Source organism: Hordeum vulgare, chromosome 6H (genome assembly GCF_904849725.1).
Source record: "Hordeum vulgare subsp. vulgare chromosome 6H, MorexV3_pseudomolecules_assembly, whole genome shotgun sequence".
In the NCBI taxonomy this organism is placed as follows: Eukaryota; Viridiplantae; Streptophyta; class Magnoliopsida; order Poales; family Poaceae; genus Hordeum; species Hordeum vulgare.
In genome coordinates this window covers 384,718,347-384,862,525 of record NC_058523.1, presented here as the reverse complement: position 1 = coordinate 384,862,525, position 144,179 = coordinate 384,718,347, and positions in this window count along the sequence as shown.

The following is a 144,179-nucleotide window of genomic DNA, read 5'->3' as shown; positions in this document are numbered from 1 at the left end:
ACAAACTGAGAGAGAAAGAAAAACTTTGACAAACTCTGTTTGATCTTGTTGTTGCAACTATGTCTAACTCATAACCAGAATTTCAGCAAGATCACAAGTTAACCACATAAGCAAGTGACACAAAGGTCTCACGGTAAACTAATATCAATGGCATAATCAGCTTGGGAGCAAACAATAATGAGTTTCAGATACCAACAATTCAATCAAAACAAGCATGAAGCAATATGAATAGGTGGTATCTCGCTAGCTCTTTCTCAGACCGCAAAACATAAATGCGGAGCACTTTCAAAGATCAAGGGCTGACTAAACATTGTAATTCATAGCAACAGAGATCTAGTTATAGTCATACTCAATATCAATCAAAAGCAAAGCATTCAAATGGCAGAGGTGCTCTCTAATTGGTGCTTATAAAATAAGAGGATGACTCAACAGGAAAATAAATAGACAGGCCCTTCGCAGAGGGAAGCATTGATTTGCAGAGGTGCCAGAGCTCAAGCTTTGAAAACAGAGATAATAATTTTGGGTGGCACGCTTTCATTGTCAACGCAGTGACCAAGAGTTCTCAATATCTTCCACACTACTCATGCTATAGGCGGTTCCCAAACAGAAAAGTAAAGTTTTAACTCCCCTACCATCAATCAATCACACTCCACAGCTAGCCAAATCCTCGGGTATCGTCCATACTAACATCAATCTAGGGGGAGCCTTGTTTTATAGTTATGTTTTCAATTTAAGCATGGAACTGGGCACTCCAATTACCGGCCCCTTTCTCGTGAATGACAGTGAATAAACACATGTCGAGGATAACATGCCTAACATGGAAGATACTAATAGCCCCCTGTCACCACATGAGCGGTTCGGGCATGCAAAATAGATTATTTCTTGAAGGTTTAGAGAATGGCTCATGCAAATTTACTTGGAACGACCGGTAAATACCGAAAATAGGTAGGTATGGTGGACTCTCATGGAGAAACTTTTGGGTTTATGGAAGTGGATGCACAAGCAGTATTCCGCTTAATACAAATGAAGGCTAGCAAAAGACTAGGAAGCGACCAACTAGAGAGTGACAACAGTCATCAGAATGCAATGAGTTTGACTAGCATGGAGTGCAAGCATGGACAGGATATAAATCACCATGAACACGAAACATCATAGAGGCTATGTTGATTTTGTTTCAACTACATGCATGAACATGCGCCAAGTCAAGCCACTTGAATCATTCAAAGGAGAGTACCATCCTATCATACTACATCATAGTCATCTCAAAATCTATGTTGGCATCCAAGACAAACCATTATAAGCTCCTAGCAAAATAAGCATGGCATCAGAAACTATGATCTCTAAGTTGTCATTGCAAACATGGTTCTCTCACAACAAAGCTGAATCTGGGATGACAAGCTAGTCATATTTACAAAAACAAAATAGATAGAGTTCATACCAGCTTTTCCAATCTCGGTCACTTCATCATATGTCATCATTATTGCCTTTCACTTGCACGATCGAATGATGTGAACAATAATAAGAGTGCTCGTGCATTGGACTGAGCTGAATCTGCAGGCAAACACAAAGGAGAAGTCAAAGTAATATGGCTCTTTGAAAGCTAAACAGGTATTCATGCAAGAGCCACTAAACATTGTAACCAATATCTAATACCTTGACCCAAAGAAAAATAAAACTATTTACACGGGAAAGCTCCCAACAAGAAAAAGAAAAAAAGGAAAATCTTTTTGGGTTTTCTCAAAAGGACACAAAACAAGAAAACAAGAAAACGAAAATAAACTAGCATGGATAATACAGTGGCAAAGTGTGAACACCGACGAACAAAGTGAAAGCATAAGCATGAATGTAAACTCACTGAGAACACGTACTCCCCCAAGCTTAGGATTTTGGCCTAGCTTGGTCTACTCCCAAGGACGGTCCTGGCGAAACCTAAAATCATAAAAAGGGATATACGGGAGCGCTGCAGCCACTGCCTGAATAGCTGCCTCACGAAGACGAGCAGCCGTTGCCTCCCTCTCATACTCCTCTACCTCTCCTATGGTTATGTAGTATCTCCGTTTTACCTCAAAGTCAAAGAAAGCAGGAGCAGGAAGGGTAATATGGAAGACACGCTGCCGGTTAAATATCAATCGGTATAGGAGGGATTCATCATCCCTCTCAAGGAACTGGTAGCGTGCCAAAGCGACGCGGTCAAGGAAAGCTGTATGGAGCGGGGGATCTCCGGCGCGGATGGGTACTCCAAGCAAATGTTCTATGCGAGTGGCATAGATGCCGCCAAAAAAATCTCCCTCAATAGCATTCTTATTCAGCATCCTTGCTATAATAGCTCCCATGTTGAAGCTTTTGTTACCCGTAACTGCGCTCTTAAGGATACTAAGATCGGATGCGCATAGGTGAAAATGCTCAACCTTACCGTTAATGCATCTACCTATGAAGAGGGCAAAGTAGTGCAAGGCAGGGAAATGAATGTTTCCTATGGTAGCTTGCGTGATGTCTCTAGTTTCTCCAACAGATATACTAGAGAAAAAAATCTCTAACCGAAGATTTAGCAGGATCTTTAAGATTACCCCCATCGGGTATTTTGCAAATCCTATTAAAATCCTCCAAATCCATGGCATAGGATTTATCATACATATCAAACAGTATGGATGAGTCACGACCAGCTGAAAATATAAATCTACACACGAAAGAGGCAGTGAGCATAGCATACTATTCACATTTATCTGAGATGAATTCTTCTAACCCGGCATTGCGGACAAGTGTATCAAACTCATCCTTGAAGCCTGCTTCGACCATGAACTCATCGGAAGGCCGTTCACATGGTTGTACCGGTGCGTCCCTTTGTTGATAAGGATCAGGCACCCGAAAAGAAAGACGGGGACCCTTCTTACTTGAGGAACCACCATGAAACTACCTCCTGACCATAATTCCTTTTGCTAAAAATTTTGAAGTTCAAGAGAAAAGTGAATAAAGACCAACCACACCTTGTAGCAACTACTCCTTCAAGTGCCTAGAGACCGTATCACGCGCTAAAACTACTTGGGACCAGCTAAAATCAACATTTAAAGCTCAAGAACAGGGTCACCAAGGTAGCAAGAATACGCGAAGGATAAAGCACTAGAGCAAAAACTAATTGAACCAATGGAGGAGTCACTTACCAAGGAGCAATTTCCCCAAAACGGTTCGGAGAATGGTGCTTTGAGCAAGGAGATCGAAAATCACAGCCAAATGAGCAAGAACACGGGTTTGAGCTCCGAAACAATTTTTTCTAGAGGAAGAAGAAGAGGATGGGAGCTGGAATGAGTGGAGGGGGCCCTGTGGGCCCCACAAGCTTTCTTGTCGCAGCGAGGGGGGTGGTCGCGGTGACAGGGCTTGTGGCCCACTGGGGTGGCCCCCAGGCCAGCTCTCTGTCCCAGTATTTTTCAAATATTCCAGAAAAAATCATACTAGATTTTCAGGACCATTGGAGAACTTTTATTTTCGAGGTATTTTTCTCCGGGACGCTAATACATAAAACAGGAAAAACTAAGCTAAACCTATCATTTTTCTTCTAAGAAAAAGAAAGTGAAAGCTTAAAACAAAGGTAAGTGACTCTTTGATTCATCCATTTCATGGTCATCGAAAGAAATCCGTCAATGGGGTTGATGAAATCCTTATGACAAAACATTCTCGAATCCCAAAAGAGAACGGAGAATTTTCGAATAGCCACCAAATTACCTCAATGGGGATGTGAATCTCCCCAACAAGCCAATCATACTTCATCTTGAGACGAGGAATAGGGCATTCAAAGCTCCCAATAAGAATCGATGAAGTTTTTTCAATAGCATTGATGCAATGTACTTGATATTGTATCTTCAGAAAGTGCACAGTATGCTCATTACCGTTGACATGGAAAGTGACATTGCCTTTGTTGCAATCTATAACAGCCCTTGCAGTGTTTAAAAAGGGTCTTCCGAGGATGACAGCCATGGCATCGTCCTCGGGAATATCCAAGATAACAAAGTCTGTTAAGATGGTGGTGTTAGCATCCACAACAGGCACATCCTCGCAAATGCCGACAAGGAAAGCAGTTGATTTGTCGGCCATTTGCAGAGAAATTTCAGTTGGTGTCAACATATCCAGTTCAAGTCTACGATAAAGAGAGAGAGGCATAACACTAACTCCGGCTCCAAGGTCACATAAGGCAGTTCTTACGTAGTTTCCTTTAATGGAGCAAGGTATAGTGGGCACTCCGGGATCACCGAATTTCTTAGGAGTTCCACCTTTGAAAGTGTAATTGGCAAGCATGGTGGAGATCTCAAGATCTGGTATCTTCCGTTTATTGGTCACGATATCTTTCATGTACTTGGCATACAGAGACATTTTGAGCATATCAACTAACCGCATGTGCAGAAAGATGGGTCTTATCATTTCAATAAAGCGCTCAAACTCCTCATCATCCTTCTTCTTGGATGTCGACATAGGTCTCTAAACCCATGGCTCCCTTTCTTTACCATGCTCCCTAGCAGTGAAGCCATTCTTATCGTATCACTTCGGTTGTGGGTTATTAGGATTAACCGTAGGTTCAATCTCCACATCCTTATCATTGCTAGGCTGAGCATCATTATGAACATCGTTGTACATATTATCACGAGGTTCATGTTCATCACCAGATTGTGTTTCTACATCAGACGCAGAAATATCATTTGGTTCTTCAGGTGTGACAGTATTTGGTGAACTAACATGCAGGTTTTCATCCTTCTTCTTTTCCTTAGGATGACTGGGTGTATCTGCATTAATTCCTTGAGAATCTTGATGCATTCTCTTAGGATGACCTTCAGGATACAAAGGTTCCTGAGTCATTTTGCTTTCTCTAGTAACGTCTCTGGCAGAGTTGTCATTTAATTCATTGAGCAGTTCATTCTGAGCTTTAAGTACTTGTTCTACCTGAGTAGTAATCATAGAGGCATGTTTACTCAGAATCTTCAAATCATTGACATTTCTGTCTACACAAGCACTTAAATGACTAAGCATACGAGTACTTTGTTCCAAATGTCTACTGATATAATCATTGAAACTCTGTTGTTTGGCAACAAAGTTGTCAAATTCATCAAAGCATAGGCTAGCAGGTTTATCAAAAGGAATATCACTCTCATCAAACCTACAGAGAGAATTTACTTCTACTACCTGTATTGGATTATCGAGACCATGGATCTCTTCGATAGGTGGTAGATTTTTGACATATTTAGATCTAATCCCTTTCTCTTGCATATATTTCTTGGCTTCTATCATATCTTCGGGACTGAGGAATATAATACCTCTTTTCTTAGGAGTTGGCTTAGGAGGTGGTTTGGGAATAGTCCAAGCATTATCGTTGATCAAGTAGTTATTCAGTAGAGTCTCAGCTTGTTCTACAGTTCGTTCCCTAAAAACACAACCGGCACAACTATCTAGGTGGTCTTTAGAAGCATCGGTAAGTATGTTATAGAAGATATCAAGTATCTCGTTCTTCTTAAGAGGATGATCAGGCAAAGCATTCTGTAGCTGGACGAGCCTCCCCCAAGATTGTGGGAGACTCTCTTCTTTGAGTTGAGAAAAGTTGTATATTTCCTGCAAGGCAGCTTGCTTCTTATGGACAGGGAAATATTTCTCATAGAAGTAAAAGAGCATATCCTGGGGACTACTCACACATCCAGGAGCAAGAGAAGTGAACCAGGCTTTAGCGTCATTCTTTAGAGAGAAAGGAAACAACTTAAGAATATAGTAGTGGAGGATCTTCTCCTCACTAGTGAAAAGGGTGGCTATATCGTGTAGTTTGGTAAGATGGGCTATGACCGTCTCAGACTCATAACCGTGGAAAGGATCAGATTTGACTAGAGAGATTATCTCAGGATCGACAGAGAATTCATAATCCTTATCGGTGATAAAGATAGGTGAAGTGGCAAACTTCGGGTCGTATTTCATCCTAGCTTTCAGAGATTTTTCCTTCCACTTGAGAAGTAATTTCTCGACGTCATAGGCATCCTTACACGCAAGAAAATCCTCAACTATCTCTCCCTCCATAACGCAATCCTCAGGTATATCAGGCAATTCATATCTAGGAGAGCTAGATCTAGAGGGAGCAAAAGCAGGTTCTATCTCAATAGTATCGGCAGTTTTAGAAGCATCACGAGCATTGGCAGTAACTCTAGCAATATGAGCATCAAGGAATACCCCTAGTGGCACATCAGGCAAAGTAGTATCTCTAGCAGTATCAAGCATAGCATCATCAGGCAAAATAGCATCTCTAGCATCATCAGGCAAAGCAGTATCAGGCATAGCATCTCTAGCAGTATCAAGCATAGCATCATCAGGCATAGTATCAAGCATAGCATCTCTAGCAGTATCAAGCATAGCATCATAAGCATCATCAGGCACAGGCGACATATCAAGATTTCTAGCAGGAGGTGATGTCGCAAACTTACTCATAACCGAAGGTGAATCACGTGCAGAGCTAGATGGCAGTTCCTTACCTCCCCTCGTAGTTGAGGGCAAGACTTTGGTTTTTGGATCTTTCAGATTCTTCATAGTGATCAGCAGATATAAATCCCAAGTGACTCAGAGAATATAGAAATACCTCCCCAGCAACGGCACCAGAAAAATGCTACTAGCTGTCCCCGGCAACGGCGCGAGAAAAATGCTGCTAGCAGTCGCCGGCAACAACACTAGAAGAATGTTGTTGACGAGTCCCTGACATGATGCCTTCGCGACAACAGAGCCAGAACTACTCCGAGTTGCTCAACAATTAGCAATTGTCTTGCAATGGCCCACCAACGCGTCGGTTCGCGGTAGTTTTCAAGGGTAGAGTATTCGACCCAAATTTGTTGGTACGCCAGTCAGAAGGTGAGAGAATAATCTCGAGTATTAGCAGCTGAATGTGTCAGATTCAACCATACCTAAAAGATTAGTATCTGCAAGCAAAGTATCAACAACAAAGTAGTATGATAACAACGGTGTCAGAAACGATCTGTTGACAGTAGACTATTCCTAACTGTCGTATCAATGGCGCCAGAAGTTGCCCGTGGACGGAAATTATCTTTTCCCATCAACACCGAGCGAACCAGAATTGTAGCAGGTAGCAGCAGTGTAACGAGTAACAGCAGTAGCAAGGAACAACAGTAGTGATAGCAGTAGCAAGTAGCAACAGTAGCAAGTAGCAGCAGTAGCAAGCGACAGTAGTAACATCAGTAGCAAGTAGCAACAGTAGTAGCAGCAGAGCAAGACAAGTAACAACAGCAGTGGGACAAACTCATAGGCAATGGGTCGGTGATTCGTTTAGATGATATTCATCATGCAACAGTTATAACACTGACAGATATGTGGCTAGCTCCCGTTCTTCAATGTGATGTAGGCATGCATTCCGTGTGTAGTCATACGTGCTTAGGGAAAAGAACTTGCATGACATCTATTGTCCATCCCTCCCGTGGCAGCGGGGTCCAAAAGGATACTATAGGATATTAAGGTTCTCCTTTTAGTAAAGAACCGGAACAACGCATTAGCACTTGGTGAACACATGAACTCCTCAAACTATGATCATCACCGGGAGTAGTTTCGGTTATTGTCACTCCGGGGTTGTCGGGTCATAACACATAGTAGGTAACTACAACTTGCAAGATCGGATCTAAAAAACACATATTGGTGACAACATAATAATTTCAGATCTGAAATCATGGCACTCAGGCCCTAATGACAAGCATTAAGCATGGCAAAGTAGTAGCTACATCAATCTCAGAACATAGTGGGTACTAGGGATCAATCCCCGTCAAAACTAACTCGGTTACATGATAGATCTCATCCTACTCATCACAGCCCAGCGAGCCTACGAATAGATTACTCACGAACGATGAAGAGCTTCATGGAATTCGAGAGGGAAGAAGGTTGATGATGACGATGGTGACGATTTCCCCTCTCCGGAGCCCAAAACGGACTCCGGATCTGTCTTGCAGATGAAGAACAGGATGTGGCAGCGCCTCCGTATCGCAAACACGGCGAAATCTTCTCTACTTTTTTTTTCTGGGGGCGGCAGAGCCACGTGGGCCCCACAAGCTTGGTTGCCGCGGCCAGGGGGTGGCCGCGGCAACAGGGCTTGTGGCTCACTGGCCCATCCCCTCCGTTGGATCTTTGCGCAGGTATTTTTCATATTTTCCAGAAAAATTCTCCGTAAATTTTCAGGACGTTCCGAGAACTTCCATTTCTGCAAAAAAACAACACCATGGTAATTCTGCTGAAAACAACGTCAGTCTGGGTTAGTTCCATTCAAATCATGCAAATTAGAGTCCAAAACAAGGGCAAAAGAGTTTGGAAAAGTAGATACGATGGAGACGTACCATGAGCTCACCCAGTGACAGAAGGAGTAGCGAGGCACACATCGTGTTGTTGCCATCAAAGGTAAAAAGATGGGGTTTTCATCATTGGTTTGAGTTTATCCCTCTACATCATGTCATCTTGCTTATGGCGTTACTCTGTTCGTCATGAAGTAAATATATAAGATGCATGCTGGATAGAGGTCGATGTTTGGAATAATGGTAGTAGATGCAAAAAGTATCGGTCTAGTTGTCTCGGACGTGATACCTATATGTATGATCATTGCCTTAGATATCGTCATGACTTTGCGCGGTTCTATCAGTTGCCCGACAACAATTTGTTCACCCACTGTGATATTTGCTATTTTGAGAGAAGCCTCTAGTGAACACTATGGCCCCCGGATCTACTCCACACCATATTTTCAGCCTTACACTTTTTCTTCGTTGCACTTTCCGCCTTCAGATCTCACTTTGCAATCAATCTTGAAGGGATTGACAACCCCTTTATAGCATTGGGTGCAAGCTCTTTGTGTTTGTGCAGGTACTCTGGACTTGACGAGATTCTCCTACTGGATTGATACCTTGGTTCTCAAACTAAGGGAAATACTTACTGCTCCTGTGTTGCATCACCCTTTCCTCTTCAAGGGAAAACCGATGCAAGCTCAAGAGACGACAGAAGGTTTCTGTCAACGTAGCAGAAGGATTTCTGGCGCCGTTGCCGGGGACGATCAAGTCAAGAACTCATCCAAGTAAGTGTCGCAAACTCATCTCTTGCATTTACTTTGTTTGCTAGTTGCCTCTTGTTTTTCTCTCCCACACTTCAGCAATTTGCCTTTTTCCTTCGCCCTTTTTCTCGCTTGCTCTTTGTTTGCTTGTGCGCTTTCTTGCTTGCCGAAGTCACCATGACTAAAAACACCAAACTTTGTGACTTCTCGAATACTAATAATAATGATTTTATTAGTACTCCGATTTCTCCCGCCACTAGTGCGGAGTCATTCGAAATCAATGCCGCTTTGCTGAATCTTGTTTTGAAAGAACAATTTTCCAGCCTTCCTAGTGAAGATGCCGAATCCCATCTTAACACCTTCATAGAGCTTTGCGATTTGCAAAAGAAGAAAGATGTGGATAATGATGTGATTAAATTGAAGCTTTTTTCGCTTTCTCGTTGCGAGATCGTGCAAAAACTTGGTTTTCATCTTCGCCCAAAAATAGTATCGATTCTTGGGATAAGTGCAAAGGTGCTTATATATCCAAGTATTTTCCGCCGGCTAAGATTATCTCTCTCCGTAATGATATCATGAATTTTAAGCAACTTGATCATGAACACGTTGCACAATCTTGGGAGAGAATCAAATTGATGATTAGAAATTGTCCCGCTCATGGCTTGAGTCTTTGGACGATTATACAAATCTTCTACGCTGGCTTGAATTTCGCTTCTAGAAATATCTTGGACTCCGGCTCCGGTGGAACGTTCATGGAAATCACGTTAGGAGAAGCCACGAAACACCTAGACAATATCATGACGAACTACTCTCAGTGGCACACTGAAAGGTCACCTACTAGCAAGAAAGTACACGCTATAGAAGAAATTAACTCGTTGAGTGCTAAGATGGACGAGTTACTGAATTTGGTTGCTAGTAGAAGTGCTCCTTTAGATCCTAATGACATGCCCTTGTCTTCCTTGATTGAGAGTAGCAACGCTAGCTTGGACGTTAATTTTGTTGGTAGGAATAATTTTGGCAAAACAATGCTTTTAGAGGAAACTATGTTCCTAGGCCTTTTCCTAGTAACTCCTCTAATAACTTCGGCAACTCCTACAACAATACTCATGGAAATTACAATAGATTACCGTCTGATCTAGAGAGTAACATCAAAGAGTTTATCAACTCTCAAAAAATCTTCAATGCGTCCATAGAGGAAAAACTACTCAAAATTGACGATTTGGCTAAGAGCGTTGATAGAATGTCTAGTGATATTGATGCTTTGAAAGTTAGATGTGCTCCTCCCAAGATCAATATGGATGAAACTTTGAAAGCTATGCGTGTTCCCACGATTGAGAGCAAAGAAAGAACCGCCCAAATTCGTGCTAGACATGAATGGCTTAAAAAGGCATGTTCTCGTGATAAGGAACACGAAGATCTTAAAGTGCTTGGTGTGAGTCCCATTGAATCTTTGTTTTCTTGTGTCAAACCCAATGATGATGGGGCTGGATATGAATCCACTTTGGTTGAAAAATTCCCCAATGATTCAGAGTCCATCTATCTTGATGCTAAAAGCACTGAAAGTGGAGTAGAAGATATTAAAACTTTGAGTAGTAATGAAATTACTACTTTGGATTTCAAGGAATTCAATTATGATAGTTTCTCCTTGATTGAATGCATTTCCTTGATGCAATCCATGCTAAACTCTCCACACGCTTATAGCCAAAACAAGGCCTTTACCGATCATATCGTCGAAGCTACGATAAAATCTCTTGAAGAGAAACTTGAATTGGAAGTGTATATCCCTAGAAAGCTTCATGATGAGTGGGAACCTACTATCAAAATCATAATCAAAAAGTATGAATGCAATGCTTTGTGTGATTTGGGTGCTAGTGTTTCCGCGATTCCAAAGTCTTTATGTGATGTTGTGGGTTTTAATGAGATTGAAGAGTGTTCTCTGAATTTGCATCTTGAGGATTCTACTATCAAGAAACCCATGGGAAGGATCAATGAAGTTCTTATTATTGCAAATAGGAACTATGTACCCGTGGATTTCATTGTGCTTGACATTGATTGCAATCCTACATGCCCTATTATTCTTGGTAGTTCTTTCCTAAGGACTATCGGTGCCATCATCGATATGAAGGAAGGGAATATTAGATTTCAATTTTCTTTAAAGAAGGGCATGGAGCACTTTACTAGAAAGAAAATAAGATTGCCTTATGAATCCATGATGAGGGCCACTTATGGTTTGAGCACCAAACACGACGATACGTGATTCTATCGCCTTATGACTAGCTAAGGGCGTTAAACAATAGCGCTTGTTGGGAGGCAACCCAATGAATTTATTTCTTTTAATTTCTGTTTTGTTGTGTCCACACCATCATAATTCTGTTATGATTGTGTCTTTTGTGTTTATTTTTGTGTTTGAGCCAAGTAAAACCTTTATGACTAGTCTTGGTGATGGTTGTTTGATCCTGCTGGAAAAAGACAGAAAATTTTCGCCCACGAGATGATTTTTCATTTTTATTCAGAAAGATATTTTGAGTTGATTCTTTTTGCTGCTGGTTGATATGCCTTTTTCCCAGGCATTCGTAATTTTTCAGAATTTTTGAGACACCAGAAGTATACGAAGTGTACAGATTGCTACAGACTGGTCTGTTTTTGACAGCTTCTGGTTTTGTTGAGTTGGTTGCTTGTTTTGATGAAACTATGGTTAGTATCGGGGGGGTACTAGCCATGGAAAAGTGACAATACAGTAGGCCAACATCAATATAAATAGAAATCAAGATTGCTACAGTACCTCAAGAGGTGGTATTTTGTTTTCTTGTGCTAATTTTATCACGAGTTTCTGTTTAAGTTTTGTGTTGTGAAGTTTTGATGTTTTGGGTGATGTTCTCATAGAGAAAGAGATAAGGAGTGGAAAGAGCTCAAGCTTGGGGATGCCCAAGGCATCACAAGCCAAATTCAAGGACACCAAAAAGCCTAACCTTGGGGATGCCCAAGGCATCACAAGCCAAATTCAAGGACACCAAAAAGCCTAAGCTTGGGGATGCCCCGGGAAGGCATCCCCTCTTTCGTCTTCAATCCATCAGTAACGTTACTTGGAGCTATATTTTGATTCACCACATGATATGTGTTTTGCATGGAGCGTCTTGTATCGCAGGAGTCTTTTCTTTTTGTTGTGTGACAATCATCCTTGCTGCACACCTTTAGAGAGAGACATGCACTCATAGTGATTTTGTTAATTTTGCTCTATCTGCTTCACTTAGATCTTTTAGAGCACGACGGTGCATGACTTGGTAGTTGACTTATGCTATGAAAGTAGTCCCAAAGGTGATATGTACCCAAAGAGGATACAAAAACCTCCATCTTCATGTGCATTGAGTAGAAAGAGAAGTTTTGATTCCTCTGAGCTAGTTTTGAGACGTGGATTTGGTAATACTAAGAGTTATGTTAGTAGGGTGTTGTGAATCTAGAAATACTTGTGTTGAAGTTAGTGATTCCCGTAGCATGCACGTATGGTGAACCGGTATGTTAGGAAGTCGGAGCATAATTGATTTATTGATTGTCATCCTTTGTGTTGAGGTCAGGATCGCGCGATGGTTTACACCTACCAACCCTTCCCCTCGGAGTATGCGTTTAGCACTTTGTTTCGATTACTAATAAAAACTTTCGCAACAAGTATGTGAGTTCTTCATGACTAATGTGAGTCCATGGTATAGATGCACTTTCACCTTCCACCATAGATATCCTCTCTAGCGTCTCGCAATTCTCGCCGGTGCACAAACCCACCATATGCCTTCCTCAAAACAGCCACCATACCTACCTACTATGGCATTTTCATAGCCATTCCGAGATATATTGCCATGCAACTCCCACCGTTCCGCCTCATGACTTGTGCCGTCAATCTCATATTGCCATTGCATGATCATAAGATAGCTAGCGAGATGTATCAACGTCATAAGCCAAGCTAGATCGTTGCACATCCCGGTACACTGCCGGAGGCATTTCCTATAGAGTCATTTCTAAGCTTTGAGCTATGAGTAAATAAAAGTGTGATGATCATCATTACTAGAGCACTGTCCCATGTGAGGAAATAAAAAAAGAGGCCAAAGAGATCTAATAAAAAAAAGAGAAAAAAAGAGGCCCAAGAGCCCATAAAAAAATAAAAAATAAAAAGAGAGAAAAAGAGAGAAGGGACAATGCTACTATCTTTTTTCCAGACTTGGGCTTCATATTAGCACCATGTTCTTCATGATTGAGAGCCTCTCGTTTCGTCATCACCATATGCTAGTGGGAATCTTCATTATATAACTTGGCTTGTATATTCCAATGATGGGCTTCCTCAAAATTGCCCTAGGTCTTCGTGAGCAAGTAAGTTGGATGCACACCCACTAGTTATCCTTTTGAGCTTTCACATACTTATAGCTCTAGTGCATCCTTTGTATGGCAATCCCTACTCATTCACATTGATATCTATCAATGGGCATCTCCATAGCCCTTTGATACGCTGAGTCAATGTGACCATCTCCTCCTTTTTGTCTCACAACCACCACCACACTCTATTCCACCTATAGTGCTATATCGATGGCTCACGCTCATGTATTACGTGATAGTTATAAAAAGTTTTGAGAAAGTAAGAGTGCGATAATAATTACTTGGCCAATACCGGGTTTTTGCATGATTTACATTAGTTGTGTGAGGATGATGGAGCATAGCCAGACTATATGATGTTGTAGGGATAACTTTCTTTGGCCTTGTTATTTTGAAAGTTCATGATTACCTTGCTAGTTTGCTTGAAGTATTATTGTTTTCATGTCAATAGCAAACTATTGTTTTCAATCTTACGGATCTGAACATTCATGTCACATGAAATAAGTTGCAAAGGACAGCTATGCTAGGTAGCATTCCACATCAAAAATTCATTCTTTATCACTTCCCTACTCGAGGACGAGAAGGAGTTAAGCTTGGGGATGCTTTATACGTCTCCAACGTATCTATAATTTTTTATGGTTTCATGCTATTATCTTGTCAAACTGTGAATGTTGTGTATGCCTTTTATATCTTTTTTTGGGACTAACTTATTAACTCAGTGCCAAGTGCCAGTTCCTGTTTTTTCCATGTTTTTGACCCCTTTGAGAGGAGGATTTTGAATGGAGTCCAAACGGAATGAAACTGCCAAAAAGATTTTTTCCGAAACAGAAAAAGATCGGGAAGCCTGAGAATCAGGGCAGGGGGCCAGCAGGGACCCCACAAGCCCCCTAGCCACGGCCAGGGGGGCCCGCGCCTCCCAGGGTTGTGGGCTCCCTAGGCCTCCTCTGTCCTAGGTCTTTTGCCTATAAATTCCCTAAAATCACAGAAAAAATCAGGAGATCATCGAAAGTACTTTTCCATCGCCGCAAGCTTCTGTCGCCGCAAGATCCCATCTGGATCACGTTCTGCTACCCTGTCGGAGGGGGGATTCGGATACGGAGGACTTCTTCATCAACACCGTGACCTCTCCAATGATGCGTGAGTAGTTCACCATAGACCTATGGGTCCATAGCTAGTAGCTAGATGGCTTCTTCTCTCTCTTGGATCTTCAATACAAAGTTCTCCATGAGCTTCATGGAGATCTAGCCGATGTAATCTTCTTTTGCGGTGTGTTTGTCGAGATCCGATGAATTGTGGATTTATGATCAGATTATCTATGAATCTTATTTGAGTTTCTTCTGATCTCTCTTATGCATGATTTCATATCCTTGTAATTCTCTTCGAGTTGTGGGTTTCGTTTGGCAAACTAGATCTATGAGTCTTGCAATGGGAGAAGTGCTTGGTTTTGGGTTCATACCGTGCGGTGACCTCACCCAGTGACAGAAGTGGTAGCGAGGCACGCATCGTGTTGTTGCCATCAAGGGTAAAAAGATGCGGTTTTCATCATTGATTTGACTTTATCCCTCTACATCATGTCATCTTGCTTAAGGCATTACTCTGTTCGTCATGAACTCAACACACTAGATGCATGCTGGATAGCATTCGATGTGTGGAGTAATAGTAGTAGATGCAGAAAGTATCGGTCTACTTGTCTCAGATGTGATGCCTATATGTATGATCATTGCCTTAGATATCGTCATGACTTTGCGTGGTTCTATCAATTGCTCGACAGTAATTTGTTCACCTACCGTGATATTTGCTATTTTGAGAGAAGCCTCTAGTGAACATTATGGCCCCCGGGTCTACTCCACACCATATTTTCGGCCTTACACTTTTTCTTCATTGTACTTTCCGCCTTCAAATCTCACTTTGCAATCAATCTTGAAGGGATTGACAACCCCTTTATAGCGTTGGGTGCAAGCTCTTTGTGTTTGTGCAGGTACTCTGGACTTGACGAGATTCTCCTACTGGATTGATACCTTGGTTCTCAAACTGAGGGAAATACTTACTGCTCCTGTGCTTCATCATCCTTTCCTCTTCAAGGGACAACCAACGCAAGCTCAAGAGACGATAGAAGGTTTCTGTCGACGTAGCAGTACCGCATCCAATCAGGGAGAAGAGGTCCAAGTGCAGAGGTACTACCTCCAACATCAGTCCACTCAAGACATGGTGGTAGCTCTTTCCTGCTCGGCTAGTGGATGTGCGTGGGGGGGGGGACCCTCGGGTGGTATGTTGGCTCTAGCTCTGCCAACGCGTCGTAAAGATGGGCACGTGTAGCGTACAGCTCCACAGTCAGAGCTCGAAAATCACGATCCAATGCCTCAGTGTACCGCACCAGAACCCGTGTGTCGTGGCGACGCGTCACGTAGGGGCCGCAGACAGTGACGTAGGACCGGTCGTTGCGCTCCCAAACACGAGCAGTGTAGGCAGTGAGACCAGACCCAGTCTCATCCCCAGCACGACCATACGGGATGTATCTGAAAGCAGACCCCTCTAGGTGAGGTACGCTCCACGGAGACGGGTGATAGAAATATAGGCCGCATCATAGACGGCCATCTCGATCGACAATCCAATAACGCAGAAGGCGTGGCGCTCGCGGGTGGAGTTGCCCATCTAATCGAAGATGTGAACCTCAGCCTGGTACTGGTACTGGTTCAACTCGCGGAAGTCCTCGTACACAGTGTACTCGGCGTACGAGCGATATCCTAGCCTGGTCAAGAGGTCGACCAAAATGGCCGGGAACCCATTCGTCTAAGTGGCCGGTGTCAGGCGCACGTGTTGTCTTGCGGGGCGCATCTGAAAAGGAAGATTCAAGGATGTCAAATGACAGTGTGTGTAATATATTACTTGAAGAACAAGAATAGATAGTCCAGCCCTCCGGGTCGACGTGATTACGACAACCTAATGTTAGAGTTAGTAAATTCTTTAACCCGAAAAAGAAGAGATAGTAGAACCCAGAGTATAGAAAAGGAGTAAAAGATACTAATACCACCCAATTGAGATGTGGGCCCGTAAGCCACATCATCAACGTTAGTAAGTTTTTCAAACACTAGACTCAACTTCGGCCAAGGAGTTGGAAATGGGGCTACCTACAGGAAGTCGGCTCTGATACCAACTTGTGATGCCCTCGATTTTATTGTATGTAATCATACACGCAAATGCATACGACCAAGCTCAAGGACTCACGGGAAGATATCACAACACAACTCTAGACACAAATAAAACATACAGGCTTCATATTACAAGCCAGTGCCTCGAGGGCTAGAATACATAAGCTTGATAAAGACACGAGTCAGCGGCAGCAACAATATCTGAGTACAGACATTAAACATGAGGTACCTTAGAGAAGGCTAGCACAAAAGATTCAACGATCGTACGAGGCGAGGCCTCCTGCCTGGGAACCTCCTAACTACTTCTGGTCTTCAGCAGCCTCCACATAGTAGTAGGCACCGTCGGGGTAGCACTCGTCGTCGGCGGGATACTCCATCTCCTGGGCTCCATCATCTAGTCACAGCAACGGATCGAGGGGACAAAGGGGGAGCAAAGCAATGGTGAGTACTCATCCAAAGTACTCGCAATACTGACATCGGAACTATGCTAACTATGCATCAGTATCAAAGGTAGGTGGTTTATATGTGGACAGACTACAGCAATGCGGGAAGGAGAGGGAAGGCCTAGTCCTATCGGAGACTAGCATCTTCAGTGGTCTTCAGCAAGAGACGAGAGTAGAACAGGTAACACAATTAATAGTCATATTGTTGCAGCAATATTAATATGAGCTCAGGCCCAGAGATTCTTCATCGACTCCATGCGAGGACACAATCCCGGAGCAACTATTCCAGTTAAGTAACAGTTGTAGTTGTACAAGATGAGGGCACAACTCTAAGTCGTCCTGTAACCATGGACACGGCTATCCGAATAGTTAATTTGCATCTCTGTAGGGGTGCACAAAGTTTCCCGTCAAGCTCGATAACACTCTGGCTGGACACACTTTTCTGGGTCATGCCCGTCCTCGGAATATCGACCCGTCGCAGCCCCACCTAGACTCAACAGAGAGGCTAGCCCATCACTCTTTACTATAAGCACAAAAGATTCAAGGGCCCACTTGCCCTCTGCGCTCCTGCATGATGCGTGGGCGGCCGATGTCTGTCCTAGCACCCCTTAAAACAAGTGCGATGCAACTCGGGACCACTCGGCGCGTGCTTCGCTCCATTGGTGACGTTTGAAGAGCTTTGGCTGATACCACGACGACGAGTACCCATAACTTCTCCCGCGTAGCCTGTTAGTGTGAAAAGGTCTCCGACCAACCCAGATCAAATACACAAACCCATTAACATTTTAATTAAATCATCGACATAACCACGCGGGAATCCACCCGCCTAACATTATCCATTAATATTCCCAATAACATTATCCATTAATGTTCCCTGTAACAAGGTCAAGTAACTGTGTGGTTGTAACATCAGGGGGATCCGAGGTATCACCCTTGTTGGATCCCAAACGAAGTAACCATCAAGGTGGACTTAGAGGAATCACCCTCGAGGGTCCCGCACTTGAGGGGTTGAACGACAGAGACATCGTCGGGAGTGGTGAAGGAGGAATCACCGTCGATAACCACGACTGACTAGCTGTACTACAGAGATATCATCTTGAGTACTTCGCGAGGTGTCACCCTCGATACCCGATAGTAGCTCTGCAACGCCGTACAACTAAGGGGGGAGTAAGTGTTGTGCCGGGTAATGGCTCGTCGATCTGGGATCGAGACTCGACAATAAAGCGGGGCAACTGGACTAAGGGGTCAGAGGGGATGACTGCTCCACCTATACTAAACAGTTTAAAGGTGCAGTACTAAAAGTAGCAGTTCATCAAAAGTAGGCGGTACAAGAGTAGAAAAATTCTAATGCAAGCATGAGGGAGAAACAAATGGCGATATACGAATGATCAAGGGGGGTTTGCTTGCCTTGTTGCTCTGCGGCAAATGTCTGGTCGTCAGGGGCGTAGTCATACTGGGCAGCAGCGGCAGTCTCGGGGTCTATCGGTAAGAAGAGGGGGAAGAAAGAATAAATACAAATCACATATGCAACACTAAGCATGACATGACGAAATGTAGGCTATGCATGAGGTAACGCAGTAACATCCATCATAGATGGATCGGGAAAATATGAGATGATATTTCCCAGGTCTGTGGCTACTACCGACCAGATGGAAAATGATGGAAAAGTTCCACGTTTGCTATGCCAGGGATGTGTGGGAGACGAACGGATAGCATATCCGGGTTCGTCTCGTTCTGTTGATCAACTTTCATGCTGAAAATATTTTCATCTAAGCTACAGTTTACTTTATATTAATTTTCAAAGTTTTATTAATATTATGGAATTGAAATAGACTAAATTAAATCAATTAAATGTAATTATGACATCAGCATGATGTCATGCTGACATCAGCAGTCAACAGAGTTTGACTCGTCAAACTAACCAGTGGCTCCCATTCCTCATTGACAGAGGATTTTAATTAAATTAATTAGCATTAATAAGGATTAATTATGGGGAGGACCCACCTATCATTCGCTGGACAAATTACTTAATTAATCAGAATTAAGCTAACACGTTTATTAGTTATTAATGGGGCTGGCCCCACGTGTCATCGACACGTTAAAATTAACAAACGTTGATTAGATTTAACTGAAATAATAAATCTAATTAACCAGCTTAGAATTAATTAATTCATTCATTCGTTTAACTAATATATTTTTTACATTATTTATTTATTTATTTATTTATATATTAGTGGGCGTGGGCCCCCATCGTCATTCTCACAACGGGCAAATTGCCCGAAACTCCAAACACACAGGGGGGTTAATCCCCCTCGTTATAGGATAGTCCCAAAAGAGGGGGGGGGGTTCGTCGAGGGTAGGCCATGGCCAGGGAGTGGGAAGACGGCCCGTGGCCGCCGGCGGCCTGCCGGAACAGAGCCGGGCGCGGCAGCGCGTTTGGGTGGGGCGCGGGAGTGGGTAGGGCTACGGTGCCGTGAGCGCGCGCACAGTTGCGGGGCGCGAAAGGGGCTGAGGCATGCGCCCGGGACCAGTGGGGAAGGGGGCCTATGCGGAGGGGGAAAGAGAGGAGGCCGGAGCCTCAGGGGCTGATCGCGAGCCTGTAAAGGAGGGCAGTGAGCATGGGGAGGTGCGGCGGCCCGCGACGGTGGGGAGGGTGACGGGGTGGATCGACGAGGAGGAGGCCGAGGTGGTGGTGGCCGACGGGGTTGGTGCAGGGGTATCGGGGTTGGAGTGGATGAGGGCCAGGGGCTGGCAATCAAGGGAATCGGCCTCCTTGCTCGATCCCTCCTGGATCGAGCAGGAGGGAGGGAGAGCGAGGGGATACGGGGCGATGTGGGAGAGCGAGGGGAGCGCTGACAAGGGGAACCAGGGGCTGGCGGTAGGGGTTCGGTGGAGATTATGCATGAGGGAGAGGGATATGGTGAGCGAGGGGGAGGCAGGGAACAACGAGAACCAGCCCCCTCGTGGCTGGTGGGTGGGTGTGGCGGCGTGGGTGTTGGGGAACGTCGCATGGGAAACAAAAAAAATTCCCACGCGCACGAAGACCTATCATGGTGATGTCCATCTACGAGGGGGATTTCAGATCTACGTACCCTTGTAGATCACACAGCAGGAAGTGTTAATAAACGCGGTTGATGTAGTGGAACGTCCTCACGTCCCTCGATCCGCCCCGCGAACCGTCCCGCGATCCGTCCCACGATCCGCTCCGATCTAGTGCCGAACGGACGGCACCTCCGCGTTCAGCACACGTACAGCTCAACGATAATCTCGACCTTCTTGATCCAGCAAGAGAGACGGAGAGGTAGATGAGTTCTCCGGCAATGTGACGGCGCTCCGGAGGTTGGTGGTGATCTTATCTCAGCAGGGCTCCGCCCGAGCTCCGCAGAAACGCGATCTAGAGGAAAAACCGTGGAGGTATGTGGTCGGGCTGTCGTGGCAAAGTTGTCTCAAATCAGCCCTAATACCTCAGTATATATAGGAGGAAGGGGAGGGACCTTGCCGTGAGGCTCAAGGAGCCCCAAGGGGTCAGCCGAAGTGGGGGAAGGAGGATTCCTCCTCCAATCCTAGTCCAACTAGGATTGGAAGATGGAGTCCTTCTCTATTTTCCCACTTCCCCTTTTTTCTATTCTCTTTCATTTTCTTTCTCTCCTGCGCAGGGGCCTTCTTGGGCTTGCCCACCAGCCCACTAAGGGCTGGTGCGGCACCCCTAAGGCCTATGGGCTTCCCCGGGGTGGGCTGCCCCCCCGGTGAACATCCGAAACCCATTCGTCACTCCCGGTACATTCCCGGTAATGCCGAAAACTTTCTGGTAATCAAATGAGGTCATCCTATATGTCAATCTTCGTATCTGGACCATTCCGGAAACCCTCGTGACGTCCGTGGTATCATCCGGGACTCCGAACAACATTCGGTAACCAACCATATAACTCAAATACGCATAAAACAACGCCGAACCTTAACTGTGCAGACCCTACGGGTTCAAGAACTATGTAGACATGACCCGAGGGACTCCTCGGTCAATATCCAATAGTGGGACCTGGATGCCCATATTGGATCCTACATATTCTACGAAGATCTTATCGTTTGAACATCAGTGCCAAGGATTCATATAATCCCATATGCCATTCCCTTTGTCCTTTGGTATGTTACTTGCCCGAGATTCGAACGGCAGTATGCGCATTTCTATTTCAATCTCGTTTACCAGCAAATCTCTTTACTTGTTACGTAATACAAGATCCCGTGACTTACACTAAGTCACATTTCTTGCAAGGCTTGTGTGTGATGTTGTATTACCGAGTGGGCCCCGAGATACCTCTCCGTCACACAGAATGCCAAATCCCAGTCATGATCCATACTAACTCAACGGACACCTTCGGAGATACCTGTAGAACATATTTATAGTCACCCAGTTACGTTGTGACGGTTGATACACACAAAGCATTCCTCCGGTGTCAGTGAGTTATTTGATCTCATGGTCATAGGAATAAATACTTGACACGCAGAAAACAGTAGCAACAAAATGACACGATCAACATGCTACGTCTATTATTTTGCGTCTAGTCCATCACATGATTCACCCAATGATGTGGTCCAGTTATCAAGCAACAACACCTTGTACATAGTCAGAAGACCCTGACTATCCTTGATCAACTGGCTAGCCAACTAGAGGCTTGCTAGGGACAGTGTTTTGTCTATGGATGCACACATGTATCTAAGTCTTCATTCAATACAATTATAGCATGGATAATAAACGATTATCTTGATACAGGAATTATAATAATAACTTATTTATCATTGCCTCTAGGGCATAATTCCAACAGTCTCCCACTTGCACTAGAGTCAATAATCTAGTCCTGACATCGCGATGCGAATTACATTGTAATAAATCTAACACCCATACAGCTCTGGTGTTGATAATGCTTCGCCCGTGGAAGAGGTTTAGTCAGCAGGTGTGCCACATTCAGATCCGTGTGCACTTTGCATATATTCACGTCCTCCTCCTCGACGTAGCCGCAGATGAGGTTGAAGCATCATTTGATGTGTCTGGTCTTCTTGTGAAACCGTGGTTCCTGTGCTAAGGCAATGGCACTCGTGTTGTCACAAAACAGGGTTATTGGATTCGGTGCGCTCGGCACCACTCCAAGATCCATCATGAACTGCTTCATCCAGACACCCTCCTTAGCTACCTCCGAGGTAGCCATGTACTCTGCTTCACATGTAGAATCAGCTACGACGCTTTCCTTGGAACTGCACCAGCTTACCGCACCCCCATTAAGAATAAATATGTATCCGGTCTACGACTTAGAGTCGTCCGGATCTGTGTCAAAGCTTGAATCGACGTAACCTTTTACGGCGAGCTCTTTGTCACCTCCATATACGAGAAACATCTACTTAGTCCTTTCCAGGTAACTCAGGATATTCTTGAACTCCGTCCAGTGATCCACTCCTGGATTACTCTGGAACCTGCCTGCCATACTTATGGCCAGGCTAACGTCCTGTCTAGTGCACAACATTGCATACATGATAGAACCTATGGTTGAAGCATAGGGGACGGTGATCATATGCTCTCTATCTTTATCAGTTGCTGGGCACTGAGTCTTACTCAATCTCGTACCTTGTAAAACTGGCAAGAACCCCTTCTTGGACTGTTCCATTTTGAACCTCTTCAAAACTTTATCAAGGTATGTGCTTTGTGAAAGTCCTATCAGGCGTTTTGATCTATCCCTATAGATCTTTATGCCTAGAATGTAAGCAACTTCTCCTAGGTCCTTCATAGAGAAACTTTTATTCAAGTAATCCTTTATGCTCTCCAAAAACTCCACGCCGTTTCCAATCAGTAATATGTCATCCACATATAGTATTAGGAACGCCATAGAGCTCCCACTCACTTTCTTGTAAATACAAGATTCTCCAACCACTTGTATAAACCCAAATGCTTTGATCACCTCATCAAAGGGTTTATTCCAACTCCGAGATGCTTGCACCAGTCCATAAATGGATCGCTGGAGCTTGCACACTTTCTTAGTATTTTTAGGATCGACAAAACCTTCGGGTTGCATCATATACAACTCTTCCTTAAGGAAACTGTTAAGGAACGCCGTTTCGACATCCATCTGCCAGATTTCATAATCGAAAAATGCAGCTATTGCTAACATGATTCTGACGGACTTAAGCATCGCTACATGTGAGAATGTCTCATCGTAGTCAACTCCTTGAACTTGTGAAAAACCCTTTGCCACAAGTCGAGCTTTATAAACGGTCACATTACCGTCAGCATCCGTCTTCTTCTTAAAGATCCATTTGTTCTGAATAGCCTTGCGGCCCTCACGTAGTACTTCCAAAGTCCACACTTTGTTTTCATACATAGATCCTATCTCAGACTTCATGGCCTCCAGCCCTTTGTTGGAATCCGGGCCCACCATTGCTTCTTCATAATTCGCAGGCTCATTGTTGTTTAACAACATAATTGATAAGACGGGATTACTGTACCACTCTGGAGCAGTACGCGATCTCGTCGACCTGCGAGGTCCGATAGGAACTTGATCCGGAGTTTCATGATCATCATCATTAACTTCCTCCTCAACCGGCATCACAATGATAGGGGTTTCCCCTTGCCCTGCGCCACCGTCCAGAGGGATGAGAGGTTTGACAACCTCATCAAGTTCTATCTTCCTCGCACTCAATTCTCTCGAGAGAAACTCCTTCTCGAGAAAAGCTCCATTCTTAGAAACAAACACTTTGCCCTCGGATTTGAGATAGAAGGTATACCCAACTATCTCTTTTGGGTAACCTATCAAGACACACTTTTCCGCTTTGGGTTCCAGCTTTTCAGGCTGAAGCTTTTTGACATAAGCATCACATCCCCAAACTTTAAGAAACGACAACTTTGGTCTTTTGCCATACCACAGTTCGTATGGTGTCGTCTCAACGGATTTTGATGGTGCCCTATTTAAAGTGAATGCAGCTATTTCTAATGCATAACCCCAAAACAACAACGGCAAATCGGTAAGAGACATCATAGATCGCACCATCTCTAATAAAGAACGATTACAACGTTTGGACTCACCATTACGCTGTGGTGTTCTTGGCGGTGTCAACTGTGAAACAATTCCACATTGTCTTAAGTGAGCACCAAACTCGAAACTCAGATATTCACCCCCACGACCAGACAATAGGAACTTGATCTTCTTGTTACGATGATTTTCAACTTCACTCTGAAATTGCTTGAACTTTTCAAATGTTTCAGACTTCTACTTCATCAAGTAGACATAACCATATCTACTCAAATCGTCAGTGAAGGTGAAAAAATAATGATATCCGCCGCGTGCCTCCACACTCATCGGACCACACACATTGGTATATATAATTTCCAACAAGTCAGTTGCACGCTCCATCGTTCCGGAGAACGGAGTCTTAGTCATCTTGCCCATGAGGCATGGTTCGCACGTGTCAAGTGAATCAAAGTCAAGTGACTCCAAAAGTCCATTGGTATGGAGTTTCTTCATGCGCTTTACACCAATATGACCTAAGAGGCAGTGCCATAAAAACATGGCGCTATCATTGTTATCTCTAACTCTTTTGGTCTCAATGTTATGTATATGTGTATTATCACTATCAAGATTCAATATGAACAATCCTCTCACATGTATCTAAGTCTTCATTCAATACAATTATAGCATGGATAATAAACGATTATCTTGATACAGGAATTGTAATAATAACTTATTTATCATTGCATCTAGGTCATAATTCCAACAGTGGGGTGGAGTGGGGGTTCGGTCGCTAGGGTTCCGAGGGGGGTCTTATACCCATTGGTGGGGTTGGATTGTGGGGTTATGGGTTGGCTGGGGCTGGCCCACCAAGGATTGAGTTTTTTTCTTTATTTACTTTCTTTTATTATTAATAGTTTCAGTTTGAATTCATTTTCTTGCAATAATTACTTCTAAAATGTATTAATCCTAAATGACAATTCTTCTAGGTAATATTTGATGCACCCGGACATTTTTAATTTTGCATTTGAAAACTTTCATCCTTTGACTTTATTTTTAATTTGAATCGGTTTCGAACTAACACGAGATTAACGATAGTAATCACGGTGACGTGGCATCAATAGCATGGGATCACTATAGGTTAATTACATACAACACTGTAGCAAAAGCTGAGGATGTCACATGCTTCAACTTCCGACTCGCCATAAAAATCCCAAAGACCATCTTCTGCCAATAGGTCCTCACGTGATCTTATGGCAGGTCTGCCTGAAAAAACATCCGACCTCAAACGCCGCACTGAGGTGCCTTCTCTTTCCTTATCAAATATATTGTCAACTTTCTCAAACTCACCAAATTTTTCTACTGTAATAGGTGCCTCCTCCTTCATCTGGCGACTCAGAATCATCACAATTGCCACCCCTTGTTCATCTCGTAGGGTATGTTACTATTTGCTTTACAAATACTTGTTTCAATACTTCATATGTCATTATATATGCCTTAACCTTTCATTTTGTAGAGCTCAAGCAAATAAGCAGAAGACCGGCAGGTCAGCTCCAAATATTGAAAAGCCTGAAGTGGAAGAAACAGATGCCTCTGTCCATGATATTCCAGATAAACCAACTGGAACTTAAAACGATCCTCCATAAATCTTTGCCATGGATAATATCCCTGATGTTCGAGCCAATCCACCAAAAACTGATGATATGACCATGGATCCGAGTCAGAAAGATAATCTCAACCCGCCAAGCCCCCTGAAGTCATCCAAAGACACCATGCCCGAAGAAGATGATGTTGTCATTATTGGGACAGGTCATATGATGCTTGTCCGTAATGTGTTGGATAATCATACTGTTGGGGACGTCTCAACCAAGATAATCAAAGGAAAATCTGCACTTGAACTCCCCAATATCGAGAAGCTGAATTTTGAAGAGCTGCATGCAGGATATCTAACCCACCTTTCCATGAGCCGAGACTTTGAAGCTGCTTGGTAAACATGATGAAGAGAAGATACGAGGTATGGTGTTATGGGATAAATTATCCCATATATCCCTTTGTAGCCCTAAGGGCCGGGTCATCTTCTTGAATATGAGCTGGGTCTTTTTTAATAATCTTGAAAACTTCAACCTGTAGCCCCCAAGGGCCGGGTCATCTTCTTGAAGATGAGCTGGGTCTTGTTTAATAATCTTGAAAAATGTCAACCTGTAGCCCCCAAGGGCTGGGTCATCTTCTTGAAGATGAGCCGGGTCTTGTTTAATAATCTTGAAAACTTCAAATTGTAGCCCCCAAGGGGCGGGTCATCTTCTTGAAGATGAGCCGGGTCTTGTTTAATAATCTTGAAAAACATCAACATCTAGCCCCCAAGGGCCGGGTCATCTTCTTGAAGATGAGTCGGGTCTTGTTTAATAATCTTGAAAAACTTCAACCTGTAGCCCCCAAGGGTCAGGTCATCTTCTTGAAGATGAGTCGGATCTTGTTTATTAATCCGCCCCCTTTGTTTTAGAGAAGAAAATACATTAGCCCCCAAGTGTCAAGTGTATTGCTTGCAATGTGCTTGAGACTTGATGTTAACCGATCAATTCGACCAAGTAGCAATAAGGTAACTAATCCTTCCTCCTTGATTTTGTAGGAGACTATAAGTCAAACTGACGCATCCTTGAGTGGGATGAGAAAAGTTTGGGACGTCAGCAAGCCACCTGGGCTATGGCGGAGGAAAAACTTCGAGCCACGTTGACAGAACTTGAAAAAGTCAAGGCTGAACATCTTCGTTACAAAGAGTCAACTGAAGATGAGAAAGCCGCCTTGGTAAAACGTGCTAAAAACATCGAGGGCCAATTGAAACGAGTCACAGAAGAATTGACTGGTCTTCATCGACACATCTCCAATATGACTAATGCTATCTTTGGTAAGTCCTTGAGATAGTGTCTGTTATAATCTTTGTAAAGGACACAAGGTGCCAGGCGACTTATGTTTCATTTGCTCCTTGCTGGCACTCGATCCGCCAATCTTCAGGATGATTCAGTTCTGAAGCTAAAGGCGGTATATACCCTGATAGAAAAACTCTATTCCTGCGGCTTACTGATCGTCAAGGCTGTATTGGGGGACAAAGACCTAGTGAAATATACTAGGGATATGCTAAGGCATCTCTCAACCATTCCCCAACATATAGAAGAAGTAAGGAAATAATCCACACGGAAAGGCCTGATTGCAGCTGGGAGCCGATCAATAGCCTATGCTCCAGAGCTCAAGCCGGATTCCGGGATATAAGGATGACGACTCAGAGTTTACGCAAGAACACTACGTCCAGTGCGTAAAGGATGTCCGCCCTGCGGCAAGCCTGCTTGCTGAGAGCCTAGATCTGTCAAAGTATCACACGGCTTATGATGATGACTGTAAGCGTGTGGCGCCTCCCAGTTTTACACCAATGGACTTGACTCCTCAGCGCCATAAGCATATTTTTGCCTCCGATGCTGACCCGTCAACCATCTTCATAGAAGAAGCTGAATTTCATGTGTCGGTGCACTAGAGACTAGGGTCCCTTGTGCCCCAGACTTGTGCACGGGCATCACGACGCCCCCGGCAACAGTGTACCGGGAAGACAACGGAGAGGCAATCCAACGCCATGCCCTTCCCCTCTCCAAGAGGGGCGTGGGGTGCAAGAGCTCCAGACGCAAGGCCCGGCAGGCCCTCCTTGCTGGGATGACTCGCGAGACCCCCGGCAGGCACGCTCCGTTGGGAAGAATACCCGAAGCTCAGCAAGACCCCGACAAACTTCCCTTGCCGAGAAGACTCTAGGTCCCTGGCAAGCCCTCCTTGCCGAGAAAGTATCCAATCCTCCGGCAAGCCTTCCTTGCCGGGAAGGTGACCAAGTAACTCGAAGGAGGCTCCAGGCCAGCAAGCCCCAGTCGCTCGCCAGGTGTCCCCGCAAGTTTCTACCGTAATCCGAGTGCTCCAGCACACCCCTCGTGTGCGAGCGCGAGGCCCACGTGTCGATTCACCTGGGTACGTGTCGCTCCCCCCTTCCGGCAGGTCAGGAGCCAGATAAGGCATTTACTGCCCCTGACACCACCGAAGAAGTAAAGCGGTGAATATTGTTCACTGTACACCCCTTTGAGCGCAGTATTGCTGACCCCTTTGCCTATAAAAGGAGGACCAAAGCTCATTCGCAGGAGGGTTGGACCTTTTGGGGATCAGAGACTCCCTAATCACCATATAAGTTACTGTAGCAAAATCAACCTATAGTAAACCAACAATACAAACTAAGCAGGAGTAGGGTTTTACGCGCCAAGCGTCCCGAACCTGGGTAAAAAGAGGCTTGCTGGTGTTGATTGTTAGTTCTGCTCTCGATGCCATACCTCCCTCTCCCCGCCAAACGATCAAGGGACTCCTCGAACTTCCCAAAGGTGTTGGTTTTCCCCAAAATCTTTGGCACGCCAGGTAGGGGGAGTAGGTGATGGTTGAGAGTTTCTTCGTGGATCTAAGCAAGTTCCGCATCAGAGCTTGGGAAGTGGAACACACCACTGCAGACCCTCGAAGCAGGGCGTAATGATGGTTGCTCTACTTCGCCACAGCCTCCTAACGCCTCCGCGAGTGCCCCGTTGCGCGAACGTTGGCTAGGGAGGGCGGAGACCTCGAGCCCACAAGCACTTATGACCCACAAGTATAGGGGATCTATCTAGTCCTTTCGATAAGTAAGAGTGTCGAACCCAACAAGGAGTAGAAGGATCTGACAAGTGGTTTTCTACAAGGTAATATCTGCAAGCACTGAAATTATCGGTAACAAGTAGTTGTGTGGTGAGATGATTCGTAGCAAGTAGCAAGTAACAAAAGTAATAATGGTGCAGCAAAGTGGCCCAATCCCTTTTGTAGCAAGGGACAAGCCTGGACAATATGTTATAGGAGGTAAAACGCTCCCGAGGACACATGGGAAATTCTGTCAAGCTAGTTTTCGTCATGTTCATATGATTCGCGGTCGTTACTTTGATAGTTTGATATGTGGGTGGACCGGTTATGTCAACTGTTCTTCCCCTTTGCAACGCCACCAGAAGAATGTTGTTAGCACTCTCCGGCAATCGAAACTAGAAGAATGTTGTTGACGGCCCACAGGCGCATGGGATCGTAGCAGTTTTCGAGGATAGAGTATTCAACCCAAATTTGTTGATTCACACGATGGTAGGTGAGAGAGTACTCTCAAGTATTAGCAGCTGAATATGTCACATTCAACCACACCTGAATGATTAGTATCTGCAAGCAAAGTAGTAACAGCAAAGTAGCGAGTAACGACAGTGTAACGAGCAATAGCAGCGGCAAGGGACAGTAATAGTGACAGCAGTAGCAAGTAACAACAGTAGCAAGCAACAGTAGTAGCACCAGTAGCAGCAGAGCAAGACAAGTAACAGCAGTAGCAACAGTAGTAACAGTAGTAACAACAGTGGTAGGACAAACTCGTAGGCAATGGGTCGGTGATTTTTTTGGATGATATTCATCATGCAACAGCTATAACACGGAGAGATATGTGGCTAGCTCCCGTTCTTCAATGTGATGTAGGCATGCATTCCATGTGTCGTCATACGTGCTTAGGGAAAAGAACTTGCATGACATCTTGTCACGCCCAAGATGCGACCCTATCCTCAATTTGGCACGAAGTCCTCGTCAGGGATAGAAGCGCATCTCGTCGTGTCGCAAGAATGGATATCGTTACAAGTACATGTACTGAAAAGAAGAGATATATATAGAACTGGCTTACACTCGCCACAAGCTACATCAGAGTCACATCAGTACAATACATAATCATCAAGAGTAAGAGCAGGGTCCCACTACGGACGAAAACAAACGAGAAAAGAAGAATGACGTCTATCCTTGCTATCCCAGGCTGCCGGCCTGGAACCCATCCTAGATCGATGAAGAAGAATAAGAAGAAGAAGAAGCAACTCCAAATGTGCAATCAACGCGCTCGCGTCAAGTAACCTTTACCTGTACCTGCAACTGGTGTTGTAGTAATCTATGAGCCACAGGGGACTCAACAATCTCATTTCCAAAGGTATCAAGACTAGCAAAGCTTAATGGGTGAGGCATGGTTAAGTGGTGAGATTGCAGCAGCGACTAAGCATATATTTGGTGGCTAAACTTACGAGTACGAGAAATAAGAGGGGGAAGATCTACGCATAACGGACGTGAACTACTGTTGATCAAATGAATGATCCTGAACACCTACATGCGTCAGACATAACCCCACGGCGTCCTCGATCGGAGAAAGAACTCACGAAAGAGACAATCACGGTTACGCACACAGTTGGCAAGTTTTAATTAAGTTAACTTCAAGTTATCTAGAACCAGTGTTAAAAAAAGTTTCCACGTCGCCACATAACCACGGGCACGGCTTTCTGAAAAGATTTAACCCTACAGGGGTGCTCCAACTAGTCCATCACAAATTACCACAAGCCGCATAGAAATCCTCAATCACGAAGCTCGCGACCTTGTCGGATTCCCTAGTGGAAAACCTCAACTCTGAGATTACCCAAAGCATCACCGGAATCCCGATGCACAAGATATCTCGTCAAAGGTAAAACTAATCCAGCAAGGCCGCCCGGCTTGTCGACGATCCCGATAGGAGCCGCGTATCTCGTTCTCGGGACATGACGGATGAGCGATGGTTACCACGCCAAACGCCGAGTTGCCCCGGGTAGCATTAGTAAGCTGCTCTGTTTTGGACCAGGACCATCAGCACTGGCCCTCCCTGTATTATGTGAAATTACTCCTCGGGTTCATGACGCCCTATGCTTTCAGTATTAACAATACTATTATGTTGGGCAAATGTAGTTCCAATGTTGGGCCTTGCCAGATCAGCTTTAATCTAAAACGAATTATCAAGGGGGTCCCCATAACAACCCCGATCGTGTTAGGAGCGCTCATTTATGGAACATAACACCGGTAGCCGAAACTAAGGGGGCAAAGGTGGAACAAAACACCAAGCTAGAAAGGCCAAACCTTCCACCTTTTACCAAGTATATAGGTGCATTAAATTAAATAGCATTTAATATGGTGATATACCAAGGAACCCATGTTATCACATGGAAGCAACTACACCTGCAACTAGCAACGCTAACACATGCTTAAGCAAGCGGTAACATAGCCAATCAGTGGTTTGCTAGGTCGAACAGGTTGAAGGTAATCATGGCATTGTTGAGAGGCTGATATCTAAACATGTGGTAGGCAACGAGACATAATCGATAGCATCGAAATAACTAGAATGGCAATGATAGTAATGGTATTTGGGGAAATGGTCACCTTGCCCGAGATCCCGCTTGGAAGAAGAACGACTCCGTGAAGTCGGCGAACCAACGTAGTTGAACGGGTCCTCACATTCCGACACGCTTGCGGAAGTCTAGCGAGACGGAGCAAACCGGAAACAAACATCAACACAGATATTCACCACACGATGCACAACATGATGCATACCCTAATATGATGCATGATCAGTTCATCGATGCAAGGGATGGCATGGCAATTCACCTCACGCAAACACTACACATTAAGTGAAGCTCGATATGCAACGGGTTGCATATCGACAAAACTCCACGATTAATTATTTAATTCACTCCCGATTATTTACACGGCAACATTAAATTGTTGTCAATATGGCAAGGGTGAAGCGATGATCCTACGTGTCATCCTAGTCGGTTTAACTCGCGGAACATAGAACGGAGCTACGGCACAAGAGGCATGCAACACAATATGTTATGCCATGAATGTGTCATGCATGCGAGTTCAAACATCACGGGCAAGAAGAGAAAGACACATATGTCGCCACGGCGAGTGAAAGGGAAACTATGGCTGCACGACGGAAACGATGCCACGGCAACGTTCCTATCCCGATAACTCATCAAGATAACGTGTCAACGAATAGGAAGCCTGCGGGAATGGTAAATAAAGATGGGGTGATCCCGGTTACCGGGTTCCCATGTGTCGGGGCACAACATAAGAGGAACACAACGTGCCACGGGCAACATACGGTGCATACATATATTCAACTCATACAACACATACATTCGTTACACGACACATCTCATCGATATACCTTCGACGCGTGCGAATCGGAGGGGATTGGGTCGGTGAAGGAGATCAACGATCGTCGTGGAAGTCGTGGTCGTCGTGGAAGTATTCGTACACGGTCTCGTCGACGGTAGTCGTTCGCTCGGCGTCGGCAGACGGTCTTCGGCGTTGGTAGTCGTTCACGAATCCGTAGATGTTCGGGGGTCACCGGATACGTCGCGGTACTCGTGAACTTGTCGACGACCCACGGCGGCGGGGAGGGTGCTTGCGAACTTCGGCGACGGAAACCAGCGACACCACAGCAACACCGGCGACAGGAACTATCATCGGCACACTAGGCAAGCAGGAAAGCTCGCAGCAACAGCTCGGCAAGCCACGGCAGCAACATATCGGCAGTGGCAGCAGCTACTAGCCTAGCAGCAAACGGCAAGAGCAGCAAAGCAATACGGCGGCTAAGCAACTACATACAGCAGCACAGCTAGCTAGCAGGAGCAAAAACTACCTAGCAGCAACTAGCAAGCAAGCAACCTACAAATACTAGTTTCAGCAACCAGCAAACTAGCAAGGCCAGCAGCAAGCACCTAGAAGGAAGTAGCAACTACCACTAGCAATTAACAACCTAGCCTATCAACTACAGCTAGTAGCAACCAAGCAGCAAGCAAGCAGCAAAGCAAGCTAGCAGCGGGCTACAGCAAGAGCAACGGCAATACGCAGCACAAGCTACATCTAGCCTCGGCTAGCAGCAAGCAAGGCATGTAGTGATCAAGCAACAACTAGCTCGGCCAGCATCTACAGCCAGCAACAACAATAGGGCAGCAGCAAGAGCGACAACTAATTAGCAGCAGGCCAAGCAACCTCAGCAACAGCAGAACGGCACGCAGCAGCTGCGGCAGCCTAGCAGCTATCGTGACAGCAACAGCAGCAAAACTCTCGCAGCAGGAGCAGCAAAACTCTGCCAGCAGCAGCAGCTATAGCAAAACGGCGGCAGGCGAGCTCGACGCAGCGCGGCACCGGCGAGCGGACAACGCCAGCGAGGCTGAGGGCGGCCGCGGCACGATACGACCATGGCGGGGCGGCACCGGCGGAGGCGAGCAGCCCGGCAACAGGCAACACAAGCACGGGGCACGCGGGGAGGCCCTACTGCAGGGCAAGCCGGCGGGGGCAGGAGGAGCCATGGCGGCTCGAGGCGAGCACCGGTGGGGCGCGGGGGCGCGCACGGCCTGGAGGACGGGACGGCGGGGCACGCGGGAATGGGACCGGCACGGGGGGATGCGGGAGGCCAGGGGCACGGTGACGCGGGGCTGCTGGCGCGGGCAGGGGGCTCGGGGGAAGAGGGATCGGGGATGCCAAGGGCGAGGTCGGGGCGAGCCATGGCGGGGCGAGGGAGGCAGGGAGGAGGCGACCAGGGCACGCGCAGGAGACGGGGAGAGGCCATGGTGGCGGATCGGCCAAGGAAACGGGAGATCGAGGGGGTTGGGAGGAACGGGGAGAGGATAGGCTGCGCGAGGGGGAGGAGAGAGGGGATCGGGCGCTAGGGTTGGGCCTGGGGTGATTGGGCTTGGCCTGGCCGGCTGGCCCCCTCCTCTATTTGGGTTTTTTTCCTTTTTTAAAAAACAGAAAACAGGAAGCTTAAACAAAAGAAAAATGTTTATAAATAAATAAAAATAAAGGCCTTTGACTTCTTAAAACAAAAATTATGCCCCAACTATATAATAGATTGGGCATTTTTTTTAAACGAATAAAAATAACCTTTTGAAAAATGAAAATAAACCCTTTTACAAAAGGATAAAATAAACCCCTTTTTATTTAAAGAATAAAATAAAGGATCTTTAAAGGAGAAAAGAAATGAGGCTGTTTTAGAAAATAAACAAAAGGAAGAAATAAAGAAAACCCAAGGGGTTGTCCCCACATTTAATAAAAGGACTTTTATTGAAAAGAAGAAGACGAATCCTTTTAAATAGGGGTTTAAAGCGGGAAACTTTAGGAAACCACAAAAACGAAATAAGAGGGGAGAGGGGGAGCTACTATCACACTACGACTCGGTGATCACTCGAAGCACAACACTCAAAACACCACACGGGACAGACGATGCAAGATGCCATGCATGATGCGACGATGCAAACTAAATGACGATGCAACAAATAAAACTAATCACACGACGGAAACGGAAATAAGGGGGAATCTTCTGGGGCGTCGGTCTCCGGCTGTCACAACTCTCCTACACTACAAGAGGATCTCGCCCCGAGATCCAAGAATGAAAGGGGGAGAGGATGAGAAAGAACAAGAGGTAAAACTTAGTCGCTTCTTGACAAACGAGTGAAACCAACGATCCTTGAAGGTTGCAAAGAGATGAGGAATGATATGAGAAACAAGCAAGGATTCACGGAAAATTTCGGCAGCACTTCGGTAGGAAAATGGGACAAAAAATTCGAAAAGATAGGAGAATTAGATAATATTCATAACAAACAAGTAAATAGAGCAAGGGAACACCATGATCATAGAACAACATAATAGACCCAAAAGAGCAACAACACAATGCCTCCGGAACAATAGAATAGGAACTAGCTCAAGCGGAAGAAGAGAATGAAGAAAGAATGACAACTATCATCACAATAGAATTGAAGAGCCTCCGGACAGAGAATTGACTTAGTAGTTGGAAAACCAACAATGAAGAACAAGACAGAAGGGGGCTTATGAAGATCATCTCAACCAATATGAGGTGACAACCAACCACTAAAAGAAACAAGGATAGATTGGGAGAAACAAGATATGAATAATTTCTTACACCAAGAGGATACATTGAGAACTTGGAATAATGACAAGCACCATAATAGCAACAATCCATAGGAAAAGCTTTAGGTGAAATCCAAACCAAGATAGCTCAATGGATAAATCATGGGTTGCAAATATCTCATGATCATAGAATTGGTGGGTTTAATTATCTCATTCTTGAAAGGAAAACTCTTCGAGGCTCCTACACTAACAAGAATGCTATAATACCACCTCAAATGATAAAGAAAGAACAAGTGCACATATGAATGCAAGAGAAAGGATAATTGAGGTACTCCAACAGGAATCTTGAAGAACACTTCAGAATGAATGAAATCTTGACGAACCACGAAGAAGGACCTCCGTATACGAATGAACGATGCAAAGATATGAAGGTAGAAAAGAATAAGATTATGACCTTGCCAGGGTTTAGATGAAGCTTCACAAAGAGATAGTTGATAAAACTTGGAACTCCGGAAAAAAAAGATTAGAACACTTGAGCAAAGGAATTGATATCATGAGCCCTCCGAAAGAAGAATTCAGATTACTCTGAAAAAGAATAAGATTTATGTTATGCTTATCCTTCATCAAGTTTAATTGATGACAAGCAACGGATTTAACATACCACTTATTCCTCTTGAAAGAATCTTGAAGAGTCAGAGAGATAAGCACCACTTGAGGCATAATTGACAGACGCACCAGTAAGAATTCGCAAAAAAAATGGGAACACCACGAATCAATGGAGATACAAGAGAATGAAGAGATCATAAGCCACCTGAGAAAAGAATTTCGAACAAGGCACCGGATAAACGAGATCGAACGAAGAGACAAAAATGGAGAAGAATTGAGGATGAAAGCTGAAAGCTGAGAACGAAGAATCTTCTAAAATGATGGCCTTCGGAGGATCGAGAAATGAACACAACACAGAAATGCACCGGATAGCAAGAAAGGGATACTCATTATTGGAACAAATAAGATGAAGACACCAAGCTGAAATGACGAATCCACAATAGAATGGAATAAGATTTGAGAAAAACACTCCTTCGGTCTTCAAAGCTGAAAATGACGAGAAGAACACCACCAAGAATAACTGAGACACTCCGGAATAATGAGGAATGAAAGGTTGAACCAATATGAGAATTAATTCAAATAGATCTTGACGAAGGGATATGACTGATGGAAACCATACTTACGTCATAGTTGAAAAGAATTAATGATCTCCGGGCAAGGATTAAAAGAGCCAGGTAAGATCCTGGGAAAGAACCTGTGGGTTATGGGCCCACTCAAAGAAATCACCGTTGACAAGATTGCTTAGAATAGAGATATTGCACGGGTATGAAGAGAACTAGATGAGGTTAGCACATCGAAATAATTTAAAGAATTGAAAACGAGAAACCACTGAAATATCTTTAACACTCCGGATAGAAAGAGAGAGGAATTAATAAACAAGATAGGCTGAAAGAATTTCCAACGTCGGAAAGAATTTAATGGTTCAAAAGGATATGATGACCATGGATAACTGAAATGAATTCACCGGTAAGGATGACAAGAATGAATAAAGATGAACATGAAGCTCCTAAGAATCTTCACAACGAATCACCGAGTAAGAGAGAAAAGCACAGACAGCGGAAGCACAATGAAAAGAAAACTCCTGGATGAAAATTGAATCACTGAGAAAAAGGGTGGGAGGGCGGGAAAAAACAAAGACAACTTGGGACAGATGAGATGAACTCCGGATGGAATAAGAGAATGCTCTTGACAAATTGGAGAGGATTGAATCCACATGGAGAGAAACACACCGGTTGAATGGAATTGATACGATGACTCCGGTAGACAAGAATTGATATGACAAATGATTTGAGCAAAAGAATTTGCATTCTCACATGAAAATATGAGAACACCTCTTAGGAAAGTTCTGAAATCACCACTTGACATAGAAGCAACTTGAATTACCATAGTTCAACAAAACAAAGGGTGAGGATTTGTTGGAAGGTTGTCCTATAAGAAACTACTTGAATTCCCACCTATGAATTCCTGAAATATCTGGTCATGCAATCTGGTACACGGATACAAGGAGTAATATCACACAACTCCTATACTAACCTGTCACCTGTGTCACATCCGTCAACACACGACCAGAATCTCGGACCTTCATCTACAACAAACCCTCGTGATCACAACGATACAAAGTATGGCAGTACTCTCGAACAATCTGCACCAGTACTGGGGACATCGGGGTTATCTCACCACTACTAGTATTGAAGCAATTACGAACATCCTTCGTCCTGAGATACTAAGAAATCTGAATGATAACGAGTGAGAAGAGCAGTGGAATAAATTATTACGTCAAGATTCCTCACCAGAGCATAGAAGAGGAGAAAAAAGAATCCTACTCTTCGCTATATAACTAGACTGAAAGCAGTTTTTCACTAGACTCGACTCGGCCAAGTTCGATCAATCAAGGGGGATCCTAGGTCGGTCCTTGCTCTGATACCAACTTGTCACGCCCAAGATGCGACCCTATCCTCAATTTGGCACGAAGGCCTCGTCAGGGATAGAAGCGCATATCGTCGTGTCGCAAGAATGGATATCGTTACAAGTACATGTACTGAAAAGAAGAGATATATATAGAATTGGCTTACACTCGCCACAAGCTACATCAGAGTCACATCAGTACAATACATAATAATCAAGAGTAAGAGCAGGGTCCGACTACGGACGAAAACAAACAAGAAAAGAAGAACGACGTCCATCCTTGCTATCCCAGGCTGCCGGCCTGGAACCCATCCTAGATCGATGAAGAAGAAGAAGAAGAAGAAGAAGAAGAAGAAGAAGCAACTCGAAATGTGCAATCAACGCGCTCGCGTCAAGTAACCTTTACCTGTACCTGCAACTGGTGTTGTAGTAATCTGTGAGCCACAGGGGACTCAGCAATCTCAATGACAAAGGTATCAAGACTTGCAAAGCTTAATGGGTGAGGCATGGTTAAGTGGTGAGGTTGCAGCAGCGAGTAAGCATATATTTGGTGGCTAAACTTACGAGTACGAGAAATAAGAGGGGGAAGATCTACGCGTAACGGACGTGAACTACTGTTGATCAAATGAATGATCCTGAACACCTACCTGCGTCAGACATAACCCCACCATGTCCTCGATCGGAGAAAGAACTCACGAAAGAGATAGTCACGGTTATGCACACAGTTGCCAAGTTTTAATTAAGTTAACTTCAAGTTATCTAGAACGAGTGTTAAACAAAGTTTCCACATTGCCACATAACCGCGGGCACGGCTTTCTGAAAAGATTTAACCCTGCAGGGGTGCTCCAACTAGTCCATCACAAATTACCACAAGCCGCATAGAAATCCTCAATCATGAAGCTCGTGACCTCGTCGGATTCCCTAGTGGAAAACCTCAACTCTGAGATTACCCAAAGCATCACCGGAATCCCGATGCACAAGATATCTCGTCAAAGGTAAAACTAATCCAGCAAGGCCGCCCGGCGTGTCGACGATCCCGATAGGAGCCGCGTATCTCGTTCTCAGGACACGACGGATGAGCGATGGTTACCACGCCAAACGCCTAGTTTCCCCGGGTAGCGTTACTAAGCTGCTCTGTTTTGGACCAGCACCATCAGCACTGGCCCTCCCTGTATTATGTGAAATTACTCCTCGGGTTCATGACGCCCTTTGCTTTCAGTATTAACAATATTATTATGTTGGGCAAATGTAGTACCAATGTTGGGCCTTGCCAGATCAGCTTTAATCTAAAACGAATTATCAAGGGGGTCCCCATAACAACGCCGATCGTGTTAGGAGTGCTCATTTATGGAACATAACACTGGTAGCCGAAGCTAAGGGGGCAAAGGTGGAACAAAACACCAGGCTAGAAAGGCCGAGCCTTCCACCTTTTACCAAGTATATAGGTGCATTAAATTAAGTAGCATTTAATATGGTGATATAACAAGGAACCCATGTTATCACATGGAAGCAACTACACCTGCAACTAGCAACGCTAACACATGCTTAAGCAAGCGGTAACATAGCCAATCAGTGGTTTGCTAGGTCGAACAGGTTGAAGGCAATCATGGCATTGTTGAGAGGCTGATATCTAAACATGTGGTAGGCAACGAGACATCATCGATAGCATCGAAATAACTAGCATGGCAATGATAGTAATGGTATCTGGGGAAATGGTCATCTTGCATGAGATCCCGCTTGGAAGAAGAACGACTCCGTGAAGTCGGCGAACCAACGTAGTTGAACGGGTCCTCACATTCCGACACGCTTGAGGAAGTCTACCGAGACGGAGCAAACCGAAAACAAACATCAACACAGATATTCACCACACCATGCACAACATGATGCATACCCTAATATGATGCATGATCAGTTCATCGATGCAAGGGATGGCATGGCAATTCACCTCACGCAAACACTACACATTAAGTGAAGCTCGATATGCAACGGGTTGCATATCGACGAAACTCCATGATTAATTATTTAATTCACTCCCGATTATTTACGCGGCAACATTAAATTTTTGTTAACATGGCAAGGGTGAAGCGATGATCCTACGTGTCATCCTAGTCGGTTTAACTCGCGGAACATAGAACGGAGCTACAGCACAAGAGGCATGCAACACAATATGTTATGCCATGAATGTGTCATGCATGCGAGTTCAAACATCACGGGCAAGAAGAGAAAGACACACATGTCACCACGGCGAGCGAAAGGGAAACTATGGCGGCATGATGGAAACGATGCCACGGCAACGTTCCTATCCCTATAACTCATCGAGATAACGTGTCAACGAATAGGAAGCGTGCACGAATGGTAAATAAAGATGGGGTGATCCCAGTTACCGGGTTCCCATGTGTCGGGGCACAACATAAGAGGAATACACCGTGCCACGGGCAACATACGGTGCATACATATATTCAACTCATACAACACTTGCATTCCTTATACCACACGTCTCATCGGTATTACCTTCGACGCATGCGAATCGGAGGGGATTGGGTCAGTGAAGGAGATCAACGATCATCGTGGAAGTCGTGGTCGTCGTGGAAGTAGTCGTACACGGTCTCGTCGACGGTAGTCGTTCGCTCGGCATCGGCAGACGGTCTTCGGCGTTGGTAGTCGTTCACGTATCCGTAGATGTTCGGGGGTTGCCGGATACGTCGTGGTACTCGTGAACTTGTCGACGACCCACGGCGGCGGGGAGGGTGCTTGCGAACTTCGGCGACGGAAACCAGCGACACCACAGCAACACCGGCGACATCAACTATCATCGGACACTACGGCAAGCAGGAAAGCTGGCAGCAACACCTCGGCAAGCCACAACAGCAACATATTGGCAACGGCAACAGCTACTAGCCTAGCAGCAAATGGCAAGAGCAGCAAAGCAATACCGCGGCTAAGCAACTACATACAGCAGCACAGCTAGCTAGCAGGAGCAAAAACTACCTAGCAGCAACTAGCAAGGAAGCAACCTACAAATACTAGTTTCAGCAAGCAGCAAACTAGCAAGGCCAGCAGCAAGCACCTACAAGGAAGCAGCAGCTACCACTAGCAACTAACAACCTAGCCTATCAACTACAGCTAGCAGCAAGGAAGCAGCAAAGCAAGCTAGCAGCTCGCTACAGCAAGAGCAACAGCAATACGCAGCACAAGCTACATCTAGCCTCGGCTAGCAGCAAGCAAGGCATGCAGTGATCAAGCAACAGCTAGCTCGGCAAGCATCTACAGCCAGCAACAGCAGCAGGGCAGCAACAAGAGCGCCAGCTAATTAGCAGCAGGCCAAGCAACCTCAGCAACAGCAGAGCGGCACGCAGCAGCTGCGGCAGCCTAGCAGCTATCGTGACAGTAACAGCAGCAAAACTCTGGCAGCAGTAGCAGCAAAACTCTGGCAGCAGCACGAGCTATAGCAAAACGGTGGCAGGCGAGCTCGACGCAGCGCGGCACCGTCGAGCGGACAACGCTAGCGAGGCCGAGGGCGGCCGCGGCATGGGACAACCATGGCGGGGCGGCGCCGGCGAAGGCCAGCAGCCCGGCAACAGGCAACACAAGCACGGGGTACGCGGGGAGGCCCTGCTGCAGGGCAAGCCGGCGGGGGCAGGAGGAGCCATGGCGGCTCGAAGCGAGCACCGGCGGGGCGCGGGGGCGCGCACGGCCTGGAGGACGGCACGGCGGGGCACGCGGGAATGGGACCGACACGGGGTGATGCGGGAGGCCAGGGGCACGGCGACGCGGGGCTGCTGGCGCGGGCAGGGGCTCAGGGGAAAAGGGATCGGGGAGGCCAAGGGCGAGGTCGGGGCGAGCCATGGCGGGGCGAGGGAGGCAAGGAGGCGGCGACCACAGCACGCGCAGGAGACGGGGAGAGGCCATGGTGGCGGATCAGCCAAGGAAACGGGAGATCGAGGTGGTCGGGAGGAACGGGGAGAGGATAGGCTGCGCGAGGGGGAGGAGAGAGGGGATCGGGCGCTAGGGTTGGTCCTCGGGTGCTTGGGCCTGGCCTGGCCGGCTGGACCCTCCTCTATTTGGGTTTTTTTCCTTTTTTTTAAAACAGAAAACAGGAAGCTTAAAGAAAAGAAAAATGTTTATAAATAAATAAAAATAAAGGCCTTTAACTTCTTAAAACAAAAATTATGCCCCAACTATAAAATAGATTGGGCATTTTTTTAAACGAATAAAAATAACCTTTTGAAAAATGAAAATAAACCCTTTTACAAAAGGATAAAATAAACCCCTTTTTATTTAAAGAATAAAATAAAGGATCTTTAAAGGAGAAAAGAAATGAGACTGTATTAGAAAATAAACAAAAGGAAGAAATAAAGAAAACCCAAGGGGTTGTCCCCACATTTAATAAAAGGACTTTTATTGAAAAGAAGAAGACGAACCCTTTTAAATAGGGGTTTAAAGTGGGAAACTTTAGCAAACCGCAAAAACGAAATAAGAGGGGAGAGGGGGAGCTACTATCGCACTACGACTCGGTGATCACTCGAAGCACAACACTCAAAACACCACACGTGACTGACGATGCAAGATGCCATGCATGATGCGACGATGCAAACTAAATGACGAAGCAACAAATAAAACTAATCACACGACAGAAACGGAAATAAGGGGGAATCTTCTGGGGCGTCGGTCTCGGGTTGTCACACATCTATTGTCCATCCCTCCCGTGGCAGCGGGGTCCAAAAGGAAACTACGGGATATTAAGGTTCTCCTTTTAATAAAGAACCGGACCAACGCATTAGCACTTGGTGAGCACATGAACTCCTCAAACTATGGTCATCACCGGCAGTGGTTCCGGTTAATGTCACTCCGGGGTTGCCGGATCATAACACATAGTAGGTAACTACAACTTGCAAGATCGGATCTAAAACAAACATATATTGGTGACAACATAATAATTTCAGATCTGAAATCATGGCACTCGGGCCCTAGTGACAAGCATTAAGCATGGCAAAGTAGTAGCAACATCAATCTCAGAACATAGTGGATACTAGGGATCAATCCCCATCAAAACTAACTCGATTACATGATAGATCTCGTCCTACTCATCACCGCCCAGCGAGCCTACGAATAGATTACTCTCGAACGACGAAGAGCTTCATGGAATTGGAGAGGGAAAAAGGTTGATGATGACGATGGCGACGATTTCCTCTCTCCGGAGCCCAAGACAGACTCCAGATCTGCCCTCCAGATGAAGAACAGGTGGTGGCGGCGCCTCCGTATCATAAACGCGGCGAAAACTTCTCTTTTTCTTTTTTCTGGGATGAAAGGGGACTAATAGACTTGAGGTTGGGGGCAGCAGAGCCTTGTGGGCCCCACAAGCCTGCCCACCGCCACCAGGGGGTGGTGGCGGAGCCGGGGATTGTGGCCCACTAGCCCACCCCCTCAGGTGAAACTTGGCGCAGATATTTTTTATATTTTCCAAAACTGCTCCCCGTAGATTTTGAGGACGTTTGGAGAACTTTGATTTCTGCACAAAAATAACACCAAGGTAATTCTGCTGAAAACAGCGTCAGTCCAAGTTAGTTCCATTCAAATCATGCAAATTGGAGTCCAAAATAGGGGCAAAAGAGTTTGGAAAAGTAGATACGATGGAGACGTATCAACTCCCCCAAGCTTAAAACGTTGCTTTTCCTCAAGCAACTCAGGTGACAAACGAAGAGAGAAGGAAAAACTTTGACAAACTCTGTTTGATCTTGTTGTTGCAACTATGTCTAACTCATAACCAGAATTTCAGGAAGATCACAAGTTAACCACATAAGAAAATGACACAAAGGTCTCACGGTAAACTAATATCAATTGCATAATCAGCTAATGAGAAAATAATAATAAGTTTCAAATACCAACACTTCAATCAAAACAAGCATGAAGCAATATGAATAGATAGTATCTCGCTAGCTCTTTCTGAGACTGCAAAACATAAATGCAGAGCACTTTCAAAGATCAAGGGCTGACTAAACATTGTAATTCATAGCAACGAAGATCCAGTCATAGTCATACTCAATATCAATCAAAAGCAAAGCATAAAAATGACAGAGGTCCTCTCTAATTGGTGCTTATATAAGAGGAGGATGACTCAACAGGCAAATAAATAGACAGGCCCTTCGCAGAGGGAAGCATTGATTTGAAGAGGTGCCAGAGCTCAAGCTTTGAAAATAGAGATAATAATTTTGGGTGGCATGCTTTCATTGTCAATGCAATGACCAAGAGTTCTCGATATCTTCCATGCTACTCATGCTATAGGCGGTTCCTAAACAAAAAAGTAAAATTTTAACTCCCCCACCACCAATCAATCACACTCCACGGCTAGCCGAATCCTCGGGTACCGTCCATATTAACATCAATCTGGGGGGAGTCTTGTTTTATAGTTATGTTTCGATTTAAGCGTCGAACTGGGCATTCCAATTATTGGCCCCTTTCTCGTGAGTGACTGTGAATAAACACATGTCGAGGATAACACTCCTAGCATGGAAGATACCAATAGCCCCTGTCACCACATGAGCGGTTCGGGCATGCAAAGCAGATTATTTCTTGAAGGTTTAGAGAGTGGCACATGCAAATTTACTTGGAACGGGAGGTAGATACCGCAAATTGGTAGGTATGGTGGACTCTCATGGAAAAAAATGGGTTTATGGAAGTGGATGCACAAGCAGTATTCCGCTTAGTACAAGTGAAGGCTAGCAAACAGACTGGGAAGCGACCAACTAGAGAGCGACAACAGCCATCAAGATGCAATGAGTTTGACTAACATTGAATGCAGGCATGAACATGATATAAATCACCATGAACACGAACATCATAGAGGCTATGTTGATTTTGTTTCAACTACATGCATGAACATGCGCCAAGTCAAGCCACTTGAAACATTCAAAGAAGAATACCATCCTATCATACTACATCATAGTCATCTCAAAATCTATGTTGGCAATGAAGACAAACCATTATAAACTCTCAGCTAAATAAGCATGGCATCAGAAACTATGATCTCTAAGTTGTCATTGCAAACATGGTTCTCTCACAACAAAGCTAAATCTGGGTCGGCAAGCTAGTCATATTTAGAAAAACAAAATAGATAGAGTTCATACCAGCTTTTCAGTCACAGCCACTTCATCATATATCACCATTGTTGCCTTTCATTTGCACGATCAAACGATGTGAACAATAATAAGCGCATTGGACTAAGCTGAATCTGCAGGCAAACACAAAGGAGAAGACAAAGTAATAAGGCTCTTTGAAAGCTAAACACGTAAGCATGCAAGAACCAATAAACATTGTAACCAATATCTTCTACCTTGACACAAAGAAAAAGAAAGCTATTTACACGGGAAAGCTCCCAACAAGCAAAAGAAGAAAGAAAAATATTTTTGGGTTTTCTCAAAAGGACACAAAACAAGAAAACAAGAAAACAAGAAAACAAAAATAAACTAGCATGGATAATACAGTGGCAAAGTGTAAACACCGCATAACAAAGTGAAAGCATAAGCATGAATGTAAAGTCGGTGAGAACACGTACTCCCCCAAGCTTAGGCTTTTGGCCTAGCTTGGTCTACTCCCATGGATGATCCTGGCGAAACCCAAAGTCATAATGGGTGTTATACGGGAGTGCTACAGCCACTGCCTGAATAGCTGCCTCACGAAGTCGAGCAGCCGTCGCCTCCCTCTCATACTCCTCTACCTCTCCTATGGTTATGTAGTATCTTCGTTTTACCTGAAAGTCAAAGAAAGCAGGAGCAGGAAGGGTAATATGGATAACACGCTCCCGGTTAAATATCAAGCGGTATAGGAGGAATCCATGATCTCTCTCAAGGAACTAGTAGAGTGTTAGAGCGACACGATCAAGTTAGGCTCTACGGAGAGGAGGGTCTTCTGGAAGGATGGATACTCCAAGAAAATTTGCTAAGCGTGTAGCATAAACTGCACCAAAGAAATCCCCCTCACTGGCATTTTTATTCAGCCTCCTTGCTATTATAGCTCCCATATTGAAGCTCGTGTCACCTGTTACTACGCTCTTAAGGATACTAAGGTCGGAATCGCATAGGCTACAATGTGCACCCTTGCCGTTAATGCACCTACCTATGAAGAGGGAAAGGTAGTGCAAGGCAGGGAAATGGATGCTTCCTGTGGTGGCTTGCGTGATATCTCCGGTTTCTCCAACAGTTATACTAGAGACAAAGTCTCTGACCGAAGACTTAGAAGGATCATTAACACTAACCCCATCGGGTATCTTGCTAATCCTATTGAAATCCTCCAGATCCACGGTATAGGATTTATCGTATAGATCAAACAGTATGGATGAGTCACGGCCAACTGAGAATTTAAATCTACGCACGAAAGAGGTAGTGAGCATAGCATACTGTTCACATTTATCTGAGAGGAATTCTTCTAACCCAGCATTGCAGACAAGTGTATCAAACTCATCCTTGAAATCTGCTTCTATCATAAACTCATCGGAAGGCCATTCACATGGCTGCACCGGTGCGTTCCTTAGTTGAAAAGGTTCGGGCTCCCAAAAAGAAAGACGGGGACCCTTCTTACTTGAGGAACCACCATGAAACTTCCTCCTGAACATAATTTCCTTTTGCTGAAATTTTTGAAGTTCAAGAGAAAAAGTGAATGAGGACCAACCATACCTTGTAGCAACTACTCCTACTAGTGCCTAGAGACTGTATCACGTGCTAAAACTACTTGGGACCAGCTAAAATCAGCTTTTCAAGCTCAAGAACAGGGTCACCAAGGTCGCAAGAATTCGTGAAGGATAAAGCACTAGAGCAAAAACTAATTGGACCAATGTAGGAGGCACTTACCAAGGAGTAATTTCCCCAAAACGGTTCGGAGAATGATGCTTTGAGCAAGGAGATCGAGAATCACACCCAAATGAGCAAGAACACGGGTTTGAGCTGCGAAACAATTTTTTCTGGAGGTGGAAGAAGAGGCTGAGATCTGGAATGAGTGGAGGGGGTGCCTGTGGGCCCCACAAGCTTGCACCCGCCACCAGGGGGGTAGGTGGCGGTGGCAGGGCTTGTGGCCCACTTTTCTGGCCCCCAGGCCAGCTCTCAAGCCTAGAAATTTTCAAAAATTCGAGAAAAAACATACTAAATTTTCAGGACCATCGGAGAACTTTTATTTTCGAGGTATTTTTCTCCGGGACGCTAAAACAGAAAACAGGGAAAACTAAACTAATTCTATCATTTTTCTTCTAAGAAAAAGAAAAGAAAACTCAAAACAGATGTATGTGACTCTTTGATTCACCCATTTCATGGTCACCGAAAGAAATCAGTCGATGGGGTTGATCAAGTCCTTATGACAAAACCTTCTCGAATCACAAGAGAGAACGGAGAATTTTCAAATAGCCACTAAGTCACCTCAATGAGGATATGTATTTCCCCAACAAGCAAATCATACTTCATCTTGACACGAGGAATAGGGCATTCAAAGATCCCAATAAGAATCGATGAAGTCTTTTCGATAGCATTGAGGCAATGTACTTGATATCGTTTTTTCGGAAAGTGCACCGTGTGCTCATTACCGTTGACATGGAAAGTAACATTGCCTTTGTTGCAATCTATAACAGCCCCTGCAGTGTTTAAAAACGGTCTTCAGAGGATGACAGCCATGGCATCGTCCTCGGGAATATCCAAGATAACAAAGTCTATTAGGATAGTGGTGTTAGCAACGACAACAAGCACATCCTCGCAAATGCCGATAGGGAAAGCAGTTGATTTGTCGGCCATTTGCAGAGAAATTTCAGTGGGTGTCAACTTATCCAATTCAAGTCTACGATAAAGAGAGAGCGGCATAACACTAACACGGGCTCCAAGGTCACATAAGGCAATTCTTACATAGTTTCCTTTAATGGATCAAGGTATAGTGGGCACTCCGGGATCACAAAGTTTCTTAGGAGTTCCACCTTTGAAAGTATAATTGGCAAGCATGGTGGAGATCTCAAGATTTGGTATCTTCCGTTTATTAGTCACAATATCTTTCATGTACTTGGCATACGAAGACATCTTGAGCATATCAGTTAACTGCATCTGCAGAAAGACGGGTCTTATCATCTCAAGGAAGCGCTCGAAATCCTCATCATCCTTTTTTCTTGGATGGCTTAGGAGGAAAGGGCATAGGTCTCTGAACCCATGGCTCCCTTTCTTTACCATGCTTCCTAGTAGTGAATTCATTCTTATCATGCTTCTTAGGTTGTGGGTTATCAGGATTAACCATCGGTTCAATGTCCACATCCTCATCATTACTAGGTTGAGCATTATTATGAACATCACTGTCCATATTGTCACCAGGTTCATGTTCATCACCAGATTGTGTTTCCGCATCAGACGTAGAAATATCATTAGGTTCTTCAGGTGTGACAGTATTTGGTGAACTGGCATGCAGGCTTCTATCATCCTTCTTCTTCTCCTTAGGATGACTAGGTGTATCAGCATTGATTCCTTGAGAATCTTGATCAATTCTCTTAGGGTGACCTTCAGGATACAAAGGTTCCTGACTCATTTTGCCTCCTCTAGTAATGACTCTGACAGAGTTGTCATTTAGTTCATTGTTCTACCTGAGTAGTAATCATAGAGGCATGTTTACTCAGAAGCTTCAGATCGTTAACATTTCTGTCTACACAAGCACTTAAATGGCTAAGCATACAAGTACTTTGTTCCAAATGTCTCCTAACATAATCATTGAAACTCTGTTGTTTGGCAAGAAAGTTGTCATATTCATCAAAGCATAGCCTAGCAGGTTTATCAAAAGGAATATCACTCTCATAAAACCTACGCAGAGAATTCACTTCTACTACGTGTATTGGGTTATCGAGACCATAGATCTCTTCGATAGGTGGTAGATTTTTGACATCTTCAGATCTAATGCCTTTCTCTTGCATGGATTTCTTGGCTTCCTGCATATCTTCGGGAATGAGGAATAGAATACCTATTTTCTTAGGAGTTGGCTTAGAAGGTGGTTCGGGAATAGTCCAAGCATTATCGTTGATCAAGATGTTATTCAGTAGAGTCTCGGCTTGTTCTACAGTTCGTTCCCTAAAAACACAACCGGCACAACTATCTAGGTGGTCTCTAGAAGCATCGGTAAGTCCGTTATAGAAGATATCAAGTATCTCGTTTTTCTTAAGAGGGTGATCAGGCAAAGCATTTTGTAGCTGGATGAGCCTCCCCCAAGCTTGTGGGAGACTATCTTCTTGGAGTTGAGCAAAGTTGTATATTTCATGCAAGGCAACTTGCTTCTTATGGGCAGGGAAATATTTCTCACATAAGTAATAGACCATTTCCTGGGGACTACGCACACATCCAAGAGCAAGAGAGGTGAACCAGGCTTTAGCGTCATCCTTTAGAGAGAAAGGAAACAACTTAAGGATATAGTAGTGGCGGATCTTCTCCTCATTAGTGAAAAGGTTGGCTATATCGTGTAGTTTGGCAAGATGGGCTATGACCATCTCAGACTCATAACTGTGAAAAGGATCAGATTCGACTAGAGAGATTATCTCAGGATCGACAAAGAATTCATAATCCTTATCGGTGATAAAGATAGGTGAAGTGGCAAACTTCGGGTCATATTTCACCCTAGCTTCCCGAGATTTTTTCCTTCCACTTGAGAAATAATTTCTCAGTGTCATAGGCATCCTTACACGCAAGAAAATCCTCAGCTATCTCTCCCTCCATAACGTAACCATCAGGTATATCAGGAAATTCATATCTAGGAGAGCTAGATCTAGAGGGAGCAAAAGCAGGTTCTATCTCAATAGTATCAGCAGTTTCAGAAGCATCACAAGCATTGGCAGTAACTCTAGCAATATGATCATCAAGGAACACTCCTAGTGGAACATTGGGCAAAGTAGTATCTCTAGCAGTATCAAGCATAGCATCATCAGGCAAAATAGCATCTCTAGCATCATCAGGCAAAGAAGTATCAAGCATAGCATCTCTAGCAGTATCAAGCATAGCATCATCAGGCATAGTATCAAGCATAGCATCATCAGGCATAGTATCAAGCATAGCATCTCTAGCAGTAGTATCATAAGCATCATCAAGCACAGGCGACATATCAAGATTTCTAGCAGGAGGTGAGGTCGCAAACTTACTCATAACTGAAGGTGAGTCATGTGCAGAGCTAGATGGCAATTCCTTACCTCCCCTCGTAGTTGAGGGCAAGACTTTGGTCTTCGGATCCTTCAGATTCTTCATAGTGATCAACAGATATAAATCCCAAGTGACTCAGAGAATATAGCAATACCTCCCCGGCAACAGCGCCAGAAAAACGCTTGATGTCAAGTGTTCTTCCCCTTTGCAACGGCACCAGAAGAATGTTGTTAGCACTCTCCCGCAATCGAAACTAGAAGAATGTTGTTGACGGCCCACAAGCGCATGGGATCGTAGCAGTTTTCGAGGGTAGAGTATTCAACCCAAATTTGTTGATTCGCACGACGGGGGTTGAGAGAATACTCTCAAGTATTAGAAGCTGAATATGTCAGATTCAACCACACCTGAAAGATTAATATCTGCAAGCAAAGCAGTAACAGCAAAGTAACAAGTAACGGCAGTGTAACGAGCAATAGCACCGGCAAGGAACAACAGTAGTGACAGTAGTAGCAAGTAGCAACAGTAGCAAGCAACAGTAGTAGCAACAGTAGCAACAGAGCAAGACAAGTAACAGCACTAGCAACAGTAGTAACAGCAGTGGTAGGACAAACTCGTAGGCAATGGGTCGGTGATTTGTTTGGATGATATTCATCATGCAACACCTATAACACGGAGAGATATGTGGCTAGCTCCCGTTCGTCAATGTGATGTAGGCATGCATTCCGTGTGTCATCATACGTGCTTAAGGAAAAGAACTTGCATGACATCTATTGTCCATCCCTCCCGTGGCAGCGGGGTCCAAAAGGAAACTACGGGATATTAAGGTTCTCGGTTTAATAAATAACCAGACCAACGCATTAGCACTTGGTGAACACATGAACTCCTCAAACTATGGTCATCACCGGGAGTGGTTCCGGTTATTGTCACTCCGGGGTTGCCGGATCATAACACATAGTAGGTAACTACAACTTGCAAGATCGGATCTAAAACACACATATATTGGTGACAACATAATAATTTCAGATAGGAAATCATGGCACTCGGGCCCTAGTGACAGGCATTAAGCATGGCAATGTAGTAGCAACATCAATCTCAAAACATAGTGGATACTAGGGATCAATCCCCATCAAAACTAACTCAATTACATGATAGATCTCATCCTACTCATCACCGCCCAACGAACCTATGAATAGATTACTCACGAACGACGAAGAGCTTCATGGAATTGGAGAGGGAAGAAGGTTGATGATGACAATGGCGACGATTTCCCCTCTCCGGAGCCCAAGACGGACTCCAGATCTACCATCCAGACGAAGAACAGGTGGTGGCGGCGCCTCCGTATCGTAAACGGGGCAAAAACTTCTCTTTTTATTTTTTCTGGGACGAAAGGGGACTTATAGACCTGAGGTTGGGGGCGGCAGAGCCGTGTGGGCCCCACAAGCCTGCCCACGGCCACCACGGGGTGGTAGCCCACTTGCCCACCCCCTTAGGTGGAACTTGGCGCAGATATTTTTTATATTTTCCAAAACTGCTCCCCGTAGATTTTCAGGACGTTTGGAGAACTTTGATTTCTGCACAAAAATAACACCAAGGCAATTCTGCTAAACACAGCGTCAGTCGAGGTTAGTTCCATTCAAATCATGCAAATTGGAGTCCAAAACAAGTGCAAAAGAGTTTGGAAAAGTAGATACGGTGGAGATTTATCAACCGGCGCTTGGGTACTACCCTTACTTGGACAAGCATCCCACTTATGATTAACCCCTCTCGCAAGCATCCGCAACTACGAAAGAAGAATTAAGACAAAGTCTAACCAAAGCATTAAACTAGTGGATACAAATCAGCCCCTTACGAAGCAACGCATAAACTAGGGTTTAAGCTTCTGTCACTCTAGCAACCCATCATCTACTTACTACTTCCCAATGCCTTCCTCTAGGCCCAAATAATGGTGAAGTGTTATGTAGTCGACGTTCACATAACACCACTAGAGGAAAAACAACATACAACACCTCAAATTATCGAACGAATACCAAATTCACATGACTACTTATAGCAAGACTTATCCCATGTCCTCAGGAACAAAAGTAACTACTCACAAAGCATAATCATATTCACGACCAGAGAGGTAATGAGTAGCATCAAGGATCTGAACATATAATCTTCCACCAATTAATCCAACTAGCATCAACTACAAAGAGGAATTAACACTACTAGCAACCTTACAAGTACCAATCGGAGTCGCGAGACGGAGATTGGTTACAAGAGATGAACTAGGCTTTGGAGATGAGATGGTGTTGATGAAGATGTTGATGGTGATGAGTCCCCTCTGATGAGAGGAGTGTTGGTGATGACGATGGCGACAATTTCCCCCTCTGGGAGGGAAATTTCCCCGGTAGGATCGTCCTGCCGGAGCTCTAGATTGGTTCTGCTCAAGTTCTACCTCGTGGCGGTGGCGAATCCTCCGAAAAGCCTCCTCCTCATTTTTTCCAGACCGAAACCCTTCTTGTAGCAAAAAGAGGGGGGCCAGTGGGCCAGGAGGGAGCTCACAAGCCCCCTAGGCGCGGCCAGGGGGGAGGTCGCGCCTCGCAGGCTTGTGGCCTCCTAGTGGCGCCCCTCTGGCACTTCTTCGGCTCAGTATTTTTTATAAATCCCAAAAAAATTCCACATTGATTTTCACGGCTTTTGGAGTTGCGTAGAATAGGTATCTCAAACTTGCTCCTTTTTCAGGCCAGAATTCCAGATGCCGGCATTCTCCCTCTTTATGTAAACCTTCCAAAATAAGAGAGAAAAGGCATAAGTATTTTACCGTGAAGTGTGATAACAGCCCAAAAAGCGATAAATATCAACATGATAGCATCATGAAAAATGTACGTGTCAACTCCCCCAAGCTTAGACCTCGCTTGTCCTCAAGCAAAAGCCGAGCTCAATAAATATGCCCACATGTTTAGGGAGAGAGGTGTCGACAAGACAAGATACGAACATGCAGGCATCATGATCATGATCAGAACAGCAATATCATCATATCAACTCTTATGCTAAAGTGACAATTACTTTACAAAGTAAAGTATGGATCAAGAACCTTACTGAGAATTAACAACCGATAGCCTTTAGTCATTCTCACATCAGTAGTCAACAGAGTTTGACTAGTCAAAGTGACCAGTGGGTCCCATTTGTCATTGACAAAGGATTTTAATTAATTTAATTATTATTAATTAGGATTAATTATGGGGAGGACCCACCTGTCATTCACTAGATAATTAAACTAACAGGTTTATTACTTATTAATGGGGCTGGCCCCACGTGTCATCGACATGTTAAAATTAACACACGGTTGATTAGATTTAACTGAAATAATTAATCTAATTAACCGAATTATAATTAATTAAATAATTTAACTAATATATATATATATATATATATTATTTATATATTAGGGGGCGTGGGCCCCCATCGTAATTCTCACAATGGCCAAATTGCCCCAGACTCTAAACACACACGGGGTTAATCCCCCTCGTTATAGGAGAGTCCCAAAAGGGGGGGCGGGGTTGGCCATGGTCAGGGAGCGGGGAGACAACCTGTGGCCGTCGGCGGCCTGCCGGAACGGAGCCGGGCATGGCAGCGCGTCGAGGTGGGGCGCGGCGGTGGGTAGGGCTACGAGGCCGTGAGCGCGTGCATGGTTAAGGGGCGCGGAAGGGGCTGAGGCACGCGCCCGGGACCAGTGGGGAAGGGGCCGAAGTGGAGGGGGAAAGAGAGGAGGCCGGAGCCTGAGGGGCAAACCGCGAGCCTCTAGAGGATGGCAGTGGGCATGGGGAGGTGCGGTGGCCTGCGAGGGTGGGTGATGACCCACAAGTATAGGGGGTCAATCGTAGTCCTTTCGATAAGTAAGAGTGTCGAACCCAACGAGGAGCAGAAGCCTCTGATAAACGGATTTCGGCAAGGTAATAACTGCAAGCACTGAAAGTAGCGGTAACAAGTGATTGTGTAGCGAGGTGAAACATAGCAAGCAAAGAGTAACAAGTAACAAGTAGTAGCAACGGTGCAGCAAGTGGCCCAATCCCTTTTGTAGCAAGGGACAAGCCTGAACAAAGTCTTATAGGAGGAAAAACGCTCCCGAGGTCACACGGGAATTTATGTCATGCTAGTTCCATCATGTTCATATGATTCGCGTTCGTTACTTTGATAGTTTGATATGTGGGTGGACCAGCGCTAGGGTACTGCCCTTACTTGGACAAGCATCCCACTTATGATTAACCTCTCTCGCAAGCATCCGCAGCTACAAAAGAAGAATAAAGACAAAGTCTAACCATAGCATTAAACTAGTGGATCCAAATCAGCCCCTCACAAAGCAACGCATAGACTGGGGTTTAAGCTTCTGTCACTCCAGCAACCCATCATCTACTTACTACTTCCCAATGCCTTCCCCTAGGCCCAAATATGGTGAAGTGTTATGTAGTCGACATTCACATACCACCACTAGATGAAAAACAACATACAACATATCAAAATACCGAACGAATATCAAATTCACATCACTATTATCAACATGACTTATCCCATGTCCTCAGGAACAAAAGTAACTACTCACAAGACATAATCATAATCATGACCAGAGGTGTAATGAATAGCATCAAGGATCTGAACATAAAATCTTCCACCAAATAATCCAACTAGCATCAACTACAAAGAGTAATCAACACTACTAGCAACCTTACAAGAACCAATCAGAGTCGCGAGACGAAGATTGGTTACAAGAGATGAACTAGGGATTGGAGAGGAGATGGTGCTGATGAAGATGTTGACGAAGATGCCTCCCCTCCGACGAGAGGAGTGTTGGTGATGACGATGGCGACGATTTCCCCCTCCGGGAGGGAAGTTTCCCCGGCAGGATCGTCCTGCCGGAGCTCTAGATTGGATCTGCTCAAGTACCGCCTCGTGGCGGCGGCGAAACCACGAAAAAGCTTCCTCTTGATTTTTTCCAGACCAGGAAGCTTCATATATCAAAAGAGGGGGGCTAGTGGGCCTTCAGGCAGCCCACAAGCTTGCCCACCGCCACCAGGGGGGTGGTGGCGGAGTGGGGGCTTGTGGGGCCCTGGTGGCCCCCCTCCGGTATTTATTTCGCCCAGTATTTTTAATATATTTCAGAAAAAATCCACGTAAATTTTCAGGGCATTTGGAGATGTGTAGAATAGTGGACTAGGATTTGCTCCTCTTCCAGTCCATAATTCCAGCTACCTGAATTCTCCCTCTTCAAATAAACCTTGCAAAATAAGAAAGAAAAGGCATAAACATGGTACCACACGTAATATAACAGCCCAAAAAGAAATAAATATCAACATGAAAGCATGATGCAAAATGGACGTATCAACTCCCCCAAGCTTAGACCTCGCTTGTCCTCAAGCGAAAACCAAGTTCCATAAACATGTCCACATGTTTGGGGACGAAGGTGTCGATAAAACATAATACGGACATGAGGGAATCACGATCACACATAGAACAGCAATGCATCATAAAGATTCTTATTGGAAAGTAACAATTCCTTCACAAAGCAAAGCATGAAGCAAAAACCTTACCGAGAAGTAACCAACAATAGTCCATAGTCATTGAAGCAATTGCAATTTATCACAACATCAGAAAGAGTCAAATAAGAACTGGTAAGGCAAACCCACATACTCAATCATCTCTGTTGTTTTCCGCAATTGTTACAACTCATGTGGTAGTCATGGTGCCAAAGTTTCAGATGGACATAGAGGAACATAGGGGCTTATAGTTTGCCTCCCAACCATTTACCTCAAGGGTAAAGTCAACAACAATAAAGCATGAGTACTCAACTCCAAGTTGATATATGAATATAGATCTTTCCCAAGAATGTGACGGTAGCCAAGACAAGGGCAAAAAGGGAATTGGTGATGATCACCATGACTCTTACAAGGGTAAAAAGTAAAGGTACAAGATAGGCCCTTCGCAGAGGGAAGCAGAGGTTGTCATGCTCTTTTGAGGTTTGAATGTGTGTCCTCTTAGTGCGGAGGAACGTCACTTTATATTGCCTCCTGTGACAAAGAACTTTATTATGCAGTCTGTCACTTTTATGTCTTCCTCATCACAGGTTCGTACAAAGCTTATTTTCCACACACTGATAGATCATACATATTAGAGAGCAATTTTTATTGCTTGCACCGATGACAACTTACTTGAAGGATCTTATTCAATCCATAGGTAGGTATGGTGGACTCTCAAGGCAAAACTGGTTGGAGGTTTATGGATGCACAAGTAGTATCTCTACTTGGTGCGGGAGTTTTGGCTAAAATGAGGTGGAAGCAATCGTCACATGCTAAGGGATCTCTAATCATATAACATTGTTTGGAACCAAGCAAACACAATTCATTATGTTGTCTGCCTTGTGCAACATCTACTCCTAGGCATGTAATAGTTTGGTGAGTGCTCACAATTGCAAAAAGTGTCTAAGATGATATATTTATATGTGAACCTCTCTTTCCTTATTACTTCTTATTAATTGCAACAATGACTGAGGTCTATGTTGATTTATTCTCAACAAGTTTAAATCCTCAAACGTGTCATAAGTGAAGTTATCACTTCCCATCAGATCGTCTCATGATCTTTCATGCTATCGTTCTTTTCATACTTTTGATCATGGCACAAAGCAAAGCCCTTGACTATGACACTCTTTACTATATAGCTCAAAAACTCGAATACATCGGGGGAGAGACAAAAGCAAAAGACTCAAACTAAAAACTAAAGACTTATTCCTCTAAAACAAGAAATAAAAACTGAAAAGGAAAGAACTAAAACAAAGGTAAAAGCAAAATATATGAAGGTGATACGATATCGGGGAAACTCCCCCAAGCTTGGCAGAAGCCAAGGGGATTGCCCATACCAATGCTTAGTTGTCTTCCTTTGGTGGTGATGGTTGTGTTGTTGGAGCAGTCTTGAGCTTGTCTAATTTCCACTTGAGCAAAAAGTTCTGCTCCCTTAGATCGTGATTTTCCTCCTCAAGTTTCAAAACTCTATGGCAAAGCTCCTGCTTACTCTCCTGTCAGAAACGAGAAGGGATAAACAAGGTTTTAGGCTTCTTCCTATGGTCAGGGAGGCTTGACTTCTTGAACTCCACATGGGTGTTTGCAGGTTGAGGTAGAGGAGCCTCCTCTTCATCGAAACTCGTTTGCTCCTTCCCTTTGGGCTCATAGTCCTCTTCCTCATCAGTGGTCCAGCCATATGGTTCCAGGTCCCCATAAACCTTGGGGTTAGCAAGGTAGTCAGCCACATAGCTCTCTCCCTTTGAATCTTGAGAAGACATCTTGACCTAAATCTGCGACAGACAACAAGCTCGAAACGAAAACAGAGGAAAACTGCGCGATACGGAGATCAAAACCTTCGGGCGACTATATATTAGTTTTTTCTGGGCCAGAAGGAGTCCTCCGGAAGAAATGGAGTCCGAGAGGCACACGAGGTGCCCACAAGCTTGCCCACCACCACCAGGGGGTGGTGGCGGAGTGGGCCCTTGTGGCTGCCTCGTTTGCTCCCAGGACTACTTTTTATTTTTCTTATTTTCCAAAATTTCCAAAACGGAAGAAATTTCCTATTGGAAAAGTATCAGAGTCCAAATTCTTGCCGAAACAGATACATCTTCATTTTCAAGGTCTGAAACAGGTAATAAACATCCCTTATGTACTCCTCTGGAGTTATGACATTGACGATATTGGTCTCAACATTTATGGGAGTACCAGAGATGTAATCCTTGATTCTTTGCCCATTTACCACTCTAGGAAAAGTTCCTTCCGTGTTATTGATTTTGATGGCACCGGAAGGATATACTTCCTCGACAACATAGGGACCTTCCCATTCAGAGAGAAGCTTGCCTGCAAAGAATCTCAAACGAGAATTGTATAGCAAGACATAATCACCTACATTGAACTCTTGTTTCTGTATTCGTTTGTCGTGCAACCTCTTAACCTTTTCCTTGAACAACCTGGCATTCTCATATGCCTGGGCTCTCCATTCATCTAACGAGCTGATATCAAACAACCGCTTCTCACCGGCAAGTTTGATATCAAAGTTGAGCTCTTTGATTGCCCAATAAGCTTTGTGTTCCATCTCAAGAGGGAAATGACAGGCCTTACCGTAAACCATTTTATACGGTGACATGCCCATGGGATTCTTATAAGCAGTCCTATAAGCCCATAGTGCATCGTCAAGTTTGCTAGACCAGTTCTTTCAAGATCTATTGACGGTCTTTTGTAGGATCAACTTGATCTCCCTATTACTCAACTCAACTTGACCACTAGACCGAGGATGATAAGGAGATACAACTCTATGGTTGACATCATACTTAGCTAGCATCTTGCGGAAAACACCATGAATGAAGTGTGAACCGCCATCAGTCATCAAGTATCTAGGGACTCCAAATCTTGGGAATATGACTACTTTAAGCATCTTAATAGAGGTGTGATGATCAGCATTTTTAGTGGGGATAGCTGCTACCCACTTAGTAACATAATCCACATCAACTAAGATGTGAGTGTACCCATTGGAACTCGGGAAGGGTCCGATATAATCAAAGCCCCAGACATCAAATGGTTCAATGACAAGTGAATAGTTCATAGGCATCTCCTGACGCTTACTGATGTTCCCTATCCTTTGGCATTCTTCACAAGACAAGACAAACTTACGGGCATCCTTGAAGGGAGTGGGCCAATAGAAACCTGATTGCAATACCTTATGGGCAGTTCTATCTCCAGCATGGTGTCCTCCGTAGGCTTCGGAATGACACTTCTGCAGGATCTGTCCCTGTTCATGTTTAGGCACACAATGTCTAATAACACCATCTACTCCTTCCTTATAAAGGTTAGGATCATCCAAAAAGTAGTGTCTCAAATCAAAGAAGAATTTCTTCTTTTGTTGATAGGTGAAACTGGGTGGTATGTATTTGGCTACGATATAGTTTGCATAATCGGCATACCACGGTGCACTATGAGAAGTGCGGATGACGTTTAATTGCTCATCAGGAAAGCTGTCATTAATAGGTAGTGGGTCATCAAGTACATTCTCTAGCCTAGACAAGTTATCTGCTACAGGGTTATCAGCACCCTTTCGGTCAACAACATGCAAATCAAATTCCTGTAGCAGGAGAACCCATCTGATCAGCCTAGGCTTAGCGTCCTTCTTCTGCATGAGGTACTCAATAGAAGGATGATCACAGTGAATAATGACTTTGGAGTCAACTGTGTAAGATCTGAACTTTTCACATGCAAACACGACTGCTAAAAATTCCTTTTCCGTAGTGGCATAGTTTCTTTCGGCACTGTCTAGAGTTTTACTAGCGTAGTGAATGACATTCAACTTCTTGTCAACTCTTTGTCCTAGAAGAGCACCAACAGCATAATCACTAGCGTCACACATGATTTCAAAGGGCAAGTTCCAGTCAGGTGGTTGAACAATAGGTGCGGTTATCAAAGCCTTCTTAAGTATTTCGAAGGCTTCCTCACAATCCTCATCAAAAACAAAAGGAACATCCTTCTGCAAGAGGTTGGTAAGAGGCCTAGAAATCTTAGAGAAGTCTTTAATGAACCTTCTATGGAAACTAGCATGACCTAAGAAACTTCATATACCTCTGATATCTGTGGGGCAAGGCATTTTCCCAATTGCATCAACCTTAGCCTTATCAACTTCAATGCCTCTTTCAGAGATTTTGTGTCCTAAACGATACCTTCATTAACCATAAAGTGGCACTTCTCCCAATTCAAGACGAGGTTGGTTTCTTCGCATCTCTGTAAGACTCGGTCAAGGTTGCTGAGGCAATCATCAAAGGAAGACCCGTAAACGGAGAAGTCATCCATGAAAACCTCGACAATCTTTTCACAAAAGTCAGAGAATATAGCCATCATACATCTTTGGAAGGTGGCAGGTGCATTACATAAGCCAAAAGGCATACGTCTATAGGCAAAGGTACCGAAAGGGCATGTGAAAGTGGTTTTCTCTTGATCAGATTGTGCAACAGGTATTTGCGAGAAACCTGAATAACCGTCTAGAAAGCAGAAGTGTGTGTTTTGATAGCCTTTATAGCATTTGGTCATTGAACGGCAAAGGATAATGATCTTTCCTGGTTGCCTTGTTCAGTTTCCGGATGTCTATCACCATTCTATAGCCGGTAATAATCCTTTGTGGGATTAGTTCATCCTTATCATTAGGAACGACGGTGATACCTCCCTTCTTAGGTACGCAATGTACTGGACTTACCCAATCACTATGAGCAACAGGATAAATGATTTCTGCTTCCAGAAGCTTTAATATTTCTTTTCTAACGACCTCTTTCATCTTCTTTGATGATCAGCAACTGGTTTAAAGTCAGGATCGGTTTTAATCTTGTGCTGACATAGAGTAGGACTAATACCCTTAAGATTATCAAGAGTATATCCAATAGCAGCGCGGTGCTTCCTCAGAGTTTTTAGTAACTTCTTCTCTTTGCGCTCTGAGAGGAGAGCACTAATAATGACAGGATATATCTTCTTCTCATCAAGATAGGCATACTTAAGAGTATCAGGCAACAGTTTAAGCTCGAACACAGGATCACCCTTTGGTGGGGGAGGATCCCCAAGCAGTTCAACAGGCAGATTATTCTTGAGAATAGGATGTTGTTCTAAGACAATTCTATCTATCTCATCTCTCTCCTCCATATGCATATCATTTTCATTCTCAAGCAGATATTGCTCTAAAGCATCCGTAGGAGGTACGGCAATAGAGCCAAGAGCAAAAATTTCATCTCTACCAGACGACTCTCTTTCATGGGTTTGTCTTCCAAACTTGGAGAAGTTAAATTCATGAGACACACCCTCGAAGCTTACTATGACAGTCTTCTTAATGCAATCAATGTGAGCATTGACAGTGTTGAGAAAGGGTCTACCAAATATGGTGGGACAAAAGCTATCTTGTGCAGTACCAAGGACGGGGAAATCAATAGGATACTTCGTATTACCACACAGGACTTCTACGTCTCTCACAATTCCTATAGGGCAGATAGTTTATCTATTAGCTAGCGTAATAGTGACATCAATGGGTTCTAACTCAGCAGGTGCAATCTCATCTTTGATTTCATCATATAGAGAACGGGGTATTGCACTAACACTAGCTACCATATCACATAAACCATGGTAATGGTGATCTCCTATCTTAACAGAAACAACGGGCAGGCCAACTACAGGTCCGTGTTTGTCTTCGCGTGAGGTTTAGCAATTCTAGCGAAGTCCCTAGAGAAGTTGATAACATGCCCGTCTATGTGTTTGGCTAAGAGATCATTGATAATAGAAACACTAGGTTCAACTCTAATCTCCTCAAGGGGTGCGAGTGGTCTAATGTAACCCCTACGTATCACAGTTGGAGCTTTAGAATAATCCTTTATCCTAGCAGGGTATGGTGGTTTCTCAGTGTAAGCACAAGGAACAACAGGATCACTAAAAGCTATGATTTTCTCCTCAACTAGATTGGTTTTGGCTATGTCGCTTTCTACAAGAGGATGATATTTAAACCACTTCTCTTTGGGAAGATCAACATGAGAAGCAAAAGATTCACATAGAGAAGCTACTATCTTAGAGTCAAGTCCATACTTAGTGCTAAAATCTCTAGAAGTGTTTGTCTCAACAAAAGATTTAACGCAATCAAACTGGAAATTCATACCTAACCCCTTACCTTCCTCCAGCCCCCAATCTTCAGAGTTGCGTTTGATTCTCTCCAATAAATTCCACTTGTGATCAATATCCTTCTTCATAAAAGAATCGGCACAAGAAGTGTCAAGCATGGTACGATCTTCATGAGAAAGCCGATCATAAAAGTTTTGAGTGATGATTTCTCTCGAGAGCTCATGATTGGGGCATGAATATAGCATGGATTTAAGCCTCCCCTAAGCTTGAGCTATGCTTTCCCTGTCATGAGGACAAAAGTTATAAATAAAGTTCCGATCATGATGTACTAAATGCATAGGATAGCACTTTTGATGAAATTCCAATTTCAACCGATTGTAGCCCCATGATCCAGCATCATCACATAGCCTATACCATGTCAACGCCTTATCCTTTAAAGATAAAGGAAAGACTTTCTTCTTTACCTCATCCTCGGGAAAACCTGCAAGCTTAAATAACCCACAAACTTCATATACATAGATTAGATGAAAGTCTCGATGTGAAGATCCATCTCCTATGAAAGGATTAGCCAGCAGTTTCTCAAGCATACCCAAAGGAATTTCATAAAATATATTTTCAGTAGGTAACTCAGGTTGAGGAGCAACTCCTCGTGCTTCCGTTCGTGGTGAAGATACCCCAAACAAACTGCTCAAAGTAACAGTTTCCATAGTGACAAGTGACAATAAATTTCAGCACAGTATAAAAATGTTTGCTTACCAATTTCCACTTACCAAAGGCGCTTCACTCCCTGGCAAAGGCGCCAGAAAAGAGTTTTGATGACCCACAGAAGCAGAAGGATGTGATAAAACGGATCTCAGCAAGGTAATAACTGCAAGCACTGAAAATAGCTGTAACAAGTGATTGTGTAGCGAGGTGAAACATAGCAAGCAAAGAGTAACAAGTAACAAGTAGTAGCAACGGTGCAACAAGTGGCCCAATCCCTATTGTAGCAAGGGACAAGCCTGAACAAAGTCTTATAGGAGGAAAAACGCTCCCGAGGACACACGGGAATTTCTGTCATGCTAGTTTCATCATGTTCATATGATTCACATTCGTTACTTTGATAGTTTGATATGTAGGTGGACCGGCGCTTGGGTACTGCCCTTACTTGGACAAGCATCCCACTTATGTTTAACCTCTCTCGCAAGCATCCGCATCACGAAGCAACACATAGACTGGGGTTTAGGCTTCTGTCACTCCAGCAACCCATCATCTACTTACTACTTCCCCATGCCTTGCTCTAGGCCCAAATATGGTGAAGTGTTATGTAGTCGACGTTCACATAACACCACGAGAGGAAAAACAACATACAACATATCAAAATACCGAACGAATATCAAATTCACATGACTATTATCAGCATGACTTATCCCATGTCCTCGGGAACAAAAGTAACTACTCACAAGACATAATCATAATCATGACCAGAGGTGTAATGAATAGCATCAAGGATCTGAACATAAACTCTCCCACCAAATAATCCAACTAGCATCAATTACAAAGAGTAATCAACACTACTAGCAACCTTACAATTATCAATCGGAGTCGCAAGACGAAGATTGGTTACAAGAGATGAACTAGGGATTGGAGAGGAGATGGTGCTGATGAAGATGTTGATGAAGATGCCTCCCCTCCGACAAGAGAAGTGTTGGTGATGACGATAGCGATGATTTCCCCCTCGGGAGGGAAGTTTCCCCGGCAGGATCGTCCTACCGGAGCTCTAGATTGGATCTTCTCAAGTTCCGCCTCGTGGCAACGGCGAAACCACGAAAAAGCTCCCTCTTGATTTTTTCCAGACTAGGAAGCTTCATATAGCAAAAGAGGGGGGCTAGTGGGCCTTCAGGAAGCCCACAAGCTTGCCCACCGCCACCAGGGGGTGGTGGCGGAGTGGGGTGCTTGTGGGGCCCTGGTGGGCCCCCTCCGGTAGTTCTTTCGCCCAGTATTTTTAATATATTCCAAAAAAATCCACGTAAATTTTCAGGGAAATTGGAGATGTGCATAATAGTGGACTAGGATTTGCTCCTCTTCCAGTCCAGAATTCCAGCTGCCTGAATTCTCCCTCTTCAAATAAACCTTGCAAAATAAGAGAGAAAAGGCATAAATAAGGTACCACAAGTAATATAACAGCCCAAAAAGCAATAAATGTCAACATGAAAGTATGATGCAAAATGGACGTATCAGTGGGGAGGGCGACGGGGTGGACCGACGAGGAGGAGGCCGAGGTGGTGGTGGCTGGCGGGGTCGGTGCAGGGGCGTCAGGGCTGGGGTGGACGAGGCCCAGGGGCTGGCTGTCGAGGGAACCGGCCTCCTTGCTCGATCCTTCCTGGATCGAGTGGGAGGGACGGAGAGCAAGGGGAGACAGGGCAATCTGGGAGGGCGAGGGGAACGTTGACGAGGGGAACCAGTGGCTGGCGATGGGGGTTCGGTGGGGATCTTTCGTGAGGGAGAGGGAGGTAGCGAGCGAGGGGGAGGTAGGGAACAAGGGGAACCAACCCCCTCATGGCTGGTGGGTGGGTGTGGCGACGTGGGGTGGAGTGGGGGCTTCGGTGGCTAGGGTTCCCAGGGGGTCTTATACCCCCTTGTGGGGTTGGGCTGTGGGGTTATGCGCTCGCTGGGGCCGGCCCAGTAAGGGTTGAGGTTTTTTTTCTTTATTTGCTTTCTTTTATTATTAACAGTTTTAGTTTCAATTTATTTGAGTGCAGCAATTACTTCTAAAATCTACAATTCCTAAATGACAATTCTTCTAGGTAATATTTGACACACCCGAGCATTTTTATTTTTGCATTTGAAAACTTTGATCCTTTGACTTTATTTTTAATTTGACTCGGTTTCGAACTAACACGAGATTAATGATAGTAATCACGGTGACGTGGCATGATTAGCGTAGCATCACTATATCTTAATTACATACAACACTGTAGCAAAAGCTGAGGATGTCACAACTCTCCCCTACTAATAAGAATTCTCGTCCCGAGAATTAAGAGGTAGAAGGAAAGATCTCGAGGTAGTCATCGCGAAGATGATCCTCACGTTCCCAAGTGGCTTCATCTTCAGAATGATTTGACCACTGCACTTTAAGGAGCTTGCTGACTTCGCGACGAGTCTGACGTTCAACCTGGTCGAGAATGCGGACCGGATGCTCTTTATAAGAGAGGTCTTGTTGCAACTCAAGCATATCATGATCCATTGCTCGAATAGGATCCTTGAAGCAACAAGGGAGCTGAGATACATGGAAGACATCGTGAACCTGAGAAAGGTTCGTCGGCAGTTCCAATTGATAAGCTACTTTTCCACGCCTTTCGGGAACAGTGAAAGGACCAATATAGTGAGGAGCTAACTTGCCCTTGATACCAAAACGGTGTGCACCTCTCATTGGTGTGACACGAAGATTAGCCTGTTTGCCAGGTTGATAGACCATATCTTGATGATGAAGGCGATACTAACTCTTCTGACAAGACTGAACAACCTTCAGATTCTCATGAATAATGCGGACTTGATCTTCGGCATGTTGGACAAAATCCGGGCTGAAAAGGGATCTTTCCCGAGTTTCTGACCAATTCAGAGGAATTCGACACCTTCGTCCATACAATACTTCAAAAGGGGCCATCTTTAGACTAGCTTGATAGCTATTGTTGTAAGAGAACTCGGCATATGGGAGAGATTCCTCCCATTTTTACCGAAAGAAATGACACAAGCTCGAAGCATGTCCTCGAGAACTTGGTTGACTCATTCAACTTGTCCCTCGGATTGAGGATGAAATGCGGTACTGAAGGACAGATGAGTCCCCATAGCTTTCTGAAAACTTTCCTAGAATTTTGAAGTGAACAAGCTACCACGGTCCAAGCTGATTACCAGCGGAATACCGTGAAGGGAAACAATTCTTGACATATAAAGATCTTCCAATTGACTAGCGTTAATTGTTTCTTTGACGGTCCGAAAATGTGCAACTTTGGACAGTGAGTCAATGACGACAAGAATAGCATCATTACCCTTGTGAGATTTGGGAAAACCAGTGACAAAGTCCATTTCACCATGGTCCCATTTCCACTCAGGAATAGAGATAGGTTGCAGATCTCCAGCAGGCTTTTGATGTCCTGCTTTGATTCGCCGGCAAATATCACATTCTTCCACATATCGTGCAATGTCTTGTTTCATATTGGACCACTAGAATCTTTGACGGATGTCTTGGTACATCTTGGTACTACCCTGGTGAATAGACAATGGTGTGTCGTGAGCTTCTTTCATCACCTTTCTGGTCATTCTGAGATTTTCCTTCTTATTTGGGACGAATAGGCGACCCTTGAAGTACAAGGCTAGATCTTTGGCAACAGTGAATAAGGAGGGTTTATCTTATGTAAGGTAATGTTTAATTTTTTTTGACATCACCGTCATAACCTTCCAGAGTCTTGATGGTGCCCACGAGATCTGGTTCAACAACCAGGTTACTGAGGGAACCCTGATTTAGCACACGGAGGTTTATCTTGCAAAACTCTTTAGGAGGGGGAACAAGATAACCCTAAGGAACAATATGGAGGTTTAACTTACGGAATTCCTCTTGCAGACGATCATGAACCTTATGAACCTGGAGATGGTTGCGGTATGACTTGCGACTCAAGGCATCAACCATTATGTTAGCCTTGCCGGGAGTATATGATATATTATAGTCAAAATCTTCTATACACTCCATCCATCTCTGTTGATGAAACTTCAGATCCGGTGGAGTGAACAGATACTTCAGACTTTGATGGTCGGTGTTGATCTCACAACGATTACCAATAAGGTATTGTCGCCATTCTTTCAGTGAATGTATAACTGCAGCAAGTTCAAGATCACGAACTGGATAGTTCTCTTCATGAGCACGCAGCTGACGTGAGTCATAAGCAATCACCTTGTGATCATGCATCAGGATACATCCTATTCCTTGACGAGAAGCGTCACAATATATGACGAAATCCCTTTTCGTATCCGGAGGAGCAAGTACTGGAGCGGATGTCAGTTTGTCCTTGAGTGGTTGGAAACTTTCCTGATATTTATCATTCCACTCAAACTTAACACCTTTGTGAAACAGATTGGTTAAAGGCATTGCAATCTTGGAGAAGTTCTCGACGAATCGAGGGAAATAGCTGGCGAGTCCGAGAAAACTTCTGACGTGCTTGACATTCTTCGGGGGAGTCTAGTCAAGAATAGCTTGAGTTCGTTCGGGGGTGACTGCAATACCATCCTTGGAGATCGCATGACCAAGGTATGTCACTTCGTCCAGCCAGAATTCACATTTAGAATACTTCGCATAAAGTTTATGCTCCCGAAGCTTATCCACTACAAGACGAAGATGTTCAGCGTGCTCTTCTTTATTCTCGAAAAATACCAGAATATCATCAAGATATACCAAGATGAATTTGTCGAGGTAGTCCATGAATATATAATTCATCAATCGAGAGAAGGTTGCCCTGGCATTGGTTAAGCGGAAAGACATAACGGTGTACTCGTATGACCCATAACGAGTAACAAAGGCGGTCTTTGGAATATCCTCTTTGAGAACACGGATCTGGTGGTATCCCAACCTTAAGTCGAGCTTAGAGAAGACTGTGGAACCAGCAAGTTGATCATAAAAATCATTTATCCGAGGAAGAGGATATTTGTTTTGGATAGTGGCCTGGTTGATAGGGCGATAGTCTTGAACAAATCGATTTGTCGCATCCTTCTTATTAACAAAGAGAAAGGTGCTCCCCAAGCAGAGGAACTCGGACGAATGAAACCCAAACGAAGCGAGTTGTCAATTTCTTACTTAAGTTCAAGAAGTTCATGTGGTGGCATTTTATAAGGACTCTTGGCGATAGGAGTGGTACCGGGTACCAAGTTAATGACAAACTCGACAGCTCGAGCAGGGGGAATCCCCGGAATTTCTTCTGGAAAGACATCTTGGAATTCCCGGACAACTAGAATTTTTTCGATCCCTTCAAGAGGCGACGCATTTAATGCATTCAAGGAATATAGTCGTGCCTCGGCATCCCGTACGATATGAGCATGGTAGCTTCTTAATTCATCTGAAGGGTGTAGGTGGTGGACGGTCTTGGTGGCACAAACGATTGAAGCCGTATGAGCTTTCAGCCAGTCCATTCCCAGTATGAGATCAATGTTGGACGACTTTAGTAGGATGTGGTTTGCAAGGAATTCTAATCCTTCAATTTCAACCGGAACATGGGAGGAAACCACAGAGGTTCGGCATTAGCCCCTGGGGGTGTTTACCACTATCGGGATGTTCATCTCTTCGCTCCTAATGTCATGCATGTATGCAAAAATTTCCAACATAAAGGAATGTGATGCTCCTGTATCAAACAATACAGAAGCAGATACTGAGTTAACAAGAAGTGTACCCATTATGGTAGCAGGCTGGTCTTGAGCTTGACCCATATCAATGTTGTCGGCCTGACCACGAACATAAGCAGTCTTGGCATTGTTGTTCTGGTTCTAGTTGTTGCCACTGCCAGTTGAAGGAAGTGCGAGCTAATTTGGATTCTGCCTCCAGTCTCTAGCACGATGACCTGGATGACCACACTTGAACCACAACCCGTCCTTGGGACGGGAAGGAGGAACTCGAAGTGGTGGAGCTGGAAGCCTCGGATGTCTAGGTGGTGGAGGAGGCAGATGAGGTGCAGCATAGGACGGCCTCGTAGTAGGAGAAGGTTCATAGTACATGTTGTTGGGAATCCATATCTTCCGCTTCTATGCAGATTAGCCCGAAGATGAGCCAATGTCACGATTGCGCTTGGTGCTATCCTTGTGTTCCTACAGACCAGTATTAACCTGGATGGCCTTGTTCACCAGGGTGGCAAAATCATCATAGTCCAGAACAAGGAGTGCCAACTTGATATCAGGGTGGAGTCTCTCATGGAATTTCTCATGTCTGCATGCATCAGCTGGAATGTCTTCTTTAGCATAGCGAGATAAATCCGGAAACTCCCGCTGATAAGCATCCATAGTCTTGTTGACCTGGACAAGGTTGCGTAACTCACGCTTCTTCCGTTCCATGATTCCCTAGGGAATGTAGCAAGCACGGAAGGAAGCCTTGAACTCCATCCAAGTGATGACTCTTCCAACGATTTGAGAGAGCGGCTGACTGTCCCACCCTTGAGCAGTGGGACCCTTCAAGAAGTATGTGGAAAAGTTGACATAGCTCGCCAGGGGCACATTGGCAGGCTCCAACTCATAAGCAATGTCACGGAGCCAGTCATCAGCATCAAGAGGCTGAGTTGAGCTGCGGTGGATCACAGGGTTGAGGCGACAGAAGTCTTGCAGTGTCACGCCTTGCTGCTGATTCATGTTCGGACTTTGGAGCTACTCCATGAGCCCTTGCATAAATTGGAGGTTCAGTTCAAAATGTTGGATCATCCCCGCCATATATTCAGGAGGCGGGGTGGTGCATCGTTAGCGGGGCCACACGGGCAGCCAACTGGTCTAACCATCCTGCTAAATATTTAACAGGGGTAGTTTAGCTAAATGTAATTGCAAAGGCATTGTAGGCATTCATGAAGTAATCAAGCATGACGAAAGGGAAATGCGATAGATACTTCATAGTGGTTGAGTTCGACATAGAGACCCATAAATAAGTTCGATTACAGACCATCAATTGCAAATACGAAATTTGGCGATAACCTGGACGCATTAGACGATAACCTGGACTCACTAGGCGTCACACAAGAACGCGGTGGATGAGTACCACAACGACACATAGCGATAAGTCTAGAGCAACGTTAGAGAAAATGATCAAATCCACGTAGCTGGCGGTGATAGGAGGTAGGAACATGACACTGTGTTCCGTGGTGACTCTGGTGAGGGTACCGCATCCAATCGGGGAGCAGATGTCCAAGTGCAGGGGTACTACCTCCAACATGAGTCACTCAAGACCTGGTGGTAGCTCTGTCCTGCTCGGCTAGCGCATGTGCGCAGGGGGACCCCCGGGTGGTCTGTTGGCTGCAGCTCTGCCAACATGTCGTAAAGACGGGCACGCATAGCATACAACTCCACAGTCTTAGCTCGAAAACCACGATCCAGTGCCTGAGTGTACTGCACCAGAACCCGTGCGTCGTGGCGACACGTCACGTAGGGGGCACAGACAGCGACGTAGGACCGGTCGTTGCATTCCCGAACACGAGCAGTGTAGGCAGTGAGATCATACCCAGTCTCATCCCCAGTAGGAACATACGGGATGTATCTGAAAGCAGACCCCTCTAGGTGAGGGTACGCTCCACGGATACGGGTGATAGCAATATAGGCCGCATCATAGACGGTCATCTCGATCGACAATCCAATAACACAGAAGGCATGGCGCTCGCGGGTGGAGTTGCCCATCTGATCGAAGATGTGAACCTCAGCCTGGTACTGGTAATGGTTCAACTCACGGAAGTCCTCGTACACAGTGTACTCGGGGTACTAGCGATATCCTAGCCTGGTCAAGAGGTCGACCAAAATGGTCGGGAACCCAGTCGTCTAAGTGGCCAGTGTCAGGCGCACGTGTTGTCTTGCGGGACGCATCTGAAACGGAAGATTCAAGGATGTTAAATGAAAGTGTGTATAATATATTATTAGAAGAACAAGAGTAGATAGTCCAGCCCTCCAGGTCGATGTGATTACGAGAACCTAATGTTAGAGTTAGTAAATTCTTTAACCGGAAAAAGAAGAGATAGTAGAACCCAGAGTACAGAAAAGGAGTAAAAGATACTAATACCACCCAATTGAGATGTGGGCCCATAATCCACAGCATCAATGTTAGTAAGTTTTTCAAACACTAGACTCAACTTCGTCCAAGGAGTTAGAAATGGGGCTACCTACAGGTAGTCGGCTCTGATACCAACTTGTGACGCCCTCAATTTGATTGTACACTAATCATACACGCAAATGCATACGACCAAGATCAAGGACTCATGGGAAGATAACACAAGACAACTCTAGACACAAATAAAACATACAAGCTTCATATTACAAGCCAGGGGCCTCGAGGGCTAGAATACATAAGCTTGATAAACATACGAATCAGCGGAAGCAACAATATCTGAGTACAGACATTAAACATGAGGTACCTTAGAGAAGGCTAGAACAAAAGATATAACGATCGTAAGAGGCGAGGCCTCCTGCCTAGGATCCTCCTAACTACTTCTGGTCTTCAGCGACCTCCACATAGTAGTAGGCACCATCGGGGTAGCAGTCGTCGTCGGCAGGATACTCCATCTCCTGGGCTCCATCATCTGGTCGCAGCAACGGATCGAGGGGACAAAGGGGGAGCAAAGGAATGGTGAGTACTCATCCAAAGTACTCGCAATACGGACATCAGAACTATGCTAAGTATGCATCAATATCAAAGGTAGGTGGTTTATATGTGGACTGACTACAGCAATGCGAGAAGGAGAGGGAAGTCCTAGTCCTATAGAAGACTAGCATCTTCAGGGGTCTTGCAGCAAGAGACGAGAGTAGAACAGGTAACACAATTAATAGTCATATTATTGCAACAATATTAATATGAGGTCACGCCCAAAGATTCGTCCTCGACTCCATGCGAGGAAACAATCCCGGAGCAACTATTCCAGTTAAGTAACGGTTGTAGTTGTATAAGATCAGGCCACAACTCTAAGTCATCCTGTAACCGTGGACACGGCTATCCGAATAGTTAATTTTCATCCCTGTAGGGGTGCACAAAGTTTCCCGTCACGCTCGATAACACTCTGGCCGGACACACTTTTCTGGGTCATGCCCATCCTCGGAATATCAACATGTTGCAGCCCCACCTAGACTCAACAGAGAGGCCAGCCCACTAGTCTTTATCATAAGCACAAAAGGTTCACGGGCCCACTTGCCCTCTGCGGTCCTGCATGATGCGTGGGCGGCCGATGTCAGTCCAAGCACCCCTTAAAACAAGTGTGATGCATCTCGGGACCACTCGGGCGCGCGCCGCTCCATTGCTGACATTTGAAGAGCTTCGGCTGATACCACGATGACGAGTACCCATAACTTCTCCCGTGTAGCCTATTAGTGTGAAAAGGTCTCCGACCAACCTAGATCAAATACACAAATCCATTAACATTTTAATTAACTCATCGACACAACCACGCGGGAATCCACCCGCCTAACATTATCCATTAATGTTCCGAGTAACATTATCCATTAATGTTCCGAGTAACAAGGTCAAGTAACTGTGTGGTTGTAGCATCAGGGGGATCCGAGGTATCACCCTTGTTGGATTCCGAACGAAGTAACCATCAAGGTGCACTTAGAGGAATCACCCTTGAGGGTCCCGCACTTTAGGGGTTGCACGACAGAGACATCGTCGGGAGTGGTGAAGGAGGAATGACCCTCGATAACCACGACGAACTAGCTGTACTACAGAGATATCATCTTGAGTACTTCGCGAGGTATCACCCTCGGTACCCGATAGTAGCTCTGCAACACCGTACAACTAAGGGGGGGTGTAAGTGTTGTGCCGGGTAATGGTTCATCGATCTGGGATCGAGACTCGACAATAAAGTGGGGCAACTGGACTAAGGGGTCAGAGGGGATGACTGATCCACCTATACTAAAAAGTTTAAAGGTGCAGTACTAAAAGTAGCAGTTCATCAAAAATAGGCTATGCATCATATATAGGAGCTAACTACAAGAGTAGAAAAATTCTAATGCAAGCATGGGGGAGAAAGAAATGGCGATATAGGAATGATCAAGGGGGTTTGCTTGCCTTGTTGCTCTGCAACAAAGGGCTGGACGTCAGGGGCATAGTCGTACTGGGCAGCAGCGGCAGTCTCAGGGTCTATCAGTAAGAAGAGGGGGAAGAAACAATAAATACAAAGCACATATGCAACACTAAGCATGACATGACAAAATTCAGGCTATGCATGAGGTAATGGAGTAACATCCATCATAGAGGAATTGGGAAAATATGAGATGATATTTCCCGGGTTTGTGGCTACTACCGACCAGATGGAAAACGATGATAAAGTTCCACGTTTGCTATGCTAGGGCCGCGTGAGAGACGAATGGATAGCATATCCGGGTTCGTCTCGTTCTCTTGATCAACTTTCATGTTGAAAATATTTTCATATAAGCTACGATTTACTTTATATTAATTTTCAAAGTTATATTAATATTATGGAATTAAAACAGACTAAATTAAATCAATTAAATGTAATTATGAAATCAGCATGATGTCATGCTGACATCAGCAGTCAACAGAGTTTGACTCATCAAACTGACCAGTGGGTCCCATTCGTCATTGGTAGAGGATTTTAATTAATTTAATTAGTATTAATCAGGATTAATTATAGGGAGGACCCACCTATCATTCGCTGGACAAATTACTTAATTAATCAGAATTAAACTAACAGGTTTATTAGTTATTAATGGGGCTGGCCCCACGTGTCATCGACACGTTAAAATTAACACACGGTTGATTAGATTTAACTGAAATAATTGATCTAATTAACCAGCTTAGAATTAATTAATTAATTACCTAATTAATTCATTTAACTAATATATTTTTTATATTATTTATTTATTTATTTATATATTAGGGGGCGTGGGCCTCCATCGTCATTCTCACAATGGGCAAATTGCCCCAAACTCTAAACACACACGGGGATTAATCCCCCTCGTTATGGGAGAGTCCCAAAAGGGGGGTCGTCCGGGGTAGGCCGTGGCCAGGGAGCGGGGAGACGGCCCGTGGCCGCCGGCGGCCTGCCGGAACGGAGCCGGGCGTGGCAGCGCGTCCGGGTGGGGCGCGGCAGTGGGTAGGGCTACGGGGCCGTGAGCGCGCGCACAGTTGCGGGGCGCGGAAGGGGCTGAGGCACGCGCCCGGGACCTGTGGGGAAGGGGGGCGAAGCGGAGGGGGAAAGAGAGCAGGCCGGAGCCTCAGGGGCTCACCGCGAGCCTGTAGAGGAGGGCAGTGGGCATGGGAAGGTGAGGCGGCCGGCGACGGGGTGGACCGGCGAGGAGGAGGCCGAGGTGGTGGTGGCCGGCGGGGTTGGTGCAGGGGCGCCGGGGCTGGGGTGGACGAGGGCCAGGGGCTGGCATCGAGGGAACCGGCCTCCCTGCTCGATCTCTCCTCGATCGAGCGGGAGGGAGGGAGAGCGAGGGGATACGGGGCGATGTGGGAGGGCGGGGGGAGCGCTGACGAGGGGAACCAGGGGCTGGCGATGGGGGCTCGGTGGGGATTCTTCATGAGGGAGAGGGAGGTGGAGAGCGAGGGGGAGGCAGGGAACAAGGGGAACCAGCCCCCTCGTGGCTGGTCGGTGGGTGTGGCGGCGTGGAGTGGAGTGGGGGGTTCGGTGACTAGGGTTACGAGGGGGGGTCTTATACCCCGTGGTGGGGTTGGGCTGTGGGGTTATGGGTTGGCTGGGGCCGGCCCACCAGTGATTGAGGTTTTTTTTATTTATTTACTTTGTTTTATTATTAATAGTTTTAGTTTGAATTTATTTTAGTGCAATAATTACTTCTAAAATCTACGATTCCTAAATGACAATTCTTTTAGGTAATATTTGTCGCACCCGAACATTTTTATTTTTGCATTCGAAAACTTTCATCCTTTGACTTTATTTTTAATTTGACTCGGTTTCGAACTAAAACGAGATTAACGATAGTAATCACGGTGACGTGGCATCATTAGCATGGGATCACTGTAGCTTAATTACGTACAACACTATAATAAATGCTGAGGATGTCACATGCTTCAACTTCCGAGACTCGCCATAAAAATCAAAAAGACCAACTTCTGCCAATGTGGATACCGTTATTTGGACATGGTCAATATCTCACTGACGAAATACACCGGCCGCTGAACAGGATATTGGTTGCCTTCTTCTTTGCATTTGACAACCACCGCCACACTCACTACCTTTGAATTAGCAACAATGTACAAGAGCATTGGCTCTTTGTCAGCCGGGGCTGCCAGCACGGGCGGCTCAGCAAGTTGCTTCGTGAGGGCCTTGAAAGCGTCATTAGCTGCATCGGTCCAAACAAAGTGATATGTTTTCTTGATCAACTAATAAAGACGGATTTCTCACCAAGTCGACTTATGAAACAACTCAGTGCCGCGATACGACCCGCCATACGCTGGACCTGATTAATGTTAGCCGGCTTCCGAAGCGAAGTTATCGCCTTGATCTTGTCCAGGTTAGCTTCTATGCCCCGCTCGAACACCAGGAATCCCAACAATTTTCCCGCGGGAACCTCAAACACGCACTTGGTCGGGTTAAGCTTCCTCTGGTACACCCGGAGGTTGTCAAACGTCTCCTTGAGGTCGCCTAGAAGCGTTTCCTTCTTCTATGACTTTACCACAATGCCATCCACATAAGCATGGACGTTACGTCCAATCTGACTGGCCAAATAATTCTGAATGGAGCGCTGATAAGTCGCCCCTACGCTGTTGAGCCCAAAAGGCATTGAAACATAATAAAAAGCACCAAAGGGGGTGATAAAGGTCGTCTTTTCCTGATCCTCCTTGGCCATCTTAATCTAATGATAACCAGAGTACGCATCCACAAAGCACAGCCGCTCACAACCCGCCGTAGAGTCAATGATTTGATCGATACGGGGAAGGGAAAAAGGATCCTTCGGACAAGCTTTGTTGAGGTTTGTGTAGTCAATGCACATGCGAAAATTGTTGTTCTTCTTGAGAACCAAGACCGGGTTAGCCAACCACTCAGGGTGAAGAACTTCGATGATGAACCCGACGCCCAGAAGCCGACGACTTCTTCTCCAATTGCCTTGCGCCTCTCCTCATTAAAACAACAAAGGTAGTGACGAACCGGCTTCATCTTGGGATCTACATTGAGATGGTGCTTAGCGAATTCTCTCGGTACACCTGGCATGTCAGAAGGTTTCCATGCGAAGATGTCCTAATTCTCACGGATGAATTCGATGAGCAAGCTTTCCTATTTGGGATCCAAGCCGGTCCCAATAGTGAATTGCTTGGAAGAGTCGACATGGACGAAATCAACTTGCTTGGTGTCATTTGGCGGTTTAAACTTAAGGGGCGGCTCAGAATCAACCGTCGGCTTTTTCAACGGGCTCATGTCAACTGGATCGACATTGGCCTTGTGGAACTTCAACTCCTCGGCAGTGCAAGCCGACTCAGCATATGCAGCGTCTCCTTCTTCGCACTCCTGAGCTATCTTTCGGTTCCCATTGACTGTGATGGTGCCCTTTAGACCCGGGATTTTAAGCTTGAGCTACACATAACAAGGCTAGGCCATAAAACGAGCATAAGCCGACCGCCCGAACAAGGCATGATAAGGACTTAATTTTGACTACCTCAAAAATCAATGACCCGCTCTTGTAATTGGACTCGTCACCGAAAGCCACATTCAACTTGATCCGCCCAATAGGATATGCCGGCTTGCCCGGAACAATGCCGTGAAAAACCATGGTTGAGGGCACTAAATCCTTCTCATCAAAATTCATCCCCCGGAAGGTGTCATAGTACAAGATATTGATACTGCTACCTCCATCCATGAGGACTTTAGAGAGCGTGTATCCACCAACCTGAGGTGCCACCACCAATGCCAAGTCGCTAGCGTTACCAACTTGAGGCGGGTGATCAGCTCTACTCCACGTGATAGGCTGTTCAGACCAATTTAAGTATCTCAGAACCGCCGGCTCAGCCATATTGATGGCCCTCTGCTTTACCTTTTTATCTCTTTTACAGGTGCCCGTGGTAAAGACATGGTATTGCCCACCATTCAACTACTTAGGGTTACTACGAAAACCGCCCTGGTTGTTTGCCTGCTCGAGATTGCCCTGGTCATAATAATGCTGACTACCTTGCCCCGATGACTGTCCACCATTATTATGCCAACCGCCTCGCCTCTGAGCCCGTGGGTTAGGAAAGTAACTAAACAAAACTCCTCATGACCCTACTGGGTTCCCTCGTTGCCTCCTTGGTGATCCCGGGACGCCTGAAGGCGAAACTCCTACAACACAAAACAATTTTCCCAAGAGTGAGTAGACGGGGCACCTGAGTACTATGTTTAGGGCAAGGTGCCTTGAGCAGCTCTTCATAATTGTGTTGCTTCCTTCCATTATAGCCTCGGTCTTGAAAGCCCCCCTGACTCATGTTCCACCGTTGATTCCGGGGTCCGGCGTTGGTGTTAGCAACAAAATCAGACGCGCCATCCTGCTGCCTTCTTTTTCCTTGACCTCCTTGGTGGTTATTGCGCCTAGAAGTTTGGAAGTGACCCTTAGCTCCATCGCCCCTCTTAACTTCACTGGCCGTCTCATCATCCTTCGTTCCATCCGACTCAGCATACCTGGTGAGGGTGTCCATCAACTCGCCCATATCTTGCACCTTCCTCTTGAGGCGGCCAAGCTTCAACACCAGGGGCTGAAAATGACAGTTCTTCTCCAAGATCAGCACGACGTGAGCCGCCGCAATGTCATCCAAGGAGTGGATGATTTATGTGACCTGCCTTGTCATTCATCCACCCGCTGAACACAGTGTTGGAGATCTACGATCGTCATCAGATGCTTGCAGATTCCTCATAAGTTTTTGACGAAGCGCTCCTTGAGCTCCTCCCAAGTGTTGATGGAGTTGGGTGGTAAGTTTTTCAACCACATATGAGCCGGCCCTTCCAACATCATGGTGAAATACTTGGTGCAAACCGCGTCACTAGCGTCAAGCATATCCATAGCCAATTCACAACTCTCAACCCACGCCCCCGGTCAAGATCGGGTATATAGTTGGGTACCTTACAAGGGCCTTTGAATTCTCTGGGCATCCGCCCATTGCGCAAGGCAAAAGATAGGCAGGGGACCCCTACATTCCTTCCTCCTTGCCCACTGTATCCAAGAGTCGGCTGGGCATATCGTGGAACCCCCTGACCTGCCAATGCCGCCACTGCCTCTCCCTCGTCCTGCTGGGCGGCTCGTGCAGCATTGCCAAACGCGTGAGCATTCGATGCTGGCGGCTGTGGTGGATTGATCTAAGGTTGGTGTTGACGGCCCTCCCCGGAAACCGCCGAAGGATCATCTGGGTGACTCTTCGTGTGGCTTTCCTGCGGCATGGAGTGCAGACGATCACGACTATATGAAAACTGCGCCTGTGGGACCACCGCCAATTTTAACATCTCGATGGCGTTCCTTGCCTCCACTTCCAGCGCGGTAATCCCACGAATAGGAAGAGACTCCAAGTGGAGGGTCATAGCTAACACATTATCCATAGGGTTGGAGAAGTGACCCTGAGGCGTTTGGAAGTGTTGAGCCGCCTCCGGGTTCAACGGGGGCTGCATTTGCTGCTGGACAATCTCACCATGTGGATTGCTCTGGCGTGGTGGGTTATGGTCTGTGTCGGGCGTTTGCGGGCTGCTGAACAGGTGAGTAGGATTAAGGTTGGGCGGGACACGACTCTGATGCCTTCTCTGATAGACAGTGTCCGACGCGACTCGGTGGCGGTCTAGTCGCCATGCCCCAACTTCAAACGCTCCACCTCTTCATCAATCTGAACCTGTTGATCCGCCATCCGGTCTTCTATGCATCAATCTGGCGCTGTATTTGAGCCATCTCTCCAGGAAGTTTAGCCAATTCAGTGTTAACTTCCTCTTGATTATCAGTCGTCATGGCTACCGCCATGAATTTTGACATCTCAGCCATCAGATCTGACATGGCGTGAGCCGTTGTCTTCCCAGATCCGCTGGCCCCATTGGCGGTTGCCGCGTTCGGCTGGTCTTGAACCGTCGTGGCCCCTGCCATATAGATGGTGACTTGGCGGGGTGGTTCCTGCGGCCCTTCAGAGATCGTCGCCTCAGGGAAACCCCCTAGCCTTCCCTCGTAGAGAGGGCAGATCGAGTCACTATCTCTGATCAATTACTCATCAACAGAATTGAGAGGGGTATTTCCACCAGCTTCCGGCTCATCCGGAAGGCTAGCCCCTTGCGTGAAGCCGACGAAGACACGACGTCGTTCAATCTGAGACGTGGCGGGTTGGGCGAGCCGAGTCGGCTCGACGATGTCGGTGTAGATGTCCGTCTCGGGAACGGGCATTTTGATCTTGCCGATGAAGTCATAGAGCTTGCCGAAGGGACCCGATATCCAGATTTGATCGAACCGGCCTCAGTCCCAGCTTGAATTATCGATGTAGTACTTTCCGTGGCGAATCTTTTTCATGAGGCCGACCGCGTAGCTCCCGAACCCTAGAAGGGCTCCCTTCGAGAACTCAACTCCATCGTGCGCCGGCCCCATGGTGGGCGCCAACTGTCATGGTTTTGTCACAGGAGATTTCCTCGTGAAAGGACTTACACTGCTGGAATCCAAAATTTGTCGTCTGCCATGTCTTTGTCGTCCGCTGACACATGGCAAAGATCCTTTTTGCCTTCAGCTAGCACAAAGCTGATGGCAAATAGAAGGCTGATGGCAAAGGTCCTATTTGCCGTCAGCCTAGCCTTTGCCGTCTGCCATCGGACGACAAAGGCACCAAAGGCGGACGACAAAGGAGAGGCAAACGGCAAAGGGGTCGTCACCCTAACGGATGAAGCCCACCCCATCCCACCCACCCCGTTGTCGTCTGCCTCCCAGCATTGGTAGACGGAAAATGGGGAGCCACCCTAATGGCAGTCAGCCCCTACCCCCGTTCCCCTAACGGCACTCAGCTCACCCCTCTCTCTCTCTCTCTCAAGCCCTGTCCCCTCTCTCTCGCGCGCGCCCTGCCCACCCCAGCGTCGCCCCCACCACCACTGAAGCCACTCCAGCCCACCACCGCCGCCCACGGCCAGAGCTCCCACGCCCCTCCTCCCCTCGCCCCTCCTCCCCGTGCCCTGCCCACCCCAGCGCTGCCGCCGCCACCAACACCGAAGCCGCTTTGGCCCACCACCGCCGCCCACGGCCGGAGCTCGCCCTCCCCTCCTCCCCGTGCCCCTCCTCCCCGTGCCCGTTCTCACCGCGCCCCTCCTCCCCGCGCCCTCCTCCCCGCGCCGCCGGAGCTCACCCTCCCCTCCTCCCCGCGTCGCCGAAGCTCGCCCTACACCACCACCGGCCCGGTCCGCCACCACCCCGGTCCGACACCGCCCCGGCTGCCCACTGCCCTCCTCTCCGGTTCAGGCTAATAGGTGAGTTTTTTTTGTTATTTGATTAGATTTTGTTAGTTGCTTTAGTTATTTGATGTAGTGTTAGTTTAGTTAGTTGATTTAGTTAAATAGTAGATTTAGTCCTACATTTAGTTAATTAGTTCTAGGTTATTTGTTATTTGTTAATTTAGAGGTGGATTCTGTTTTGTTAATTAGTGGTAGATTCTTTTTAGTTAATGATTGGTAGATTTTGTTTTTTTTATTTTAATGATGTTTAGTGCTATATAGGTTTAGCGATAGGTTTAGTGCTAGGTTTAGTTACATAGTCATAATTGAAATAAGTAGAAAAAAGATGAAGAATAGAAGAAGAATAAGTAGGTAAGGGAAGAAGAATAAGAAGAAGAGGAGGAGGGGGAGGAGAAAAATAAGAAGAAGAAGAAAAAAGGAAAGAGGAGAAGAAGGAAGAAGACGAAAAAGGAAAAGAAGGACGAAGAAGAGGAAAATGGAAAAGAAGGAAGAAGAAGAAGAGGAAGAAAAGGAAGGAAGGAAGAATAAGAAGAAGAAAAGGAAGAAGAGCAAAAAAAGAAGATGAAGAAGACGAAAATGACACCCTGACATCCCGACACGATGCCCCAAAACCCCGACACGACACCCTGGCACGACATACCGACAACACCCTGGCTGAAAAATCCATTCAGCTGTTAATACTGTTGGGGAACATTGCATGGGAAACAAAAAAATTCCTACGCACACGAAGACCTATCATGGTGATGTCCATCTACTAGAGGAGATTTGGATCTACGTACCCTTGTAGATCGCACAGCAGGAAGCGTTAAGAAACACAGTTGGTGTAGTGGAACGTCTTCACATCCCTCGAACCGCCCCACAAACCGTCCCACGAACCGTCTTGCGATCCGTCCCGCAATATGTCGCACGAACCGCCTTGCGATCCATCTCACGATCCATTCCGATCTAGTGCCGAACGGACGACACCTCCGAATTCAGCACACATACAGCTCGACAATGATCTCGGCCTTCTTGATCTAGCAAGAAATACGGAGAAGTAGATGAGTTCTACGGCAGCGTGACGGTGCTCCAGTGGTGGTGAAGGATCTACTCCTACAGGGCTCCGCCCGAGCTCCACAGAAATACGATCTAGAGGAAGAACTATGGTGTCTAGATCTGAGTTTGCACGTGGCAAAAGATGTCTCAAATCAGCCCTAAATCACCAGTATATATAGGAGGGAGGGGGAGGAGACTTTCCTTGAGGACCAACTCCTCAAGGTGCGCCGGCCAAGAGGGAGAGTAGGACTCCTAGTCCAATCCTACCCAAAATAGGATTGGAAAGTGGAGTCCTTCTCTTCCTTCCCACCTTTTCCTTTTTTTTCTTTCTTTGGTTTTTATATTATGGCGCATAGGGCTTATTGGGTTGCCCCATGATACGTCTCAAACGTATCTATAATTTTTTATGTTTCATGCTGTTATCTTGTCAACTTTGGATGTTTTGTTTACCTTTTATATCTTTTTTGGGACTAACTTATTAATTCATTGCCAAGCGCCAGTTCCTGTTTTTTCTGTGTTTTTGACTCTTTTCAGATCTGATTTTCGAACGGAGTCCAAACGGAATAAAATCCCCGAAATAAATTTTTCCAGAACGGAAGAAGATCAGGAAGCTTGAGGGCCAAGCAAGTGGGCCCACGGGGGGGCCACAAGCCCTGTTGCCGCGGCCAGGGGGAGGCCGCGGCAACCAATTTTGTGGCCCCCTCGCGCTCCCCTGCCCTAGGTGTTTGGCCTATAAATTCTCTAAAAATCCAGAAAAAATCAGGGCGTCCACGAAAACACTTTTCCGCCGCCGCAAGCTTCCGTTTCCGCGAGATCTCATCTGGAGACCCTTCCTAGTGCCCTGCCGGAGGGGACTTTGGAGTTGGAGGGCTTCTTCATCAACATCATCGCCGCAAGTTCTCCATGATCTTCATGGAGATCTATCCGATGTAATCCTCTTTGGCGGTGTGTTTGTCGAGATCCGATGAATTGTGGATTTGTGATCAGATTATTTATGATATATATTTGAGTCTTTGATGATTTTTTATATGCATGATTTGATATCCTTGTAAGTCTCTCTGAGTCTTGGGTTTTGTTTGGCCAACTAGATCTATGACTCTTACAATGGGAGAAGTGCTTGGTTTTGGGTTCATACCGTGTGGTGACCTTTCCCAGTGATAGAAGGGGAAGCAAGGCACGCATCATGTTGTTGCCATCAAGGGTAACAAGATGGGTTTTGATCGTAGATATGAGATTGTCCATCTACATCATGTCATCTTGCTTAAGGCGTTACTCTGTTCTCATGAACTTAATACACTAGATGCATGCTGGATAGCGGTCGACGTGTGGAGTAATTGTAGTAGATGCAGAAAGTATCGGTCTACTTGTTTTGGACGTGATGCCTATAGATATAATCATTGCCATAGATAACGTCATGACTTTGCATGGTTCTATCAATTGCTCGACAGTAATTCGTTCACCCACCGTCAACTTGCTTTCATGAGAGAAGCCACTAGTGAACACTACGGCCCCCGGGTCTATTCACACCTATCGTTTCCACTTTCGCTTTTACTTTGCTTTGTTACTTTGTTTCATTCAGTTCTCACTTGGCAAACAAATCTATAAGGGATTGACAACCCTTCATAGCATTGAGAGCAAGCTCTTTGTGTTTGTGCAGGTACTTGTGATATTCCTTCACTCGATCGATACCTTAGTTCTCAAAACTGAGGGAAATACTTACCGCCGCTGTGCTACATCACCCTTTCCGCTTAGAGGGAGCACCAACACAAGGCTCCAAGGCCACGGGGGAATCCTTTACATATTTGCCTAGGAAGTCCCTAAAGGCGTAGCGGTAGCAGAAGGATTCCTCGTGTCGTTGCTGAGGAGTATCAAAACAAAAATAGTCTCCCATCAGCACGCTCGTTTCTGGCGCCGTTGGAAGGTCTTTTGTTGAAGTAGCACCCCACCAGCCCACTAAGGGCTGGTGCGCCACCCATAAGTCCTTTGGACTTCCCCGGGAAGGTTGCCCTCCTCCTGGTGAACTTCCGGAACACATTCGTCACTCCCGGTACATTCTCGGTAATGCCCGAAAACTTTCTGGTAACCAAATGAAGTCACCCTATATATCAATCTTCGTCTCCGGACCATTTAGGAAACCCTCGTGACGTCTATGATCTCATCCGGGACTCCGAACAACATTCCGTAACCACACATATAACTCATCTATACTAAAACATCACCAAACCTTAAGTGTGCAGACCATGCGGGTTCAAGAACTATGTAGACATGACCCGAGGTACTCCTCGGCTAATATCCAATAGCGGGACCTCGATGCCCATATTGGATCCTACATATTCTCTGAAGATCTTATCGGTTGAACCTCAGTGTCAAGGATTCATATATTCCCGTATGTCATTCCCTTTGTCCTTCGTATGTTACTTGCCCAAGATTCGATCGTCGGTATCCGCATACCTATTTCAATCTCGTTACTAGCAAGTCTCTTAACTCGTTCCATAATACATGATCACGTGACTTACACTTAGTCACATTGCTTGCAAGGCTTGTGTGTGATGTTGTATTACCGAGTGGGCCCCGAGATACCTCTCCGTCACACGGAGTGACGAATCCCAGTCTTGATCCATACTAACTCAACGGACACCTTCAGAGATACCTATAGAGCACCTTTATAGTCACCCAGTTACGTTGCGACATTTGATGCACACAAGGTATTCCTCCGGTGCTAGTGAGTTATATGATATCATGTTCATATGAACAAATACTTGACACGCAGAAAACAATAGCAATAAAACGACCCGATCAATATGCTACGTTCATAGTTTGGGTCTTGTCCATCACATGATTCTCCTAATGATGTGATCCCGTGACCAAGTGACAACACTTTCCTATGGTGAGGAAACCTTGACCATCTGTGATCAATGAACTAGTCAACTAGAGGCTCACTAGGGACAGTGTGTTGTCTATGTATCCACACATGTATTTGAGTTTCCAATCAATACAATTCTAGCATGGATAATAAATGATTATTATGAACAAGGAAATATAATAATAACTAATTTATTATTGCCTCTAGGGCATATTTCCAACAGTCTCCCACTTGCACTAGAGTCAATAATTTAGTTCACATCACCATGTGATTTCAACGAATCCTACACCCATATAGTTCTAGGGTCTGATCACTTCTTGCTCGTGAGAGAGGTTTTAGTCAACGTTTGTAAAACTTTCAGATCTGTGTGTGCTTTACAAATCTTTATGTCATCTTATAGATGCTGCTACTACGTGCTATTCGGAAATACTCCAAGTATCTACTCTACTATACGAATACGTTTCACTACTCATAGTTATTCGGATTAGTGTCAAAGCTTGCATCAACGTAACCCTTTACGATGAACTCTGTAACCACCTCCATAATCGAGAAAAATTCCTTAGTCCATTAGTTACTAAGGATAACTTTCACCGTTGTTGAGTGATTCAATCTTGGATCACTCTCTGTACCTCTTAATAGACTTGTAGCAAGGCACACATCAGGTGTGGTACACAACATGGCATACTGTAGAGTCTATGGCTAAGGTATAGGGGACGACCTTCGTCCTTTCTCTTTCTTCTGTCATGGTCGGGCTTCTGAGTCTTACTCAAATTCACACCTTACAACACAGCCAAGAACTCTTTCTTTGCTGACCTATTTTGAACTCCTTCAAAAACTTGTCAAGGCATGCATTTCACTTCAAAGTTCTGCTCAGCATCTCGATGCTCAACGTTCAAGTAGTTCTATCCAGGTCTTCCTTTGAAAAACCCCTTTCAAACAACCTTTATGCTTCACAGAAATTCTATATTACTTCCGAACAACAATATGTGAACCACATATACTTTATCAGAAATACTATAGTGCTCCCACTCACTTCTTTGGAAATAAAAGTTTTCTCATAAACCTTGTACAAACCCAAAATCTTTGATTATCTCAGCAAAGTGTATATTCGAACTCTGAGATGCTTGCACCACTCCATAAAAGGAACGATGGAGCTTGCATACTTGTTAGTATCTTTAGGATCGACAAAACCTTCTGGTTTTATCACATACAATCTTTCCTCAAGGTAACCGTCGAGGAAACAATGTTTTGACATCCTATCTGCAATATTTCATAAATAATGCAGCAACTACTAACATAATTCTAACAGACTTTTAGCATCGCTACGAGTGATAAAGTCTCATCATAGTCAACTCTTTCATCTTGTCGGAAACATATTTGCGACAAGTCGAGCTTTTCTTAATAGTGACTTATCACCATCATCGTATGTCTTCCTTTTAAAGATCCATCTTTACTCAATAGTCTTATGACCATCAAGTAGTTCTTCCAAAGTCTACATGGATTCTCTCTCGGATTTCATGGCCTCTAGCCATTTGTCAGAATCCGGGCCCACCATCGCTTCTCCATAGCTCATAGGTTCATTGTTGCTCAACAACATGACCTCCAAGATAGGGTTACTGTACCACTCTGCACCAGTATGCGACCTTGTCGACCTACGAGGTTTGTAGTAACTTGATCCGAAGCTCAATGATCACCATAATCAGTTTCCACTTCAATTGGTGTAGGCGCCACAGGAACATCTTTCTGCGCCCTGCTACACACTGGTTGAAGGAACCGTTTCTAGAAACAAACACTTTGCTTCCGGATCTGAGATAGGAGATGTATCCAACTGTTTTGGATATCCTGTGAAGATGCATTTATCCTCTTTGGGTTCGAGCTTATTAGACTGAAACTTTTTCACATAAGCATCTCAGACCCAAACTTTCAAGAAACGACAACTTAGGTTTCTCCAAACCATAGTCTATACTGTGTCATCTCAACGGAAATACGTGGTGCCCTATTTAAAGTGAATGCGGTTGTCTCTAATGCATAACCCATAAACGATAGTGGTAATTCGATAAGAGACATCATAGTATGCACCATATCAAGTAGGGCGTGGCTGTGATGTTCAGACACATCATCACACTATGGTGTTTCAGGTTGCATGAACTACGAAACAATTTTCACATTGTCTTTAACTGCGTACCATAAACTCGTAACTCAGATATTCATCTCTATGATCATATCTTAGACAATTTATCCCCTTGTCACGATGATCTTCACTGTGAAATAGCTTTGAACTTTTCAATATTTCAGACTTGTGATTCATTAAGTAAATACTCCTGTATCTACTCAAATCGTCAGTGAAGTAAGAACATAACGATATCCACTGCGTGCCTCAGAACTTATTCGACTGCACACTTAAAAATGCATTACTCCCAACACATTACTCTCTTGTTTCATGTGGCATGATTTGCATGTCTCAAGTGATTCAAAATCAAGTGAATCCAAACGATCCATCTGCATGGAGTTTCTTCATGCGTTTATACCAACAGGTATGGTTTGCATGTCTCAAACGTTTCAAAAATGAGTCAGTACAAAGATCCATCAGCATGGAGCTTCTTCATGCATTTGACACCAACATGACTCAAGTGGCAGTGCCACGACTAAGTGGTACTATCATTATTATTTGATATCTTTTGGCACCAATATTATGAACATGTGTAGCACTACGATCGAGATTCAATAAACCATTGAGGGTAATTATTCAAGCAAATAGAATAACTATTATTCTCTTTAAATGAATAATCGTATTGCAATAAACACGATCCAATCATGTTCATGCTCAACACAAACACCACATAACAATTATTTAGGTTTTACCACCAATCCCGATGATAGAGGGAGCGTGCGATGTTTGATCACATCAACCTTGCAAACACTTCCAACACGTATCGTCACCTAGCCTTTAGCCAGTCTCTGTTTATTCCGTAGCTTTCATTTCGAGTTACTAATCACTTAGCAACTGAACCGGTATCCAATACCCTCGTGCTACTAGGAGAACCAGTAAAGCACACATCAATATCATGTATATCAAATATACTTCTGTCGACTTTGCCAACCTTCATATCTACCAAGTATCTAGGGTAGCTCCGCCTCAGTGACCGTTCCCCTCATAACAGAAGCACTTAGTCTCGGGTTTGGGTTTAATCTTGGGTTTCTTCATTAGAGCAGCAACTGGTTTCTCGTTCCATGAAGTATCCCTTCTAGCCCTTGCCCTTCTTGAAATTAGTGGTTTTACTAACCATCAACAATTGATGCTCCTTCTTGATTTCTACTTTCACAGTTTCAAACATTACGAATCACTCAAGGATCATCATATCTATCCTTGATATGTTATAGTTTATCATGAAGCTCTAGCAGCTTAGTTGCAGTGACTTTGGAGAACCATCACTATCTTATCTGGAAGATTAACTCCCACTTGATTCAAGCGATTGTTGTACTCAGACAATTTGAGAAAATGATCAACGATTTGAGCTTTTCTCCTTTACTTTGTAGGCAAAGAATCTTGTCGGAGGTCTTATACCTCTCAACAAGGGCACGAGCATGAAAACTCAATTTCGTCTCTTAGAACATCTCTTATGTTCCGCGATGTTTTCAAAACGACTTCGGCGTCTTGCTTCTAAGCCTTTAATTATTCTGTACTGAACTATCACGTAGTCATCAAAAACATATATGTCAGATGTTCGTAACATCCACAAATGACGCTCGAGGTGCAGCACACCGAGTGGTGCATTAAGGACATAAGCCTTGTGCGCAGCAATGAGGACAATCCTCAGTTTTACGGACTCAGTCCGCAAAGTTGCTAGTATCAACTTTCAAGTAAATTTTCTCTAGGTACATATAAAAACAGTAGAGCTATAGCGCAAGCTATATCGTAATTCGCAAAGACCATTAGACTATGTTCATGATAATTAGTTCAATTAGTCATATTACTTAAGAACTCCCACTCAAAAAGTACATCTCTCTAGTCATTTGAGTGGTACATGATCCAAATCCACTATCTCAAGTCCGATCATCACTTGAGTCGAGAATAGTTTCAGTGGTAAGAATCTCTATGCTAATCATATCAACTATACGATTCATGATCGACCTTTCGGTCTCTTGTGTTCCGAGGCCATGTCTGCACATGCTAGGCTCGTCAAGTTTAACCCGAGTGTTCCGCGTGTGCAACTGTTTTGCACCTGTTGTATGTGAATGTTGAGTCTATCACACCCGATCATCACGTGGTGTCTCAAAACGATGAACTGTAGCAACGGTGCACAGTCGGGGAGAACACAATTTCGTCTTGAAATTTTTGTGAGAGATCACCTCATAATGCCACCGTCGTTCTAAGCAAAATAAGGTGCATAAAAGGATTAACATCACATGCAATTCATATGTGACATGATATGGCCATCATCATGTGCTTCTTGATCTCCATCACCAAAGCACCGGCACGATCTTCTTGTCACCGGCGCCACACCATGATCTCCATCATCATGATCTCCATCAACGTGTCGCCATCGGGGTTGTCATGCTACTTATGCTATTACAACTAAAGCTACATCCTAGCAATATAGTAAACGCATCTGCAAACACAATCGTTAGTTTAAAGACAACCCTATGGCTCCTCTCGGTTGCCGTACCATCGACGTGCAAGTCGATATTAACTATTACAACATGATCATCTCATACATCCAATATATCACATCACGTCATTGGCCATATCATATCACAAGCATACCCTGCAAAAACAAGTTAGACGTCCTCTAATTGTTGTTGCATGTTTTACATGGCTGCTATGGGTATCTAGTAGATCTTATCTTACTTACGCAAAAACCACAACGGAGATGTGCAAATTGCTATTTAACCTCTCCAAGGACCGCCTCGGTCAAAACCAATTCAACTGAAGTTGACGAAACCAACACCCGCCAGTCATCTTTATGCAACGAGGTTGCATGTCAATCTATGAAACTAGTCTTTCGTAGGCGTACGGATAATGTCGATCCGGGCCGCTTCAATCCAACAATACCGCTGAATCGAGAAAATACTAAGGAGGGCGGAAAATCGAACATCACCGTCCACAAAACCCTTTGTGTTCTACTCGAGATAACATCTACGCATGAAACTAGCTCATGATGCCACTGTTGGGGAACGTTGCATGGGAAACAAAAAATTTCCTACGCACACGAAGACCTATCATGGTGATGTCCATCTACGAGAGGAGATTTGGATCTACGTACCCTTGTAGATCGCACAGCAGGAAGCGTTAAGAAACGCGGTTGATGTAGTGGAATGTCTTCACGTCCCTCGAACCACCCCACGAACCGTCCTGTGATCCGTCCCACGATCCGTCCCATGATCCGTCGCACGAACCACCTTGCGATCCATCTCACGATCCGTTCCGATCTAGTGCCGAACGGACGGCACCTCCGCGTTCAGCACACGTATAGCTCGACGATGATCTCGGCCTTCTTTATCCAGCAAGCAAGATGGAGAATTAGATGAGTTCTCCGGCAGCGTGACGGCGCTCCGGTGGTGGTGAAGGATCTACTCCTGCAGGGCTCAGCCAGAGCTCCGCAAAAATACAATCTAGAGGAAGAACTATCGTGTCTAGATCTGAGTTTGCACGTGGCAAAAGTTGTCTCAAATCAGCCCTGAATCACCAGTATATATAGGAGGGAGGGGGAGGAGACTTTCCTTGAGGACCAAGTCCTCAAGGTGTGCCGGCCAAGAGGGAGAGTAGGACTCCTACTGCAATCCTACCCAAAATAGGATTGGAAAGTGGAGTCCTTCTCTTCCTTCCCACGTTTTCCTTTTTTTCTTTCTTTGGTTTTTATCTTATGGCGCATAAGGCTTATTGGTATGTCCCACCAGCCCACTAAGGGCTTGTGCGCCACCCATAAGTCCTCCGGACTTCCTTGGGAGGGTTGCCCCCCTCCCGGTGAACTTCCAGAACCCATTCGTCACTCCCGGTACATTCCGAGTAATGCCCAAAAACTTTCCGGTAACCAAATGAAGTCATCCTATATATCAATCTTCGTCTCCGGACCATTCCGGAAACCCTCGTGACGTCCGTGATCTCATCCGGGACTCCAAACAACATTCGGTAACCACACATATAACTCATCTATACTAAAGCATCGCTAAACCTTAAGTGTGCAGACCCTGCGGGTTCGAGAACTATGTATACATGACCCGAGGTACTCCTTGGCCAATATCCAATAGAGGGACCTGGATGCCCATATTGGATCCTACATATTCTCCGAAGATCTTATCGGTTGAACCTCAGTGTCAAGGATTCATATAATCTTGTATGTCATTCCCTTTGTCCTTCGGTATGTTACTTGCCCGAGATTCGATCGTCGGTATCCGCATACCTATTTCAATCTTGTTACCGTCAAGTCTCTTTACTCGTTCCGTAATACAAGATCCCGTGACTTACACTTAGTCACATTGCTTGCAAGGCTTGTGTGTGATGTTGTATTACCGAGTGGGCCCCGAGATACCTCTCCGTCACACGGAGTGACAAATCCCAGTCTTGATCCATACTAACTCAACGGACACCTTTAGAGATACCTGTAGAGCACCTTTATAGTCACCCAGTTACGTTGCAACGTTTGATGCACACAAGGTATTCCTCCGGTGCTAGTGAGTTATATGATCTCCTGGTCATAGGAAAAATACTTGACACGCAGAAAACAATAGCAATAAAACGTCACGATCAATATGCTACGTTCATAGTTTGGGTCTTGTCCATCACATGATTCTCCTAATGATGTGATCCCGTTATCAAGTGACAACACTTGCCTATGGCCAGGAAACCTTGACCATCTTTGATCAACGAACTAGTCAACTAGAGGCTCACTAGGGACAGTGTGTTGTCTATGTATCCACACATGTATTTGAGTCTCCAATCAATACAATTCTAGCATGGATAATAAACGATTATTATGAACAAGGAAATATAATAATAACTAATTTATTATTGCCTCTAGGGCATATTTCCAACAAATACGCTACCCCTGACGCCACTGACCCCCAACCCCCAACCTCCGACACCTCTTCGGCCTCTTGTTGACCAAAAAGGCCCCCGGCCCCCAATGCCACTAACCCTGGCCCCCAAAGACACTGACACCAGACCACCGACGCCACTAACCCCCGACTCCCGACGCCACCGACACGCGACACCATCGCCCCTCGATGGCACTGACTCCCGACGCCTCTAACCCCCGACACCTCTTCTGCCGCGTGATGAATGAGAAGGTACTTTTCGGCCTTCCAGAGGCCGACGAGGTCATAGTTTTGTAAATTATGAGTTAGGTCACATATTTCTCGATTATGTTATAAAAACATCATATTTGTGTTGATCGGGTGAATTTCAATGTGCAGTTATTCGACGACCTCCCCATGCGTTTGTTGGTGAGCACAAATGACTTCTCCTACCCCCTTAATTTGCTTTGTTCCGATCTTCGTGCCGATGAAACTTGCTAGCTATAGGTTTCTTCAATCATCAGTATGTGTGACCAATATGTGTCTCCTGTTCGAAAGGGCGGCACCTATAAATATGCATGTCTTTGCATACTTATAAGTGCCATCCTCTTGAATTGTCCAACGTTATCCATGGACAGCCCAAGTATGTGTAAATTGGGTTCGTTTTCCCTATGCTCTGCTCCAGATCCGATGCGGAATTTATTCAATGCCTCCCTGTTGTTATCCGGGTACACATTCTCTCTGCTTATTGCCGAGAGGTGTATCAGGAGAACAGCAGGGAGGTGCTGCCAAAATTCTACATCAGATCTGGAGCAGAGCATGGGAAAACGAACCCAATTTACACATACTCGGGTGGGATTAGGACCTATCTTTACCTATTAGCGTGTAGGTTGCATGGACGTAATAAAACTGACAAACCTGATTAGCGGATGAATATAGATGATGAATTATATATAAATTTCTTGTGTGCCCATAGGTAGCTAGGCAAGATGAGTGATCCTGCTTGGATGTACACTGGTCACCCTAGTCAGAAAGACATGACCAATGAATGGTTAACAAAAACGAGGGGGTTTGTGAGAGCAGCATTTGCAAATGGCCAGCAAAAAACATGGTGACCCTGTCCCAACTGCGACAACTGGAAAAAGTAGACAGAGTTTGAAATGGGTAAACACCTGCAGAAGTGGGGTTCTACGCCTAATTTTATGGTGTGGACTTTTCATGGTGAGTCTAACCAACGTGCCATAGATGAGGTGATTCATCGTCGCACCGACGATCATGGTACCGGTATCGAAGACATGGTGCAAGACTTTGTTGATGCTCGGGATTCGGACAATGAGATGGAGGAATCTGCAAAGGCCTTCTGACTGGCACTCTCTGGAAATAGCTAGAAGAATGTTGATTCTATGACAACAAACCTTCCCCTGCAATGGCACCAGAAGAATGCCCCTAGCACTCCCCACCAATGAAACTAGAAGAATGTTGTTGACGACCCAGCATCGCGTGGGTTCGCAGCAGTTTTCGAGGGTAGAGTATTCGACCCAAATTTGTTGGTACGCCAGACAGGACGTGAGAGAATACTCTCGAGTATTAGCAGTTGAATGCATCAGATTCAACCACACCTGAAAGATTAGTATCTGCAAGCAAAGTAGTAACTGCAAAGTAGTATGATAACAACAGTGTCAGAAACGATCTGTTGACGGCAGACTATTCCTAACGATTGTATCAATGGCGCCAAGTTGCCTCGTGGACAGAAATTGTCAGTTCCCGTCAACGACCAGCGATCAAGATTGTAGCAGGTAGCAGCAGTGTAACGAGTAATAGCAGTGGCAAGGAACAGCAGTAGTGACAGCAGTAGCAAGTAGCAACAGTAGCAAGCGACAGTAGTAGCAACAGTAGCAGCAGAGCAAGACAAGTAACAATAGCAGGGCAAGACAAGTAACAGCAGCAGCAACAGTAGTAACAGCAGAGCAAGACAAGTAACAGCAGCAGTAGGACAAACTTGTAGGCAATGGGTCGGTGATTTGTTTGGATGATATTCATCATGCAAGAGTTATAACACGGAGAGATATGTGGCTAGCTCCCGTTCGTCAATGTGATGTAGGCATGCATTCCGTGTGTCGTCATACGTGCTTAGGGAAAAGAACTTGCATGACATATATTGTACATCCCTCCCGTGGCAGCGGGGTCCAAAAGGAAACTATGGGATATTAAGGCTCTCCTTTTAATAAAGAACCGGACCAATCCATTAGCACATGGTGAACACATGAACTCCTCAAACTATGGTCATCAACGGGAGTGGTTCCGGTTATTGTCACTCCGGGGTTGCCGGATCATAACACATAGTAGGTAACTACAACTTGCAAGATCGGATCTAAAACACACATATATTGGTGACAACATAATAATTTCAGATCTGAAATCATGGCACTCGGGCCCTAGTGACAATCATTAAGCATGGCAAAGTAGTAGCAACGTCAATCTCAGACCATAGTGGATACTAGGGATCAATCCCCATCAAAACTAACTCGATTACATGATATATCTCATCCTACTCATCACCGCCCAGCGAGTCTACGAATAGATTACTCACGAATGACGAAGAGCTTCATGGAATTGGAGAGGGAAGAAGGTTGATGATGACGATGGCGACGATTTCCCTTATCTGGAGCCCAAAACGGACTCCAGATCTGCCCTCCAGATGAAGAACAGGTTGTGGCGGCGCCTCCGTATCACAAACGCGACAAAATCTTCTCTTTTTACTTTTTCTGGGACGAAAGTGAACTTCTAGACCTGAGATTGGGGGCGGCAGAGCCGTGTGGGCCCCACAAGCTTGCCCACCACCACCAGGGGTGGCGGAGGCAGGGCTTGTGGCCCACTAGACCAACCCCTCAAGTGGATCTTGGCGCGGGTATTTTTCATATTTTCCAAAAATGCTCCCCGTAAATTTTCAAGACGTTGGGAGAACTTTGATTTCTGCACAAAAATAACACCAAGGCAATTCTGCTGAAAACAGCGTCAGTCCAGGTTAGTTCCATTCAAATCATGCAAATTAGAGTCCAAAACAAGGGCAAAAGAGTTTGGAAAAGTAGATACGATGGAGATGTATCACCTTCTATGAAATGTTGGAGTCTTCAAAACGTCCTCTCCATGAGCAAACTGAGGTTTGACAGCTGGATGCCATCGCGCAAGTAATGGCTCTGAAGGCTCAGTTCAACCTAGCCAGAGAATGCTACGATGCGATGATGACGATATTTGGACGCTTTCTACCCAAAGGCCATGTACTACCTGCAAACATGTACCAGTCAGAGAACATCCTCTGTGTACTTAAGATGCCCTATGAGAAGATACATGCATGTGAGAATGGATGTGCCTTATTTAGGCATGAGTATGCGGCCTTGAACTATTGCCCCATTTGCAATTCTTCCAGGTATATTCTGGTAGACACGGTATGGGTGAGAAGATTTAGACCAAAATCCCCATTAATGTTCTTCGGTATCTGCCAATCGTACCAAGACTTCAACGTCTTTTCATGGTCGAAGAGACGGCCAGACAGATGACATGGCACAAATTGGGCAAAAGAACCAAACTAGATGCGGACGGGAATAAGATGTTGGTACACACTTCACATGCTTTTGCGTGGAAGAACTTCTATGCATTACATAAGGATAAATCGGCAGATCTAAGGCATCCACGAGTTGCCATCAGCACGGATGGGTTCAATGTGTATGGTATGATGGCAGCACAATACAGCTGTTGGCATGTATTTTTCATTCCACTCAATCTCCCCCGGAGAGATTATGAAAAGAAAGAACGTTTTCCTCACATTCATAATTCCAGAGCCCAACTATCCGGGGAAGAATATGAATGTGTAAATGCAGCCGCTTAAGGATTAATATCAAGAAGCCTGGGATAATGGGATCAAGACATATGATGTCGGTACCAAAAAAACATCAAAATGCATGTGTGGTACATGTACTCGACGCATGACTATCCGACATATGCGCTATTCGTTGGCTGGTGTGTGCGTGGAAGGTTCTCGTGCACCACATGCAAGGCAGCTCTTCAGTTCCGTTGGTTGTAGGCGGGTCGCAAGTTTTCTTGCTTCGACATGCATAGACAGTTCCTGGATCCTGACCATAAGTTCAGAAAAGACAAGAAGAATTTCATCAAAGATAGACTTGTCAAAAACACTAGACCAGCTGCGTTGAAAGGCCAACAAACCCTTGATCAGTTAAATGCTCTCAAGCCTGATCCTTTGCGTCCAGGGTATTTCAAAGGGTATAATATGGAACACGCCTGGACTCACAAGTCATGCTTATGGGATCTGCCTTACTTCAAAGACCTCATTTGCCCACACAACATCGACGTGATGCACACACAAAAGAATATTGCGGAGGCCATTTTTGGTACATTGTTCGGCATAGAGGGGAAGTCAAAGGGTAATCCTACGGCTAGAATTGACCAGGAGGCCCTATGTGATAGACCGTTACAAGCACACGGCAAAGGGGCGGTGGGCCCAGCAAACGTCAAAGGTTGTCGTTAACACTTGATGGCTCTCTCTCGTGGATCTTCCATCCATGTTCTTTGTCGTCTACCCCATGGCAAATTTTCTTTGTCATCCATAGGCCCAATGCATATGGCAAAGAACCCCTTTACCATATTTTTCTTTGCCATGCAGTTTGCCGTCTGCAGACGGACGGCAAAGGCCTTTGCCGTCCGGGGTGCTCCCCTTTTCCGTCTGCCATGGGAGACGGGAAAGTCACTGTTTCCTGTAGTGTTAGTCATGAAGCCATCGCATCTATGTGGAGACTCAAAGGGTTTGTCGGGAAACGGGAGACGGGTTTACCCAGGTTTGGCCCCTTAGATTGAGGTAAAAGCCTACGTCCTGCTATGTGTATATTGCTGTGGAAATCGATCACAAGGCTGCGAATTCACCTGACCTAGCTCTCGATTGATGTTAACTTAGCCCTATCAACCCTAGAGGCTCGCCATTATATAAAGGTCGAGGCTCTAGGTTTACAAGAGTCCAAATCACATTATAGTTCGTGAGCTGGTATGTCTCTAACTCGCCTTGTCCCTTACGCAAGTAAACTCTAGGCGACTCTTTTCCCATATTGGTCGTAAGTTGCCTTCTTCATGTCTTGGGCCAACCAGCTCTCATAGCGCACACCTTATGTCTTCTGCTTCACAAGTCATGGATCAGTTTGAACATGGATATTGAGCCGCCATTATCCTAACCTGCCCCCCTAGGGCGAGTCTTATGACGGGATAACATCCCCAACAGCCACAGATGATATTCTTCGCTTGGGAGCTAAGTTGCTTGAATGTCTTCACGTCAGCAGCGTTGATAGTTGGGGTGACAGAGGGAACACCATTTTCCACAACATACCAGAGATCGCTGTCAATTGCTTCAAGATGCATGCGCATCTTTTTCTTCCAGTAGGGGTAATCCGTCCCTTCAAAGGTAGGGCAGCCTGAAGTGACCTTGATCATATCTATGGTCAACATAACTAAAACTCCAGGTCGTTAAGACAAAACCACACAAAACAAGGGAATACCATGCTCTCATACCAATTGAATGTGTGTTATATCGACTAAAGGGGGTGAATAGGAGATTTTTATGATTTCGACAATGAGAAATTTCCTTGTGAGGAAATTGCTCAGTTACGAACAGTGAGCAGCGGAAGAAGTACTCGGGTGAACATGCAACATATCAACAACATATTCCTCATGATGAAATAAACATACTATTTACACAAGTAGCGTGATTAGGATACGCAGGTGATAACCCACAAGTATATGTGATCACAACAGTTTTCGAGGGTAGAGTATTCAACCCAAATTTATTGATTCGACACATGGGGAGCCCAAGAATATTCTCAAGTATTAGCAGCTGAGTTGTCAATTCAACCACACCTGAAAGACTTAATATCTGCAGCAAAGTATTTAGGAGCAAAGTAGTATGGAAGTAACGGTGACAAACGTAACAATAGCAGTTTTGTAGTGATCATAACAATAGCAACGGAAAAGTAATTTAGCAAAGACCAATAAGTAGAAAGCTCGTAGGCAATGGATCAATGATGAATAATTATGTCGGTTGGCATTCATCATGCGACAGTCATAACCTAGGGTGATACAAAACTAGCTCCAATTCATCAATGTAATGTAGGCATGTATTCCATATATAGTCATACGTGCTTATGGAAAGAGCTTGCATGACATCTTTTGTCCTACCCTCCCGTGGCAGCGGGGTACTAATGGAAAGTAAGGGATATTAAGGCATACTTTTAATAGAGAACCCGACCAAAGCATTAGCACTCAGTGAATACACGAACTCCTTAAACTACGGTAATCACCGGAAAGAATCCCAGTTATTGTCACCCTGGGGGATGCGGATCATAAATCGTAATAGGAGTCTATAACTTGCAAGATAGGACCAAGAACACGTATATATTCATGAAAACATAACAACATCAATCTTAGAAGATAGTGGATACTAGGGACCAAACCCTAACAAAACTAACTCGGTTACATGATAGATCTCATCCAACCCATCACCTTTCTAGCAAGCCTACGATGGAATTAATCACGGACGATGGAGAGCATCATGAAATTGGTGATGAAGGATGGTTGGTGATGACGACGGCTTATATTTCCCCTCTCAAGAGCGCAAATCAAACTCCAGATCTGCCCTCCCGAGGAAGAACACGAGGCGACGGCGGCTCCGTATCGTGAAACGTGATAAACTCTTCTTGATTTTTTTCTCCACATATTGGAATATATAGGAGTGGAAACGATGTCGGTGGAGCTTCAGGAGGCCTACAAGCCCAAGGGGCGCGACTTAGGGGGGTGCGCGCCCTGCAGGCTTGTGGCCCAGGGGTGGCCCCTCTCCGGTAGATTCTTTTGCCAGTATTTTTGATTAAATCCAAAAATATTCTCGTAAATTTTTAGGTCAATCCGAGAACTTTTATTTTTGCACTAAAATAACACCAAGGGAATTTTGCTGAAAACAACGTCAGTCCAGGTTAGTTCCTTTCAAATCATGCAAATTAGAGTGCGAAACAAGGGCAAAAGAGTTTGGAAAAGTAGATATGTTGGAGACGTATCAGCAAGTGAAGAACAAGTGAATTGAAGAATTTGGGATGAGGAAATTGTGGAAGTCTTCAGTCAAATTCTTCAAACAATAACGATCAATTTTATCAACACATAAATGAGGAATTAGAAGGGTTCATGAAATAGAAATATGTACTCGATGAAGAGAGTGATTTGATGACCCAGTTCCAACTGTTGTGACAGTCGTACTTCTAGTTTGGAGCAGCTTGGTATTTAAACCAAAGGACACACAATCCGAGGACACCCAGTCCTTAACTTGTTCTCCTTGAGCTAAGGACACACAGTCCTCGCCCAACACTCATGGTAAGTCTTCAAGGCAGACTTCCAAATCCTCACAAACATGATCACCCAGCGATCCATAATTTACTGTTGGATGCTCTCGACCAGTGACGACTAACCGTGTGGAGGATGCACAGTCCTCAAAGGTAACAAGCGTTGGTTCCATAGAGGAACAATATCTTCACTGATGCTTGATCACTTTGGGTTTTGGATTAGGTTTGGGTGTTTGGGGTATTTCCTCAGTGATGATTTTCTCTCATAGTCTTAGAGGATTGGGTTGCTCTCAAATGACAAGTGTCAGTTTCTCTCACGGAGCAGCCAACCAGCTAGTTGTTATGGGGCAGCTATTTATAGCATGGTAGCAATCTCGACATGATTGGGAGCAGCTGGCGTGCGACGCAACAAAGGTTGAAACTTTAAAGCTGTGAAAGTCCTCATGTCTCTCATATTCCTCACTTGTAAGTAATTCACACTAGTGAAAACCTAACTCCTCAGTTAGAGCAATTTCCTCAGAGACCACTAGATCTCCATCTCTGTGAGTGAAGAAATTGACTAAACTGTAAAAGATTTCCAAAGGCATCGCTCGAAGGATTGGGTATGTGTAGGCTTTGAGATGAGCATCACTTGGGAACTTTTCCTTATTTTTACCTCAACCCCCTTTAACATTACGGTGGTCCTATGACTCAAAAGAAAGGAAAAGGAACCACAAAAACAAAAGTCTTCATGCTTCAAAGTCCTCGCATCAATATATTCAAGGACACACCAATTTCCTTGTTTTCAATGTCTTCGATGAATTATCAAAGTCTTCAACCGAAGGCATTCATTTTTAGGGGTCGATATTCTTCGAATAGCTCTAACTCCTCACTGACTTATAGAGTCTATATACATTCACAAACACATTAGTCTCTTAACCTACAAGTCTTCAATACACGTAAGTCACTAAGGGCACTAGATACACTTACAATCTCCCCCCTTTTTGGTGATTGATGACAAATAGGTTATGTTTTCAATGAGGATAAATATATGAAGTGTAAGTATAGAGTTTGAGGAATTTGATTGCAAGATATAGAGAAACTCCCCCTAAAGATGTGCATATTTCAATAATTTGATATGGACGACAAATGTACATTGTAGGTATATACCATGGAGATCTCCCCCTATATCTTGTAATCCATGCATGCATTTAACCTATATCATGAGGAAATTGAAATGCATGGTGGAAAGTGGTGTTTGACGAATTTCAGCATGTGTGAATTAATCAGCGTGAGGGATAAGCATACGAAGAAAATGGTTAAAAAGTGTCAACCCACCACCGGTCTTAAGTTTACAACTCATACAACCAAACACTCCAGAAGAACAAGAGTTGCTTCTTAACAAAAGTATATAGCCCACAAGGTAAGACCCACTTGAAGACTAACGTGGATTTTCCTTGAGGGAACTCCAAAGGGTTGGAGCCTACTTCATTTGGTCCAACCATCAACTTCACCCTATCAGACTGGTGCTTGACAGGGTTTTAATCTCATCGGAGTAGGACTTCTTTTTCCTAGATCTTCTCTCATTGTGGAATGCCATATTGGCAGTGATCTTACCCCACTTTTTCTTGACTTCGGTACCCTCTTGAGGTTCGTCTCTCACAAATTCAGATTTTGTTCGTCTTGGTTGCTGGTTTAGGGCTCTGTCCATCTCGTGTGTGATAAAATTGCGAAACCCCTCATGTCCATTCATCGCTCCTTTATCCACCTCGATGATTAGAAGTTTTGTGCCTCTCACTTGCGTAAGTTCACGAAAGGTTGTGATATTAGTCTCGTTATTGAGAGTCATGGGGAAAATTTTTATCTCATTTAGCTCATTAAATCCCTTGACTCTCTCACGAATAATGGGTGCATTAGTTTTAATGGTTTGGCCTAATGATATGATCTTCTCTAGAGATAGCCTTGTTAGAGATTCATCGTGAGGAAGCTTACTAACAATAGCAAGGGAAGTTATCCTAGTTACTTAAGGGTGTCACCATCATGACCTATTTTTTGCCATTGCTAATGGGAGAAGGATGATATGCTTATTTTTAGGTTGGTTATTGAAGATGTTGTGGTGGCCGACCCAACAATTATTTTGGACCATGTATGCTCTTTCTTTTCGTATCTTCTGTCTAGTACTCCTCCCTCGGCCTTCGTCATCTCTCCTAACATTTGGGATTTGGCGACTCATATATTTAATGAGGACAACACTGCGTTGATAGGGACGAAGGTTTTTTCTATCTCCTTCGTCAAAAAGTTTTGGCTGGTGCTAAAAATGTTAGTGTATGCGATCATCACTGCCTTCTGCCCTGGTACTACGAACATATCTAGGCTAAATTATGCGACTATCTCCCTAATCCCTAAAGTCAAGGGCGCTGATTCTATTTGCATGTTCAAACATATTTCCTTAATTAACAACATCCCAAAATTCCCTTCTAAGGTCTTTTCTATGCGCCTTTCTCATGTAGCTCAGAAGGTGATTGGCCAACATCAGTCGGTGTTTAATAAAGATCATTTCATCTTGGATGGCATTCTCATCATCCATGAGATTGTGAATGAACTCAATGCTAGAGGTAGTAATGTGATCATCCCCAAGCCTGATTTTTAGGAGCCGTACGACTCGGTTCGTTGGTATAGTTAGACTATTCCTTGGATCACAAGTTTCCTAGTTCAAGTCAGTTTGTAATACGTAGTCTAAGTCGGTTTGTACCATTATATATAGCCATGTACCGTGTACCAAATTATCAATAAGCAATAGTTTTATTCATCTATCATGGTATCCGTTTTTCGATCCTAAGGTTTAGGATATGGCTCCACCCACCCCACCACCACCACCGCTTCGAGGTTACTTCGACCGTCGGGATGCTCTCATTACCAAAGCCGCCATCGCCGCAGCGGCATCTTCTTCCTCTACTCTTTCCCTAGCACCACCAATACCTCCTACCACTCTCCTGATTGCACCTATGTCGCTCACCGACACCATCACTGATGTCAGCTCCTTCATCCCCATCGTCCTCGACCTCGCTACCCACAACTATTATCATTGGCGCCACCTCTTCGATCTACACCTCGGACGCTGCAACCTTCGCTCTCACGTCGCCACCAAGAGTCGTACTTGCCCTGATTATCCTTAATGGGTGAAAGATGATCTCGCGATCGTTCAGTGGTTCTACACCCTGATCACCACCGAGATCTTCAACATGCTTGATCACGACAGCGTCATCGCCACCAACATCTGGGGCTCTCTTTGCCAGCTTTTTCAAAGAAATAGAGACGCTCGGAAAAATTCCCTGCACACCAAGCTTGTAGCCCAAGATGATGCCCCAATGAACCGTTTATGTAACTGTGTCAAGGCCATCAGCGACAAGCTTCACGAACTCGGTGATCCCGTCAGCGACTCACACCTCATCAACATCATCATCGTCGGGATCAGCGAGGATTTCGACAAGCACGCCTCCTTCATCCCGATGATGTGTCCTCCTCTAAACTTTGCCAAAGTCCGCTCCATGTTGTAGCTCACGGCGGACACTCAAGCTCGCAAGGACTCTCACCCAAAGAGCTTCCACGCTGCGTCTCATCCTCCTATGCCGTCTCCATCGGCGCCTCCCCTGCCAGCTCGTGTCTCCATGCTCCCCTGACGCCATCTGTGCAGCCACCTCCAGGCTGGCGCCCTAGTCCCAACTACCGTTGCAAGAACCCCATCTACGGGCCTCCCTCGGTGCGCTTGGCACCTCCTTCCACACTATCGTCTTCAAACCCTACGTCGGCTTCGAGTTCTCCACCTGCGGCTTGCTACGGCAACAGAAATCCTTGTGGTGCCTCTTGAGCTTGCGTTGGTTTTTCCCTTGAAGAGGAAAGGGCGATGCAGCACAGGAGCAGTAAGTATTTCCCTCGGTTTGAGAACCAAGGTATCAATCCAGTAGGAGAATCGCACCAAGTCCAGAGTACCTGTGCAAACACAAAAGAGCTTGCACCCAACGCTATAAAGGGGTTGTCAATCCCTTCAAGATTGATTGCAAAGTGAGATCTGAAGGCGGAAAGTGCAACGAAGTAAAATTGTCAGGCCAAAAATATGGTGTGAAGTATACCCGGGGGCCATAGTGTTCACTAGAGGCTTCTCTCAAAATAGAAAATAATATGGTGGGTGAACAAATTACTATCGAGCAATTGGTAGAACCGTGCAAAGTCATGACGATATCTAAGGCAATGATCATACATATAGGCATCACGTCCGAGACAAGTAGACTGATACTTTCTGCATCTACTACTACTACTCCACACATCGACCGCTATCCAGCATGCATCTAGTGTATTGAGTTCATGACGAACAGAGTAACGCTTTAAGAAAGATGACATGATGTAGAGGGATAAACTCAAACCAATGATGAAAACCCCATATTTTTACCCTTGATGGAAACAACATGATGCGTGCCTCGCTACCCCTTCTGTCACTGGGTGAGGTCACCGCACGGTATGAACCCAAAACCAAGCACTTCTCCCATTGCAAGAATCATGGATCAAGTTGGCCAAACAAAACCCACAAGTCGAAGAGAATTACAAGGATATGAAATCATGCATATACGATATCAGAAGAAACTCAAATAAGATTCATAGATAATCTGATCATAAATCCACAATTCATCGGATCTCGACAAACACACCGCAAAAGAAGATTACATCGGATAGATCTCCATGAAGATCATGGAGAACTTTGTATTGAAGATCCAAGAGAGAGAAGAAGCCATCCAGCTACTAGCTATGGACCCGAAGGTCTATGGTGAACTACTCACGCATCATCGGAGAGGTCATGTTGTTGATGAAGAAGCCCTCTGTATCCAAATCCCCCCTCCGGCAGATCACCAGAACGTGCCCCAGATGATATCTAGCGGAGACAAAAGCTTGCAGCGGCGGAAAAGTATTTTCGTGGATCTCTCGCGCAGTTTTGGATCTTTTCTAAATTTATAGGTGGAAGGGGTAGGGCAGACAAGCCACAGGGGGCCCACAAGTCTGCTAGGCGCGGGCCCCCCTGACCGTGCCTAGGGGGCTTGTGGGGCCCCTGGTGGCCCCTGCCTTGGTTCGCAAGTCTCGTGCGTATCTTCTATTCCGGAAAAAAATCTTTTTGGAAGTTTTATTCCGTTTCGACACCGTTTAAAATACTCCTCTGAAAAGGGTCAAAAACACGGAAAAAACAGGAACTGGCACTTGGCACTGAGTTAATAAGTTAGTGCCAAAAAAGATATAAAAGTCATACAAAATATCCAAAGTTTGACAAGATAATAGCATGGAACCATCAAAAATTATAGATACGTTGGAGACGTATCAAGCATCCCCAAGCTTAACTCCTGCTCGTCCTCGAGTAGGGAAGTGATAAAGACCGAATTTTTGATGTGGAATGCTACCTAGCATAGTTGTCCTTTGTAACTTCTTTCATGTGACATGAATGTTCAGATCCGTAAGATTCAAAACAATAGTTTGCTATTGACATGAAAACAATAAGCTTCAAGCAAACTAGCAAGGTAATCATGAACTTTCGAAATAACAAGGCCAAAGAAAGTTATCCCTACAAAATCATATAGTTTGGCTATGCTCCATCGTCCTCACACAACTAATTTAAATCATGGACAACCCCGGTATTGGCCAAGTAATTGTTTTCGCACTCTTACTTTCTCAAACCTTTCTCGACTCTCACGCAATACATGAGCGTGAGCCATGGATATAGCACTATAGGTGGAATAGAGTGTGGTGATGGTTATGAGACAAAAAGGAGGAGATGGTCACATTGACTCGGCGTATTAAAGGGATATGGAGATTCCCATTAATGGATATCAATGTGAATGAGCAGGGATTGCCATACAAAGGATGCACTAGAGCTATAAGTTTGTGAAAGCTCAAAAGGAGAACTAGTGGGTGTGCATCCAACTTGCTTCCTCACGAAGACCTAGGGCAATTTGAGGAAGCCCATCCTTGGAATATACAAGACAAGTTATATAATGAAAGTTCCCACTAGCATATGGTGGTGAGAAAACAAGAGGCTCTCAATCATGAAGTACATGGTGCTATTATGAAGCACAAGTGCGGTAAGAAATAGTAGCATTGTCCCTTCTCTCTTTTTCTCTCTTTTTTTGTTTGGGCTCTTTGGCCTCTTTTTTTATTCTTTCCTCTTTTTTTATTTTTTTTTGTTTGGGCTTTTTGGGCTAACATGGGACAATGCTCTAATAATGATGATCATCACACTTTTATTTACTCACAGCTCAAAGCTTAGAACGATGATGACTTTATTGGAAATGCCTCTGGTAGTGTACCGGGATGTGCAATGATCAAGCTTGGCGTATGCCGTTGAAACATCTCGCTAGCTATCTTACGATCATGTAATGGCAATATGAGAGTGATGGCACAAGTAATGAGATGGAACGGTGGGAGTTGCATGGCAATATATCTCGGAATGGCTATGAAAATGCCATAGTAGGTTAGTATGGTGGTTGTTTTGAGGAAGGCATATGGTGGGTTTGTGCACCGGCGAAAATTGCGCGGTACTAGAGAGGCTAGTAATGGTGGAAGGTGAAAGTGCATCTATACCATGGACTCACATTAGTCATGAAGAACTCACATGCTTGTTGCGAAAGTTTTTATTAGTAATCGAAACAAAGTGCTAAACGCATACTCCTAGGGGAAGGGTTGGTAGGTGTTAACCATCGCGCGATCTCGATCGCAACACAAAGGATGACAATCAATAGATTAATTATGCTACAACTTCCTAACATAGCGGTTCACCATACGTGCATGTTACGGGAATCACTAACTTCAACACAAGTATTTCTAGATTCACAACACCCTACTAACATAACTCTTAATATTACCAAATCCACGTTTCAAAACTAATTGAGAGGAATCAGACTTCTCTTTCTACTCAATGCACATGAAGATGGAAGTTTTTTTGTATACTCTTTGGGTACCTATCACCTTTGGGACTACTTTCATAGCACAAACCAACTACCAAGTCACGCACCGCCGTGCTCTAAAATATCTAAGTGAAGCACACAGAGCAAAATTATCTAGCTCAAAAGATATAAGTGAAGCATAATTAGCATTCTAGCAAATTCACGATGAGTGCATGTCTCTATCAAAAGGTGTGCAGCAAGGATGATTGTGACACAAGAAAAAGAAAAGACTCCTACGATACAAGACGCTCCAAGAAAAACACATATCATGTGGTGAATAAAAATATAGCTCCAAGTAATGTTACCGATGGATTGAAGACGAAAGAGGGGATGCCTTCCCGGGGCATCCCCAAGCTTAGGCTTTTTGGTGTCCTTGAATTTGGCTTGGGATGCCTTGGGCATCCCCAAGCTTGAGATCTTTCCACTCTTTATCCTTTTTTCCATGAGAACATCACCCAAAACTTGAAAACTTCACAACACAAAACTTAAACAGAAACTCGTAATATCATTAGCACAAGAAAACAAACTACCACCTCTTTAGGTACTGTATCAAACTTGATTTCTATTCATATTGGTGTTAGATTACTGTATTCTCACTTTTCCATGGCTAGTACCCCCCCCCCCCCGATACTATCCATAGTTTCATCAAAACAAGCAACCAACTCAACAAAAATAGAATCTGTCAAAAACAGACCAGTCTGTAGAAATCTGTATACTTCGTATACTTATGGTACCTCAAAAATTCTGAAAACTTACGACTGCCTAGGAAAAAGGCATATCAACCAGAAGAAAAAAGAATCAACTCAAAATATCTTTCTGAATAAGAATTAAAAATAATCTCGTGAGCGAAAAGTTTCTGTCTTTTTCTAGCAGGATCAAACAACCATCACAAAGACTAGTCATAAAGGTTTTGCGGCTCAAACACAAAAAGAAACACAAAAGACACAATCATAACAGAATTATGATGGTGTGGACGCAACAAAAAATAAAGAAAAAATATAAATTCAGTGGGTTGCCTCCCAACAAGCGCTATTGTTTAACGCCCATAGCTAGGCATAAGGCGATATAATCACGTATCATCGTCTTTGGTGCTCAAACCATAAGTAGCCCTCATCATAGATACATAAGGCAATCTTATTTTCTTTCTAGGAAAATGCTCCATGCCCTTCTTTAAAGGAAATTGAAATCTAATATTCCTTTCCTTCATATCGATGATAGCACCGATAGTCCTTAGGAAAGGTCTACCAAGAATGATAGGGCATGTAGGATTGCAATCAATGTCAAGCACAATGAAATCCACGGGTACATAGTTCCTATTTGCAATAATAAGAACATCATTGATCCTTCCCATGGGTTTCTTGACAGTAGAATCCACAAGATGCAAATTAAGAGAACACTCCTCAATCTCATTAAAACCTAGAACATCACATAAAGACTTTGGAATCGCGGAAACACTAGCACCCAAATCACACAAAGCATTGCATTCATAGTTTTTGATTTTGATTTTGATAGTAGGTTCCCCCTCATCATGAAGCTTTCTAGGGATAGAAACTTCCAATTTAAGTTTCTCTTCAAGAGATTTTATCATAGCATCGACGATATGATTGGTAAAGGCCTTGTTTTGGCTATAAGCGTGTGGAGAGTTTAGCATGGATTGCATCAAGGAAATGCATTCAATCAAGGAGCAACTATCATAATTGAATTAATTGAAATCCAAAGTAGTAGTTTCATTACTACTAAAGGTTTTAATATCTTCTACTCCACTTTCAATGCTTTTAGCATCAAGATAGATGGACCCCGAATCATTGGGGCGTTTTTCAACCAAAGTGGATTCATATCCAGCCCCATCATCATTAGGTTTGACACAAGAAAACAAAGATTTAATGGAAGTCACACCAAGCACTTTAAGATCTTCGTGATTCTCATCACAAATTTCAAGTTTAGCAGCCATTTTATTGACTAAAGTAGCGTGTTTATCAGAAATCTGGCCTACCAATTTTTCAAGACGAGCAAACTAAGAATTTAGCGCAAGGAATTCTTTGGCCATATCATCAACTTCTTTATTCATAAAAGCCAAAAAATATTTTTTCTCATTCAGTTCCCTATGAAAGTAACTGTTGTAATCAAACTGTGTAGACATGAAGCCTTTAACACTAGTTTCAATCTCTTCCAAGCTCACATAGTAAGCATCAAAATCCCTTGGTTGGGCCATACAGGTCTTAGCAGGCAGACAAGCTGGCAGAAAGCAAGCGAGAGAAAAGGGCGAACGAAAAAGGCAAACGAAGAAAAGGGCAAATATTTTTGTAAATTTTTGTTTTTCAGAAGTGGAGGAGAGGAAAACGAGAGGCAAAAACGTAAATGCAAGAGATGAGTTTGCGACACTTACTTGGATGAGTTCTTGACTTGATCCTCCCCGGCAACGGCGCCAGAAATTGGCACGTTGCGGGAGACTATTCTTGACTTGATCCTCCTCCCCGACAACGACGCCAGAAATTTTTCTGCTGCCTCTTGAGCTTGCGTTGGTTTTCCCTTAAAGAGGAAAGGGCGATGCAGCATAGGAGCAGTAAGTATTTCCCTCAGTTTGAGAACTAAGGCATCAATCCAGTAGGAGAATCGTGCCAAGTCCAGATTACCTGCGCAAACACAAAAGAGCTTGCACCCAACTCTATAAAGGGTTGTCAATCCCTTCAAGATTGATTGCAAAGTGAGATCTGAAGGCGGATGCTGCAACGAAGTAAAATTTTAAGGCTGAAAATATGGTGTGAAGTAGACCCGAGGGCCATAGTGTTCACTAGAGGCTTCTCTCAAAATAGCAAATAATACGGTGGGTGAACAAATTACTGTCGAGCAATTGATAGAACCACGCAAAGTCATGACGATATCTAAGGCAATGATCATACATATAGGCATCACGTCTGAGACAAGGAGACCGATACTTTCTGCATCTACTACTATTACTCCACACATCGACCATTATCCAGCATGCATCTAGTGTATTGATTTCATGACGAACAGAGTAACGCTTTAAGCAAGATGACATGATGTAGAGGGATAAACTCAAACCAATGATGAAAACCCCATCTTTTTACCCCTGCCTTGGTTCTCAAGTCTCTTGCGTATCTTCTGTTCTGGAAAAAATCTTTTCGGAAGTTTTATTCCATTTGGACACCGTTTAAAATCCTCCGCTGAAAAGGGTCAAAAACACGGAAAAACAAGAACTGGCACTTGGCACTGAGTTAATAAGTTAGTCCCAAAAAAGATATAAAAGGCATACAAAACATCCAAAGTTTGACAAGATAATAGCATGGAACCATAAAAAATTATAGATACGTTGGAGACGTATCACGGCTCCATCCTGGCATCCTCCGCATGATCCATGGACCGGGCTTGTCCACGCATGGCCTATGACCTCGTGTTCCCCGACCCCCTTGGCACTCCACCTACCTACGCTGGTGCTTGGTAACCCAACTTTCGTCCTCATACTGGTGCCTCTAGGTTGCTTACCCCTCGACAAGCGGCGAACGCATATCATGATGCTCCATCGTATGCTCCATACCGTGCTCCATCGCCCTCTCCTGCTGACGGAAGTCTCTACTAAACGCCTACGTCGGCTCTCCTGCCTTCACCGGCATATCAGCCGGTGCTGCTACCCACACCAACCTCACCTACACCACCGAGCTGGGATCAAGCCGCCTTTATCCAGGCCATGAACAACTTTGTTGCCCAAGGAAACTCAGGTACGAATTGGATTTTTTATTCTAGTGCCTCTAGTTATTTGTCTGCAGCAAGTAACTTCCTATCTTCTTGCACTCCTTCTCCGCTTCCCTCCATTACTCTTGTTGATGGTTCATCTATTCCCATATATTGTGTTGGTCACTCTCAACTTCCTTCTCCTACTAAACGACTTCTTTTTTGAGATGTTATTGTTGCACCCGCTCTTATTAAAAACCTAATGTTTGTTCACCAACCTACTCGTGAAGATCTAGTTTGAGTTGAGTTTGACACTTTTGGTTTGTCTATGAAGGATTACCAGACCAAGGTCGAGATTGCCCGCTTTAATAGCTCTGATGAACTCTACTCTCTTCATGGTGTCCCTAATGCTGCTCCTCCTACATCCATGGTGGCCTTCGTCGACCTTTGGCATCGTCATTTGGGTCATCCCAATCATGCTATTTTAGCATCTATGCTTAGTGAATTTTTTAGACCATGTAATCACGATTCCCACAATTCTTCGTTTTGCGAGTCTTGTCAGTTAGGCAAACATGTATGTCTTCCCTTTAGCTCCTCTAGCTCTTCTAGTAGTTATCCTTTTGAATTAATACATTGTGATTTATGGACCTCACGAGTTGCAAGTGTTTATTGTTTTAAATACTATCTTGTCATACCAGATGATTTTACTCACTTTGTATTGACCTTTCCTTGCCCCAACAAATCCGATGTTTGCCCTCCTTTTCTAAATTTTCAGTGCTATGTTTCTGTCCACTTCTTCCTTCTTATTCATATTATTCAGTGTGATAACACCCGTGAGTTTGACAACATTCAAAACTGTAACTTCTTCCAAAAACATGGCATCCTTCTTCGATTCTCTTGTCCCTACACTTCTCCTCAAAACGTTAAAGCCGAGCGTTCTCTTTGCACCATCAATGACCTTTTTCGTACACTTCTCGTTTAGTCCTCCATGCCATCAAATTTTTTGGAAGAAGCACTCCACACAGCTAACTTTCTTCTTAATATTCGCCCCTCCAAAACCAATCCAAATATCACTCCCTATTACTCTATTTTCCTTTGCCATCCCAATTACTCAGAGGTTCGTGTTTTTGGTTGTGTTTGATTTCCAAATGCATATGCTACCTATGAAAAAAAAAACTTTCTCCACGATCTACCTACCAAATGTCCTTCTGGGTTTTTCCTACGAACACAAAGGTTACCTTGTCTTTACACACTCGACGGGTACACGTGTCTCGCCACGTTACATTTGTCGAGCATATTTTTCTTTTCTCAACGCACCGACACACCATCAATTATCCCTTCCTCCTCCGCCACCCCTTCACCTCGTCCCTTCCACCTCTACACTCCTGTCATGACAACTCAACCTATCAAATCTACTGTCACAGCAGCACCACCCAACCCGCCACCACCCAGCTCGCCCCCACCCAATCCGCCACCAAACAACCACCCACCACCCAACTCGCCACCACCCAACCTGCAACCTGCAACCGTCGCCCGTGTGAATGATCATGGCATGCGTACTCGCGCCAAGTCCAGTTTTCGTCAACCAATAGACCGCCTCAACCTGCATGCTACCACATCTCTCTCTTCCATCCCCGGAACTTACAAAACTTATTTTCTTGATCCAAATTGGGCTCATGCCTTGCAAGAATATTATGACGCTTTAATTGAAAAAATACTTGCAGTTAGTTCCTTGTCCTTCCAATACAAATATCATTTCTGGCAAATGGATCTTTTGCCAGAAAATCCACTCTGACGGGATCCTCTCACGCTATAAAGCCCGTTGGATCGGTCGTGGTTACTCTCAACAACATGTCGTTGATTATGATGAATCATTCTCTCATGTTGTCAATCCCAGCACCATTCATACCATTCTTAGCATTGTTGTTTCCTCCGCATGGCACATCCATCAACTAGATGTAAAAAATGCTTTCCTCCATGGTTCTCTTCAAGAGACCGTCTATTCTTAGCAACCTCTTGGTTTTGAAAATCCTTCCTATCCTAATCATGTGTGTCTTCTCCGGAAATATCTTTATGGTCTCAAACAAGCTCCACAAGCCTGGTTTCAATGTTTCTCTTCTTTCATACAAACAATAGGTTTCACTTCTTCACTTTCTCACACTTCTCTCTTTGTGTGCTACCACAATCCCAAAACTGGCTACCTCCTTCTTTATGTATATCACGTCATTCTCACGATATATTCTCAAACCTTTTTAGATCACATTATTACCCTTCTTAGTTTTGAGTTCTCTATGAATGACCTAGGTATTCTTCATCACTTTTTGGGCATTGATGTTCCTCGTAATTCTTCTGGCCTTTTTCTTTCCCGACGTCAGTATACTCTTGATCGTCTTAATCGTGTTGGTATGCTTGACTGTCAGTCCTCTCGCACCCCTGTCGATAGCAGTTTCAAACTATCAGCTGACAGTGAACCTTTCCATGATCCTACTATGTATCGTAGTCTAACCACGGTTCTACAATATATCACCATCACTTTTCCTGAAATTTCCTTTGATGTTCAACAAGCATGTCTCTATATGCATGATCCACGGCTTCCGCATTATAATCATGTCAAACGTGTTCTTAGGCATTTGAAAGGTGCTCTTGATCATGGTCTTCACATCAATAAGTCCACTCCTCATTCTCTCACAACATACTCTGATGTAGACTGGGCTGTTTGTCCAAACACTTGATGATCCACATCTGGATTTTGCATTTTTCTCGGTTACAATTTGATTTCTTGGTCCTCTAAAAGAGAGGTTACGGTCTACCGCTTGTCCACTGAAGCTGAGTACCTTCCTATGGCACATGTTGTCACTGATACTATTTGGCTACGTGAGTTTCTCTCGGAACTGCACGGACCGATTGAGCAGGCTACTATTGTATATTGTGATAATATTTCAGCTGTTTACATGTCTGGGAATCCTGTCCAGTATCGTCAGACCAAACACATTGAGATTGATATTCACTTTGTTTGTGAGAAGGTGGCTCTTGGACAAGTTTGGGTGCTTTATGTTCCTACTACGGCTCAATTTACTAACATATTCACCAAAGGACTTGCTATTAAGCCATTTTAGGACATACGTTTCAGTCTCAACGTCCTCGAGCCTCCCGTTGATACTGCGGCGGGGGAGTTAGACTATTCCTTGGATCACAAGTTTCCTAGTCCAAGTCGGTTTGTAATGCCTAGTCTTAGTTGGTTTGTACCATTATATATAGCCATGTACCGTGTACCAAATTATCAATAAGCAATAGTTTTATTCTTCTATCAGGTCTTTCCTTCGGGACGTGCTATTGGCTAAGGGCTTGATGGGGTGTATGTGCATGGTTTGATGCAGTTGGTTACTTGTGGGCGCACAGCCATCTCGCTTAGTGGGGTGGTGGGTCCTTACTTCGAAAATAGCAATCGCCTTCGTCAAGGCGATCCAGTCTCCCCTCCTCTTCTATTTTGTTGTTGACGCTTTCTCTTGCATTGGGTCACGGTTGGGGGGCACATTCCCTTGTTATTTCTCACCTTATCCTTGCTCGGATCTCCCACCTCCAAAACATACAACTATTTTGATCAAAAATAATGATACATGCATTTTCAATCTTAAATTTATTTTGCTTTGTTTTGAGGCTCTTTGTAGTCTTAAAATCAACTTCTCCAAAAGTGAAGTGATCATCATGGGTCCTTCAGATGTGTAGACGCGCGGTAGCTGAACTATTGACCTATAACTTGGGCTCCTTCCCTTTCAAATATCTTGGGCTTCCTATCTCTCCTTATAAGCTTTACTCTAAGGATTTTGCCTTCTATGTTCTGAAGGTTGTGAATAGAATTATGCCCTAGAGGGACCGCTATAATTCTTCTATCGGTGGGATTTGCCTCCTCAATGTGTGTCTTTCATATTTGCATATGTTTCTTTGGAATTCTATCGGCTAAGAGAAGGAACGCATGCGGGTTCTGAGAAATACAGGAGTGGATTATACTTGAACATTTTCGATAATAAGAAAAAAAAATAGGATGGTCAAATCACGTGTAGGGAAAAGAACCTTGCGGGGTTGGGCATTATTAATACATCTGCTATGAACAAGTGTCTTATCATTAAATGGTAGTGGCATATCCTTTGTGTTGATCCTTGCATACCGTGGCTTCAAATTCTCAAAACTAAATACTTCCCTACATCTAGACCTCTTCTACCTCTGCTTCTCGGGACTCCTAACTTTGGCGACAACTGATTGCTGTTAGGGATGATTTCATGTCTCTGATGAAGTTTGGTGTTGACAATGGGTCTCACATTCGCTTATGATTAGGCTGGTGGGTTGGTGATGGTCCTCTTTTTATATCTTTTCTAACTCTCTTTGCCTACATTTCTGCCCCTCAAATATCCATCATGGATTTCTCTACCAGATATTGGGATTTGGGTTTTCGCTGAGTCCTCTCTCCTAGAGAGTTGGAATACCGGTATCGTCTAGTTGTCCACTTTCCTTTGCTCTCAAAGTCCTTGAATGTGGTATCTTGGCCCCATTCATCTTCTGGTTGTTTTTATGTTAAGTCTTTTTTACCACAAATTTATCACTGAAAATATCTTCCCCAAAAAAGGTGTCGACTGCATTTTCAAAATGTTCATTCTTTTCCAGCAGCGGAAGTCTCTGACTAAGGAATGCGACAAAGCGGCTATGGGGTTTCTGATCTCTAGCGTTCTCGCGATGTCGAACTCCATTCTGAGTAGAAGTCTAGCTTGTCAGTCCTAATGGCGTTATATTGTCTTCCTCCTTGGTCTTGCTGGCCTGTGTGCTATGCTTTTATGTTGCCTTATGTGGTGATGTACTTTCTTGTTGTACTTTGCTTGAGTGGTGTTGTGATGGTTTTGTGACTTGCTTGTGATGTTTGTTTGCTTTATTAATATAAAGTCACACAGATGCCTCTCATCTAAAAAACTACTCCATCTATAAAGAAATATAAGAGGGTTTAGATCACTATTTTAGTGATCTAAGGGCATTTCTAACCTATCCCCTATATATGATGGAGGATCCGGTGGAGTAAACCCTTAGAGGGGTATTTTTACTTCACTAAGTATTGACCGGTCCTAGCCGACCCCATATATCTAACCAAGTATTATTTTAATTTGAATTTCATTTTCAGTCTCCAGAACAAAATCCATTGATTCTTTATTTCATTGAACGGCATTTTGATACATTGAAGTACACAATTCACCAATTCTTCACTACAAGAATGAAACCAAAGAAAACAAGAACCACAACTAGAAACTTAAAAAGATATCCAACTTCCATTACTTCCCCCACTGGTTGAATTAAAATATTCTTCATATCTTCATTGTTGATTCTCTCTATTGGCTTCTATAGGTTGCACACTTCTTTCTTGTTTGATTCCGACAAACTAGATGTTACTTCGCATCTAGTATCATCTCTAGTTTCTTTTCTAACAATTGAGTGCCCGAACTTATACCGAATTTCATGCTATCAATTGATCGATGTCTTCTTCTAAATACCAAACTTGCATCCATCCTACACATGAATTTCAACAAAAATGAGCTACAAATTACGCCAAATCCAGCGACCACCCAACCGAATAAAAATAAGCACATACCCCTTCTTTTTTGCACTTCAAGAACACCCATCCGAGTTGTTCCGATGTGGTGGAAACTCGGCGCACCACCTGCATCGAGAAGTCGTCGCACTTTTTGTTCGACAATGGAGAGTCGACGAGCCGTTGGGACAAAGCCAAGCTAGGGAGACGGCCATACATGTATTTGTCTTCGACCCGTCGATGAGAGAGATCAAACCGACTAGAGGCGGAGTCAATACCTACATACGGCATGGAGGCATTGCGAGGTTGTGTTGTCCGGTGCTTGATCAATCCCTGGCAAAGGTGCAGTCGCCGGTGGCCGTGTGCGTAAAATATGGCGACAACGACAGCCGCAGATCTACCAGTGTACGCCGGCGATAGGGTGAAAGAGACACTAATCCGGGTGGTCAAGGACAGCGGCGAAGCATCTACGGTGGTGGGCGGTGGCCGATGATGGTGCAAAGGAGGGGACGAGCGTAGATATGACACAGGAATGGGGCGGGGGAGGCAGCAGAGGGGAGGAATTTTTCTTCTAAGCCCCGGCAGTGCCATAAAAATAGGGACGGACGACAATATTAAGTATAATTATTCTTCGCTAATAACTATTGGGGATTGGTTAGTTGCTGGTTTAAGGAATAAAATTATTATTTTACTCCTCTAACCAGATATACGAGATCGGTTTGAAATGTCATAAACGCTTTTATATGTCTTTATTTACAAAGGGAGTACAATATTAGATGAGCAATTTGGCATACCGCATACGCAAAATAGAATTTCAGACGTCCGTCCCGTGAGTGCCGAAAACGTACCCCGCAGCGTCGCATGGGCGATTAGAGTTGTTGTTGCCACCGCCGCCCCGTGGATCCCAGACCGGCGTCCTCGTGTCCCCCCATGTGCGGGTGCCGCCAGACATGAGAGTCAGTTCTCCTTGTGGTGGCTGGTCGCGGAGTTCCCTCCTTGGTAGCAAGTGAGAAAGTGGGTGAGGAAGGGAGGAAGCAGGCGGCCGGATCTGGGTAGGGGCCGACTGTCCGCCGCCGCTCTCATGGATCTGCTCCAGCGCCCCTCGTGTCCTCCCACACTGCAGGTGCCGCCAGCCATGAGAGCTATTCCTTGGAGTGGCTAGGGCGGAGCTTCTTTGGCGGCGAGGGGGAGGCTGAAGAGGAAAGGAGGAAGGGGCGTCAAGATCTAGGAGCGGCCGACTGGCTGTCGGTGAGGGGCTGCAGCTGGTGTGCACCCCTGGCACCAAGAGCCTTCCCGGTGAGCCCGGGGCTGACGAGGGGGTGTTGCTGCTGTGCGCCCCTGCCACCAAAATAGGGGGTGGTGCTGTTGTTGTGCGCCCCTGCCATCAAGAGCTACCGAGTGTGCCCGGAGCCGACGAGGAGGTGTTGCTACTATATGCCCGTGCCACCAAAAGTGGGGGTGGTGCTGCTACTGAGAAATGGCGTTGGGGAAGGGGGAGGGAAAGGAGGAGGGGCCGAAAGGAGTGGAAGCTATGCTCAACAGCCTAAGGAATGCAGAGAAGAACAAGTGTGTGGTGCTGGGTCGGCAAGTGCAAGGGCCAAGGTAAATCCAAACCAAGCCATTGGGAAGGTGTTGTCAGAGAAAGCTGCATATGCGGATGGCATTTCTCAGATGCTGGGGAGGATTTGGTGCCAAAGGGAGGGGACGGTGTGCAAGGATCTCAGGAGGAATCTATTCCTGCTCATATTCAGCCACGCGTCGGGGAAGAGGAAAGCGCTCGAAGGGGGGCGTTTTTAGTGGGAAAGGATCTACTGGTGCTGGAGGATTTCGTTGCAAGCAAGACTCTGGATGAGTATGAGTGCTGGTATTTTCCGATCTGGGTCAGGGTGTCAAACATCCCCCTAGGAATGATGAGAAAAGAGACAGGGGATCTGATTGGACAAGCAATGGGGGAATTCCTTGAGGCGGAGGTGGATGCACAGGGCATGACAGTAGGGGAGTTCTTAAGAATAAAGGTGAAGCTCGATGTTCAAGAACCACTGATGGACGGAATTAAAATTCAAGTGTGTCCAGGAGATAGGGAAGGGGAGGAAGAGGAGGGGGGGACATTGAGCACGAGAGCGATGAAGACCAGGGGGCGAGAGGATGGAAGGCGTAAAGAGGAAGAAAAAGAAGAGAAGGTGGTGCTCGTTTGCCTATGAGTATCTACCGGACTTCTGCTACACCTATGGGATCATCGGCCACACAGAAAAGGAGTGCACTTTTAAGCTAAACAAGGGTGAAGTGCAGTTGTACAACAAGGAGATGAAGGTTAACATGCTGGTCATTTCAAGGAGGATGGGTGGTGAGGTGAAGAGAGGACGGAGCATTAGCGGAAGGGGAGGTTTCTCTGCCAGAAGCAATAGCTCGTGAGGGAGGGGAAGTTGGACCAGGAGTAATTCAGAGTCATGGAAAAGGAAGGAGGATGCGCAGGCTGGGGACACGAGAAAGAAGATAGGGGAAGAGAAGGAGGTCATGAGTCCTTGAAAGCTCCCTGATCCAAGAGTGCTTATGCCAAATGCCAACAAAAAGCTTGTGTTCTCGGATGGAGCTATGGCGAAGGGTGATAATAAGAAGGAAAGCACAAAGGGGACGGGTGAGAACAAGGAAGATGGGAAAGAGAGAATAGAGGAGTACATGGGAGATGTGATGCAGAAGAAGGGAGATCCGTGCCCCCTAGGGGTCCCCACATCCAGTGAGCTGGGGGCGGGAGTGCTAAGGCAAGTACTAGCCCAATGGACAAGAAGAACAATGGTAATAGGAGCAGGGGATGAAAACACGCAATAGTGAAAACCTTCGAAAGGGTGAACACAAAGGAAAAGCTAGAGATGCTCGATAAAGGGGTGTGGAGTGTGTTGGGCACAAAACGAGACCTAATGGCAATGGAGGTGGAGACGGACCTGGAGGAAGATATAAAGGCGAAGAGGTAGAGGAGTCTGGAGATTACCATGGAGGCATCTAGTAAACTTCCAATAGAGGCGGGGCTGCAGTCACAGCTCTGCAACAGCCAATGAAGCTTGTGACTTGGAATTGTCGGGGTTGTGAAACACCCCGGCGGTTCGCGGACTCCTGGACATCCAGAAGTCCGAGGAGCCAGATATATTGTTTCTGTCTGAAACAAAAATTTCAACGAAAAAATGGAGAGGTTTAAGTGGATGCTTGGTTTGCCTTGCATGGTAGTGAGGGATAGTGAAGGAAAGACTGGAGGTGTGGCTGTGTTTTGGAGGAGTGGAGTACAAGTGGAGGTGTGCAACTTCTCTAGGTTTCACATCGACCTAGAGATCCGGGAGGAGGACGGTTTCCAGTGAAGGTTCATTGGTATCTATGGGGAGCTGCGGGTGGAGAAGAAATTTTTGACATGGAAGTTGATGAGGATTCTTCATAACGAAGCCTCACTACCATGGTTGTGCGCAGGAGATTTTAACGAGGTGCTTCAAGTTGAAGAGAAGGAGGGAAGAAGGGAGAAAGACCAGGCATGCATGGACAAGTTCAAAGAGGCTCTAGAGTTTTGTGGCCTAGAGGATCTTGGCTTTGAGGGTGACAAGTTTACTTGGTAGAACAACAATCACAGATGGGAAAACTATATCCAGGAGCGCTTGGATAGAGCCGTAGAGAATGAGGGATGGAGGAACCGGTTTGAAGATTTCAAGGTCGTGAATGGGGACCAGAGACACTCTAACCATAGGCCAATGATTATATATATGGAGGAGGGTGAGAGAAGGAGACCGCGAGAGGGAGGGCAGGAAGGGAAGGATGGGAGTCATGCTTTCAAATTCGAGGCCCGATAGCTGGAGGAGGAGAAGTGTGCCAAGATAGTAAAGGAAGCATGGAGAGAGGCCACACGTGGTGGTGCATGCTGTGTCAAGGATGGGCTGAAGCATGTGGACGGAAAACTCCATCATTGGAGCGAAAACAACCTGGGTAGTGTGGAGAAAATATTAAAGAAAGCAAATAAAGAGGTGGAGAGATGGAGAAGTATTCCAGTGAGCAAGGAGAAGGTGGCCGACGAGGAAGTGGCTAGATATCGAGTGGAGAGACTGGAGGAGAAGGTGAACCTTTTTTGGAAGTAGCGAGCACACACTAACTGGTTGATGGAGGGAGATAGAAATACGTCCTTTCTATCATGTGTGGGTAAATGAGAGGAGGATAATAAACATCATTGGAAGCTAAATAAGGAGGATGGGAGCTCGGTGGTGAAGGAGGAAGAGAAGAAGGAGGTTATCACTAACTATTTCTCCCAGCTTTTCAGGTCGGCAGGCAAAACCGATCACAGTGTTGTGCTACAAACCATTGAGAGAAGGGTGACTTGGGAGATGAATTATGAACTGATGGCAGAGTTTAGTGCGGATGAGGTGAAGGCAGCTCTTAAGGATAATGGGGACCTGAAGGCTCCACGAGAGGATGGCATGCCAGCCTTATTCTACAAGCACTATTAGGAGGACGATGGGGAAAAGATCACACGAGAAGTTCTGGCTTTCTTGAACGGGGGGCCAATGACAGTTGACTGGAACAGTACCTCCATTACTCGGATCCCGAAGGTGAAGAATCCAGACACCATAAAGAACATGAGACCGATAAGCCTGTGCAATGTGGTCTATAAGATATTTGCAAAGATTCTCTGCAAAAGGCTAAAAAGGATCCTGCTTGAGGTAGTATCTCCGACTCAAAGTGTGTTTTGTGCTAGGAAGACTGTTAGCGGATAATGTTTTACTGGAATACTAAGTCATCCACTACATGCTCAACAAAATACATGGAAAGGAGAGCTATGTGGCAGCGAAACTAGATATGAGCAAGGCTTATGACCGAGTGGAGTGGCACTTTTTAGAGGCTATGTGTTGGTGAACGTTGCATAGGAATCAAAAAAATTCCTACGCACATGAAAGACCTATCATGGTGATGATCATCTACGAGAGGGGAGATCGGATCCACATACCCTTGTAGATCGCTAAGCGGGAAGCATTAAGAAACGGGGTTAATGTAGTCGAACATCTTCACGATCAAATAACGATCTGTTCCACGAACTCTGTCCCGATCTAGTACCGAACGGACGGCACCTCCACGTTCAGCACACATATAGCTCGGTGAAGATCTCCGCCTTCTTGATCCATCAAGAGGGGCGAAGAGGTAGCTGAATTCTCCACCAGCGCGATGACGTGACGGTAATGGTGGTGGAGCTTACTCCGGAAGGACTTCGCCATGCCGGACTAATTTAACTATGGGGTGTCGAAGTTGTGGAGGGGGAGAGGGCCGCACTTTGGCTTGAGTGCCAAAATCCTCTCTCCCCTCCAATATATATAGGAGGGAGAGAGGGGGCGACGCCCTAGGGAAACCCTAGGGTATTGGCCGACGCAAGAGGGAGGGGGAGAAGTCCTCCTCCAACTCCACTTGGAAGGAGGAGTCCTTCCCCAAATCAGATTTGCCTCCTCTACATGCCTTTTTCTCCCACTTCTGCCGATTTAGGCCCTCTTGGGCTGGCCACCAGCCCACTAGGGGATGGTGCGCCACCCTTGGGCCCTCTTTCGTCTTCACCCGGGTGAGTGGCCTCTCTTGGTAGAAATCCAGAACCCATTCATCATTCCCGGTACTTTACCGGTAATGCACGAAAACCTTCCGGAAGCCAAATGCACTACAGGAATCAGCTTCTTTGTCGTCTTCCATAACAGACGACAAAGAGGACTCCACCGATGGCATTGATCAATCCGCAAACGGCAAAGAGAACACCTTTGGGCAAAGATTCTGCGTCAGCTTACGACGGCATTGTAGGTTCTTTCCCGTCAGCCTACGCCAAGCGGAAGGCAAAGCTCTTTGCCGTCAGTGTCAGGCACTGAGCAGTCGGCAAAAAATTTGAGATGGCAGCCGACAGGCAACGCCTCCGTTAGGGCTAACGGAGGCTTTGTCGTCTGCTTCCCTCCCCCTCTTTGTCGTTTGCTTCCCTCCCCCTCTTTGTCGTCTTCTTCTATGGGCCAGCACAGAGTTGGGCTAGCTCGGGAATCATCTTCGGTGTCGTCTGCCTCCCGAGGCAGCGGACAGCAAAGAGCCGATATGGCCAGCTGCTGCTGCCTAGGTTGCACATTTGGGTGCCACGTGGCACCTTTGCCGTCAGCTGCCTGATGGCAAAGGCCTTTGCCATCAGCTGGCAGACGGCAAAGAGCCAATATTGTCACATTTTTGTTTATTTTTTCTACTTCACATCACATATATATATAATTCATAGCACATATATGATATATAGGTCACAACACATATATGATATACATATAAAGTTCATCAATGCCATTTGTTCATCAATGTACATCCCATATATCGAAAGAACCAACACATACAAAGTTTCATCCATATATACATACATATAGTTCCACATATATTGTTCATCCATATATACATATACATATAGTTCCACATTGTTCATCAACTCAAATAAAAACTAGAACTAAAGCACTCCAATGCCAGCTTCCATGCATGTAGTACATCCAATCTGCAAAATGGGAATAAGAAAGTCAGAAGAAGAAGAAGAAAAACATATATATGACAAATAAGCTAAATTGAACAAGAAAGAGAAGAAGCAAGAAGAGAAGAAGAAGAAAAACAAGAATAAGGAGGAGGAGAAGGAGGAGGAGCAGAAGGAGAAGGAGAAGGAGGAGGAGAAGAGGAGAAGAAGAGGAGAAGAAGAAGGAGAAGAAGGAGGAGAAGAAGGAGGAGAGAAGAAGAAGGAGAAGTAGGAGGGCTCCTTCTCCTTCTTCTCCTCCTTCTCCTTCTTCTCTTCTTCTCTTCTTCTTATCCTCCTCCTTCTTCTCCTTCTCCTTCTCTTCTTTTTCTCTTCTTCTTTTTATTCGTATTTTTCATTTCTCCTCTTCTCCTCTTCTTGGAGCTAAATTAGCTAACTATGTCTTTTTGGAGCTAAATGGGCTAATTATGTCATTATAGAGGAAAACAAGCTAAGTATATAATATTAATGAGCTAACCAAGGTTCTTAAGCCATTTTGAGCTTATAATGTCTTTTAGAAGCTTAATTAGTCATTTTAATTAGCTAACCAAGGTTCTTATGATGTTTGACCTAACTAAGCTAATTATGTCATTTTGGAGGATAATTTGCTAAGTATGTCTTTGTTGGGGGAAAATAAGCTAAATTGAAGAAGAAACACAAGAAGCAAGAATAGAAGAAGGAGAAGAAAAAGAAGAAGGAGAAGGAGGAGGAGAAGAAGAAGGAGAAGAAGGAGGAGAGAAGAAGGAGAAGAAGAAGGAGAAGAAGGAGGAGAGAAGAAGGAGAAGAAGAAGGAGAAGAAGGAAAGAGAATAAGAAGGAGGAGATAAGAAGGAGAAGAAGGAGACGAAGGAGGGAACCTCTTCCTCCTCCTTCTCCTTCTTCTTCTCTTCTTCTTCTCTTCTTCCTTCTTTTCATTTTTCCTCTTTCTTCTCCTCTTCTCCTGTTCTTCTTCTTCTCCTCCTGCTCCTCCTCCTCCTCTTCTCCTCTTCTTCCTCCTCCTCTTCTTCTTCTTCTTACTCTTATTTCTATTTCTATTTTTCTTTATCCTCTTCTTCTACTTATTCTTCTTTTCTCCTTTTTTTCTCTTATTCTCCTTATTATTTTTTTCTTCTTATCTTCTTCTCTTAAGCCTTATTATGTCATTTAGGAGAGAACTTAGCTAAGTATAGGTCATTTTTTATTAAATAGACCATTTTGGAGCTAACTAAGCTAATTATGTCATTTTGGAGGATAATTAGCTAAGTTCTGAGCTAACCAAGGTTATTATGATGTTTTTACCCTAACTAAGCTAATTATGTCATTTTGGAGGATAATTAGCTAAGTATGTCTTTGTTGGGGAAAATAAGCTAAATTGAAGAAGAAAGAGAAGAGGCAAGAAGAGAAGAAGGAGAAGAAAAAGAAGAAGGAGAAGGAGGAGGAGAAGCAGAAGAAGGAGAAGAAGGAGGAGAGAAGAAGGAGAAGAAGAAGGAGAAGAAGGAGGGAGAAGAAGAAGGAGGAGAGAAGAACGAGAAGAAGGAGAAGAAGGAGGGCTCCTTCTCCTCCTCCTCCCTCTCCTTCTTCTTCTCTTCTTCTCTTCTTCTTATTTTCTTCTTCGCCTTCCTTCTTTTCATTTTTCCTCTTTCTTCTCCTCTTCTCCTCAGCTTCTTCTTCTTCTCCTCCTCCTCCTCCTCCTCCTCTTCTCCTCTTCTTCCTCCTCTTCTTCTTCTTCTTCTTCCTGTTATTTCTATTTCTATTTTTCTTTATACGCTTCTTCTACTTATTCTTCTTTTCTTCTTTTTTCTCTTCTTCTCCTTCTTATTTTTTTCTTCTTATCTTCTTCTCTTAGGCCTTATTATGTCATTTAGGAGAGAACTTAGCTAAGTATATGACATTTTTTATTAAATAGGCCATTTTGGAGCTAACTGAGCTAATTATGTAATTTTGGAGGATAATTAGCTGAGTTGTGAGCTAACCAAGTATCTTATGATTTTTTACCCTAAATAAGGTAATTATGTCATTTTGGAGGATAATTAGCTAATTATGTCTTTGTTGGGGAAAATAAGCTAAATTGAAGAAGAAAGAGAAGAAGCAAGAAGAGAAGAAGGAGAAGAAAAAGAAGAAGGAGAAGGAGGAGGAGAAGAAGAAGGAGAAGAAGGATAAGAAGAAGGAGAAGAAGGAGGGAGAAGAAGAAGGAGGAGAGAAGAAGGAGAAGAAGGATAATAAGGAGGGCTTCTTCTCCTCCTCCTCCTTCTCCTTCTTCTTCTCTTCTTCTTCTCTTCTTCTTCTTCTTCCTTCTTTTCATTTTTCCTCTTTCTTATCCTCTTCTCCTCTTCTTATTCTTCTTCCCCTCCTCCTCCTCGTCCTCCTCTTCTCCTCTTCTTCCTCCTCTTCTTCTTCTTCTTCCTCTTATTTCTATTTCTATTTTTCTGTATCCTCTTCTTCTACTTATTCTTCTTTTCTTATTTTTCTGTTCTTCTCCTTCTTATTTTTTTCTTCTTCTCTTCTTGTCTTAGGCTTTATTATGTCATTCAGGAGAGAACATAGCTAAGTATAGGTCATTTTTATTAAATAGGTCATTTTGGAGCTAACTAAGCTAAATATGTCATTTAGGTGGAAGCCTAGCTAACTATCACTACTGGAATTGATAAATTTGCCGTCTGTCGTGCCTTTGCCGTCTGCTGACGCATGGCAAAGATGCTCTTTGCCGTTAGTTGGTACAAAGCGGACGGCAAAGAGGTTGCTGATGGCAAAGATTTTATTTGCCGTCTGCCTCCTCTTTGCCGTCTGCTGACGCATGGCAAAGGCCCTAAAGGCAGACGGCAAAGGGGCGCCACCCTAACGGCCAACTCGCGCCCCACCCCACCCACCCCTTTGTCGTCTGCCTCCCAGCCTTTGCAGACGGCAAAGGAGCTCCCCCTAACGGCGCCCAGCCCCCACCCCCCGCTCCCCTAACGGCCAACTCGCACACTGCCCACGCACCCTAGCGCAACTCCTCCCCGCGCACTGCCCACTCCAGCGCCGCCGCCCCTCCTCCCCGCGCAACTCTCCCCTCGCCGGAGCTCACCCTTCCCTCCTCCCGGCGCAACTCCTCCCCGCGCCCGTCCTCCACGCGCCCCTCCTTCCCGTGCCCTGCCCACCCGAGTGCCGCCGCCACCACCGGAGCCGCTCCAGCCCACCACCGTCGTGCGGCCGGAGGTCGCCCTCCCCTCCTCCCCCCGCACCTCCTCCCCGCCGCCCAGGGCCGGAGCTCGTCCTCCCCTCCTCCCACTGCCCTCCGCCCCGGCCGCCCACTGCCCCTACGCAGGTAAGGTTTTTTTTCTTTTTTTCTTTATTTCTTGTTTTTTACTTTAAAATTAGATAGTTAATTTAGATAGTTAGTTTATTTTGTGTTTTTTCTGTTAAATTGGATAGTTAGTTTTTTCTTCTTCTGTGTTTATGTTAAATTAGATAGTTAGTTTATTAAGTAGAAAAAGTAGATAGAAAAGAAAAAAAATAGATAGAAAAAAGAAATGATAGATGAAGAAGGGTATGGGCCCCAAAAAAGAAATGATAGATTTGCATTTGAAGTAAATCTGCATTTTTGACAGAAGTTGCATGTTAAGCTTTCGGTCTGAAGATAGGAGGTGTTGACATAAACCTCATGCATGAAGCATTGATGTAGTTTTATTTGCACCTCTTAGATCTTAGCCTTTTGAGGTTCTATTGTGATAGAAACATGTATGTTTGCGCTGAATTGTATGTTATGCTCCTACTCTACATGCTTTATCTAGTCAAACTTAGAAGAAAATAAGAGAATAATAAACTAGAAGAAGAAAGAAGAAGAAGAAGAAGAAGAAGAAACAGGAGAGGAAGAGAAAGATAAAAGAAAGAACAAGAAGAAGAACAAGAAGAAGAAGAAGAAGAAGAAGAAGAAGAAGAAGTAGAAAGAGGAGAGGAGGAGAAAAATAAAAGAAAGAAGAAGAAGAAGAAGAAGAGGAGGAGGAGGAGGAGGAGAAAAAAGAAGAAGAATAATAATAATAAGATGATCAAGAAGAAGAATAAGAACAAGAAGAAAAAGAGGAGAGAGGAGAAGAAGAAAGAAGAGGACCCTGACCCCTGACCTGCGGCCCCCGACCACCGGCGCCCGACGCCACCAACCCCCGACCCTCGACCCCTACCTCCGACGCCACTGACACCCGACTCCCGACCCTCGACACCCGACACCACTGACCCCAGACACCCGACTCTCGACCCCCGACGCCCGACGCCACCAACCCTCGACGCCCGACGCCACCAACCCCCGACCCTCGACCCCCGACCCCCGATGCCACTGACACCCGACTCCCGACCCCCAACCCCCGACGCCCGACACCACTGACCCCTGACCCCCAACTCCTGACGCCCGACACCACTAACCCCCGACCCCCGACTTCCAACCCCCGACTCCCGACCCCTGACCCCCAACCCCCGACGCCACTGACCCTCGACCCCCGACCCCCTACCCCCGACCCCCGACGCCACTAACCCCCAAACCCGGGCCCCCGACACCTGTTTGGCCTCTTGTTGATCAAAAAGACCCCAACCCCCGATGCTACTGACTCTCGACCCCCGATGACACTGACCCCCGACCATCGACGCATTTAACCCGACTCCCGACCACCGAAACCCGACATCACCGACCCTCGACGGCACTGACTCCCGACGCCACTAAGCCCCGACCGCCGACACCTCTTCTGCCTTATGTTGAACGAGAAGGTGCTTTTCGTCCTTCTAGAGGCCCACGGGGTCATAATTTTGTAAATTATGAGTTAGGTCACATATTTTCCGATTATGTTAATTATAAAAACATCGTATTTGTGTTGATCGGGTGAATTTCAATGTGCAGTTGTTCGACGACCTCCACGTGCGTTGGACGAGCTCCCCCTTGCGTTTGTTGGTGAGCACAAATGACTTCTCCTCCTACCCCCTTAATTTGCTCTGTCCCGGTCTTCGTGCCGATGAAACTTGCTAGATATAGGTTTCTTCAATCATGAGTATGTGTGACCAGTATGCGTCTCCCGTTCGAAAGGGCGACATCTATAAATATGCATTTCTTTGCATATTTATAACCGCCATCCTTTCGAATTGTCCAACATTATCCATGGACAGCCCGAGTATGTGTAGATTGGGTTTGTTTTCCCGTATGTTGTGCTCCGGATCCGATGCGGAATTTCGTCAGTGCCTCCCCTGTTGTTCTCAGGGTACACATCCTCTCTGCTTATTGCCGAGACGTGTATCAGGAGAACAGCGGGGAGGTGCTGCCGAAATTCTGTGTCGCATCGGAGCAGAGCATGGGAAAACGAACCCAGTCTACACATACTCTGGTGGGATTAGGACCTATCTTTACCTATTAGCGTGTAGGTTGCATGGACGTAATAAAACTGACAAACTTGATTAGCGTATGAATATAGATGATGAATTATATATTTATTTCTTGTGCCCCCATAGGTAGCTAGGCAACATGAGTGATCGTGCTTGGATGTACACTGGTCACCCTAGTCAGAAAGACATGACCCATGAATGGTTAACAAAAACCAGGGGGTTTGTGAGAGCCGCATTTGCAAATGGCCAGCATAAAACATGGTGCCCCTATCCCAACTGCGACAACTGGAAAAAGCAAACAGAGTTTGAAATGGGTAAACACTTGCAGAAGTGGGGTTTTACGCCTAATTGTAAGATGGATTGTTGGGAGGCCTTGGTGGATCAGTGGTGCTCCGAAACGTGGGAGGCCAGCCACAACAACGCCAAGGAGAGGCGTGGCAAAATGGTTGGCGTGCCACACCATCAAGGGAGCGTCAACTTAATCCAATTTGGCGAGAACTGGGTATGTGGTTTGCTTCATGCCTCATGCAATTCATTCTTAATGCTATCTTGAGCCCTTCACCAATACAATTTTCCTCTCTCTCTCTCTTTTAGGCGCGTCACAATAAGACGGAGGCGCCATAGATGTACGACCTGTATGCGATGGCCCATACTGCCTCGTACAAGAAGGTCAAGGCATTCTCTGAGTCTGACCTCGAGCATCCAGAAAACTTCACCAACATCTCCTCCCACGACAAGCTCGTGAAGTACAGAGATCACGGGAAGGCGAGGAAAGGGGAGGACTTTAACCCGAGCGAGGGGCCTATTGATCCAGAGCTGGCGATGATAGCTGGCAACGGGAGGCCCCATGGCTCGACCGCCATTGGAGACGGCCTTATACGTTGTCCTAGCTCTCTCCGGCAGATAAAGGCACGCCAAACGAGCTCTTGTCTGGAGATAACACGTCGTGCACGGCCAGTCGAGCTCGCCATCGAGGTTAGTTTAAATCTTTCCACATTATGTTGTGCGTTGGAACCAATATGCTAACAATGAGTTGTGTTGTAGGCTGCTATTCAGAAAGAGAGAGAGGCAATGCAGGCGGCTATGGCGGAGAAGGATAAGGAAATTAGGGAGCTGGAGGAGAGGACGACTGCATTGGTGGAGGCGGAGAGGGCACGGAATGATGCGTCTACCAGGGCCATATACGAGCTCTTCGTGGTAAGTTTCTTCTTCATGTTATTTCAAATCTTGCATTTGAATGTCCGTTTCATTAATAAATAAAAAGTTTGACTTGTCGAAACCAAATGTACAGTCTATGTGCGAGAAGAACGGCCAAGTCCCTCCGCCGATGCTAGTCGTTAACGTGGCGGGGACGGTGAGTTTCATTTCAGTGGAGTGATCTTAAGAGTGTCCTCATGCTAACTACACATCGCAAACGATGTTTGGTGCAGAATATGTCCCGAAACGCATCGCACAACCCTTCTACAATCGAGCCTTCTCGAGGGCATCCTTCTCCAGGGCAGCCTTCTCCAGGTGAAACAAGCCAGAGCCACCGTGCTTGACCCTAACTTAGGTATGTTATTTCGAGTGTTTTAATAAAAGATAGCTAGATGACATAATTAGCTTAGTTAGCTCCTAAATGGTCTATTTAATAAAAAATGACCTATACTTAGCTAAGTTCTCTCCTAAATGACATAATTAGCTCCAAAAAGGCATTCTTAGCCAATTTAGCCCGAAGAAGGGGACGAGAGGAGAAGAAAGAGGAAAAATGAAAGGAAGGAAGAAGAAGAAGAGGAGAAGAAGAAGAAGGAGAGGGAGGAGGATAAGAAGAAGGAGGAGAAGGAGGAGAAGAAGAAGAAGGACCTCCTTCTCCTTCTTCTTCCTCCTTCTTCCTCCTTCTCCTTCTCCTTCTTCTTTTCTTCTTCTTCTCCTCTTCCTTCTCCTTCTCCTCCTCCTCCTCCTCCTCCTTCTTTTACTTCTTATTCTCTTTCTCTTATTCTACGTAGCTTAGACTCATCCAACAAAGCCTAAATTGGCTAATTATCCATCTAAATGACATAATTAGCTTAGTTAGCTCCTAAATGGTCTATTTAATAAAACATGACCTATACTTAGCTAAGTTCTCTCCTAAATGACAAAATTAGCTCCAAAAAGGCATTCTTAACCAATTTAGCCCGAAGAAGGGGACGAGAGGAGAAGAAAGAGGAAAAATGAAAGGAAGGAAGAAGAAGAAGAGGAGGAGAAGAAGAAGGAGAGGGAGGAGGATAAGAAGGAGGAGAAGAAGGAGAAGGAGCTCCTCCTTCTCCTTCTTCTTCCTCCTTCTTCCTCCTTCTCCTTCTCCTTCTTCTTTTCTTCTTCTTCTCCTCTTCCTTCTCCTTCTCCTCCTCCTCCTCCTCCTCCTACTTCTTTTACTTCTTCTTCTCTTTCTCTTATTCTACGAAGCTTAGACTCATCCAACAAAGCCTAAATTGGCTAATTATCCATATAAATGACATAATTAGCTTAGTTAGCTCCTAAATGGTCTATTTAATAAAACATGACCTATAGTTAGCTAAGTCCTCTCCTAAATGACATAATAAGGCTTATGTAGCTGCAACATGACCTATTCCCCCTAACTTAGGTATTAAATGGCCTATAATTAGCCTAGCTAGATCAAAAATGGCTTAATAAGCATAGTTTGCTCCGGAATGACCTATTTTACCCAAGTTAGCTCCGAAACGATCTATAGTTAGCTAGGGTTCCACCTAAATGACATAATTAGCTTAGTTAGCTCCTAAATGGTCTATACTTAGCTAATTTCTCTCTGAAATAACCTATATATACACTACTTCATCTAGTATTATTCTTCTAACTTTCTTATTTGTCATTTTGCAGATTACCTTCACTTCACGGGAAGCTTGGAAAATATTGATGGAATGCTTGAAGATGATTTCTTGTACCATGGGTTGTATTGAAACTATTGTAGTATATGAATATATGAAACTTTGTATGCACGTGGATGAAACTGGTGTAATATATGAAACTTTGTATGCACATGGATGCAACTTGAAAGCTGGATATAAGAGGTTATTTTAATATGGTTATGAGTACGGAAAGAAATTTATTTATGTCAAATATATATATATATATATATATCCTGATTATTGTTAAAAATGTTGGATATAACAAAAAATAAATAAATAAGGGGTTGGTTCCCCTCTTTGTCGTCTGCCCCCACATGGCAAAGGGGGGAGGCAGACGGCAAAGCGGGGAATATGCCCCCCCTCTCTCCCCTCTTTGCCGTCTGCCCCCACATGGCAAAGGGGGGGAGGCAGACGGCAAAGGGGGGAATCTGCCCCCTCTCTCTCCCCTCTTTGTCGTCTGCCCCCACACGGCAAAGGAGGGGAGGCAGACGGCAAAGGGAGGAGGCCTGTCGTTAACACTTAACGGGGACGTTGCACTCTTTGTCGTCCCAGTTAATTTGCCGTCTGCCCCCTCATGGCAAAGATTCTTTGTCGTCCACTTTGGGAAAGCTGACGGCAAAGAACCTATTCACCGGATTTTTTATTTACCGTCTACTTTGCCGTCTGCTGACCGATGGCAAAGCCTTTGCCGTCCGTGGTTGCACCCTTTGCCGTCCTCTTTGGCAGACGGCAAATTTCTGAATTTCAGTAGTGTATAGGTCCTTTCGGAGCTAACTTTGGTAAAATAGGCCATTTCATACCTAAGTTAGGGGGAATAGGTTATCTTGGATCTACGTAAGCCTTATTATGTTATTTAGGAGAGAACTTAGCTAAGTATAGGTCTTTTTTTATTAAATAGGTCATTTTGGAGCTAACTAAGCTAATTATGTCATTTAGGTGGAAGCCAAGCTAATTATATGTCGTTTTGGAGCTAACTTGGGTTAAATATGTCATTTTAGAGGAGGAGGAGAAGAAGAATAATAAATCAAGAAGAAGGAGAAGAAGGAGGAGGAGGAGAAGGACCTTCTCCTCCTTCTCCTTCTTCTCCTCCTCCTCCTTCTCCTTCATCTCCTCCTCCTCCTTCTCCTTCTCTTCTTCTTCTTCTTCTTCTTCCTTATTTTCATTTTTCCTATTTCTTCTCCTCTTCTCCTCTTCTTGGAGCTAAATTATCTAATTATGTCAAAAATTAACTATAGATAACTTACCATCGTGGACATCAAGGAGGAGAAACACCAGGGTTGCTCGCGCTGGCTTCGTTTGGAGACGGTTGCCCTGGAGAAGTGTCGTGCGATGCCGCTCGGGAGTTATTCTGCAGAAAAGATATTTTGCTATGTCTCAGTTAGCATGATGACACTCAATTGTTAATACTAGTTTATAATGACCATTCAAATGAAACTTATCGTGCCAATCGTAGAGAAGACGGGCATCGGCGGAGGGACTTGACCATTCTTCTCGCACTTGACACACATGATTTGGCTAATGTGAAAAAAAACTTACCACAAAAATATAACATATGTTTCCCTAGTCAAATTGACGACCTAAAAACACGTGCCCGTCTTATAAACCCAACTAGAGGGCTCCCTTGAGATTGAGTCGCCCTCCCTCCAGCACTGCTAAAATAATTTTTACTACAAGTCTCAAAGTCCAATCTAGTCATTTTTTAGCTCATCCTAATAAATATTTGCACTTCTAAGGCAGCTCAGCCCCCCCCCTCCATTTTTAGCTCATCCTAATACATATTTGCACTTCTAAGGCAGCTCAGCCCCCCCCCCCTCCATTTTTTGGCTCATCCTAATACATATTTTCACTTCTAAGGCAGCTCAGCCCCCCCTCCATTATATATATATACATACATGCTACCCTTCTGTATTTGGTTGTCACCAACTGCTTTTCTCATGATACCTCAAATTACTTGCTTTCTAGAACTCAATCCACTTTCTCGAGAATATGATATTTTCACTTCAATATATTTCAAGATATTTTATTTAGTTTGGTGAACTAAATATCTACTAAGAATTTCAAAGAGCAAATTGCACCAAAACTACAAAATCACTCGCTTTTAATGAATAATTTAGCCTATTGGGAGTAATCTCAAATGTTTTGAGCTCACTAATAGTAATTCACTCCCATAAATATGATTTGTTTGGGACCGCAACAAAAATAGCCATTAGTATGAATTTTATAGCAAGGTCTTCAAAGACAGATGGCAATTTTGCCGTGTTTACTTGAACAAACTGTCATGTTCCTGCAAAACGTTGGCAAATCCCATCCTTCACAAAAACCATTCACTGAATCGCATTACCTTTCATTTGTGGTGTGTATGAACAATGAACATTTGCCAAGATTTTCCAACTCATAAGGCTACGTGATAGCACACAACCACCATTCCTTGCCTCCAAACGACTCCGCAGATTATATATATATATATATATATATATATATATATATATATATATATGTACATACATAATACCAAATCTCAACAAAATATATATACTTCAAGCAATTCCAAGAACATTTTGAGTGTCATTTTCGGAATGTTGGAATGAAAATTTCAATATAGATCCATATATAGGGGTGGGGTGTGGGGGCTCACCGATAGGGGCGGCTGTGGCGTCGTGGGCGGCCGGGCCGGGGGTGTTGGGGCGGCGGGGCGGCTGTGGCGTCGTGGGCGGCCGGGCTGGGGGTGTTGGGGCGGCGGGGCGGCGCCGAGGGGCTATGGGACACCGGGGTGGCGCCGGGAGTGATGGGGCGGCGGCGGCGGGGCTGTGGGGCACCGGGGCGGCGTCGGGGGCGCGGGGGGCTGATACGTCTCCAACGTATCTACTTTTCCAAACTCTTTTGCCCTTGTTTTGGACTATAATTTGCATGATTTGAATGGAACTAACCTGGACTGATGTTGTTGTCAGCAGAATTGCCTTGGTGTTATTTGTGTGCAGAAATCAAAGTTCTCCAAACGTCCTGAAAATTTACGGGGAGCGGTTTTGGAAAATATCAAAAATATCTGCGCCAAGTTCCACCTCAGGGGGTGGGCCAGTGGGCCACAAGCCCCTGCTCCGCCACCACCCCACTAGTGGCGATGGGCAGGCTTGTGGGGCCCACAGGCATCTGCCGCCCCCAATTCTAGCTCTATAAGTTGCCTTTCGTCCCAGAAAAAATAAAAAGAGAAGTTTTCATCACGTTTTCGATACGGAGGCGCCGCCACCACCTGTTCTTCATCTGGAGGGCAGATCTGGAGTCCGTCTTGGGCTCCGGAGAGGGGAAATCGTCGCCACCGTCATCATCAACCTTCTTCCCTCTCCAATTCCATGAAGCTCTTCATCGTTCGTGAGTAATCTATTCGTAGGCTCGATGGGCGGTGATGAGTAGGATGAGATCTATCATGTAATCGAGTTAGTTTTGATGGGGATTGATCCCTAGTATCCACTATGTTCTGAGATTTGATGTTGCTACTACTTTGGCATGCTTAATGCTTGTCACTAGGGCCCGAGTGCCATGATTTCAGATCTGAAATTATTATGTTGTCACCAATATATGTGTGTTTTAGATCCGATCTTGCAAGTTGTAGTTACCTACTATGTGTTATGATCCGGCAACCCCGGAGTGACAATAACTGGAACCACTCCCGGTGATGACCATTGTTTGAGGAGTTTATGTGTTCACCAAGTGCTAATGCGTTGGTCCGGTTCTTTATTAAAAGGAGAACCTTAATATCCCGTAGTTTCCTTTTGGACCCTGCTGCCACGGGAGGGATGGAGAATAGATGTCATGCAAGTTCTTTTCCCTAAGCACGTATGACGACACACGGAATGCATGCCTACATCACATTGACGAATGGGAGCTAGCCACTTATCTCTCCGTGTTATAGCTGTTGCATGATGAATATCATGCAAACAAATCACCGACCCATTGCCTACGAGTTTGTCCTACTGTTGCTACTGCTGTTACTTCTCTTGCTCTGTTGCTGCTACTACTGTTGCTACTGCTGTTACTTGTTTTGCTCTGCTGTTGCTGCTGCTACTATTGCTACTACTGTCGCTTGCTACTGTTGCTACTTGGTACTGCTGTCACTACTGTTGTTCCTTTCCACTGCTATTGCTCGTTGCACTGTTTCTACCTGCTACACCGTTGGTTCACCTACCGTTGACGGGAATTGACAACTTCCGTCAACGCGGCAACGAAGGCGCCATTGATACAATTGTTAGGAATAGTTTGCCGTCAACAGATCGTTTCTAACACCGTTGTTATCATACTACTTTGTTGTTACTACTGTGCTTGCAGATACTAATCTTTCACGTGTGGTTGAATCCGACAAATTCAGCTACTAATACTTGAGAGTATACTCTCACCTCCTGACGGGCTTATCAACAAATTGGGTCAAATACTCTACCCTTGAAAACTGCTGCGAACCCACGCGCTGGTGGGCCGTCAACAACATTCTTCTAGTTTCCTTACTAGGGAGTGCTATGAGCATTCTTCTGGTGCCGTTGCAGGAGAAGGTTTTTTGTTATAAGCATTCGTCTAGCTAACGCCAGAGATTGCACGATCAGGGGCGGCGGCGCAACAATGGTGGCGGCGGTGGGCGTCGGGGGAGTGGAAGAGAAGAAGAGAAGAAGAGAAGAAGAGAGTGAGAGAGAGAGAGGGCCAAGGTGGGGGTGGGACGGCCGTTACAAAATACTAACGCTTTGCCATCTGCTGGCGGACGGCAAAGGGTCTAGACTCTTTGTCGTCTGCCTCCGGACGCTTTGTCGTCCGCCAGCAGACGACAAAGAAGGGATTGTAGTTTGACCTAACATTCACTCGTTCAGGTGGGCCCAGTCCAAAGCTTTGTTGTCTGTTGCCCTAATCTTTACCGTCAGCCGCTGACGACAAAGAAGGGACTGATGGCAAAGACATTCTATGCCATCAACCTATTCTTTGCCGTCAGCTTTGTGGCAGCGGACGGCAAAGACACTCTTTGCCATCAGCTAGCGGACGACAAAGATTTAGCAGACGGCAAAAAACTGAATTCCGGTAGTGAGGGATACTTCCTATATATCAATCTTCACCTCCGGACCATTCTGAAACCCTCGTGACATCCGGGATCTCATATGGGACTCCGAACAACCTTCGGTTACCAACATCAATAATTCAGCTATACCGAAACATCACCGAACTTTAAGTGTGCAGACCCTGCAGGCTCGAGAAGTATGTAGACATGACCGAGACACTCTCCGGTCAATATCCAATAGATGGACCTGGATGCCCATATTGGATCCTACATATTATACGAAGATCTTATTGGTTGAACCTCTATGTCAAGGATTTGTTTAATCCCGTATATCATTCCCTTTGTCCTTCAGTATGTTACTTGCCCAAGATACGATCGTCGGTATCCTCCTACCTATTTCAATCTCGTTACCGGCAAGTCTCTTTACTCGTTCCATAATACAAGATCCCGTGGCTAACTCTTTAGTCACATTGTTTGCAAGGCTTGATTGTGATGTTGTATTACCGAGTAGGCCCTGATATACGTCTCTGTCATACGGAGTGACAAATCCCAGTCTTGATCCATGCCAACTCAACGGACACCTTCGGAGATACCTGTAGAGCACCATTATAGTCACCCAGTAATGTTGCCATGTTTGATACACACAAGGTATTCCTCCGGTGTCAGTGAGTTACATGATATCATGGTGATAGTAATGTACACTTGACATGCAGAAAACAATAGAAACAAAATAACATGATCACATGCTACATTAGGAGGGATAGAGGGGGTGGCGCCCTAGGGAAACCGTAGGGTTTCGGCCGGTGCAAGAGGAAGGGGGAGCAGTCGTCTTCCAACTCCACTTGGAAGGAGGAGTCCTGCTTCCCCAAATCGGATTTGCCTCCTCTCCCTACCTTTTTCTCCCACTTCGGTCGACCTAGGCCCTCTCGGGCTAGCCACTAGCCCACTAGGGGATGTTGCGCCACACTTGGGCCCTCCTTGGTCTTCTCCTGGGCGAGTGGCCTCTCCCGATAGAATTCCGGAACCCATTCGTCATTCCCGGTACTTTACCGGTAATGCCCAAAAACCTTCCGGAAGCCAAATGGATACTTCCTATATATCAATCTTCGTCTCCGGATCATTCCGGAAACCCTCGTGACATCCAGGATCTCATCCGGGACTCCAACAACTTTCGGTTACCAACATGAATAATTCAACTATACCAAAATATCACCTAACCTTAAGTGTGCACACCCTGCGGGCTCGAGAACTATGTAGATATGACCGAGACACTCTCTGATCAATATCCAATCGCGGGGCCTGGATGCCCATATTGGATCCTACATATTCTACGAAGATCTTATCGGTTGAACCTCTATGTCAAGGATTCAATTAATCATGTATATCATTCCATTTGTCCTTCGGTATGTTACTTGCCCGAGATACGATCGTCGGTATCCTCAAACATATTTCAATCTCGTTACCGGCAAGTCTCTTCACTCGTTCCGTAATGCAAGATCCCGTGGCTAACTCTTTAGTCACATTTCTTGCAAGGCTTGTTTGTGATGTTGTATTATCCAATGGGCCCCAAGATACCTCTCTATCATACGGAGTGACAAATCTCAGTCTTGATCCATGCCAACTCAAGGGACACCTTCAGAGATACCTGTAGAGCACCTTTATAGCGACCCAGTAATGTTGCGACATTTGAGACACACAAGGTATTCCTCCGGTGTAAGTGAGTTACATGATGTCATGGTCATAGGATGTATACTTGGCATGAAGAAAACAATAGCAACAAAATAACACGATCACATGCTACGTTTATCGTTTGGGTCTTGTCCATCATATCATTCTCCTAATGATGTGATCCCGTTATCAAGTGACAACACTTGTCTATGGCCAGGAAACCTTAACCATCTTTGATCAATGAGCTAGTCAACGAGAGGCTTACTAGGGACAGGATTTTGTCTATCGATCCACACATGTATCTATGTTTTCATTCAATACAATTATAGCATGGATAATAAACGATTATCTTGAAATGGGAAATATAGTCGTAAATATTTTATTTTTGCCTCTAGGGCATATTTCCAACACTATGATGGTTAAGTTGGGGTTCCATCGAAGATTTGTGGAGCTGATTATGAAGTGTGTAAGGACGGTAAAGTTTAGAATCAAGATAAATGGGGATTTGACGAACGAGGTACTACATGAAAGAGGCCTAAGGCAAGGGGATCCCCTTACTTATTTCTACTGTGTGTTGAGGCTTTCTCAAGTCTGTTGACTAAAGCTGAAGAAAACAACCTGATTTAGGGGGTTAAGGTGTGTCCCAATGCTCCTAGCATTTCCCATCTGTTCTTCATAGATGATTCTCTCATCTTGCTTAAGGCGAATAAAGAAAGCGCAGAGCAGATCCATCAGATCCTACGGGTGTATGAAGCAAGCTCACGCCAAACCATAAAGAAAGACAAGTCTGCAGTTTTCTTTAGCAACAATGTGAAAGCCAAGGATAAAGATGATGTGAAACCTTATGTATCTCGAAACAGGCTCTTAGCGAGAGATACCTAGGTATGCCAATTCATGCGGAAGTTAAGATCAAAGACACTTAGGCACATCATTGAGAGAATTCTGCAGAGGATTCAGGGATGGTAGGAGAAACTGTTGTCTCGGGCTGGGAAAGAACTTTTTATCAAAGCCGTCGCACAGGCTATCCCCACATTCACTATGTCTTCTTTCAACTTGACCAAAACCATGTGTGAACAGATCATCACTACAGTGTGCAAGTACTTGTGGAGTCAGCACGATAAAACAAATAAAGTTCATTGGCTGAGTTGGGAAAAGTTGACAAAACAAAAGGTCGATGGAGGGTTAGGTTTCCGGGCTATCCATAGCTTCGACATGGCAATGCTTGCCCAACAAGGATGGCGGATGCTTCAAAGCCCGGAGTCCTTGTGTGCACACGTCCTTGGGCCTAAATACTTCCAAGATGGAGAAAAATTGAATGCGAAGCCCACAAGTAATATGTCCTATACTTGGAGAAGCATCTTAAAAGGTATTGACCTTCTGAAAAAGGGGCTGATTTGGAGGGTGGGTGATGGATCCTCGATCAACATGTGGCATGGCCCATGGATACCCAGGGGAAATACCCGTCTGCCGGCTACCCTGAAAGGCATGAACCTACTATCAAAAGTCAATGAGCTAATCAACCCAGCGAATGGCATGTGGGACGAGGTTCTTGTGAGAGATGTGTTTAATGAAGATGATGCGGCCTGGATACTTGCTATCTGAATCAACGGGGAGCTCGGGGATCTTCCTGCATGGCATTTCGACACTAAGGGCAAATTCTCCGTCAAGTCTGCGTATTGGGTCCATATGAATAACGGAAACCTTGAGGGACCAGGGCGTAGCATCCACGACTGAAGCCTCAAACATGTTATCCCCATGGAAGAAGATGTGGAAAATTGAAGTATTTGGCAAGATAAAGCACTTCTTGTGGAGATTGGCCCACAACTCTACAGCCTTTTGTGTAAACTTGGCTTGAAGAGGCATGTACGTTTCCCTGCGGTGTCATGTCTGCCAAATGAATGGAGAAGATGGGGGCACCTTCTGTTCAAATGTGAACAAGTCAAAGTGATCTGGAGAGAATGCGGACTCGAGGAGGAGAGAGCGCTGCTCAAGGACTAGAGAAGCGCTTTGGCGATGATGGACAAATTAACGGCCCTCACGACTGAGAAGCAAGCTCTTATTGCCACACTTATCTGGAATTGGTGGTGCGAGTGCAATACCCACAGAGAGGGGCGAAAAGGGAGACGAGGTGAGGAGATAGCGTGGATTATAAAACACCAAACCTCTGAATTCTGCAAGTGCAGGCGGAAATGAAAAGCAAGGCGGCGATACCTGTGAAGCTTTGGACACCACCAGCGGATGAATGGATTAAAATAAATGTTGATGGCTCTTTCAAGGCGACAAACTTGAATGGCGGGTGGAGCGATGTGCTTCGAAATCATGATGGCGAGGTGGTATCTTGTGCTACAGGTTTTCTTCCAAACATTCATAGTGCTTTGCACTCAGACGTGCTTGCTGCTGAAGTTGGGCTTAGGCTGGCGTCGGAATTGGGAGTTCAAAAGGTTGTGTTGGAAATTGATGCACTACTAATAAAAGAGACACATGAAGAGGAGGGTGTCAATTTCTCCTGTCTGCGTGTTATTTTTGACCGGCTAAAAACTTTTATTCGTAGTAAGGCCATGTTTGGGATGAAGGATTTTTTGGAGGAATCGTACAACTTTCCTTACATGTGGATATTTTCCTTTCGAGGCGTTCGGGACAAAGGAAAGAGCACTGCACTTTCCTTAGGAAAGGAAACTTTCCGGCGATTTTCACAGGAAACAAAAAATCTACCCACACCTAATGGAAAGACAGAGGAAACAGAGTCTCAACCGCGCCTCTCTCTCTCTCAGCACTCCCGCCTCCTATCTCTCAGCACTCCCGCCACTCCCCCTAGATCCCCCATGGATAAGAAGGAACCCTAGTCTACTTTGGCGCGAAATCTACATGGAGAATCAGCAGAGCATTGTCGGCTGGTGAATCCACCCTCCTCCACCTCCTCATCTCCCCCTCCATCCACACAAGGCCATGACGACCACAAATTTGGGGGAAGTCAGGAAATCTCCATAGAAGGTAAGCATACAAATCTTTTTGATTTATTCTCCTAAAACTTACTAGTACTTGTTGATTTCTTCTCCTAAAAAATATTTCTACTTCAGATTTATAGGCTTGTAAAAAATGAGAATAGGTCACACAGATTCAGAATGTCTATTAGATGCATATAAACGAATAGAGATTATTTCTTGTGTGTTTAAGTTGTTACACAGAGAAAGATCTATCTCTACTTGTTCATGTACGATATTTGCTAGCAAGAAGTGTTGCTAGCCTGCTAGGTGAGTTCCTTGAAAGTGCGTTATATCGACTAGAGGGGGGTGAATAGGATATTTTTAGAATTTCATCACTGAGGAAATTCCTTTTGAGGAAATTCCTCACTGATGACTAACTCGCAGCGGAAACAGCAAAGGATCACGAGCACAAAGTATCACTACAACAGTTTTACAAGGTGAAGAATATGAAAATCAGTTTGCACAGTATGGAGGCACAGATATAGCGTGTGAAGAATAACTGTGTGAAGAATTTGGGGTTGAGGAATTTCAGTGAAAGTCTTCAGCAAATTCTTCAAACAGTGACAATGAAAATCTTCAACATACAATGTGAGGAATTGAAAGAGTTGAAGAAATAGAACCCGTTTCACAGTGAAGACAGTGATGGATGACCCAGTTCCAACTTCTGTGACAGTTGTACATCTGGTTTGGAGCGGCTTGGTATTGAAACCAAAAGACACACAGTCCCGGGGCACACAGTCCCTACCGTATTCTCCTTGAGCTAAGAACACACAGTCCTCGCCCAACACTCGTGGTAAGTCTTCAGGGCAGACTTCCAAACCCTCACAAACTTGGTCACTTGGCGATCCACAATTGACTGCTGGATTGCTCTAGACCATGATGCCTAACCGTCTGGAGGAAGCACAGTCCTCAAAGGTAAAAGGCTTCAGTTCCACATAGGAACAACTTCTTCAGTGATGCTCAATCACTTGGTTTTGGTTTGGGGTTTGGTGTTTGGGGTATTTCCTCACTGATGAATTACTCTCGAAGACTCTGAGGAATTTGGGTCGCTCTTATGACAAGTGTCAGTTTCCAACCGAGCAGACAACCAGCTAATGGTTGTGGGGGCGGCTATTTATAGCCTGGGAGCATCCCGACATGATTTGACATTAATGCCCTTAAATAATATGACCGTTGGTGTGGATAAGATCAGTGATGAGGTGCGACTTGCGGTAACGGTCAGGACCCTCAACTATGAGAGTCCTCATGTCTCTCATATTCTTCACTTGAGGCTTTTGGTAGGATTAGGCTTGGGTTTTGCATCATGAGGAAATTCATTCCGACGTGTTACTATGACCCCCTTTAACAGTACGGTGTTTCTATGTCTCAAAATTGAAGAAAATAAACAGGCAGAATAAATCTTCATGCTTCAAAATCTTTAGATTGATTTTCTTCAGGACACACCGGATTCCTCATCTTCAATTTCTTCATGAGAAATATTAATTTCATCGCAATTTCTTCACGATTCAATTCTTCGGCTTCAGACCAATTTCTTCAGCCGAAGATATACATTTTTAGGGTCTATATTCATCGAATATTTCAAACTCCTAGTGACTTATATATCTTGTGTACACTCATGAACACATTAGATACTTAACCTATAAGTCTTCAAACCACCAAAATCACTACGGGGCACTAGATGCACTTACAATCTCCCCCTTTTTGGTGCTTGATGACAATTAGGTTAAGTCTTCAACAGGGATAAAAATATGAAGTGTAAATACTCATTTGAGGAATTTGAAATCAAGATTCAGAGAGACTCCCCCTGAAGATGTGCATATCTTGAGGATTTTGCTTTTCACAGCAAATGCACATTCGTGATTTATATCATGGAGATCTCCCCTTGAGTCTTGTAAATCATGCATACATATGACATATAGTATGAAGAAATTTGAGAATGCATGATGAGAAATGGTATCTGACGAATTCCAGCATGCGTGCATTAATATTTTGAGGAATAAGCATGCGAAGAAAAACGTTCAAAATCGTCAAAGTACCATCGGGCTTAAGTTACAACTCATTACATAAAACACTTCAGAAGAGCCAAGAGTTTGTAACTTAATATAGTTCATAAGCCCCCAAAATATATCGTGCATGAAGACTAACTCTCAGATTTCTCCCCCTTTGTCATCAAGTGACAAAAAAAGTTCAAAACTGAGGACTAACGCCCCATGAAGACTTTCACATCTTGGCGGTTGAGGAAGACGCGTGAGGATTCTTGGGAGCAGGCTTCCTCCTTGGACCAGTGGCAGTGTCTTGTTGGTCTTCATCTGATTCAGAAGTGAGGAATGAAGAAAAAGAACTGTCCTCAAGGTCTGGAACTGGAATTGGCCTGAATTTCTTCTTTGGTGGCCATGACCAGTCGAAGTCCTGTGTAAACTCCAATTCTTCAAGTTCTGCTAGAGTCTTCAAATGAGCCAGTGTGGCCCAGGTGTGATCAAAAACCTCATGAAGATAATGATGATTAAGCTTCACTGCATTCTAAGTTTCATTGAGGGTTTTCACAATGGCGCCAAACTGGCGTTTGACCCACTTGTGATTTCGATCAACCTTTTGATGAAGACTGAGGAGAAGCTCTCTGGTATTCATCACCCTTGGAGAAACAGGACTCGGCGGCTGGGTTTCAGTGTCATCCCATGAAGAATATGCATCTGGCTCACCGAACTAGACACAAGGGGCCTACTGCCTTCATCGATCACATATTTGCCTTTTCCTTCGACTGGCTCGAAAGTCTTCTTGTTGACCCTGATAGGAGGCATATATCCAATGTGATTGTTGAAATCAGCATGATAGTCGATGCCTGACCTTCGTGTGATGAATCTCATGATCCATGGAGCGTAAATCTTTAGGTCAAAAGGGGACATAGCATTTTCCGCCAGAGTCCTCAAGAAGAAATCATGAATGTTGATGGGAATGCCATGGATGATGTTGAAGAGGATATTCTTCATGATGCCTACGACATCTTCTTCATCATCCTGGCCCTTGATTGGCGCAAGAACACTTCAGAGTATTCTGTAAATAGTCCTCGGTTCATACTTCAGCTCATGGACCAGGAAGGTTGTTCTTGGTGGTTGCCCCTTAGCCAAAGGCTTTATGAGGACTTCCATCAGCTTATTCGGCAGCTCCTGTTCATCATACATCTTCACAACCTGTTCTGGAGGAAATGATACAGGAAGTTCTCGCAGCTGCTCATTTGCAGGGGCCTTGAAGTGTGTATGTTGCGTCATCCAATCCAGCACCCAAGTGTTGATATATGTTGGATCTCGAGAGATATGCAGAGTTGCATAGAATTGAAGAACAATGTCGTTGTTCCAATCGCAGATATCAGGGCACAGAGGGAGCAGTCCTGCTTCATGAAGAATGTTGAGGACTGGGGCAAAGCAAGGAATTTCTTCAAGCTCAACATGAGGAATATGCATGTGCTGAAATTTTTTGTTTCTTCCACAAAGCACAGATGCATAATAGTTGACCTGAGTCCTGGTCCACAACTTCATGTGCCTGATGCGAGGCTTGTCATAAGGATTTTCTCCGATGAAATACATGCGTTCCTCAAAGAACACTTCCTTCTGAAACTTTGGCCGCTTGGAGAAGGGCTGACGCTGCATGGGCTGAAGGTTTTGCTTCTTTCCTTGAGGAGAGACAATCATTGCAGTTTCTGGATTGATGACTACAAGAACATTCTCTGGATTTGGCGCAAGGACATTATCTCCAGCATGTTCCTTAGGATGAGGAATTTCATCTCCCTAAGGATCTTGCTCCGGGTGAGGAATTTCATCAACCTGAGCCTCTGGTTGAGGGTTTTTGTCAGGAGGAGGAATTTGTTCATCCTGAGCCTTAGGTTGAGGGTTTTGCTCAGGATTTGGATTTTCTTCAGGCTGAGGATTTTCTCCTTGGTTTTCCTCAGCTTGAGAAATTTGCTTGGTGGAGGAGCCAAATTCTTCAGCTCGTGCAGCTGATCCTTGAGCATTTTCTTTAGGAGGAATAAATGTCTGAGGACTATTATCAATTTGGATTTCCTCATTGGTGCGTTCCTCAGACTCAGCATTATTCATTTCCTCATCAGTCATATGCTCCTTGTCTTTGCTTTCGAAGGGATTCATTTCATAGGAAGGAGCAATGTTTAGAGGCACAGGATCCAGCGGAGCATTTTCATCAACAGATTTGAGGCGCTTGGCCTCAGTTGATTCTTATGTTGGGGAAGCTTTTCTTTTCTTAGCTTCCTTTTCTGCGGCCCTGGTTTTCTTCACGTCTGATGCATACGGAGTCATTTTCTTCACCTTTGAAGATTTTGGTGAAGGCATTTTCTCTTCAGGAGGCGGAGTTATATCCGTACTGGTAGTTTCCTCAACTGAAGCAGTTTCTTCAGCTGGAGCAAAGTCATCAGCTGGCTTAGAAGCATCAGCTGGGGCAGAGTCATCAGATGGCTTAGATGCATCAGCTGGAACAGAATCATCAGCTGGAGTTTCCTTGTTTATTTCCTCAATAACCGGTTCATCAGCACGGCTTTCTTGAGGCATTTCCTCAGCAGGGGCAAGTTGTTCCTCCTCAATCTCGGGCTGCTGAGGTGTTGCTGGAGGGGCAGCCTTTTGTTGTAATCATCAACTGCATTGGTAGCAAACTTGATGAAGTTGTTCTTGAGACTTTGACGATCAGATAACTTGGTGTACTTGTCAGTCAAAGTCTTCAATTCTGCCTGAGTGGACACAAGTGCATCACGCGTCAAGCTGAGGAGATTTTGTCTAAGGAATTTATCCGTTTTCAGCTTCGCAGACCTTGCTTGTTTGGCTTGCGTCTCCTTCCACTTGGCCTCATTGATGAAAGTGGCCACCATGTGGCTGATGCCTAGGGGAAACTTTAAGTCATCGATAGGTGTGTTGGGGTCATCATACCATACATTGATGTAGTCCAAAAGAACTTTTGGGTCCATTGTGAGAGGAATGGCGCTGCCTGAAGCTTGTGCTACCTTCTCCTGCTTGTTTCTGATGATTTCCTGCAGAGTCTCATCATCATATTCATCACTGCCTTCTGATGCAGAAGGGACTTTGATAATTTTTCCTGGTCTTGGTCTGGTTCCTCTCCCAGCAGTCACCTTAGTTTTCATTGGAGTTCATGAAGACTTTGTCTCACAGCTCGTTGCAGAAGGAACATAGGAGCTGGAAACAGTCGGCAGTTGCTTCACAATCTGCTTGTGTTCAGGATTTGAAGCCTTTTGTGGTGCTGAGGGTTTTGGTGCGGATGCAGGTGCAGCCTTCTGAAGCAATTTATCCTGAGGTTTTGAAGCCTTTGGTTTCGGCAGCATAGACTTCACTTGAGGAATGGCCGTGCCAGAAGTTTCAGCTGCAGAGGAGGTGGCTGCTGCAGCAGCACCAGCAGATTCTTCATTAAATTTCCTCACGGCAGCTTCTACCTGCTTCTGAAGCTTAGACAAGTGTTTTGTCTTTTCCTCAAGATAGTCATCAATCGTCTTGAGGCTTGAAGGATGTGCATCCTGATAATACTCGAGAGGAGGCCGTTCTCCAGGAGGCTTAAGAGTGAATTTCTTCATGTACTTTGGAGTGACGAATCTGTATTCTTTCCACTCCTTAGCCCACCGGCGTTCTATCTTCTGAAGCCTTATCGTCCTCTTGGGCATTGTTTCTTGCTCATCTGGTGTGCAGTATTCCAGGTATATATCATCAGGAATATCGATGGCAGTGTTCTGTTTAAGCTTCTTGCCACCCTTTTGCTTCCTTTCATCTTCCATTTTCTTCACCTGAGGCTTTTGCTGAGGAAATTGAACTCTTGAGGATTCTGATGACACTTGCAGATTTTCTTCAAGAAACGCTGTAAATGAGTTAAGTTGATGAGAACCTAGAGATTCATCAGCTGACATGTTTGTACCTGCGAACAGAGTATGGTAGCGAGGAATTTGGAGAGGTCATATGCGTTCTCAGATTTGAAGAAATTGAAAAAAAATAAAGTTGAGGAATTTGACCAGTGGGTTGAGGAATTTGTCTAAGCACTCTGATCTTGGGTTCTAGAGTTGTACATATTCGAAAATTTGCACAATTCAGGAATCTCCTGAAGAATTTTAG